Source organism: Solea senegalensis, linkage group LG12, assembly GCF_019176455.1.
Source record: "Solea senegalensis isolate Sse05_10M linkage group LG12, IFAPA_SoseM_1, whole genome shotgun sequence".
Classification (NCBI taxonomy): Eukaryota; Metazoa; Chordata; class Actinopteri; order Pleuronectiformes; family Soleidae; genus Solea; species Solea senegalensis.
The window spans coordinates 23,420,554-23,564,732 of record NC_058032.1 but is presented as its reverse complement, the minus strand read 5'-3'; the positions used below and the strand labels follow the sequence as shown (position 1 = coordinate 23,564,732).

Sequence of the window (144,179 nt, the reverse complement as noted above, 5' to 3'; positions counted from 1 at the left end):
ATACATTATAAGGTCAAGACCTTGCAATTATTATGGACGAACACAACAGGAACACAGTGAGCACTCAATGACATCGGAGAGAAAAACAAACTCCGTTAACAGGAAGAAATCTGGGAAATGATCATTCTGGACCATAATAATGAACAGGATGGACAGATAATCTACACAGTACTACACAGAGTACTGGCATTTTGTGAGAAGTGCTGGTATGCAAATAAAACTGCCGGTACTCGAAATAGTAAAATTAGGACGTGCCGGTACTATGTACCAGCCAGTACTGGCCAACTTCAAGCACTAGGAGGATGGAAAGGAGAATGAAGAATGGAAAAGACTGAAGAAGGTAGAGGAGACATAGAGATAGCGATGGAGACCAGGAATAGTTGTGTAACAGGTGTATTTTAGAATGAATAACATTAATAACAATATTAGAATGATATCATTAATAACAATAATCACCTACATTGTCAAGACTTTTGTTATTGAAATGATTGATTATTATTTGTGGGTCTGAATAATTTATTCAAGGTTTTTGTATATCTTCATTTTATTTTGAAAAGCTGTTGGTAAGTCTGTCTGTTTCCGTTTTTTTTCTTATAAAGAAGCACACAGCCCGTTGGTAAGTAGCAGTAGCTAACTGGGAAATACGATATTAAGCTTATAAATACATGTGCTGTTTAATGTTTACCACACTGTTAGGCAGCTATCAGTCATAAGAGTTAGTCAGGCAGTCATAAGAGTGTTAATTAGCGTTCGCGATTAGCACTCGTGATTAGCGCTGGGCTAGTATTTCCGCTAGCATTTCCGCTAGCTCCCGTTAGCATTGTTGGTTAGCGTCGGGCTAACTCTTTTAGCATTCTCAGCTACTAATGTTAGCTTAGACAACAGTATTTTAATCATTTGGGTCTGCTGTGTTGTATGTAATTCAACATTACTGTTATGTATAAATATGGGACATTTTGATTGCTTATATATAATAATAACTTTAAGTTTGATTGATGATGTTATGTAACTTTTTGTATTTGGTTTGATTGTTGTTTCAGGTTTATGACCTGTGGTCACCTGTAGCCTTTGATAAAAATAACAAGAAGATAAAGGACAAACACTAGTTATAGCATTTGTGTGCTTCCTGTCAGGCCTTTTGGGAGGGCCCCAAAGACATCTGGGACTGGTTCCAGCACTGCGGCCCTCAGAAAAGGACACGCTGTGGATGAAAGTAATAGTAATGCTAATAGTAATCCGGATCTGGATCTTGAAGCTCTAGAATCAGGGACACCTGTTAAATAAGAATGGTATTGATCATTGGTGTCTATTGACAGTGATGTGAGATGGGGATTTGCTGCCCATCAATCAACTGGAAGTTTGAAACACACTCTGCTGCCTGGTGATAAGATCAGTGTTAATGTGATGTGCTGGCATACGATACAACTAAAACTGTATTCAGGCCTGTGGGGCAACTAAATAAAAATCTAAAAAGAACAAAAGCTGGTGGAGCTCACACAAGAGGGAACCGCAGAATTGATCAAAATTACCTAATCTCAAGCAGTGCAACCATAAGTGCTCTGGTTTATTGTGAGTTGAGTAAACTATTTACTGTGGGAATGAAACACTTAGAGTAACAGTTTGTTCTACAAGCAGGTAGTGTAATTAGTGCATCCCGATTACCTGTGTATCCGTGTAATCTATATTTATAAAATCCTATGTGAGTGTGCATGATGAACATGTGTTAAAGTGAAGGAGTCATGTGCACATGTCCATATAGCACATGTGGACATGTGCACATGACTCCTTCACATGTGTGTTTGGTGTGTGTGTGTGTGTTGCCTCAATTAGCTGAGGTAATGGTCTGAATAATGATGTTGCTTTTTTCCTCTTGCCATCTGGCCTTGTGGATGCTCTGCTGTTTCTAAAACACACAGGGGAGCACAGGGGTTATCTATCTGTCTGTGTGTGTGTGTGTGTGTATGTGTGTGTGTGTGCACCTGCTGGTTCACTGCTGCTCTGAACAAACTTCACTGACGCAGTGAATCTGTTTTAAATCGTCCTCCCGCTACTGTTGTTAGTCTCACCCACCCCACACATACTTTGTCTTTTTCTTTCATTTCCCTTCACTTCTTTCTCCCCCTTTTCTTCACTATTTCAACATCTGGCCCAGTCAGCCACAAGAGGTTTTTGTTCTTCTATTCAAATTTACATCCACTCATATGGACCACAAAGTGCCATTTGTTTTTAATTCCCCTGCTGTGCAGAAGAAACCTGTTCGGTACAAATTAAATTTCCTGTCTCAGTTGAATGTGCTGTACCTCAGCAAACAGTGCAAGTTTAATATAAATTGCATGCAACTGCAGTTATATATATATATATATATATATATACATATATATATAAGTATAAATATATATATTCTTCTCATTAATATGTTTGGCAAATAAAAGTAGAAACAAAGTAAGGTGCTCTGTCTCTTGCATGGATAACTGGCAATATCAGATGTTTTAGTGCATATATACCATTTAATATGTTTAAAATTCATACCTAATATTTAATAAGAAACTATTTTCTGTCACTGTGGAGGGCAAGAACAAGGTGAGCACAAAAAAACAAATTATCCACATATTTTATTGGGCAGACCTTACTTTTTACATATCAGCTACCGTATAACAGATGTGAAGTAATGTATGTCCAATAATTAGTTTTCCATTAATTTTTTCCATTACCATTGCTACCCGGCTGCACGAAACTGTTGTTTCATATGCAACACAAACACACAAACTAGTGATGGGCAAAGCGTACGTGTAACTGAACCATTAGAATGACTTAATTTAAAAAAAAAATGTGTACACCGAATCGCTCAGACTGACACAGCTCACGATCGCCAGCTTTCGGCATGGCTGTCGCTAAACACACCAGACTCCTCCCCATGTTTTAGGGATTTTTATTCCTATTGTCTATTGTCTATTTAAGTGATCTACAGTTTGGCATTGTTTGGTAAGATTGTTGTGTCGGATGTCGTGCTCAACACTCTTTCAGTGTTGACTCTGCCAATCAGTGGCCAGCAGTCTAGTATCAGCTCAGCCCACTTGGAACCTCCAGAGCAGGTACCAAAAAAAGCACCAGATACCAGGTACTATCTCTAATGGTAAGTGCCAATGGACTGAAGCAAGCATACATTTTGTAAAGTCTAAAATGTTTAAAATGCTGCCTAAAACTAAAAGACAAGATGACAAGCACCTGCCTCCATCCTGGGAGGAAACTAAAATATTGAAGCTGTGGATTATACTATACCTTTTTTTGACTTAAAAGACATCCTGACAAATCCAAATTGGCTGATGACTTTGTTTCGACGCTTTAGCTCCTGATTGCTTCTCTTATTGAAGTCACTTGACTCTGAGAGGCAGAGTTTTCTCAGGCCCACTCGACTCAACAGTCCCGACAATCATTTATTCCAGCAACCTTGGAGAAATGCAGCGTCTCCTCTGTTGTCTGTTGCACCTTGTGGTGTTCTCTGTCTATTTATGGAGATGCTTTACCGCACAGCAAATCGGCCTTGATGTAAACATCATTATCCTCTGATCACTTGACAGAAGTCCTTACCAAAATAAATCAAAAATATAAACCGTGAGTGTTGTGCAGGCTATTTCTCGCTTACGCGATAGATGTGACGCACAGTAACAGCAAAGCTTTTTTTTTCCATGTAGTTGGAACACTAATGATTACTCCGCTTTACAATCCAGAAAAACATGTGGTTTTAAATGGTTGATGTCCTTAATAATAAGAGCATTTATACCTTATTTCCTGAGAGACTCACCAGAATAGCACCACTTATAACCCTTAATCTTTCAAGAACCAATTGGTTGGTTTTCATAGCTATCAAATAAGCCGTATATGTGCTTTCAGGAAGCGGTGGCGTCATCTCAGTCCGCAAACTTTAATCACCATGTTTCTTCAATGTTTATCCAATGTACTAAACAAATACAAACTATAAAAATAAAACTTTTTATAAGTCCACTATTTGTTGTATTCTACAGTCTTCACAGTCTGGGCCTCACTGGATCTGTGAGCAGGAACATATTGCCTTTCACTTAGAGGCACATTATCAGATTAGCCATACTGCTCTTGAGATTAGAGCGCTGTCTTTTTTGTTCTCACACTGCATGCAGTTCGAAACAAAATAGATAGTAAAATTGATATTTGCTTTCTGCTGTGTCATCATATTGAAAGCATCATTTGTTCTGTATTTGTGTATTTGCACGGGCCATGGGGAAAGTGAGGTAACACATTCAGAGGTGAACCAGGTGTAAATTAATCTTCTTGTACATATGTTAATACCAGGTGAACAAGGGTGTAATGATGTCACAGTTCAGCTTTTTAGAACTGTAGATGTATGAGGTACTGAGACTGTAAGTGCACCCCTACATCAACAACCAGCTTGAGGCACAAGCCTCACTCCCAGCCAGGGACACAAGGGGAAACTGATTTTAGCCTCAATCCCAAACTCTACATCAGATTAAGTCAACATTTTCTTTTAATATAATCACTGCTTTATCAAACTGGATTTTGTACACTGCTCATTCTTCCTTCAAAATTTAAACTTATTACTTGAGGCAGTGGAGGATCCACAACTCCTGTGCACCATGATGAATTTCTCAGTGGACTTGGAATGGAAAAGGCTGTCTAACAGCAAGATATGGTGGCAGACAGATTCTCAGGTTATTGTAATCTTCAGCAGTTGTTGATTTTATCAGGTGAACTTTGTGTTAAGTGGCAAAGATTTGTTGCTCGTTGCTATCTGTGTCTCAGTGCCAGACATACAATTACTTTCTGTCAAGGCTAACTAAGTCTCAGTAAGTCTTAAAACCACATCTCAAGAAACCATAACTATCCCTTTAACAATGATACACTAAAGAAAACATTGCTTTTATGAACTACGGTGGCCTCCACATGCCAGAAAGGATGTCTTTCTTCATTTGCTTCGCAAGGTTCCTCTTCAAAATTAGAAAGTAAAGCAAGGTTGTTGCCTGAAAGTTCATATAAAGCCAAACAATTTTCATTTTAAAGTGATTATAAACGTCGACAAATGATTGTCAGGATTGTATACTGTGTTTCTGCCCCTTAAACCCCCTAAAATGTACCCACTGGGTCTTCAATGCTAAAAATGACAACAATCAAGTATTTGGCAGATACTTGAGCATTTTGGATTTATAGTGATGCACATGATCATGTATACTGGATTTCTAGTTATGAGGATCATCATCTTCACAACATTCAAAGTGTCTTCCAGCAGAGCTGCACTTCAGCTCATGATCCTCTTGACTGCTAGCCATGTGTGACAGAGGAGTACCACCTCAATTAACCAAGGTTTAAGGTTCTTATCTGGTAGAGCTCCAATCATGGCTTGTAATTTGTAGTGACCTTTGTATATTCTGGAGATTATGGACAATGTAACAAGGTCTTTACCATCTTTCTACCATGTTTTACAGCCAGTTTGTTCCAAGCAGTTCATTTATTTTTTTAATAGTTACATTGGTGAGATGCATACACTTGTCAGCAATACCTCCGAGGAAGGAGTCAGTAGAGGTCAGCCGAGATATTGCGTTTTCTCTAGCGATGCTGAGCTGTAGCTGCTCCCATTTTTTTTATGCCGCATGAAAGTCGAGGCCGCCCCAGCCAATGGCTGATATATGGTGCTGTTATTTTCTTCTTTGTTTCTCTACCTTGTAAAATATAACACTTTCATTACAAACAATGAGCAAAATTGCTGAACATAAATGAGCCTTTATTGAAGAACTCTGACGGTACGACTCTACAGCCTGCATATTGTGTCTGCACTGAAGTGTTCTTGTTAAAAATGATATTTTAACTAAATATGAAATTACATTAAACACATCATTTGGGTTGTAGTTTTAGGAGCATTTATTAAGTTTATCAAGAGCAATAATACTCAGTCAATGCCAGTTATTCAAAAATAACAAAGATCTGCCTGATTAATTGGCCAGACTACTGGATTTTGAACTACATTTTTTGTCTCTGGACATTCTGCATTGTCTTGATTAGACCATATAAGTAGCTGAGCTATAGCTCTACCTGCTGATAATGATGGATTTGCTCTTTTCAACAGGGGAGACCGTACAGTATCCTTCTCCTTGGTGTTTAGGGCTTGTTTGTTGTTATTCTGGACATTTTTTATGTGTTGGACATGCAGACTGTTGCAGTTATTCTTCTTATTTCCCAGATCCTGCTATAAGTTAGAAGATGGCTGAAATAGAGTCCGGTTGCTGACGTCATGCAACCAAGGTAACACCATTGTGGCATGCAAGAACGCTGTTCACGTCCCATATAACCGGCAGGATATATACTTGGTAATATGTCAGGCAACTCTTTTTTTCCGTTTTTGGCTGTTTTCATAAAAAGTCACAATGGTGGATGTTCCGCGCCAGGATGCCATAACAGTCGGTTTGGTTATATATTGCTTGATCTCTGTGGATTTAAAGTGTAAGTTTTCATTTAAGAACTCAAATGTTGAATCCTGAAAACTAGTACGGTGCACATGCACAGAAGAAAAATTGGTATTTCCACATTTAGGGGACTGAATTGAGTAGGGCTTGATGTAACATCCTTTTCTCCCCTCTCTGCAAGTGTGTGCATATGTGTGGAGGGACTGGAGAGCCTCATTCACTCAGCTTTGCTGCTTCACTTTTGGAATCTGTATAACAATAGGTTTGGCACAAACATCTTGAGTTCCAGGAAGAGACTCCATTGCTGCACTTAGAGAAGGGGAAAAGCATCTTAAGACATCTATCAGATCATATTAATATGAAAAATAAACTACTCTTCAAGCCATATATGTTCCTAAAACAGGAAACTACTTTTGAACAATACATTGTGTTATTATACAAGGAATTTGCTTTGGTACAGTAGTGCATTAACACAGCAACAAGAACAAAGATTGCTCAGGATGAAAAAGCAATTACTGTGCAAATTTTAGCAAAAAGAGACAACATACAAATTAAACGTTAATCTATAAAAACAAGATTAGAAATATAAACAATATACACATCTCTCTTGGAATATCTGCCAATGTCACATGACATCTTAAAGTAACATTATGCAACTACTTTTATTTTTAATGGTACGCTGAGGAGAATGGATTTGCATGTCACAATTCTAACACCTGATCTTTTTTAACTCTCATAAAAAAAGTGTATGACACATAAATAACAGTATGGCACATGTCACCAGCTATGGGTTTATGGCTCCACACTAGAAGCCCAGCATGCTCAGTGTGGGAATCACAGCAAAGCCGAAGAGACTGCGGTGGAGAATCAGCACAAATCCCAGTGATCTGCTGGATCATAAAAACAAAAAAAATAGAAGCTCTCAGCAGCCTGCTGTGTGTCTCTGCTGTACCTCTTTGTGTGCCCGTTGGTTAGGGTGTCACAGAGTGTCACAGAGCTGCCTTTTTTTTTTGCCTTGAGGTTAATATCCTTTAATTTTTCTGCACCATAATTTGCAGCCCGGATCACGGGCCAGCTACTGAAGCACTGCAGCAGCTGTGTCATTCTTGGTGACGAATTAGCCCTGATTGTTTTGGCTCGTCTACAAAGCTTCAACTGACACAGTCAGCGGATCAGCCCTCATGTATAAGCCCAAAGCCAAAATGAAAGGATTTGGTTTGCAATCGGAGGACGCACACTTTAACAGGGTGAAAAGCGAGGTGAAATTGAAACTGACAAAAGCTGCAGTGTAAGTGCATCTCAAGCAGAAATATCATATTTGTATAATTTCCCAAAACGCCAAAAGACAGCCGAGCTCTACCGGAGCAGAAGTAGCAGAGATTCACACCATTTACTTTGTGTTTTTTAAGCTTTAAAATCCATTTATATTGATGTTGTTAAATTTAATTTGTGCGATGCACAGTTGAGGGAGATATGGTTGATGTAGGGGTTGGTGTAGCACTCTTACTTCTGCAGCAACAGAACCCAGGTTCACAACCCAGTTGGAACAAGGGTGAGGAGCTTGTGGGCAGCTAAGGGTAGCCAATGGAGCTCATTGATCAGAGGGGTGACTTGTGTGCCCTTTTAGGCTGAAGACCAGGCACACCTCCGCGTTCTGGACCATCTGTAGTGGTTTCACAGCCCAGGTCAGAGGGCCTGTTGCAGAAGAAGATGAGTGAGTCAGTGGGTGCTCGGTTGAGTAGTGGCTCACACGAAGAAGATCGCCGTTTGAATCCTGGTTTGTGCTTCTCTGTGGGGAGTTTGCATGTTCTCCCGTGACCGTTGTGAATGTGAATCTTTTTATGTTAACCCTGCGATGGACTGGGGACCTGTCCAGGTTGTATCCCACCTTTCACCCTATGTCCGCCGGGATTGGCTCTAGCGGCCCTGTAACCCTCACGTGTAAGTTAATGTGGTAGTCAATGAATGGATGAACACATTACAGTATATTGTAACAAAAATGGTGTGTGACGGTTTGCTGCAAATGAGCCTGGAGGCAGACAGGACGAGGAAGAGAAAGATGCAAAATGAAAGGAAATACATTTGTCAGAGTACCTCTATGAATTTGACAGAGAGCTGGAACGGTGCACATCTCCTTACAGGAAGCAAAACAAGTGACGGCTATGGATCATTTTCAACTTCACCATCAACAAAATGAATCTTGGTGCCACTGTAATTACCCGTGCGTCATTGCACCAGATGCTTGTGTGATTATATGTTTTCTTGTCAAATGTAAGTGAGAGCTGTGACCTTGCTGTGATGAAAAGTCTGTAAACTTTTTTTCTTTGCCTGACAATAGCGCGGGGAAGAATGAGAGGATGGAGCCGGGACTTGAGAAAGTTCACACCTGCTTTGATTTCCATTGCCTTTGTGATGTGACAATGAGTGAAAGTCGGAGCTGGAGCAGGTGACTCACAACAAAAAGTGTCAGGGATAAGATTTAAAGTAATGGAGGAACATCGCATTACATTTGATAAACAGATCTCTGTGGGGAAATTCTTTTTTTCTTCAACTGCAGATACTAGACTTGATACATCAATGCATGGAATAGAAATAATGGCAGACGATGCATTTTTACCTAATAATTCAAGTTGTAGCTGGTTTGGAAAGCATTCTTACCAGGTTTCCATGGTTCTATACATACTGTATATTATACATAGGGATATCCTAATCTGAAATATTGGATTGGAACCAATCTGGGCATTTTTAACTGATCAGAGATCAGCGATCACCCGGATGTGGCCTTTATTTCTTATTACCTGTGATTGAAATAATGTAATCTATTTTAATACAATGTCTTGTTTTGATTTGCCCCATATCTCTGGCCTTCCTGTCCTCAGTGTCGTTCTGCACAGTGGACACTCATCAGGGTTTGTACAGAATATAATCGTAAACACCACCTGTTCAACAGACATGAAAATAAGTTATATTTTCACCATTTCCTACACAAACGCAGCACTAATTTAGCTATGGCGACATGCCCGCCCCTTCTCTCCCTCTACAGCCTCACTGGACTGAGGAAAAGCAGCCACGCTGCCCATATGTGTGTGTGACCTGCTTCTCAGGTGTCTCAGCACAGGTGAACCACGTGGCTTTTGTGGTCAAGAGGTCTGAAAGAGAAGGAAACATTTGCACTTCCTCTTGTCTCTGTTTAAAGCACTGAAGTAAAGGCTAAAGATTTGGGAATGGATTGCCTACTTCCATTTTAAAGGTATAATAAGTCACTGTTGTGACAATGGCCATTGTTTTGTTTTTTTTGGTTGCTTTTGGTTTCCTGAAGCAGTTGCATGAGTGTCTCCTGTAATCTTCACCTTAAATGCAACCTTCTCGTCCCCTTAAATGTACATGTTAAAGTGTACTTCAACAATAGTTTGATTTGAATTTTTACATCATTTCAAATGTTTCCAGCAATTTTCAAACCTAGGGAAAGCTGTATAGGGTTCCCACACCTTGGTTGACATCAAATTGAAGGACTTTCTAGGAACAATTCCCTCAAATACAAGGACCAAACATACTGACAGCTTAAGATGGGAGGGCAACTTGTAAGAGCCGCTTTGCCCATGGTGTTACAGCACACTCTGCATCTGGACAAGTGATTGTCCTTGGGATCTTTGTCCTTGTAATTCAATTAGAAGGACAAAGATCCCAAGGACAATCACGAAACAGAAGGTGGTGCAAACAAGGGCAGCAGGAGACATTTACCTAAATCAAATGAACTTCTTTCTAGCACAAAATTCTAGCACTTTCAATGACCCGTGTCTATTAAAAAACTTCCAAGGGCCTTGAATTTTTTATTTTCTCAAACTCACTCTCCTCTCATTTGAGATTGACTATGAGTCTGGAAAGGGTAGTAGTCACTTCCCACTACAAAATGCCGTGACCACAAGACACAGTTAAAAATGCCTTTGAACGAAATTGGATAGACCTTCAGACCAATCAGACCAATGATCCAGAAGATGTATTCGGGATTCAACAAATGTGCTAGTTTTCTTGGAGCTATGGCTATCTAGACATGGCGCCTAACATCTTTTGCCTAGGGGAGCTCCATGGAGCAAGACGCTTAAAATAGAGGTTGCAGCCAATTCAAAAGACAGCTGCTTGGTGGCCACCATGTTGGGTGTATACAAAAGCTGGTAGATGTCACTTCTCTGCCTTCATCATGTTAAGCCCGCCTCTAACGTGCCAAGGGGAAAAAAATGGGATAAACACAGACCAGTAGTTCTCATGGAGACCAAAACCTGGTCCTAATTAAGGCAGGACCTCAATTCTAAAGGAACTGGTTAAGTTTAGGTCTAAAATTTGATTTGTCGTGAGGGTTAGGCATTGACTGATTATGGTTCAGGTTCAGGACAATGTTATGCATAGGCTAGCCAAATGAATGGAAGTCAATGCGGTGTCCTAAGAAGAATAGCTGTGCAAACGTATGTGTTTGGTTGGGCATGCATGCCAGTTATTCTAGCTTTGTGTACATGTGCATATTCGTGTGAGAGCACATGCCAGCCTTTGTTTGCATGTAGTGCCAGTTCCAGTGAGTGCCAGCACCATGATTCCATTGAGTCTCATTTGGAATGAGTAAATTATTCAAACCTTCAGTCAGTCAGAGCCCCATTAACACCTGCACACACCGACTAGTTAGACTGAGAGAGATGGAGAGAGAAGAGAAAAGTGGATGGGAACAAAGGAGAAACTTCCTGAATGAAATAACCAAAAATAAAGTGGTTTAGAGGCGTAGACAGTTGTATCATGAAATACAATACATGATAATGGGCACAGAGTGTAGAGACAAAAGAAAATATACACATATACTCAATATTTACTTGTCGCTAACTGGATTAGTACACACACTCTTCTTTTGGGAGGTGGATCAGAACATTGCCAGGACTGTACATGACAAGAAAACTGTGACAATTGGTTAGAAAACAGAAGAATAATACAGTGGCTTTAGAATGAGCAAACGATGATGCAATTGCAGGCCACATGTCAGAGTTGTGGCTAGCACTGTTGCCTCATGGCAAGAGGTTGCTGATTGGAGTCCCACTTCAACCAAAGGCCTTTCTGTATGGAGTTTGCATGTTCTCCACATGTGGGTTTTCTCTGGGTTCTCCCACAGTCCAAAAACATGCAGGGGTTAATTGGACCATGATGGTGACCTGGCTCCAAAGGCCCTGCCTCTGAATTGGCAGAAATGGAGACATGTGAAATTGTATTCACTTTCTTTTTGGTTTTTATCTGCTCCAGCTTGACCACCAGCTTCAAACAAACAGCTCCAATGACTCTTATTTACAGTTTTGTCCTTTGGATACTACGTTTTTGGATGAGGAGAGAGATAAGACCAGGATTAATATTGGTCAGACATTTCTGTGACATCAAGTTCGTTGAAGTGTAGAATGGGCTCTAACATGACTTGGAGCTAGTTCTTCTTCCCCTGGATTCTTAGCTTCTTTCGTTACTTAAATGCACTTATTGTAAGTCGCTTTGGATAAAAGTGTCTGCTAAATGACATGTAATGTAATGTACTGTATGTTGCTGAACAGGGCTATTTTCTTAATCCCACTCCCATTGAGATTTCTGACCTTTACCATCTGCTCCTGTCCTGGCCACGTCCTGCATTTTGTCGTTGACTTTATATTAAAGTGTTCATGAAGGATACCATACATGGTAAATAACTTATGTCTGTTCCTTTCCATTACCACCAGTCAAAATAAAGAAGTCCCTCCATATGTACCATAAGTCTGGTGGTCTATTCTCCAGCTCTAATTGTCTTCTCGGCATCAACCGTGGACCTGTGCTATACCGTCCAATTCTACAAGATTTGTGTTAAGTTCCAAAACAGTCCTCTATGGTACAGTGTTTTCATTGGTGACGGCAAAAATGGACATAGTAGCTTATTGGATTGAGCTTTCATGATTACTTCTGTCTGCCATGTATGCTCAACACTGACATCCAGTGGCACTCGGGTATTACATATTGGAACTTTAATGTTGTGGGAGTTGTAAGTGGGCTTTCAAAATGTGACATTGCAGCACTTTCTTTCTGTATTGACTTCCAAAGAAAACACACATGCACGCAGGCACACATACACACACTGGGCAATCAGTGTGGACTAAACAGCCCGTGTGTTGCAGCGAAGGCTCTATCAATCATTCCTGAAGCTGAGAGCAGGTAGGGACCTCTAATAGCCTCCGTGACTGTGCATGTGCACCAGTGTATGGTGCATACAGGTAGTAACGAGTCGATGTTTGTGAGTGTGGGAAGACGGAGGGATTACTCATCCCGTACAACTGTTTGTGTTTGCGAGACAGACTGTGTCTATTTATAACTTATTTCTCTCTAAGTAGACTATCTGGACTATCGACTCCCCTCTTTGGCCATTAGTCAAGTCTCTATGGGTAAGCAGGATATCTAGCTGACCATGTTTCAAACTTCCCTAGATATTTTTTTCCGATTCAGTTTCAACTCTCAAAAAGTTACGGTTGTTTGTCTCCACGTGTGTGGCCCTGCGTGGACTGGCGACCCTCAGGTGGAGGATAAAGCGGTAGATAATGGATGGATAGTCCATTTTACTTCATCAGTTTATCTTTTTTTATTAGCTTAACTTAATTTAATCTAATTTAATTAATTTACTGTTCTATCCCTCCGTTGTCTAGGGCCACCCATTGTCTCATTGCAGGGCTGCTGGTGCCAATCCTGGCTGACATGGGTCACCAGTCCATCATAGAGAGGAAGAACCATTCACTCCTATACTCACACTACTCCTCCCCTACAGGCAATTTAGATTGTCAAATTGACTTCTGCATGTTTTTGGACATGTTGGAAGAAATTTGAATAATTTTATTATACTATTTTAACGTGGTTGTAGGGATGTGCAATGGGTGTTTTATTTCATCTTGTGAGGCACATGTAATTACATAACTTCGAATGACAATAGCTTTGCAACTTCTGATTGATTAAGGGAAGTGAACGTCTGGCCAATGATTATATACAGCTTCCATAGTATAAAGTGACTAATAGCTCTTCTGCTGCCTCCCGGATGTCATGCTAGTACATCACATAGTCTCCATCTCCATCTCGCTAATTGGCTAGCTGAGAGGCTGTAGGTACAATATTTGTTATCTTCGGTATGTGCCGTGGACATGTTCATTTTAACCTCCCACTCCAGAGGCAACCACTCTAAACACTAGGTCATCCAGGTGGTCAGCAGTTGTTTTTGTTCATGGTGGAGCCTACATTTAGCTAAACTCCACTAGTCCTTCTCATTTGAACCAGAGTCAGATAGGATTGGATATTTCTGATAGTTATCTCAGGGAAGGGTGTAGTGTGAATGCTACATCTGTAGAATAGATTTTATAACAGCACCTAGCCCAGGGGTTATCAGAAATGGAATGGTCCAATGAAAGGAACAGAGTCATAAGACCAGCTCCCTTCAAAGAGCCAGGAATCCCTTCAGTCATCAGAAGCCAGAGAAGAGGAATTGCCTATATGAAAAGAGGAAGCAGTGGGAAAGCTGCTTTCCCACAATAGTCTGCAAGATTAGATTTATGGAGATTGAAGAAAATATAGCCAGCAGGAGAATCAGCAATGAGAGGAGTCAACGCAGTTGACAGAGATGGTGGGAAATTCAGCACTATGGTCACAGTTAAGGATAAGTTTAGCGTAAAACTGTTCACATTGGATGGAAGTCAATGCAATGAGCTAACAAGGATAGATGTGCTAACTTGAGCTGACAATCTGCATCTTGCTTGACATTTGAAACTAGTACAGTGATAGAGCATTCTTTTGGATTGTTTTGAACTTGCAATTACAATCTTTACCTCATTCATTTGCTTAATTTCCGTCCTTAAATCAACCTTATTTCCTCCAGTTCCTGACTAGCTCCACTGCCCACATCAAAAATATTGAGCAATATCAAAGTGGAGGAAATCAGAAACTGAAATTATACAGTGAATTGAGAAGAAGTTGAGATGGGCAGGTGGTGGGGGCATGATATTGGATACCTTATTAAGTTTCAGAGGAAAGTTTGAGGACAAAATGTCTTTCCAGAAATTCCCTCGGAGACTTTTCTTTGAAGGCATATTTTCAGTGAGCCAGTTGCTGTTCACCTGACACATGATGCATCACCTCTTGCTGTTTCAAGTGCGTTCAAGCAACAAATAGAACAGTGTGTGTTTGTGGCCTTTTAAGCAGGACTGCTGTTTCAGTTTGTTCGTCTTTTTAAATAGCCAGAAACATATCGTTAATGCCTTGTTTTTATTCATATGTACCTTTTAACAGACTTAGACCGCACGAAACATCACGCTTACTTTTGTACATTTGTACCTCATTTAGAAGCTGCAGTAAAATCAAGCTGAAAAGCTTCTGTATGTCTCTTACATCGACTGCAGTCAGTCCGTCAATCAGTCAGTCAGTTACTGGATCTCACTTCATGCACATTTACACATGCAGGGACGAGAGGCGGCAGCAGGAAATCAGAAAGGGTTGGCGAGGTAAAGATGAAAAAGAATGACTTTCTCACTCAGTTTCTCTTGGCAGGAATTAAACAAAGACATATAGAGTAATGTATTATTCCCTTTTGTGTACTAATTTAAAAACCAAGCTGAAACATAAGAGAGGAGAGGTTGTGAGATAAGAAGTTCAACTTCACTCACTGTGAAAATGAACAATAGTGAGTTGTTCACTACATCTTCTCTAAAGTTAAAAAAAACTTTGGACAGTCCTGCATTACCAGGAGTCCCAAAATGTGATCTTTTATGACTGGAAATCTACTTCATGTTATCATTGATTGAAAGCCATGCTGTATAAACATAGTGAATGGAGCATGCCGGGGATGGAGGCAGAGATGAGCAGAGTGAAGTGATTGTGCTTTTGCCTGGAGAAATGTGTGTGAGAAAGGCTCCATAATTGTTCAATCAGAAGAGCATACTCAACTAAGCTATGCAATTAGGAAAACGTTATTGTAGTTGAGAGTAAATGGTCTTGTGTTAAAACCCATTTAACACTCCAAACTGCAGTCAAGCCATATATTTTGCCACCCTGCTCTGCTCTCTTTACTTTTTCATGGAATATTCTGACGAACAAACAAACACAAAACATGCATTACAAGTCACATTTATTTTTAACAAATTTTTGTTTTTTTTACAAATATCAAATGTAGATATTCCCCGTCCTCTTGCTCACATACAAACGTTACACTATTTACACTTTCTACACTCTTTCTCAATCTGCTCAGGACAGGGGGCAGGTTTAGGCCCCGTCCACACGGAAATAGGTGTAGGTTTTTTTTTTGTTTTTTTTTAATATATCATATTGGCGTTTAGTCTCCGTCCATTCCTTTGTTCGTATGATCATGGGTGAGTGCTGTTTGTGTTACCGTGATGTGGATTTTGTCATTTTAAAGTTAAACTTTGTGGAAATTTAGGAAACTGAGACATATTATATATATCTATATAACATTAAACAGATATATATATATATTAGTCGGACTAAGACGATAATTTGGTTTTCTTAATGTCATATAAATATGCTAGTCTGACTAAAATCGAGCTAGTCTTAGTTGGACTAACGTACCTGGATAATGTGACTCATTGTCCGATTACTCCTGCATGTACACATTTAGTCAGACTGCAGTGGGACTTGGCGTGTTGCGCATGTGCCAAAATTTACGCCCAGAAGGAGAGGACGTATAAACTGCGCCACGTACGGAGGCGGGGTCAGATAAATCGTTTATCTTCTCCGCATGTATACTCACTCTCTGCAATTTGTCCTATTGTCTGTCTTAGCAGGACTACGGCCTTTGATCGATTAAACTGTGGACGTGCAGTAAATGTACTGAGTGACTGCCCTATGAAGGGTCAAGGGACAAGTAAGAAGGATGCTGCAGACGCACGAGGACATGGCTCTGAGGCAGAGAGAGGGTAGTTAGTCACTGCGGGTACAGAAAACTCTGTGTAAGCAAAACTTAAATTGTACTGCAAAGCCCAGAGGCACGTCTCGCCTCAGAATCCACTATATTTGTATTCAACTCCACACAACAAACTTTTGTGGATGGAAAAATCGTTGTATAGAAATTGTTTTGAAAGATTCAACTAAATCAGAGAACCATCGGCGTTGTTATTTATTTCTTTACATTGAGCGAAGCGCTAAATGATCATTGAACCAACTCAGCCATGATAGATTCGGTCGCCAAGGAAAAGGAAAATAATATGTGAGGAAAAACTCAATGATCGTGGGTGTGGCAGCCAAGCTTCCTCTGCCATCTGCTCACAAATACTTCTGCGAGATCAATGAGAGTCAAAGTGAGAAATGGTTCTGATGCACAGGCCTGATCCCTGTCGTAATCAATGAGGATTTTAGCAGAGATGACACTGTCTGAAATGATTAGAAATCATAGATTTGTAATTGATTTTGAAGACATACAGAAGTTTCCTTTAAGATGACACGATAAAGGGTTTTCAGTCGATAACTTGATGCTAGACTTATGCAGTAGTTTATAGTAATAGTTACAAATATGTTCTTATATGTTTCAGTGCTTAATGTCTAAGCTAAAACTGGGCTAAATGAGCAAGTTACACCTTTGACTCTGTGATAATATGAACACCAGGTGCATCTATGTAGCTATGTCCATATTCTTAAAATAATCAGCATCCATAAAAGCATTAACTCCATATCAGAAGCAATCTGCATCCATACTACTACAACCTAAGGACGTTGTATATAACGGTGTTCAGCAGCTGGCGGCCTGTGGGTCAAAACTGCCCCGCCAGCATTAATATTAGGGATGCACGATATATCGGCATTAATATTGTTATCAGCCGATGTTCGTCATTTTTTAACATATCGGCATCGGTTCAATGAGTAAAACTGCGCCGATTTTAACAACCGATGTTTATACCCGTCTAATTGCTGTTTGTGTATGTGTGTCGGGAAGGGGAGGCCATGCGGCATTTGTTTGGGCATATGACAGCGTCAGTGGCGCAAGCGCAGCACAAGATGTGTGTGTGTGTGTTGAGGAGAGAGAATGTCAGCGGTGTGGGCGATTTTTCATGGTGTCAATTGAAGATACGCAAAAAGCATTATGCAACACTTGCAAAGTCGAGGTAATGCGCGGAGGGTTCCGCGTCAAGTCATTCAATACCACAAATTTGATTATGTCATTTGAAAAACCGTCACAGTAACTTTGGCAGGGTATTATTTTTATTTATGTTCATGTTTGTAATTTATGATCCAAACTTTCTCACAGGAGTTTAGTGAGTTGAGGGAGTTAAACTGTACTTTCATTTAGTTACACACTTGCTACAAGTGGTAAAGTTTTCTAAAAACCTTTACTTGTAGTACTTGTAGTTGGTTACTTGTGTCTTATGTGACCTTGTTATTTGGAGGTAATCAAATCAAAAATCACTTTTATTGTCATTAAGCTGTACATACAACAAGTATTGCAACAACTTGTTGTTGCACACTTGAAAATAAAGGAAGACATTCAAAAATTCAGCTTGCGTGATTTTCATTCTGTACAAACTTTTATCATCTCAGAAACTATTTTTTAAAACATATATCGATATCGGTAGATATCGGTTATCGGCCATAGCAGCAATATTAATATCGGATATCGGTATCGGCGGAAATAGTCATATCGGTGCATCCCTAATTAATATCCTATTTAAAAAATAAAATATGTGTAATTTGTGTCGAAGATTGAATAGTTAAGATTTGAAGAAGAAAAGATTAGAAATAGAAATAGATAGATGGAAAATATGACGGCCCGGTATTCGATTCGGTTATAAAACAAATTGGACCTAGGCCAGATTTACTTGTCAATCCCTGATCCATAATGCAACCATTCCAGTACACTGGGCATGCCCATGCTGGTGTAAAAAAGGAAGTTGAGCGTCATGTCTGTAGTTGTTTGTTTTAGAAAGTAATAAGGGCAAAGATTTTTTTTTTTATTGCTTCTTGCCCTTGTCTAATTAGTAATGCCCTTATTACCAGGCTCAAGTAACTTTTATACATTTTTGCCATTTATGTGACTCGGATTTGTTTGGAGAAATGTGGACAAACAAATTGTGAAATTTTGAAATCAGAATTGTGTTGAGTGTGTTTTCCGAGGTCAGACATATGCTGTTATTATATATCATATACTCCATTAATGCACAGCAAAAAAAACAAATGTGTCATTGTCATATTTAAATGTAGCATCCTATTACCATCCATTACAATATTTTCTTAATCAATTACGCTACTTAGAAGTCAATAATTATGACATGATCAATAAGTTCTAATTTTAAATGTGCATAAAACACTTTGGAAGTGATCTTGTCAGGGTGTCTGAAGTCTGGAAAAAGACTAAATGGATACAAATATGTTTAAAAAGGCAAACTCAAGTGTGACTATGAAAGTCAGTGTGTTGATATCTGCGATTTTAACAAGTCCAGGCAAATTGAAGTCCACAACATTGAAGTATTTTGATTCAAATGTTGGTTCTCTTGCGTTTCCTTGTTCCTCCATCACTGGATTCTTTTTTTTCCTCACCTGTGGTCTTGGATTCCTTGCCTCTTCTTTATTAAGGAATCTTTTTGTTCAAATAGTACTAGCCCCGCTTTGGGTCCTCCTTTTGTCCGAACCCTGACAAAAACCAAAAGCAAGCAGTGCTTTCTTTTTCCAGAAGTCTATATAAATATTGAAAGGCATGCTGTATATTCAAGGCACATTAGACTGGCATCTGCTTTGCTCCATACAAATACAGCTGACATTTAAACACCCAGACCCACAGTGCACAGCCCTGAAACACTGAGATGTGACAATCCAGACTGTGATGCACAGATACATTCAGTGTTTCCAAAGGCTCAGCACGACATGTAACCTTGTCTCTTCTGGCGAACATCGTAGTCCACTGCACGTCCAGGATTTAGACCGTATGGCCGAAAACAGGGGCATTTTTCATGAGGTAAAGGTTTGTGTAGTTCGCATGCAGTTTTTATCCAAATTTGAAGTTTCCCACTGCTGTTGGAGCAGCCGAGTATTGCGCAGGTTCCCTCCGACTTCCTTGACGTTGTTGTCAAAATTAATGTTGCATAAAAAGTACAGGTAAAAGTCAGCTCCCATTCAATCGTGCGTGTACCGCAGCAATGGCGGCTTGTTTACTTCCGGTGCTTCGCCGGATTCGTCTATATCATGTTATTTATGTGGATTCAAATCATTCAAGTGAAAGAAAATCGTAGTTTAAAGTTCTTATGTTAAACCGGTTTGTGGAGATCATGCCTGAAGTAGCTCATAATCCTGGGATTAACAACTGTTTTTCATTGTTTTTCAATTGACTGCTAATTAATCACTAAATTAGATAGGTCATAAAGAAAAACAATTCAACCAATAAATCAAATGAACGAAGAGAGAGAGAGAAAAAAGACCCAGTTGTCTAATGCAATATTGATTCCATCACAAATTTGATTATGATGAAATCTTAAATTAGAGGGCAGGTCTAATATTTTGGTTTGTCTCCTGAACATCTAGTAGCGTCATTCACATTAACATTTGGTGCTGATCCCTGTCATCTGCAATTAACTACATTTGATCTAGTGTAGCGACACCGAGTGTCTTGACATTTGTATTGAATTTCACTGCCTGTTTTATTTCTGCCTCCAATGAAAGGGGAATTCCATATGAGCATAAATATACACTCCAGGGGCCAAGAGAATTCAAATGAAGTAGTTTTATCTCCAAAGATTTAATTCCTGCAAGCCAGAGGACTTGTTCATGTGTTGTTAAACTCTATTGCAAATGATTTCTCTAAAAATGTTTAACTATCTATAATATAATCATCTGGCTATGGGTAATTCATTCGCAGTTGCATTTGAGTTTCTAATGGGGATAGAGGGTAAAATGTCCACTTTTCCTCAAATTCAACCTCTGGGACAGATTTGATCCCGAATGCTGATGATTTTCAGGAGTCCGACCTTATTGTTTTTATGCAGCAGCTTGAAATGTTGAGGCACCATCTGTACTCCCAGCAAAGCTGCGCAGATGGAGGTAGATAGAAGCCGGTCTTCAGAGGAGAACTTGGAGAGGATTGTTCTCGGCACAGCTGGAAAGGTCCCACAGAGAGACTGAAGCTGTTTTTGATTGTGCTGAGGTGGTTGGTGGCTCCAGGCTGCAGTCACCTGGGATGTTTGAGCAAAGATAGCTCAGAGGCTGCTCTGAGGGCCGTAGACTTTTGTCCACGCCGATGATAACCTGCCCAGAGGGCAAAGCTACAGGAGGTTGAAACAGTGCTGTGTTCAGAGAATGAATCTTAAAACTGCAAGTTGGCCCTTTTGACTTTTTCTGGAAGACAATGTCTGGAAGTTTTGATGGTGAGAATTGGTGTTAACTATCGTGCTTGCTGCAAAAGTAGTTTGTTTAAAAGTAACAGATTTTTGGTAAGATTTACTTACAATCATCTCGCTGTGTTTTTTGTTTTGCTGTGATTTAATAGAACTAATGGTGTCTAATTAAATGTGAGGCTGCTAATTGTAAAAATTAAGAACTTCAGAGAACTACAGTGGCCTTTGAATACTTTGTTTGGGTTGTAGGGTTCGGCTTGGCTAATTTGTCTTTGTCTAAAAGTAGGATTGGGTATCCTTTCCTGAATTTGTTTGATTCCAATTAAATAAAAATTTCCATTTAATTTGATACGGTTTCATTCGATGATGATTCATTTTAGAGATACTTCAGTGTCAACAACTGTTTTGCTTGGTAATGAAAGACATTTTCACAGAACTAATTTGGCACATTGGGAAAAAATCTGGATCCCTTTAACATGGTGAATCACCCCGAGTAGTTACTTTAATGCATTCTTATTTCATTTGACCACTCAGTGCAACGCAACAGAAAATGGGTAGGTGATACTTCAAATGCCAACATTAAAAAACTGTTTTCAAGTCAAAAATATCCAGCCTAGAAACACATCAGGCATTTTAAAGTAATATTTTTCTTTATTTTTTTCTTTGACTTTTTCTGGAAGACAATGTCTGGAAGTTTTGATGGTGAGAATTGGTGTTAACTATCGTGCTTGCTGCAAAAATAGTTTGTTTAAAAGTAACAGATTTTTGGTAAGATTTACTTACAATCATCTCGCTGTGTTATTTGTTTTGCTGTGATTTAATAGAACTAATGGTGTCTAATTAAATGTGAGGCTGCTAATTGTAAAAATTAAGAACTTCAGAGAACTACAGTGGCCATTGCATACTTTGTTTGGGTTGTAGGGTTCGGCTTGGCTAATTTGTCTTTGTCTAAAAGTAGGATTGGGTATCCTTTCCTGAATTTGTTTGATTCCAATTAAATAAAAATTTCCATTTAATTTGATACGGTTTCATTCGATGTTGATTCATTTTAGAGATACTTCAGTGTCAACAACTATTTTGCTTGGTAATGAAAGACATTTTCACAGAACTAATTTGGCACATTGGGAAAAAATCTGGATCCCTTTAACATGGTGAATCACCCCGAGTAGTTACTTTAATGCATTCTTATTTCATTTGACCACTCAGTGCAACGCAACAGAAAATGGGTAGGTGATACTTCAAATGCCAACATTAAAAAACTGTTTTCAAGTCAAAAATATCCAGCCTAGAAACACATCAGGCATTTTAAAGTAATATACATGTTTACATTGTCCAGAAGAAGGTGCACTTAGGTCCACCCAATTAGAAGGCTTCTTCCTCACACCACCACCAAATATACCATGTATTTTGAATGGCAGTGCTTTTCGTTAATGTTAGACCACGAGCTGTTCCTCAACTTTAGTGCAGTGTACAGCAGTAGCATTGGCAGAAATCACAGTAAGGGTGGGCCCAAAGAAAAATGGATGGGTCAACAACTATCCACTCGATTATAGGGAACAACTTCACTGCTCGGGCTTCCCAGTTTTGGTGTAACCAATTTAGGCTTACAACAATTAACAATAATAAATAAACATTTTTCAAGAGATATCCACCCATTATTTCTGAATGTAAACACACAGGTGTAGTGTTAAAAATGCTGCATAATTGTCTGGAACATTGTTCACATGCCTTTCCAAAAAAACAAATGAAAGACATATGGAAGAAGCCAGGTGTGTTTTAAACCAAGGTGCATATGAGGGTGTTTTTTTGCCAAAAAGTGATTGTTTACCAAAAACACTTTGACAGGGAAAAGGTGCAGAGTGGGCTGTGATTTTTGAATAATATTCCCCCTCCAATAAACCCAAGTGATTCTGACATAAAAATATCCCCTCAGCCACAAGTTAGGAGCTTTTAATTACTTTTCAGCAACTGTAAAAATGCATATTATTGTTTGCACTAGCCCTTAACAGGTATTTACAGGTAAGAGGCTGAGAGGGGCTTTAATTATTTTAATTTGAATAGATCTGATTGTTTTTTATTGTATGGCTGCTATTATATTTTTTATGATTTTTAATTTATTTTAAGCTGTTTTATCTAATTTTGAACCTTTTACTTATTATGTCTTTTATTTATTCTGTACAACTTTGGTCCACTGTGGTTTGTTTAAAGTGCTTAACAATTAAAGTTGATGGGATTGGAGTGGATTGGATAATGTTTCAAAAAAAGTCACGTCACAATGAAATGTAATGAATATGTCTAAAAATATCACCTATAGAGCACAAATAACATCTGAATATCATTTGAATTACAGTATTTTCCAAGCATATAATGTATAATTAAGGATATCAGACAGACTAACTAAGGAAATATCTTTGCTATTACCACAGACTGTGTTGTTTTAATCCAGAGAAAAGCTTGCTGTAATCATCATATTAATTCCACTACACAGCTATAACAGGTAGATTAACATGTGTTAGAGTATGGAATTCAAGTGAGACAATGGGAGTTCCCACGCACCTCCAAGGACAGTTTGTGACAGAGAAACTAATTTGAGAGGCCGCGCAGCTCAGGCAGGAGTTGATAGTTGATAGTGGATAGTTATTGGCCCACCCATTTTTTATGTGGGCCCACCCACACTGTGAGCTGTTAGCTTCACCGGAGCCATGTTCGTGGTAATGTTTTCTGTTGATTGGTTGATGCCACATGTCTATCTCTGCTCTGGCCTTTTGCAAGCTTCACATGTCTTGATGAGTTTTTCCTCCAATCCGGACTCTTCCAGCAGCATCAGTTCCTTAGCTGCTTCCTAGGCAAAACTGTATATTTTGACACCATCTGATAGATGGACACGGAATTGGTAACCAAATGTTTCTGTGAGCCTTTGGTGTCGGCATAATCGTGTCTTTTCCTCTATGATGCCGGAGAATAATAATTGTTCATGTAAATAAAAGACATTTTGCCTTTGTGCTCGGTATTTTCATGCCATAGGCTTTGGCTAGCATCTGCTGCTTGTGATGACGGTTTATGAACCTCACATGAGTAATCTGGAGGGTGTGTTTGTGTCTGCTGGTCTCTGGTAGAGGGATTGTTCTGCGTGTTCTTGCTGCAAGGGAATTTCTGATGGTATATCCTATAATAAAAATGTCTCTACCCACTGCACTGACTCTGAGCCCTCAGCAGCACTGTAAATTGGCAAGTTGATCCTCTGCGTGTAATTCTTCAACTCTTCACACCTTTTCACACCTCAGCAGGTAGCTTAACAGACAGGTTGATCGCGAGCTCCTTCTTCAACCTGGTTCCTCTGGTTCTCAGTATGGGCTAAGCCTTTCCCCTTTTCTGTCAACAAACTGTTCCAGGGAGGTCAGAGTTTGGACTGCTGGGGGATGTTCGCATTAGAAGTTTACCCATTGGGTTCTTACATTTCTGTTGTGCTAACTCATTTTGGCATCAAAAGTCAGTCTTAAATCACATTTGAGTCAATTGAGGTGGGGGGTGAACTAGACTCAGAGGCTGGGTTCAGTCAGAACCAGTAACCAGCAGTTGTTTCATTGTGACACGAATGTTGAAGATATCTTTCACAACAGCGTGAAACTTAAAGTTAGTTATTTTTGCACACCAGTAATGAACATACACACGACGTGTATACTGTATTAACTTGTTGTTATTTGTATTTTTTGCACAGCTGTGTTTGTTAAGCGGGAAAGAAAAATATGTTATCCTGTTATATTTTCTTCACATGCCAACAAACACAGCCTGGCGAGGGAAAAAAAATCAAATATGCTAATATATGGCTTTGTGCCTGCTGTACAAGCCTGTGGGGAAAGTGTTATGATTTGGGTTTGCTAAACATGAAGTCAGCTGACTATTGTACAGAGTAATTAAACCTCTGACCCACTTTTTGCGGGCGTAAACCAGTGTATGTTATTTGTTGATCCAGATGCAAATTATTTCAGTTTAAAGTCTTGAAATGACACATGTTTTGATAAAAATGATCTCTGGTCAAATACTGGCTACTGTGGTCAGATTTTTCCACTGACTATTGTAGTCCATGTTACACTCTGGACTACAATACACCCAAATTGTGGGTGAAAACCAGGCAGACATTAAGTTCATACACTACAATTCAAACTTATCCTTTAATAAGCAGCTATTATTAGCCTATTTTCAGACTTTATCCGGCAGAAATGTTATTTTAGGTTGCTATTTCCAAACATATGAATGAACTACGCAGAGCAATCTGCCTCAACATCAATTCATAGATTACTAACGTAAGTTTGCAGCCAGTTTTATCACTTCTCAGTGTGAGAAATGTCATGTGTGGCGTGAAATACGATGCAATACTATTTGTTGTTGTTACCACGCTTCGACGCTGGCATGATTAGATCGAACGGTAGCCAAGAAAAAGTAACGTAACGGTCCTCAATTGCGGTCAGCATGCATAAATTGACACGCTAATTTTTCAATGCACTGGCTAGAATCCTGCACACATGGATTGTGGACCTTAGCCCCAATGAGAATCTTTGGGATGTGCTGGAGAACACTTGAATGCTCAGTGTATACATTCTGCCACTTAAAATGACTTCCTATATTGTGTGTTTGTGTTCATTTTCAATATACAGAACTCTTGGGAAAAAGCTTTAGTTGTTTCCATGGCAACTACTCTGGCTCATGTATGAGATGTCAGAAAATTGGAGCGTTGCAACATGAAAGGAACGTTTTTCCTTTCATATTGATTATGTATTTGGTCCTGTATGTCACATGACTAGAGACGACAATGTGACTAACCTCAACTAACGATCATCAAACACACGACCTATTAACTAACAAACAGAATAGAGAAAGCAAAGAAGGCAGAAGCAGCAACTGTATAAACTTAATGACAAGCATGAAGAAAGTGACAAACATGGGTACAGGTTGCTCTGCTGGAGAAGCTGGTTCAGGATATGTCAAGAACTTTGTTGACATTGTCAACAGTCCTGAGGCCCATTACACCTCCATCAGCCAAAACGCTGTTGGTGACGTCCAGAAACCCACTCCCAAGTACTTCACCACCAGCTGTGGTTATCCTCATGCTTCTGATCCCCGAGACACAGCCACTGGTGCTGCTAATGTGAACTCAGCCACCATTACCAAGCAAAGTGGTGGAACAAGTCAAACAAGCAAACAGTTTCAAGACCTTGAGAGATTTCTGAAAGCCGCCCCTCACCCTTCTCATTGTGTTAGAAAAATCATCAAATACTTTGAAAACTGTGAGGAAAGCTGTAAAAAAGCACAGATGCCCCTAATGCGCTGCAAGTTTTGATACCTGAATGGTTTACACACACACGCCAACTGTTACTTTATTGTCAATGGTCACACAATGATGTAAACTTGCTTGCGAACTCATGACCTTTTCAGGACTCTGGTGTTTTGGTAGATAATCTAAAGTGAAAGTATGGCTATTACTAGGGCTGGGCGATATACCGGTAGTAAGAGTTATACCGCTATATTTTTGAAAGGGATATGTCATTGAGACATCTGTACCTATTATTATGCTTTTATTGTTAAGAAGCCACAATAAATTTCATATTCAAAATTCTAATTGCTCACTTTGTTTAAATACTTTGAAAATTACTTTTTGATACTTGCTGCAGTACAATAAATGTCAGGTACTTTAAGACTTTTACTCAAGTAATATTGTAAAAAGGTGATTTCTACTAAAGTCATTTTCTGGTAAGATACTTGTACTTTTACTCAATTTATCGCTTTCAAGTACTTTATACAAGACTGCCTACGGTTTCTTATATTTCTCTGTTTTCTATATGATTCTGTGAAGCTGTAGGCCTGTTTTTGTTTACATGTTTTACATTATGCCTGTAAGTGTAGGCTATTACTATAGATTATCTTTTATAATACTTTACATGTTTCAAACAGGCAACACTATTGTTTATATCTGTTGTTATATGCACAGCTGTGCTTTGTTGAGCAAAAAAACAAAACTAAACCTAAATAAATGGTTGATGGTGATTAGTTAAAAGTACACAATTTACCTGTTTTGTTCAAAATGTCGTTATTATTTCGCCATTCGAACAAAAAATATCGAGATATGAGTTTTGGTCCCTATCGCCCAGCCCTACTATTTAGTAATGTCTGCTACTCATCAGGCCAGTAAAACTAGCAATATACTGTATTTTTCTGGTTAAGAAAAGAGAATTGATCGAGGCAGGTTTAGATGTTTATAGACACTTTGAGATTCTAAGATTAGCACACTCCAAAAAAGGAAATACTTCCTGCAATCAAGTACCTATCGGACAATACCAACTGTCAGTCACTCTAGATGGAAGATTTTAACTGATGTTGTAAATCGAATAGGCTATTATTATTTTTTTCTGCACTTTCAATTAAACAGTTATTTTTACAACCAGAGAACGGGAATATAAAAGGAACATTCTGATTAAAAACTACTTTAATATACTGTAACACGTCAGTATACAACAAGAATAATGGGGGCTTTATTGAGCACAGCGTCTTTGTAGCATCACAGTTTTATACACAAATGATATCATGGAAAAATAAGTAAATTCCCCCATTGTGGGACTTCTTTTATCTAGAAAAACTTTTAAAGACTTTTAAAAATTTGTACAAATGTTCTGGGAAAACCAACTCTCAAAATCAATATCAAGTATATTATGTACTTTGTACCATGCTACAGACATTGTCCGGTTCAATTCAGCTTTCATTTTCTTTCGGGCAGATGTACTGACATATCTGCACATACCTGTCTTGGGATGGAAAGAATGAGGATGTGAATGGAGGGTGACTTCGATCTGTGTTAAAGAACTTCCAAATGTGATTTAGGGATTCAAAATGAGATTTGGAACAAGCTGGGGAGGGCAGCATTGCACCTCTTGGTCTACAGCCTGCCCAGAACCTATTAGAAGAAGCTGTCTTGGGCCCTGGTGCCTTTGGTCCTCTGTGAAGTTTACCAAAACTTTGCATTTCATTTTACCTACATACAGAAACTATACTGTATTCCGTCTTCTGATGGGAGCTCTTCATTCCTCTACCCATTCTCTGTTAATGCTGAGTATTTACACTGCTGCCTTTTATCTGCCCACAACTAATGTAGATCAAAGGCAGCAGTGTAAATACTCAGTAGGTGAGAAAGTTGCTCTTAACAGGTGGACAATTTTCACTCACAGGAACAATGGAAGGCAGGACAGAAATTATTTATAAACTGCAAATGACTTTTGAGAAGGTCAGAACAAGTGTCTGCAGAATAGCAGCAAAAGTGACAGGGAAGGTCTACAATGTAGTAGTGAGACCTTCTATGAAATATGGCTTGAAACAGTGGCACAATCTCAAAGACAAGAGGCGGAGCTGGAGGTGGTAGAGCTGAAGATGCTGAGACTTTTGTTGGGAGTGACCAGGATGGACAGGATGAGAAATGAGCATATTTGAGGGACAGCTCAGGAGGCAGAAACTCTGCTATGGTGACCATTATTCTCTCTAGCCGAGTGGAATAGTTTGGTACAGTACGGAACATATCGATCGGTGTAAAAATACCATGGAAGTCGAGGCAAACGCACGCAGTCTCCTATAAAGCTTCATGTCGTGTTGAGACAAACAGCCATAGACTGAGCTACTGGATCTCCTCCTTTGTTGTGTGTTGGCACAGCCCACACCCCACTCACCAAGTAAAGGTACTGACTCATTCGAAACGCAAGCCATTCCAAACTGTACCGTACTGTACTAAACCGAACCGTACCATGGTGGAACCACAGCATCTGTAATGGGAAAAAAAGTCAAACATTTCAAAAGCCTTGAATGTTTGGAAATGCTGCCCCACACCCTCCTCCCTGTGTTAGCAAAATCAACGCTTCAGTCTTTAAACCATGGATTTGTAAATGAATGTCAAACGATAGTGAATACAGTAAACTGAAAAGTATAATGACATAATTACAGGTTCAAATGATCGATTTAATGGTTCATTTAGTTGACCGTGAATATTAGTTTTTATGTGTTGTTACAGGATTTATGTTGTTTTCTTGGATGCTATTTCCTTGATTTTCCATTCACTGATATATTGTATGCTAATCATCAAAAATTATTGTAAAATATAAAATGTTGCTGTCACAGAACTCAGGGATTTTATATATTATTGTCCAAGAAAATAATGACAACATTAAGTACTTTTATGATGATTAAAAAAAAAACAATTCCATTGAATGTTAACCATGAACATGATTTTTGGTCTCATTGCTGTGCTTTAAATTTTGAAGTTCAAATTTCTCACTGTTTTTGCAAATAAAGCTAACTTATCGTTAAAAATATAATAAACAAAATATTAAAATAAAATCAGGCCAGAGAACCTGCAGACTCGTGATCATATTATTAGGAACAATAACAACATGTTTAAGGTAGTTTTATAACTCCAGATTATATGTGTTCATCACATTTATCAGTAATTTTATGAACCGATCGTGACGATACGACCAGCAGCCTCCCCGGGAATTTTATGTGTGAAATTTATTAATGTGAAATTCCATTAATTAAACATATAGAATACAAAGATATATATATATGCCTCTTTTACTATTGTGGTCAATGGGAAAATTGCTTCATGCATATGCTTATGAGTCATTATTGTTGCAGTACCACGAGTGGCCACCATGACAAAATTGTCTTCAGGGCAGAGGGGGCGGTGCTCTATCCAGTTCTGATAATAGATCCATGGGGTTAATACTGCAGGAGGATTGGTGGTTAAAAAGAGTGCAGAACACACTCAGACATTGGAAGTGACACTGCCCCCTTCACTTCCTGTAGTGCACTGCAGTCACACATGAACTTAGAATGCAACACTAATCGTTGCAACACTAGCGCACGTGTGTAGACAAACTCTATTGAGCAGAGTATAAGAGAAATAAAGAAGATTCAGGAAGAAGATGGAGTGGAGGAGTCATCAGTGCTGCTGAGTGTGATTGTTATTTGATGTTCCAATCAGGTGAATGTTTTCTGTTGGAGTTTAGCCTCATTTGCAGTCATTAGATTAGCATGAATTAAACATCGGCATGTCTACTACTACTTCTTGTAAATTAGAGGGCGGCATTAGCATAGCAGATGGCTCGAAGCAACCATCTCTCGCTCCCTGTGTCTTTATAGCTCACTACTCTCTCCTCTCCCCCCCTTGCGATCCCTTACACTAAAACATTTCATAAGCGATGATAACACCAAATTCTCCCACCTTGCAATAAAGGTTTTTCTCATTGTGAAGTAGGACATGCTCTGGTGCAGTTTCATCAAAGCTTCAATGAAGCTGATTAAGGTTTTCGTTTGGTTTGAAGTGTGATTAGATCATTGGATGTGTCACTCATTTGTATGATTTCAGTCTCACTCAGTATAATCATCCAATACGAGTCTCCAATGTTATTTAGCGTGTTCTATATCATTTTTTATAATCATCTCTGTGATGACGATTTTTTTCTTTGTCTCTCATGTGACTTTGTGTGTTTTGTGATAGTAATATTTTTTATATCTTCATATCCTATATCTATATTCCAGCTCGACTCTACTCGGTTTGGTATTGTTTTCCATAAAGGTATAAGATTTATTTGCCAAGAAGCATTGATACAACAAAGAAATTATCGACCAGATATAAATGTCTAGAGCTGAAACAATAAATCGATTATTAATCAATTACTAAATTAATCGACAACTATTTTGATAATCGATTAATCGGTTTGAAGCTTTCTTTCATGATTAAAAGATGATTTCCGATTATTTAAGCTTCTTAAATGTAAATATTTTCTTAATTTCTTTGCTCTGGATAACAAAGAAATCTTTGAAAGTTAATTATTTGGTTTGTGGACAAAACAAGACATTTGAGAACATAATCGTTTCCTGGTTTGACGAACAGCGATCAACTTTTTTTTTGAAGTTTTTATGATATTTTATGGACCAAACCATTAATCGAGAAAATAATCGACGGATGAATCGATGATGGAAATGATCGTTAGTTGCAGCTCTACAAATGTCCTTACTTTTTGTGCTATGTTTATGGAGAGCACAATATGAAGTGTTTCATTCATGCAGTATGTGTGTGTGTTTACATGTAGTAGTCCTCATGGAGACCAAAACCTGGTCCTAATAGGGCAGAATTAGACTGTCCAAATTAATGGAAGTCACTGCAGTATCCTTAGAAGAATAGCTGCACAAACTTGCTTATGTGTGTGGAGGACGACGTTGACATACAGAGATACTTCTTTCTTGCAGTGTTGCTTTTGTATGTGTGAGTGTGTGTGTGTGTGAGGGAGAGAGAGAGGATAAGATTGCAGTTATGTAAATTATTGTGTCAAATGTATTCATGTGTGAAAGGTATAGGAACAGACACTCTAAGAAGAGGCGTTGATCCATGAAGCAAATTTCAATGTACACACACACACACACACACACGCAAGCACAAACACACACAATGCATGACCAGTTGAGCGAAGATCAGCGATCACACACACACAAAGTGGCAGCACACAGGCATTACAGTGCTTATGAAGGGTATGGCCAGCCAAGTGAGTAAATATCACAAACATGTACACGGACACACACACAGTCACAGTCACACACCCACACGGCGTCAGCCATGCCAGATGAGTAAATATCAGCGGAGACAAACAAATTCTGATCGGCAAACAGGAAATCCTGAGTCATCATCACAGTTTCTTGTTAATAAAGTCATATATATGAAGCTCCTCCCCTTACATTTAAATAAAATACAGCACATTTCGTTTGCCTTCACAGATTCCTTGATTTTGATGACTGTTCGTACATATGTTCAGGCTCGCCTCACCAAGCCCAATTTCAATACACAGTATAAACCCACTGTACACTATAAAGCCAATACTACAGACAAGCAGTTGCATAAAAATAGAGACTAGCAGCTAAAAACAGAGCAGTCATAGTAGCAGTAGGGATATGTCCAATTTTGATTTCATCGATACAAAGTCATAACTGAGAGTGTGTCGCAAATGATTCTCATGTGACCTGATTCCTCCATTGCTGTTGCTTTGTCGTCCCGAGGTGTAATGCTCAGTTACACATGCAACTAATTCAGTTGCATGAAGAAATGCGAAAAAGGCCTTACATGAAGGTGAAGATTCTTTTTTTGAATTTATCATATGATTTATCACATATATAAAATTCAGACTGGCAAATCCACAATGTCCCAAGACAACCTCATCCCTCCTCCTTTAACGCCATTGAAAGCCACTTATTTCTAACAGAAGGGCTGCAGAGAGTGATAATGCCAACCCTTCTTTTACGTCTCCCACTCCTTCTGCCACTGTCTCACCACATTTTCTTTACAACTGCCATCTTCTGGAGCTAGGAAACTCCCACACGATCCAGTCCGCTATACTCTCCCTTTCTTCTCATCTCCTGTCCTTTTCTTCTGTGAGGTGCTTAGTCTACAAAGAATACCCCGCACGCCCCCACTTCAAAAAACTTGAACTATCTCTTTAATCTTAACTTCAACCACAACCTCGGAAAGGAGATTTTGCTTCATTAGGACCAGGCTTTGGGTTTCTCATGGGGCCTACAGGGTCTGACAAGGTCCGTGTGAACAGAGAGGAAGGTAACAAAGGCATGTGTGCGCACACACACATAAACCAGTCCTAAATTCCATTGTTCACTCGTTGAAGCGAAAGGGAAAGTGACTGAGTTGTATTGCTCTCCATCAATAAAAGAAATATTTCAGGATGAAGAATGACTGTACGTTTTTCGATTTCAAAGTTGAATGGGTTGCTTTGTTGGAGAGCTGCAATTAGATAGTGAGTCAGAGAGAAACACATGCATGAGTGACGCAGGCGGATACATGTACAGTATGTGCTTTTTGTTCACTGTTTAAGTCCTACAACATTTACCCATCTGTTGCTAATGTCACAGAAACCTGTGTCTTTAGAACAGGCACAGTACAGCCTTTTCTCATATCATTGTATACAAATATGATGACATGAATGAAACCACATGATTACTTATTATATATAAATTATTTTTCAAATCAGTTCTATTTTATTTGTATAGCGCCAAATCACAACATACATTATCTCAAGGCTCTGTACATAGACGACATTATCGAGAGCAGAGGAACCCAATCATTCACCCACTGTTGATAAAAATTAAACTGATATCAACTTTAATTATAGCATAATAATAATGGTGATGATATGATAATAATAATAATAATGACAACTGGATCTGGATCCTGCAACCTGCAAGATGAGGACACAGAGAGCGGGAAAAGGAAGGAAAGACACAAAACTGGGGGGAGAAAGAACAGCAGTTTTATTTTTTTTTCACCTGTGTATCCTTGTCACTTCGTTTGCTTCCTTGTTGGAGATACTTTTGCCATAAAGTAGAATGCTGTACTTATTTTTCGTGGCACGGACTAAAACCAAGAAATTGTGACAATACAGACGATGCAGATCTGCTCAGGCATTGACAGAGGTGGCATTCACCCTGTTGTTCCATTAAAACAATCTTGGCGACATTAACTAAAACTAAATTTATTTATTTATTTATTTTTTTTAAATGCCACATTGTGTCGCTTTAACAAAAAAAGTAGTTGTGAGTAGTTGTAGTTGTGAAGATTACATCCTACGTTAGTTAGTAGCATCCTGGAGAGGACGACGTGACACACGATACAAGGCGACTGGTCGTATGTGTCACATTTTTTAACCATAGCTGCACAAGTGCTCTGTAGCCGGAACTTATTGAGTCAGCATGAAGCATGAAGGATAGATCTCTCACATATCTACGTTTTTAATTGCCAACTCTCCTTTATAATCAGATTATCCGGAGAGAGCAGCAAAGAGCCAGATAAGACAAAAGGAGTAATTGAATTAGAAGCGAGGCAAAGGGGGGCAGGAGGGAGAGGCAGAACAGAGGAGCCTGTTTTTCAGGGGAGGAGAAACAAAGAAAGTATCACAATAGCTGCTGAGGTGGAGAAATCAGACGTATTAGAGATTCAAAATGAGGGGGTTGAAAAGTCAAGTGCATTAGAAATGTTCACTAATAGCCTCTCCCTGTGATGACTACAGTATACTGGCCAAATCAGAATCTTGCCAGATTTATATGGCAACACTGTGGCTGGAGTCTGAGCACCATTATTCTCTTCATTACAGCAACAGCTCTGCCTGTTGAGAAAATAGCAGTCATCAAACCCAAGTCCATCTAGTTGATGAAGGAACTGAGGTGTATTTGTAATGGTCTGATCAGTAAACAAAATAGAGTCTTTGGATGCTGGCTGAACATTCATTGCAGTAAATAGGTGGTACTGAATGGAATAATTATTACAGAGGGTTCAAACCTTTCTTTGACAATCCGTGAGCCAGTGGCATCAAAGCTACCGCCACTTTAGTTCTTTCACATCACATCCGTCTTTGGTCTCATTCCCTCAGAATTCCTTCTTCTGACCACTTCCTGTTAAGCCTGGTTAAGCGATTTTTTTTCTCTCTTTAAATGGTGGTTGAGGTTCAAGCTGCTGCCATGGCCTTGGTACCAAAGATGGTTGGTGGATATGTTCTGACAGTTTCAGAAACAACTTTAAAACTTGGAGAAAAGGACCATGGAAACAAAACAGCAGAAGCCAAAGAGCTCCCTCGTTATATGAAGGAGAAAGTGAGTTGGAGCAGGGGAAGAGAAAAGCGAGTGTTTTGTAATTACTCAGGGGTCAATACAAGCTACGCACTGGAGCTTTTATGAGCATCAACATTTGGCTGTCCGTTGCTGTCATTTCTGCATTACATCGTAAATTACATTTGGAGTTATTACGTTATTTGTGGACAAAAGGCCTCACCTTACTAGCAGGGAGAACCAGAAGACGTTTGAAAGCATTTTCATACATACCTCCTTTTTGGCCACATTATGCATTTAGGTGTAACATTCACTGCTGTTACATTTTAGAATGAATTATTGGCATACATTGGATGTACTTCCCTCAAGTATGTCTGTAGAAGTGTATAATCACATTAACGAAAACATGCTTCCTTAGTCTTTGAATAAGCCATGCATATTTTAGGTTTCTACAGCAACCCGAAAAAAAAACTGCCAGACAAGCAAAAGCTAAATCCTTTCTGGTATGCAAAGTAAAAAGTATGTGTTTATATAGCGCCCCTTCACCAATGCACACCCACACACTTAATTTACCTTCAATGCTTTTTTTTTTTTCCTTCATAGATTCTCACTCTGCAAGCACAACTATCAGGAGCAACTTGGTGTTAAGTGACATTGACATTTAGCAAACCCTGGGTTCAAACCTTCCACCCACTGGGTTGAAGACGCCTTGCTCTACCATCGAGGCACAGTTGTTGCTTGGGAAAGGGAGGGGAAAGTACAGCAGTCTGTTACAGTTTGCAGTCTCTTACGGTTAAAATAACACTAATTCTTAAAAACTGGACCTTTACTTTATTAACTCGTGTGAAAAAATATCTGTCCCTTTAAAGGTGCAGTGTGTAAAATGTATTTGTGAAGTCGCATGTTGCTGAAAAATGAATTTATTTTAATTTCCCGCCAGATGAAAGCAATTCAAAGATGAAGATGCATTGCTTTGAGCAACCCCTTACACCCTTTGCAGTTTATGCTTACTTTCTAGAAAAAATACACATTTTAAATACTTCACCATGCAAACAAAATAAAGACCAGAGGGAGAAAACGTACGTAAGTCATGGCAAAGGTCAGACTCTGTTCAGTGTACTTAACCCGTGGCACAGCTCTTCACCCGCTGAGCCACTGGGGAGACCCCCATCGTTGTCGAGCGCTGCTTCAAAGGAAGCACCCATCGGGGTGTGTATGTGGAGGCTGCCCATGGGCAAACCGCGGCATAACGAAATCAAATGCACCCCAGCAGTGTGAGTAATCTCACGGCTAATGTCTAATATCTAATGGCCTTAATCAAAAGCCCCTGCTACGATCCCCTCGGCACAGTGTTGATAAATCACTGTGTTAATGAAAAATGAGCCTTATCACAGCACAGAGCTGGTAGACTGCTGTGGCACAGCCTCATTTGATAAAGCAGCTTCCTGTGGATTTGGTGTCGGTTTAGTTTCTTGTCATTTTTCCTCTTTCTCCCATCTACCATTTGCGTCCCCCTCCCATTTCATTAAAAGCTCTCTCTTGTCGTCAGTTTTAACGTTCTGTCGTCCTCTCATTTATTCACCAGCATCCTATGGCTTTTCTTTCTTCTTTCACATGCTCGCTGCGTTTCCTCCATCACTCTCCTCCTCCTGCCTTTCCGCAGCTTCCATTTGCTGGCAGCATTCCATTCTTTTATCTGTGCATGTTTTCTCCTTCTCTCATTCTCTTGTTCCTTTGTTCCAGGATCTCCCTCTCTCTCCCTTTTTGCCGCACACTCTCTCTAATTTGTTAACCAGAGGTGTCGTGTTCTGTTCTGTTCTGAGGTCTTGGTGGGTAGGCTGCCTGGTGATGGGAGCTGCTGTGAGGAGGTAATTAACCGCCTCTGGTTTAGACAACAGGCTCAATCAGTAAGACAGAACGATAACAAGTAGTGCTGGAATGTCAATTTCAAAGGTCTCCAATGACCTGCCGACGTCACTGAGGAACAGATAATACGGCATCTACATTCATGCTGATCATTAAGATTTTTTTCAGACGATGAGATAAGAACCTTTGCCCGTGTTGTAAATTCTCCCTTTCGAAGTTTAACACGACAAACGAACAGCTCAGTAACAGCGGCAGACCAAACTCAGCACGTGAGATGTCATCCTTGAACGATGAACTTACACTCTCAGAAAATGACGTATAGTACTGTACCTTTAAGGGCACAGTACAGTACGGTATGTATTTTTGTTGCGTTTCCATTAGGTTAGCAGGCAAGCAACATGTACCATTTGTGTTTAAAGTTAACACTAACTTAAATCTGAATCTTTGGTCCTCAGTTGACAATGAAGGCCATAGATGGAGGAAGTGTTTCCTGTGACTTGTACCTTATTTGAGGACATGGTACATTTTGTACCTTTCAGGTAAAAGGGTGGAAATTTTGGCCTGTTTGGCATCAGGCGTTTATTCCAATCACTTGTATGAGTGATTGAGTGTGCTCCAAAATTCATTCACAAGGAAAGGAGAGAGAATCCAGCTCTAGTTTTCAATCAAACTTTGACTAAGAGAAGTTGTGTTTTTGGGAAAGATGCTGTTTCTCAGGCTGCGGGTGCAGGTGGGAATGGCTTTATAACATCTGCCAGATGGAGAGAATTGGAACAGATGGGAGACATTGGTTCTTATTCTCATCCTTGCACATGCCGGCAACTCTTCTGAGCCAGAAGGTGCTGTAAATGTCCTCCAGGTGTGAGAGCAATATCCCAGTGTGGATACAACACAGATCTAGTCACGATACTCTGGTGGGTCACCAGGTACAATTGGAGCAGACGAGGAATCAGTTAACCAGTACATGTGTATTAGTAGACCATACAAGTCATCTCTCTCCTTTCCTTGTGAATGAATTTTGGAGCGCACTCAATCACTCATACAAGTGATTGGAATAAACGCCTGATGCCAAACATGCCATAAAACAGGATCCCTGTAAATGAGACATATCTCTATTTTGTTACTGCTGGATTTCTTAAGGTTTTTCTTCTTCTTTCGACTCTTTACACTCATGCAGTGTTGTGAAATTCTCAGATCATTTCATTTTGCGTCCCTGTAAAAGATGGAATTTTAAATTGCAATTGGAGCTAACCCTTTCATAAAGCAACCTTCTGTTCTTCTCCAGAGAAGCTTTCAATATATAAAAAGCAAAAAAAAAAAAACTCTATGTAAAAATAATTGATGGATTATCACATTCACTTGTTTATTTATTTATTTATATGAACTTGGGCAGGTTCTGCCAACTACGCTTTGTGTCTGGAACGAGACAAGACATATAAATAAACATTAAAACATGCTGATTTTCGCTGAATTAAACTTACATTGACTATACTGTGGTGGACATAACGAGGATGGTATAACTCTTATGTCACTGCGAGACAAAAAATACATTTGTGCCAAGTTGGGGAGGAACTTGGCTGAGTGGGGAGGAGTGAATCTAGTCCAAGGAATAAAACATGGAGTCCACCAACAGGCTGTTGTCATTTGGTGCAAAATAAAACTGGCCCAGTGTGACCATTACCCTCCAATTCGAACGCAATCTTTAGATTAGACCCCATTTCTCAGCCCCTTCCCAAATGACCCACCGCAGAGCAAAGGGCTGCCTCCTCTCAATAAAAGTCACTCATGTACTGGTTTTGAGTTACACATCACAATTGTGGGTCACAGATGGTTTGAGCCAGCTGGTCTGAAATGATTGTACCTTGCCAGATGATTTCCACATCATTTCAGAACTGAACTGAATGCAGTAATTAAAGAAGACTTCATCTCAGTGTTAGCTGTTAAAGCGGAACTTTGCAAGTCTGGTTGCTTTTTCGTCTTTTTTTCCCCTCTACGGAGCTCCCCTAAAGCACATATTTTTACAACACTGTCTGCCACTGTCACCGCTGATGCCCCCTCCCTTCCCCTCTCCTGGCCATGTGTATTTGTTTTCAACGGAGTCGGGGAACGCATCCATATCCATGCCTGGCTTGCATCTGTTTTGCATGCTTCTGTGCTTTTCAATGCATGCTCGATTCGAAAAAGGCCGGTCCAATGTTTACTCGTTTTACCGCGTGGCCCTCGCTCAGTCAGACAGTCGGTTCCTCTTCCTCGCTTCCACAAACAATGGTTTTCTCTGCTTCTTTTTCAGCGGCTCTGCCACGATGAATGTCTAAAAATAATGCTATCATTGCCTTGATCTTATTGCAATTTGTGTTTCTTGTGAGACATACTGATACTGAGGACTCCGGGTCAGCGGCCCTGATTTTGCAAAGCTGGTTTTCTGCTAACAGATGGTCGGGAGAGTGGAGACAGCAATCGTTAAAAGATCGGGTAAGAATTATGCATATTTCTGCTTCAATTTGTGGTATAATTGAAACTTTTATAAGAATTATTTGTTTGTTATGTATTTTATGGTCACTAATTTCAGCTCTGTAAGACTAATAAAGTAATATTCTGCATTAGTTCTATCTATTATTTATTAAAAATCTAATGTGGAACTTCTGTTGATTCTAAATCATTACCAAAACATATGACTTATAGCGATCTCACACCACCATCACCCCAATGCTACCCAGTTACATTACATTATTACATTACATGTCATTTAGCAGACGCTTTTATGCAAAGCGACTTACAATAAGTGCATTTAAACATGTACAAACAAGAGCTAGAAGTAAGTAAGTGCTTCAACCAAACTATAAAGTGCGATGTATAAGTAAGTGTTTTTTTTTGTTTGTTTTTTTGTGTCGTTGTCGTCTTAGTCGAGGTAAAGTCGAAAGAAATGTGTTTTTAGTCGCCGGTGGAGGATGTGGAGGCTTTCTGCTGTCCGGATGTCGATGGGGAGCTCTTTCCACCATTTGGGAGCTGGGGTGTAGGTTTTGATCATGTCCTGGATGCAGGCTGGACCGGATCCGTTTGTAGCATGGAACGCAAGCACTAGAGTCTTGAAGCGGATGCGAGCAGCTACAGGAAGCCAGTGAAGGGAGCGGAGGAGCGGCGTAGTGTGGGAGAATTTTGGTAAGTTGAAGACCAGTCGAGCTGCTGCATTCTGGATGAGCTGCACGCAGGGAGACCAGCCAGGAGGGAGTTGCAGTAATCCGTGAGATGACAAGAGCCTGGACCAGAACCTGTGCCGCCTTCTGGGTTAGAAGAGGCCGTATCCTTCTGAAGTTATGCAACATGTATCTGCAGGATCAAGCTGTTGCAGCAATGCTGGCAGTGAGGGAGAGATGGTCATCAAGTGTCAGTTGTTTGTGTTTATCCAAACACAAGTAAATGGCCAGGTGTTTTTTAGCAGTAGTTGGCCCACTAAATTGATGCTGCTATTGGTGCTTCCTACTCGCCATCTTTTCCAAAACAAATCAAGTCAGTTTTATTTATATAGTCTAAATTCACAATCACAGTTTGCCTCAGTGGGTTTTTACAATCACCTATATAGCAATGTCCTCTGTGTGTACAAATCAACAAGAAAACAATTACCCAAAAAGGGCTGAATAATGTGGCTGAGAAAGCAGCAACTTAGTCATGTACTGTATAAAAAGGCAGCAACTGCCTTAATTGGCACTTTATAACTCACTGGCCAATGGAGGAGCAACAGCAGTTTGTCCACTTCTTGCCGTTAATGGGAAAAAAAGTGGTGGATCTGTTCAGGCTAAGTGGCTATTTGAACAGGAGATACTGCAAATGTCAGATAGGAATTACCACTCTTCAAGTTGGGCTCTGATAATGTTAGAGGTAGCGCTGACTTCTCGTGTAAGCTTAAAAACTGATTTCCTCACTCTGCCTCCGTTCAAAGGAGGTCAGCAGAATAAATAAATAGGATTTTCACTCAAACCAAAAAATGTCGTTCGTCTGCTTCAGCACATGCCGTATATTGATGCCTCCAGCATGATAATGCTAACTCAGCGAAAGGCATTTGAGGGAAGACATGTGGAGTAACGCCTGCCTTGTGTGCATGGCGGTCACATGAAAACGCCTTTTTCATGCAAGAATGTGATGTAGCTTTAACATGAGGGCCTTGAAATGACATGAGAGAGCAGCCCTTTGCTATTTCTTCACCGCTATGCTGTGACTTTCTCTTCTCTTGCTGTCACATTGAATACTGGGATAAGCTTGAGTTGCCTGCACACTTAAATCTGATAAGTGCTTGTAAAAAAAAAAACAAAAAAAACCCACAGATCTAAGAATCATTTCTTACAAAAAGTTTTGGATAACTTGTGCAGCTGAGTGCAAAGACACCCAGTTAGATGGTGGAGAGATGGACGTAAAATACAGTCAAAGAGGTCGGAGCGCTCTCACAAGTCAGACAGATTTTCATCTGCAGCTGTTGGAGGCAGAATAATGACTTTTTCTGACTTTGTTCTTCTACAGCTCAGCTCTTATTGCTCTGCTGAACCCCACATTTTGTCTGCAGGAAGCTTGCAAAGGGCACTCTGGAGGAAATAAGTCATTGTCAGAGTGCTGTGATTTAAAACATTTAACTGGAATATTGCCTCCAATGTAAAGCAGTGGGCATTAAAACATGGCTGTGAGTACATGACCCAAAGGTGAGAGGTCTGAATGCACTTCTGTAGGCGTCTCTACCACACCATGATACTGCAGTATATTATACAGGAGAACACTGCAGGTATTTACTTGCTGCAAAAGCAATGCCTCTCTGGAAAGGTCACCCATTTAGGATAGTTATCTCAAAAATAGCTCAGAATAGGGAATGGAAATTGTAGCTAAATTACTGATGTTTCCCTCATCCAACCTTTGTTCAACATCCATCAGGCCCATAGACCTGAACAGTGATGCCAAAAGAAGTCACAGGTGTTCTTCAATAAAACATGATGACAATTGTGTAAGTTATGTTCTAGCATAGTTTTTCTGCATGGAGTTTGTATGCTCTCACTGTGTGCGCATGGGTTTTCTTCAGGTACTCTGGTTTCAGTCCAAAAACATGCTAAACCATATAAATTAGCCATAGGTGTGAGGTGTGTGTATGGTTGTTTGTGTCTGGGTGTTGTCCCTGCGATGAACTGGCAACCTGTGCAGGATGTCCCCGCCTTTGTCCCTGTGTCAGCTGGGATTGGCTCCACAACCCTCATTGTGAAGGATAAAGCAGTAGACAATGAATGAATGATCCACATGTGAATGGACACCAGTGTGATTGACAGCTAGTATCCAGTAGAAGCCTGGTGGTCACCAGGAGATTGCCTTCTCAACTTTTTACCCAATGTTCAGTGCCCGGAAGAATCTTTGGGAAATTCAATCAAATACTATTTTAGTGAGGACGTACTGAAATGACTTTGAGACTTCATTCGAAAAAAGCTCAGTTTATTTAATTTATTTCAACCTGCTGCCAGTAAAACTCTTCAGTTCAGATCTCGCTCTATATACTGAGTGATTGCTCAGTGACATGGGTCTTACAGCAAATCTAGTAAATCTGTTGTCAGACAATGCTTTATTAAATTAGGAACTTCTCTCCTCCTGATGTTAGACTGTTGATGACTCGATGCCCCGCCCCCTCTCCAAACATGCTCGTGAGATGATGTCGGGAGGAGGGACCTTACCTGACTATCCATGCTACTGTTTCACTACAATTATGGCTCCACTAAGGGCAGAACACACAACTTGGTCACTGTATTTGCATACGTGGAAAATGGGTCTAAACTAGATTAACTACTGAGACAATCACCCTGTGGAAACTAGTCGATTATAGACTCTCAGTGTACAATACGTCACCATCTTCTTCACACACACATGCACTACTCTCCCCTTAAATAACCCTCTTCTATCATTGTCTTCTCTGTTTTTTCTCGTCAGTTTTAAAACCCCTCATTAACTTGAGCTGGTCCCCTAAATCCTCTGTGATGGAAGAGAATATATCGTCTGCTTTTAGCTTATCCTCAGAGATGAGAGAGAGAGACCCACCGGACAGTTCGACGGGGGGGAGGGGTTGTTCAATTACGCCACAAAGTTTTATTTCACCCTCACGAACAAGCCTTGGATGGGGTGGAGAATGAGGGACAGGGGAAAAGGGCTGGAATCCTCTGGATGAACGACTGTTTAACAGACAGATGACAGATGAACCAAAAAAGTGTGAGGGCGGTCCATAATGTTAATTTTCACCTTTTAATTTTATTATCATGCCAACCCGAGTGGCACAGACGGCTGCAAAATTTACATTTATCGATGCCGTTACACCTGAACACACACAAAAATCAAACTCGGAGATGGTTCACACATGAGTGCACTCGCTCCATCCCACCCATACTGATGTCACATCATCATGCAGACAGCAGCGTCACACCTTCAGTCAGCCACACACATCTGGGAAGTTTTAACAGCCAAGTCGGTGTAGGAGGAACAAACAGGAACAAACACACTTTTGGATGAGCAGGCATCGTTTCAAGCACATTCATGAGTCAACGTTGAAACCTTCACCAGCTCCACACTCATAAGTACAGCCAATGTTTATCTTTGAGCAGTCAGTCGCTCTTGGAGATGCAATGATAAAGCAGCATAACAGAATTAAGAGCACCCCTACTGAATTTGTTCACTTGCCTTACTTTTGGTTTGAGTAGCAGGGCTTATGTTTATGTGGGAGTGAGCAAAAATAAACTGGGATCCCTGTGTGTTTCTGTCAACCAGTGCAACACAGCTCAATGGAGTGTGTTTGCAATTCTTTTTGGACAACAATGGAGCTCCATGGCATAGAGGAGCAAGAATACCATATAATAGGTTATGGATGAACATACTTTATAGCAGGATAAACTCATTCTTAGTCCTGGTCTTTTCTTGCAGGATTTGTAATTTAACTGTGTCATTGTGATGGTTAAATGGCTTGTTGTGGGTAGATTGGGGGCTGGCTCCACTGTCTGTTAGCGGAAAATCAGTCTTGCAAGGGCCACCCGTAGTCTTCAGAATCAGGAGGTCACAAATTGCTAACACACACTGTTGATTGTCTGCCTGCCCCAATGTGACTGACCTGTGACCTATTTATCACCTGTGGTCTGATTAACCCTGCCTTACTTGTGTGTTTAGCCTCTGTGCTCTGAGTGTCCGTGTTGGGTCTTTTTGTTTTATTTGACATCACATTTCACTCTGGTTTGTTGCTGTATGTTTTTCTATGCATTTCATGTCACGCTAGCTGTATTACTACTTAGTATGTTTTGACGTTTTTCTGTTCTTTTGCCTTTTTGTTTGTTCATTTCTGTTCAATTTTTGTAACTAGGGTTCGGTCCTCTGTTTTCTTTTTTTTGCACACCCGTTTCACATGAATCATGCACCCATTCAGGAACAATGAGCATGTGTGTGTCACAACTAACGAGAAACAACATTTGTGGAAAGCAGTGTTTTTGAGGGGGCGCAATCGGCAAGTCAGATTTTCAAATGGGTTTTACTTCTCAATCAAATCCCTGTCGGTGTTGTGCTTGTGTGTCTAAGGTCAGTAGCAATGTTCTTTGTACTCCAATTGATTTTTATGTGTAGCACATCCATGCCTTCTCTCCCTTCTCGTTTTCTCTAGAAAGTCATCTGCTATGAAATTATATTAAATCATTGTGAAAAGACCTGCAGGACATTGTAGTCTTTCTAGTTCTGGCCATTTCCCAAACACACTCCACTTGCTTCAACTGAAAGCTAGCCTCGGCTCTCATCGAGCGTTGGCCTGGCTGTGCAGCATCACTGCTACAAAGCACACAATGACACTCAGGTGTTTGTGTCCCGGCTGAAAACACAAGCAAACACCTGTTCAGCTCCATAAAACCCACTTCCTATGAAAATCTTCATGGTTTACCTTTGACTCAAAGCTCTTAACAGATTATTTAGCTAATCTCTTTGGCTCCGTTAGAAAGATACTTAATTTGCCCCTGTGGGGACTTTTGTTCCCCCCCTCTTTGCCAGGGATTATCTAACAGGACATGCACATATTAGTTTAGCACTAATATAACAAAGATTTTATGTCTAATGAACCTCCTCTGTCTCTTGTTCCCTTCTGCTCTACTTACTTCCCAATCTTCCTTTGTCTGCTCTGCTGTCTTGCAGGATTTTACTGACTTAACTTTGGATCAGTGCATGTGTGTGTGTGTGTCAGACACAGAGTTTCATGTTTCATAATCCACGAGACAGCAGTATGGTTTATTGCGTAGAGGCCGGTGTGCTACAGCTACGAACTACAATGATATGCTTTGATAAAGTGACACAATGTAAGATTTCGATCATCAAATAATATAAATATATACATATGTATGTATGTATATATATATGTATATATATATATATATATATATATATATATATATATATATATATATATATATATGTATAAATATATACCATATGTATATGTCAAATTCTGTGATCATTGGAATTTGGAATGAAGTGATGCGACTTAAGGCTGGTCTTATATATTAGCGAGCTGTTAATGAGTTTAACTCATGGGACATGTGTATGTAATGCTCAAGCATGTCTTGAATAAACCTGGCGTAATAGACGTTTTTTACAGCAGACATTTCTTTAAATGAAATAGTAGGACAAACACAGGATTTACCAGTAACATTAATTAATGTTCCACTCCAGTATTAACAGAGCTGTGTTATTGTTCAAGTGTAAGGGCAGATCAAGCTAACGACTTGACACCTGTAGAGGATGTGAGGTAACTGTTACGGCAGGAATAAGAAATAAGGAATAAGCATGGCTCGCAGGAGACCGAACATAAGGGATGCCACAACAGTATCTTACCCAATAATGTTGGTTTTTATTCAAACAATAATGAAAGTTGTCATTTGAGACAAAAATAGGAATGAAGGAGCTCCCGGCAAAAATAATAAAAAACAGGTAGCAACCCAGGACAAAATCGACCCCCCAAACTATCTGCAAAAATAGTAAATCCATTCACAGAGTATGTCCGAATTCCGCTGCGCCTCTCATTAACATCATCTTCATAAAAAACCACAACCCCGAAGCTTCTTCACAAAAAATTTACCCACTAAACCTTCTGCAAAAACAGTAAGTCCTGTCACAGAGTGTGTCTGAATTGGAATCATTCAAATCAGGGGTGTGAGGTAACAATATTTGCTGGTGCACCTCCACCAGCAGCATAATTAACTAGAAAATTCCGTGGCGAGGAATGGTAAAGGAGTAACATTTGGGTGGATTGAACCTTTAAAACTTAGTATTTAGACAAAGTGTTATTTTGAAGGAATCCCCCTTTAAAAGAGACTGACTGTTAAGCTGTGAGGATACAAACTGGGCTGGGTTGGGATCACAAAAATGTCATTGTTTAGTAGTCGTCCAAAATTTGACAAAAAAGTCATAGGTTAGTGTGTCGTCCAAAATCAGTCAAAAAAGTCATAGGTTAGTATGTGGTCCAAAATCACATAAAAAAGTCATAGGTTAGTATGTCGTCCAAAATCACATAAAATAGTCATAGTATAGTATGTGGTCCAAAATCTGTCAAAAAAGTCATAGGTTAGTATGTCTTCCAAAATCAGTCAAAAAAGTCAGGTCAGTCAGGTTAGTATGTCCAAAATCTGTCAAAAAAGTCATAGGTTAGTATGTCGTCCAAAATCACATAAAATAGTCATAGTATAGCATGTCGTCCAAAATCACATAAAATAGTCAAGTATAGTATGTGGTCCAAAATAAGTCAAAAAAGTCATTGTATATTTTGTGGTCCAAAATCAGTCAAAAAAGTCATAGGTTAGTATGTCGTCCAAAATCAGTGAAAAAAGTCATAGGTTAGTATGTCGTCCAAAATCCATCAAGAAAGGTACAGTATACTATTTCTTCCAAATGAATGAAATTCATCTGAGTGACTGTCAGGGGCGGGATTTGAACTTGTGGTCACTGGGGGAGACTGGCACTCAACCTTAAGAGTCATAAACCACTAAGCCAACGGTAATCTGGTACCACACTACACAATCTAGTTAAGATAACAACCACTCACGTAAAACTTTGAAGATACTCTTGGAGGTTGTCCAAAATAACCTCCAAAATCATAGTATAGTATGTGGTCCAAAATCAGTAAAAAAAAGTCATAGGTTAGTATGTGGTCCACAATCAGTCAAAAAAGTCATAGTATAGTATGTGGTCCAAAATCAGTCAAAAAAGTCATAGATTAGTATGTAGTCCAAAATCAGTCAAAAAGTCATAGGTTAGTATGTGGTCAAAAATCAGTCAAAAACGTCATAGGTTAGTATGTGGTCCAAAATCAGTCAAAAAAGTCATAGGTTAGTATGTCGTCCAAAATCACATAAAATAGTCATATTATAGTATGTCATCCAAAATCACATAAAATAGTCAAAGTATAGTATGTGGTCCAAAATCAGTCAAAAAAGTCATAGTATAGTATGTGGTCCAAAATCAGTCAAAAAAGTCATAGGTAAGGATGTGGTCCAAAAACAGTCAAAAAAGTCATAGGTTAGTATGTGGTCCAAAATCAGTCAAAAAAGTCATAGGTTAGTATGTCGTCCAAAAGCACCTAAAATAGTCACAGTATAGTATGTCGTCCAAAATCAGCCAAAAAAGTCATAGGTTAGTATGTCGTCCAAAATCACATAAAATAGTCATAGTATAGTATGTGGTCCAAAATCTGTCAAAAAAGTCATAGGTAAGTATGTCGTCCAAAATCAGTCAAAAAAGTCATAGGTTAGTATGTCGTCCAAAATCAGTCAAAAAAGTCATAGGTTAGTATGTCATCCAAAATCCGTCTAGAAAGGTATAGTATACTATTTCTTCCAAATCAATGAAATTCGTCTAAGTGTCTGTCAGGGGCGGGATTTGAACTGGTAACCACTGGGGGAGACTGGCACTCAAGCTTAAGAGTCATAAACCACTAGGCCAACAGAAAACTGGTACCACACTACAAAATCTAGTTAAGATAACAACCACTCATGTAAAACTTTGAAGATACTCTCAGAGGTTGTCCAAAATAACCTCCAAAATCATAGTATAGTATGTGGTCCAAAATCAGTCAAAAAAGTCATAGGTAAGGATGTGGTCCAAAAACAGTCAAAAAAGTCATTGGTTAGTATGTGGTCCAAAATCAGTCAAAAAAGTCATAGGTTAGTATGTCGTCCAAAAGCACCTAAAATAGTCACAGTATAGTATGTCGTCCAAAATCAGCCAAAAAAGTCATAGGTTAGTATGTCGTCCAAAATCACATAAAATAGTCATAGTATAGTATGTGGTCCAAAATCTGTCAAAAAAGTCATAGGTAAGTATGTCGTCCAAAATCAGTCAAAAAAGTCATAGGTTAGTATGTCGTCCAAAATCAGTCAAAAAAGTCATAGGTTAGTATGTCATCCAAAATCCGTCTAGAAAGGTATAGTATACTATTTCTTCCAAATCAATGAAATTCGTCTAAGTGTCTGTCAGGGGCGGGATTTGAACTGGTAACCACTGGGGGAGACTGGCACTCAAGCTTAAGAGTCATAAACCACTAGGCCAACAGAAAACTGGTACCACACTACAAAATCTAGTTAAGATAACAACCACTCATGTAAAACTTTGAAGATACTCTCAGAGGTTGTCCAAAATAACCTCCAAAATCATAGTATAGTATGTGGTCCAAAATCAGTAAAAAAAAGTCATAGGTTAGTATGTGGTCCAAAATCAGTCAAAAAAGTCATAGTATAGTATGTGGTCCAAAATCAGTCAAAAAGTCATAGTATAGTATGGTCCAAAATCAGTCAAAAAGTCATAGATTAGTATGTCGTCCAAAATCAGTCAAAAAGTCATAGGTTGGTTTGGTCAAAATCAGTCAAGTCATGAGTTAGTATGTGGTCCAAAATCAGTCAAAGTCATAGTTAGTATGTGGTCAAAAGTCATATAGGTTAGTATGTGGTCCAAAATCCAAAATCAGTCAAAAAAGTCATAGGTTAGTATGTCGTCCAAAATCACATAAAATAGTCATATTATAGTATGTCATCCAAAATCACATAAAATAGTCAAAGTATAGTATGTGGTCCAAAATCAGTCAAAAAAGTCATAGTATAGTATGTGGTCCAAAATCAGTCAAAAAAGTCATAGGTTAGTATGTGGTCCAAAAACAGTCAAAAAAGTCATAGGTTAGTATGTGGTCCAAAATCAGTCAAAAAAGTCATAGGTTAGTATGTCGTCCAAAAGCACCTTAAAGAGTCACAGTATAGTATGTCGTCCAAAATCAGCCAAAAAAGTCATAGGTTAGTATGTCGTCCAAAATCACATAAAATAGTCATAGTATAGTATGTGGTCCAAAATCTGTCAAAAAAGTCATAGGTAAGTATGTCGTCCAAAATCAGTCAAAAAAGTCATAGGTTAGTATGTCGTCCAAAATCAGTCAAAAAAGTCATAGGTTAGTATGTCATCCAAAATCCGTCTAGAAAGGTATAGTATACTATTTCTTCCAAATCAATGAAATTCGTCTAAGTGTCTGTCAGGGGCGGGATTTGAACTGGTAACCACTGGGGGAGACTGGCACTCAAGCTTAAGAGTCATAAACCACTAGGCCAACAGAAAACTGGTACCACACTACAAAATCTAGTTAAGATAACAACCACTCATGTAAAACTTTGAAGATACTCTCAGAGGTTGTCCAAAATAACCTCCAAAATCATAGTATAGTATGTGGTCCAAAATCAGTCGAAAAAGTCATAGGTTAGTATGTGGTCCAAAATCAGTCGAAAAAGTCATAGATTAGTATGTAGTCGAAAATCAGTCAAAAAAGTCATAGGTTGGTTTGCCGTCCAAAATCAGTCAAAAAAGTCATAGGTTAGTATGTGGTCCAAAATCAGTCAAAAAAGTCATAGGTTAGTATGTGGTCAAAAATCAGTCAAAAAAGTCATAGATTATGTCAAAAAGTCATAGAGTATAGTATGTGGTCCAAAATCAGTCATTCATAGTATGTCCAAAATCAAAAACGTCATTATAGTATGTGGTCCAAATCAGTCATAAAAGTCCAAAATCAGCCAAAAAGTCATAGGTTAGTATGTCAAAATCAGTAAAAAAAGTCATAGGTTAGTATGTGGTCCAAAATCAGTCAAAAAAGTCATAGGTTAGTTTGTCGTCCAAAATCTGTCAAGAAAGGTATAGTATACTATTTCTTCCAAATGAATGAAATCCATATAAGTGACTGTCAGGGGTGGGATTTGAACTGGTGATCACTGGGGGAGACTGGCACTCAAGCTTAAGAGTCATAAACCACTAGGCCAACGGAAAACAGGTACCACACTACACAATCTACTTAAGATAACAACCACTCATGTAAAACTTTGAAGATACTCTCGGAGGTTGTCCAAAATAACCTCCAAAATCATAGTATAGTGTGTGGTCCAAAATCTGTCAAAAAAGTCATGGTAGGGTATGTAAGCCAAAATCAGTCAAAAAAGTCATAGGTTAGTATGTCATCCAAAATCACATAAAATAGTCATAGTATAATATGTCGTCCAAAATCACATAAAATAGTCACAGTATAGTATGTCATCCAAAATCAGTCAAAAAAGTAATAGGTTAGTATGTCGTGCAAAATCAAATAAAATAGTCATATTATAGTATGTCGTCCAAAATCACATAAAATAGTCATAGTATAGTATTTGGTCCAAAATCAGTCAAAAAAGTCATAGGTTAGTATGTTGTCCAAAATCAGCCAAAAAGTCATAGGTTAGTATGTGGTCCAAAATCAGTCAAAAAAGTCATAGTATAGTATGTGGTCCAAAAATGGTCAAAAAAGTCATAGGTTAGTATGTCGTCCAAAATCAGTCAAAAAAGTCATAGGTTAGTATGTCGTCCAAAATCAGTCAAAAAAGTCATAGGTTAGTATGTCGTCCAAAATCCGTCTAGAAAGGTATAGTATACTATTTCTTCCAAATGAATGAAATTCGTCTAAGTGACTGTCAGGGGCGGGATTTGAACTGGTAACCACTGGGGAAGACTGGCACTCAAGCTTAAGAGTCATAAACCACTAGGCCAACAGAAAACTGGTACCACACTACAAAATCTAGTTAGGATAACAACCACTCATGTAAAACTTTGAAGATACTCTCAGAGGTTGTCCAAAATAACCTCCAAAATCATAGTATAGTATGTGGTCCAAAATCAGTCGAAAAAGTCATAGGTTAGTATGTGGTCCAAAATCAGTCGAAAAAGTCATAGATTAGTATGTAGTCGAAAATCAGTCAAAAAAGTCATAGGTTGGTTTGCGTCAAAATAAAAGTCATAGGTTAGTATGTGGTCCAAAATCAGTCAAAAAAGTCATAGGTTAGTATGTGGTCCAAAATCAGTCAAAAAGTCATAGGTTAGTATGTTGTCCAAAATCAAATAAAATAGTCATATTATAGTATAAATCATTTCCTGGTCAAAAGTAACTCCAAGGTTCCTCACAGTGGAACTGGAAGCCAGGGTGATGTCATCTAAAGTGACAATGTGGGCAGAAAGTTTTTCTCTGAGGTGTTTAGGGCCGAGTATAATGACCTCAGTTTTATCTGAGTTTAAAAGTAGAAAGTTACAGGTCATCCAGGACTTAATGTCTCTGAGACATTCCTGGAGTTGAACAACCTGATTTATTTCTTCCAGCCTCATCGATAGATATAGCTGTGTGTCATCTGCATAACAATGAAAGTGTATGTTATCCCTAGAGGAAGCATATATAAGGTAAAAAGTATAGGCCCAAGCACTGAGCCTTGTGGAACTCCACAATTAACTTGTGTTTGTAATGAGGCTTTATCATTAACGTGAACAAACTGGAATCTATCAGATAAGTATGATTTAAACCAGCAGAGGGCAGCACCTGTGATACCAAGAGTCTGCTCCAATCTCTGCAGTAGAATATCATGATCAATGGTGTCAAATGCAGCACTAAGATCTAACAGGACAAGTAAAGAAACTAGACCATTATCTGACGCCAAGAGAAGATCATTACTAACTTTAACTAGTGCTGTTTCTGTGCTATGGTTTAATCTAAAACCTGACTGAAAATCTTCAAACAGGCCATTAATGCGCAGATATTCACATAATTGATTGGCAACAGCCTTTTCTAAGATTTTAGAGACAAAGGGAAGATTAGATATCGTTCGGTAATTAGCTAAAATATCTGGGTCAAGGGTCGCTTTTTTTAGAAGGGGTTTAATAACTGCTACTTTAAACGTTTGGGGCACATATCCAGTTAATAAGGATAGATTAATTTGAGTTAATATAGAGTTGTTAATTAAAGGAAACACATATTTAAACAGTTTGGTGGGGATAGGATCTAACTGACAGGTTGATGGCTTAGATGATGAAACTAATGATGTTAACTCAGGGAGATCTATAGGGGAGAAACTGTCTAACTGTGCACCTGGTGCTTCTAAAGCTCTTGTACTAGAAGATGAGTCAGTCCCAATATGAGGGAGGAATTTTGGACGACATACTATACTATGACTTTTTTGACTGTTTTTGGACGACATACTATACTATGACGTTTTGGACCAATTTTGGACGACATACTATACTATGACATTTTTCACTGTTTTAGGACGACATACTATACTATGACTTTTTGACTGTTTTCAGACTGACGCTACTATTCTATGGCGTTTTACCTATGTTGGACGACATACTATACTATGACATTTTTCACTGTTTTTGGACGATATACTATACTATGACTTTTTGGACCAATTTTGGACGACATACTATACCAGGGGTAGGGAACCTATGGCTCGCGAGCCAGGTGTGGCTCTTTTGATGATTGCATCTGGCTCGCAGATTTCGGCTTTTCAGATAAAACATAAAATATTATCACTTGTTTTAATCCATCCATCGATTTTGGAAGTGGAGGAAACGCAAGTGAATGACATAAATGCAGCACCGTTCTATTCCCTGGCTTTGGATGAGTCAACAGACGTAAGTCATTTGTCGCAGTTCAGTGTGATTGCAAGATATGCTGCTGGTGACACACTGCGCGAAGAAAGTCTTGCTGTTCTGCCAATAAAAGGGTCCACAAGAACCAGAAGTCGCATTAATGGTGAGTATTATAACAACATTATTTAAAAGAATAAATTCAGAGGCCCAGTATACTACATTTAGTTAGAATTCAGTCTTAAAATATATTATATATGGCTCTCACTGAAATAGGTACAAAATATTTTGCTTTCATGGCTCTCTGAGTCAAAAGGTTCCCGACCCTGTACTATACTGCCATGAGCAGCCACCGCGGTGGTGTAGTGGTTAGCACTCTCGCCTTGCAGCGAGAAGACCCGGGTTCGAGCCCCGGTTGGAACAAGGGCCTTTCTGCATGGAGTTTGCATGTTCTCCCCGTGTGTGCGTGGGTTCTCTCCGGGTACTCCGGCTTCCTCCCACAGTCCAAAAACATGCAAAGTGGGGATTAGGTAAATTGGACACTCTAAATTGACCATAGGAGTGAGTGTGAGAATGAATGGTTGTTTGTCTCTATCAGTGTGTGGCCCTGCGATGGACTGGCGAACTGTCCAGGGTGTACCCCGCCTATCGCCCGATGTAGCTGAGATTGGCACAGCACCCCCCGCGACCCTCTGGTGGAGGATAAAGCGGTTAGATGATGACTGACTGACTGACTATACTACGACTTCTTTGTGAATGAATGAAAATGACAAAATCAAACCTCAGCAGTTGTGATTTAAACAGATCAGACAGAAAAATGTGTCCAACAATCCAATCTGGTAAAGTCTGTGTCTCTGCTCTTCTATGAAACCCTGAGCTTTGAGTTATTTTTTTGGATTTGCGACATTATGATTTATTAAAGACTGCCGTTTGGAAGCACTGATGTTCTGGCAGGATTGGAGCAGTGAAAGTGAGATCAGAATAAAAAATGATCTCCCACTCTCTCGCTCTCAGATCTTCAGCTTTTGTGTTTGAGCCTCTGCGTCATTTAGTGATTCATATTTCTTTTGCAGTTGAGCTGGATTTACTGTTCCTATCGCCACCACATGAGTGAGAATCTCTTTTGATTTTTATTCAGTATGTATTTTAGACTAACCAGTCATTACAGTCTAAAAGCATCTGCTCATGATTCTGGGACAGATGTATGTACTGAGACTAAGGGAACATTTATCCACTTTATTTAAAATAAAAGTCACCGTATGTGTGACCACAGCTGTTCAGAAGCTCCACTTTTTTCTTTGTAGAGGACATGACTTTTTGAAAACACCACAATCTGACCACAGTTTAGTTCACAAAGGCCTCTGTGGTTTTGTCTTGGAAATCCACTGTAATCCCACTTACACAGCTTTTCCATAAAAGGCGGTCACAGTTGAAGTGTGATATTCAGAGATTCAGACTCTGTGCTGTCTTTATGTTTGAAGAACCACCTCAGGTTTGTGGCCGAGGTTCGTTTAACCAGTGGTTTAAAAAATAGAAAAATATTTAATCTTGTGTTTTAACACTCAGGGTTCAGTTTATTTTTCTACCCTCTTAAGTCATTAAGGACAAAAATGTCCACAATGATGCCTGAGGGTTAATGGGTTTTTTGACCACTCAATGGTCCAAATGTTTATTTCTTATCTTATATCTTATTTCATTTTTATGAGTAACTTAAATATATGTTGCGTATGTGTAAAAAAACGGGACTAATGTTATATATTTTTGAGTGTACATACAATATTAAAACATCTTCTAACACATAGAAACCTATATTTTCATTCATAGAAAGAGACTGTTTCAGTTATTCAGTAATCCACAAAATCAATCAAATATAATTTGTATAGCACTGATATAAAACAAATATAATTATTGTACAACTTCCAAAAAAGAGAGAGAGAGAAACAAGTGAGGTATCCCTTCACTAGGAATGGTGCAGTGCAACAGATGTTGCATATAAACATACATGGATGAATATAAGGTTATAAATCGATGGTGAAATATTAAGCAATACTTAAAAAATTGTCAGAAATGGCAATAAAAATAGTAAAATAAGTAAAAAATATTGTGACTTGGGTCAATATTAATATTATATATAATAATTGATCGTGAAGGCTCAGCCTGTTATGCAGATGTTGTCATATTGTGTCCACACCCATGTTAAATATGGCTGACTCAGCTCGTATTTCCTGCTCACGGTTCACTGGGTCTTTTTTTTTCTCAGCCTCACACAGGATGTTTTCTTTGCGCACTCAGCCTGCACCTTCTGCTAAACACAGGAAATGGTTAGATGAAGACGTTATCATGTGATCATTCCACGCCTTTTGATGCTGCTCCGTCTAAAACACTTTGGCCTTTGTTTATGGTGTTCACTTCAAGGTAAAGCAGCTTTTTATGACGTTTCCGCCCTTCACCTATGGAACATAAGTGATATGTAACAGTGCTGCGATTAAGGGCCACGTTTTATTGGAGGAAAATCAAGTGAAACTTGCTGCAGATAAGAAAATGAATCCAGTTATGATAGAGGAACAGTTGATCTTAGCTCTATGACTCACCTAATTAAATCTAAATTAACCCTGGATTTATTTATGAGTGACACAAACTTAAGGAACTCGATGTTTTTCTAGTCCATGGTGGAGTCAGTGTTGATAATATAATACCTTGTACAAACAAACAAACCTCAAAAAACCTAAACTTAAATCTCCTTAAAGCAAAATTCACTTTCAAAAAAATCACTTTAACCTTGAAAGGGGGAAAAGAAAAAGACTTGTGTGAACATGGAGACTTGTGTGAAACGATCAGACCAGTGGAACACTAAGTGGAACAGCGAGAGTCAGGGAGCAGAAAGTGACGCAGCTCTGGCAGCTCCTGAGCGACAGATTCCTCACAGATCTGCCGAGTTTTCTTAGCAACACACAAAAACCACACTGCATTCACATTCTGCACACACACCCTGCGACTCTGGTGTCCAACCGCCAGACACTCGCATCGTTAATTTCACTGGAGCGACTCGAGGACTCCAGAGAAGAGCTGGTCGCACATTTTCTGTCAATCCACGACCAGCAAACAAGAGGAGGGACATGTGAACTATGACCTCTGACCTTTTACCTTTTCACCTCCTCATCTGTAGTGAATAACCTTTAAATATAATCAAATGTCCAGTTCATGAGTTTACACAATGCTGATTAAGGTATTTTCTCAGTATAGCGGCGTTTGAATGTTGTGTCGCCTGGTGACATTCCTGCGCCGCACACAGGAAGTAGTTAGTTTTATGTCAAGACAGACAGAGGCAACAGCCACATTAAGCTGCAAACAGGATGGGGTACGACTAAAAACACCAAAAATCCGACTCTTGGGAACACTTGTTGTTCCCACCCGGCCCTGCTCTGCTGCTGTATACACGCAAACGCTCCCTCTGTCGGGTCTGATACTTCTACTTGACAGCCTGTTTTCAGATGAAGGAGGCAGCAAAAAAATGTTCATGTTCGGGACCAAACAGAGGCAGAATAATAACATCAACAACAAAAAGTCCGTAAAGGTTACATACTGCAGCTTTAATTGTCTGCAATATTGATAATCAAGAAACTGGAGTTTGGACAAATTGATCCTCTGATTCAAGCTAAAATATTTGTCTTTTCCCACAAACTAACCAAGAATGTCGTTTTTATATTTACAGAATGTCCAAATTGATGGAAGCCAGTGGCGTGTGTGTGTGTGTGTTTCTTTGGTGTCTTTATTTTCACACTCAGGAAAACACCCCACAGGCTCAGGAAACAGACACGACCACAGTGTTTTTGCACTGTGTGTTCTACATCGCCGCACTTTCATCTCCACATACACAAATAAAAGCGAGTTTTGACTATTACAATTCAGCATTCACACTTTATGACTCTATGTGTGTGTGTACACAGTGTGACAGCAGCCTGCGGCCTCACTGCGGTGCGTTTAATGAACAGTTGAACTACCTGTTGGGTTGGTGTTGGTTTCTGTTGAGCGTGTTGTGAGGACCGTTCCCACATTCACAGCGTTTTCACCCCTGACAAGAAACCTCACCCTCTTTCTTTCACACCTGCTTCAAGTCTCCTCACACACACACAGAGAGGAGAGCTCAGGCTTTTTGTTCCACAGAACAAGGAACAGTTTCCCGTCTCACTCCTTTCTGATTTCAGGAAAAATGTTCTGGGAGGTGTGACACTGCATTGTGGTTTCAAACTGTAACAGGGGGAGGAGGAAAAAAATATTGCTTTAGCACTCAAGAGGGAAACCATGAACGGGGTGATTTAAAGATACAGTAGTTTTAGGAATAATAACGTGGAAAAAGTACATTTTTATTTGATGATTCTGGTTATTTAAGTAATTAAACAGCAAAATCACACTTACTTTACTATTTAATTATGTGACAATAATGTTTTCTAAGCCATGTTGCAATAAAAAAACGCACCTGAGGCCTAAAGTCTGCCCTTATCTGCAACACAGCATATGCAGCAACAAACATCTTCACCTTATTACAGCCAATAATCCACTCGTCAAATTATCCTTTAAGTGTTTTAACAACATTAATTACGAGAATTAGTGCGTAAGAATTAGTGACATGTACCGATGACATCTACTCCTTCACTCACTCTCTTCAGTGGCCTTCAAAAATCCAGAAAGGATGTCATTATTTTGTGTTTACATAGTAATGCTCTGCAATTGCACAACTATTAATTCTAATTATTTAATATGTATTATATTTCGTTCTTTTTCTTACCACCAAGTTGTTTTGCAGTTGCCTTTTGACAGCCCGTGGACAACTTCCATTTTACAAAGCTTAGTCGCATGGAAAAGGGGGACAATGTAATGACATCACCTGCCATTTGTTTAGCCCGTGATGCCGTTCAGTTCTCAACTGCTGGACGCGCTCCAACTTTGATTCTGGAAGTTCCTGGATAGCCACAGCAGGTTCCAGCTGCAGCTATTGTGATCCGCGGCACTTCCTTACATCTTTTTTAGCCCTGTGAACAGCTCGGCATCCAGCCCTGCTCCCTGCTGACGGACACACATGTAAACAAAGCCTGAAAACAAAAGCAGAACCCCCCCCCGACCCCCTGCCCTCTTTTTTTAAACTCCATCCAACTCCATTTGTCCACAAACCAAAACTCTTCAGTCACTTTAACTTATAACAATATGTTTATTTCTGTAAACATGGCGGTTATACTTAGCATCGACACAAACACAACTTCACATTCTGTAAGTTAAAATAGCTTCGTAGGTACAAAAAAGACATATGGACACGTAAGGAGGAAGAGGTGGGGACGTTGTCTTGTCAAAGCGAAACGGGGTCAGCACAGAGCTTCAGGCGTCCATGAGGGTGGAGTCTCAGTCCAACACCGAGCCCAGTTCAGCTGGAAGACCCTCCGACTGCCGCCACTTTGCGTTACGTTGCTTGAACCATTTCTGGAGGACACGGACAAACAAAGGGAAAAAGAAGAAACACAACACAAGGGAGTGGTTAAAACCAGGTTCTTGGGTGTTTCGTGTATATTTGCACACAAACTGATGCAGAGTCCGTAACGTGAGCGTGATGAAGTAACTGGTCTGGCTCATAAAATAGTGTCATGACGACATGAATATTCCTGAGAAGTTAGCAGGCGGAGTTTTGGTATTGTCAAAAATGATTTGAGTTTTCAAAATTACGTTGTTCCACTTTTCTTGTCCTCAGGCCACGGGCTACATTTACATGGAAACAATGAATTACAAAGGTTGCTCCCTATGTGAGTCTTAAATGTGCAACCTAATATCTCCTTTTTTACATGTCCTGTGGTTACTGCAAGCACATAAGCTGAAATAAAACACAGTAAATCCAAAATATTTTGACAGATGTCTGTTAATAGTGTTGTTTTGGTGCTAAACAGGTCAATTTTGTCCGCTTTTAAAATGAAATGTATTTAAAAATATCCTATCTCACATCTAAATAAATCCTGTTGCCATAATAAGCTACTGTATAGTTAGAGAGTGTTAGCATTAGCTAGGGGAAAACACATGTCGCATCTAATCGAAAAATTTAACAGTTTTATTTTTGCTTCTAAATTCAAAACAACATACGTAATCTGGAGCCGATTCGCTGCTAGCAAGTTGACGTGAAGTTGGCAATTAGCTGCCATTAGCTTTGTGTCATGCTATCATTAACATGTACACATTAATGTTGAAATACTGCGTCATGATATTGAATTTTAAAATTAATTGACTATGACGGTTAGCTTCTCAGCATGACATCTTTAGCATTTAAGCTTCCATGTTAAGCTAAAGCTAAGTTTTTTTATAGTATTTTTAGTATCGTTGGCTTGGAAACGTCCACGTTTTACATGTAGCATTTAGCTGTTTTTGATCATTAGCATGTTAACATCAATGTTAACAGCTACAAAAAAAATGTTTTTACACGCAGCATATTTAGCTGTTTTTCTTAATGGCACGTTCATTTAGCTTTAGTATTCTGTCATCCCTGTAAACATGCTAACGTGCAACCAGCTCACATTCAGCATGTAACTTACATCTTTAGCATGTTATAGGTTTAACCGTATGATGATTAAGCATAAACATGCTAATGTTTGTAATTCATTATCTGAAAAGCCACCTGGCGCAAATTTAAGGGTTTAGGCAGGATTAATACAGACATCCAAAAAAATACATGTGCGATGGATTACTGTCATTTATCCTGAGTCACAATTATATTTGTATGTAGGCTAAATGTGGTAGCGGAGTCATGCAAACACAGCAGAAAAGAAAAATCAAAAAATGCCTCCATCTAATTTTAACACTGAGTGAGCGTGCACTTTTCTCTGGTTCCAGTTGCCTGCATGTCTGCACGCCGACTGCAACGCTTGAACTTTGACCCGATGGCGACTACGCCAAGTACGGTGGCCATCACACACACAAACACACCCGACAGTGACCTGCGGCGTCACTATTTTGCCGCTCACGTTGTCAAGGGATCCACAACAATGCTGACATCATCTTGATAAGGCTGAGGGGAACAGGGAGGAGTGAATGAGTGAACGGTTTTGAACTGAAAACATGTGAGATTCCCGTCTGGGTTTGCACTTAAAATTCTTGAGACAATATCTTTTCAAAGTAGTATCTGAACCTGGTGTTGTTACAGCGTATCAATAACACTATTTATCAACTCAAGTACACTGTCTTAAGAATATGTTGACCTCTTTATCGTGCTGTTTGGAAGCCTTTGCCACCTGGAAAGCATATGAGAATGTGAAGTTTATATTGCTTTGAAAACCACTTACTCACTAAAAAAAAGTGTTTTTAGCTCACAGGGACACTGGAGTTGGTGTTCTAATGTTGCCTCAATTGGTACATTTGTGTCACTGAGGTCATAATAACACGTAATAACACATTTGGACTTGACTGATGGAGGCAGCAGGGGATCCACAACTCATGTGTGGGGGAAAAGTAGCCAAAAAACAATATTGTACATAGGCAAGCCTTTTGTTGTGTGACCCCCCCCCAAACTTTCCCTTTAAAGGTTTCTTTTAAAAAATGCCTTTTTCTCTCCCAGTTGATTTGTACCTTTTTTGTTTCTGGTACAAAAGAGCTTTGAACTTGCACATGCTGTTTCTGAACAATAATGCCTGGATTTATAATCCCGCTGACCCATACAATGGCGCTTATGTCACTTTCTCCCCCATTGACTTCAAGTGGCTTACATAACAAGGTCTTTCAAACTTGACTCTACCCTTAAAGCACCGACGCCGCAGCAGTGAAAACAAATAAACGGTGAGCACTGCGCGGAGGCTGAGGCACATTGTAAATGTTGCTAATGCGGAACAGGGAGTGGTAGCTGGGTGGGTGTGTTTCTTCAGCCAAAGCTTTGCCAATGAGAGCTTTGTTAACACACACACACACACACACACAAAAACAACAGTCAAACAGGAGGAACAGAGAAAAAAACAAACAGCTGGGAATTCAGCGAAGTCTTTTTATGAGGAGCCAGACCTTTACTTCACCCCGCCCGCTCTGCACTTCACTTCTCCCACCTTTGATTCATATAAACCATCACTGACACCAGAGGACAGGGGTGCTTTAAGAGACTTTGGGGGGCCCCCCAGCAGAAGAATCCCGGGGGGCCTACACCGAACTATTGTGTTAGTTTAGGGGGTTCTACAAGTCTTCTCTACATAGATCATTAAATTGGGAGCAGTACGGCACAGTTTTAGTTTAAAAACAAACACCCCAGTATAAAGAAAATCTAAATATAAACCTCCGTGATGTCATAACAGGATATAAACACGGGACTTCCTGGATGAAGGATGGGAACTAAAGATCTTTGTGTATTTTTTATGTGTTTATGTTCTTCGTTTTGTCTTAAAATTTCCCTCTTTTTTTAAAACCATAATATGACACAAATGTAATATAGTGTTGTACATTAAATAACGAATATGGAAATGAATGTTGTTACATATTACAAAAGTCCCTGCACACATAAATATATCTGTTGTTGACATGTAAGCAATTCAAAATTTTTATTTATTTTTTTTAAACTATTTTCAACAAATACATATAGGATTGACATACTGATATACCTGTGTATTATTTTCTTGAGTTTACGGTGAATAAAGCATCAGGGCAGTGGTAAATACGGTCTGCAATTTCAATGCGATGTGGCATTTCGTTTACATTTGATATTTTTGGTTTTAAAAACTGAACAAAATGGTTGTAAAAAATAAATCCTTGATAAGTTAATCATGTGTTGTACATTTTTTTTAAGGATTTACACATAGTTAGCAAATGGACAGACATTTAACTTTCTCATTAAACCTTATTATCAGTTTTTCAAGTCAATACAGGTGTTATTAATTCATTAAAATGAGGACAATACAGAAAAAAAAGTGTGACTCATTTTCAGTTTTGCCAAATCACGTGATTCAAACAACACCAACAGGTGTAGCCGATAAAATGTGTTGCATTTTTTTGTGTGTGTTTCTCTGTTACTATGCAACCCCCTGAGAAACCCGGGCAAACCAGTTAGTGGAGACAAAGCACCGGCATTTGTCTGCCTGACATAAACAAATGATCAATTTGTGACGTGTTAGTACTGGGAGATCTAATTATGACAAAGACACGTGACATCTCTCTCCGCAGACTAACCTCATCCGGCCTGAAAGTCAAGATACATTTGACTATGAAATGAACCCAATTTACACACGTTCCCAGCTAATGTTTGTCTGCAAAATCCCAAACACACACACACACACAACAATGCTACGTTTTAATTCAAACAATTAAATGTGTTTTTACAATGACTTATCTATGAGAGGAATGCTACTGGAGGTGCCTGCATAACTTCAGTTGTTGTTATCGCGGCGCTGAAGCTTCACATCTGGCTCCTGATGTGACAGTTACAGCACAAGGCAAAGGCATTCCTCAGATAGAGGCATGGTGGGAGGGTGTGTGTGTGTGTGTGGGAGAGGGAGGTGGTAGGGATCAAATACCTATGTAATAATGTGATGTTTTATCCAATTCAATGACAGCGTTCCCTGTTTTAATCACTGACTATAGCGTGCACGCGGTGGACGCATCAGCTGAAATGCTTCATGTTTCACTTTGAATAGAGCGGCCTTAGCCAATCGATCAAAAAGCGCTATTCAAATATACCAACACAAGTGCTAGCCAATCGAATCACATTTACATGTCAAGCTCAAACATTACTCAAACAATTTTCCTTGTTTTTTGTCGGACAAAATGCACCCGACATCACTTTAGCGACCTTAGCAACTCTTGCTATGTCGTTAGCAACAACAGACAGTGCTCTGCTAAGCGCTGATAGCTTCCTACAACAACAAACATCCTTCGTGTGCAGACTTTCCGCGTTGCGTATACTGCTTCTCATTCAGTGGACTTTCTCACATAATCTCAAACAAGTTTCCATGGTTACCCAATTCCTTGTTGTCTGTTTTGACCAAAAACAAGAGCACAACTGGACTGGAAAGTGTCGTGTTAGCGGTAGCTTGTCCACCGCGGAAATGGGCAGATGACGTCAGTCAGTATATATAACTTACGATTTATAACTTTAATGTGGTTCATTTGCATCATGAACTGTATACCACAGCTATTGTCTTGTACAAGTGTGACTTCCCTCTTGGAAACATGTGTCACTTTGCCTGATTTGTTTTATAGCTATGATGTAAATTTCTTTTAAATATTTTCCAGTTGTGAAAACATGTCCTAGACTTGATTGTTCTGTTGTTCCGCAGGTTTGATTTGTTGTATAAATAAATAGAAACAACAATGTTGATAGTAAAATTAACTTACCTAACCCAACGCAAGAGTTAAGAGTGATTTTAAATTCCGTTCCCATGGCACATAGTTTCCATGACTTCATTGTTTATTAGTCTGTTGCTTATTTCCGCAGTTAATTAAGTTTTATTCTGTTTTTGGTTGATTTGTTTTATTTGGGGTTTACTTTATGGATGCTATATCATTAGCCTATGCTACACTTACAAGACAATAAACCAAAAAAAAAAGTGTATTTGTTTTACTATTGCAGGCCAAACATTAACATTAACATTGTGTTTTCATAATGTTTCATGCTAAACGAGGCACCCAAGGAGCCAAAGAAATATCTAACACGTCTAGTTTCCCACCACGCAAACGTATCAACTCTTTAAAAACTCGGCATGAATCACTGTTGGTGAGAAAGAACAGCCGTCGTTCCCAGAGATGAAGAAAACCAAAGAAAACTCAGCCACAACCACAGACTTCATGATGAAAACCAAACCGGAGCCGCTCCATTGACGATCAATGGCGCTGCCTTTGTCACCAGCGCTTGTTTGCACACAAAAATGAGGATGACTTCATCACGCGTTTCAACAGAAAGTGTCGACCACAGTCACTCTGTGGGTCACAGTCCACAGAGTTTTGCCCCATTCACTGTCAACGGAGCAGCTCCAGGTCTAAAGGCTTGCTTTGTTATTAGAGAAGCCACACACACACACACACACACATACACACACGAGTGTATCCTGCTTTTATGTGGCTGTTTGCACAGAGGTCACCTGGCTGTGATAATCCTCATGAACGGTAAACAAGTGATTTTTTTCTTGATTTACTCATTTTATTTATTTATTTAGATTTATTTTACTTCAAAAATACAGAGGTAAAGTCAAAGTAGTAAGTTTTTTTGACACATTTACTGTAACATTTTCAGATTAAAATATTTATGAGCTCAGAATTCATAGTATTTGTAGGGGTTTATCTCTCTTTTTATCAGCCAGAATATGAAACATAACATGGTTCTAACTACGTAAAAGCTTCAACATGACATGTATACTTGTTCTGGAGTAATATTGCATTGCAGTATGAGTATGTTATGTAGTAGTATGTGAGTTTATAGCAACATAGCAATAAAGTGAACATACCAACTGCTCCCAATACAAATAACTGATATTGTAGCCTATGAAATACCACTGAGGGCAATAGAACTTCATTCAGGAGATTGGAAACATCAATACAATGATTTAATTATTTAAAAAACTCAATGTTTTAGCCAATAAACCAACTTAACTTAATTAGACTTAATTCGAGGATAATATATAGACTCACCCGCGTGTCTTCCTCTGACAGTCCGCACTCTGCAGCCACCAGCATGAGCGTCGTCCCGTCCGGATACTTGCAGTCTTTAAAGCCGCCCTCCAGCACTTTAATCTGCTCCTCCGACAGTTTCTCGAACTCCGTGGATTCTGAAGCCATCACTGTTGTTATCCTCCCGTGGATTTTCCCTCACTTCAGCTGCTCCGGTGCGAGGGTGAGACAGGTTCGGCGCACTGCCGCAGCTGTAGGCGCGCGGAGCAGGAACAGGCGCCGCCGGTGGATGCGCACAGGACGCGCAGATGGAAGAAGCGTGGATCGGAGTGGAAACACAGGCGGCGTGTGACGCACTGACAGCGCGGCGGGAGAGTGTGACTGTGTGTGTGTGTGTGTGTGTGAGAGAGAGTGTGTGGAGGTTTCACTACTGTCAACAGAAACACGTCACGAGGCCAAGCCCACCAGCTGGACCCTCCCCCAAACACAAGAGCGGAGGAGGATCACAGAACATCCTCTGCGACTGACTGTGTTCATGTTGTTATTATTAAGATGAAATCCGATTCGAATCCGATTCAATTTAGGTCAGAATTGATGGTTCTTGTTCACGACTGCAAGGCTACGTTCACATTACCAGACTAAAGAGACCCAAATCTGATTTGTATCAGCACTGTGTAGACACAGAAATCAGAGGCTAAATCCAGATTACCAGCCACATTGGTCAGATCTGATTAAAATCTGATTAATCTCAAGTCAGATTTGATGGTTTTTCCTCATGACTGCAAGGCTGCATTCAGATTATCAGGCTAAAGTGACTCAAATCTGATGATTTTGTTTTTTTTTGTCTGGGTTGAGCATCAAGCGGACACAGAAATCAGATTCAAATCAGATTCATTTCAGATCCGATTTGTGAAGGCAAGACTATGTTCAGATTACGGATCTGAAATAACGCAAAAATTGATTGAAATAAATTCTAAAATGATGATGAAAGTCACTTGACACATAATAATATATATTCTGTAACAGCAGAGCATAAAAATCCCACTGGTTTACAACCATAAACTGTGTGTTTTTAATTTGGAACAAAAACTTAAATAAACAGTAAAAGACCAAATAAACACACTATTTATGTTTCCAGTGGACACATGAACCACTCTGAAGGTTACATACTAACAAATCAACTTCAGCACATTGTTTATGTCCCACACTGGAATATTACTGGATGTTTTTTTTCCCTCCCGCTGAGGATAAAGGAATATTTCCAACTCTTTCAACTTCCCTTTCAGATGAATCCGTCTATGTTTATTATGTCCATGAGTCTCATTACAGAACACGTCGACTGACTTGAGGAGGATTTGTGAGTCACCTGTTCAAGCACAATCATAAATCCCTCTACCCACACACACATTCTCGCATGGCAGTCTTAATGAGGACACTCATAGACATAAGGCATTCCCTAATCCCTTACCCTAACCTTAACCATCACAAATAATTGCCTAATTCTAACCCTTAACCTTAACCCAACCCTAAAACCAGGTCTTAACTTATAACTTATATAACAATACTTCATTATGATATAAAAATAATGTAATTTGTGACGAAATTTGACTGAATTTCAAAATAAAAGGGTTTGTTTTGATATGGAATGACATAAAGTGCACAATTGAAACATATTTATGACGCAAAATGAAACAGTCAAAAATAAGTGGCGGGCTACATACAATCAATTAGGGGTCCAGTTGAGACCTGAGATTTTGGTCCTCACAAAGATAGACATACAAGAGAGGATACATTTTTCTTAGGAGTCTGCATTGGCCTCCAGACTAAACAAAGCCTTAACCGTAACCAGTTAATGTCTAACCCGAACCTTAACCTAACCACAATTCAAATCTTAGTCCTAAACTCAACCAGTTCCTCAGAAATGTAGTTCTGCCTCATTAGGAGCAGGTTTTGGTCTCCAAAAAGACTACTGGTCACACTAATACTATTCTTCTCCCTAGCGAATGTTATTATGTAATCCAAACCGTACTGAAACGCTCACAAGACTCTCTTGGATCAGATAAAGTCCGAGTGTTGTGGCGATTTTTGCAGCGAAGCAACCGTGTTTGTGCATGCTGACTGTTCACATGGTAGAAATGGTAAACACAGGCCCGATAAAGCCCCCATACACACACACACACACACACACACACAAACACAGAGCGCCTTTTGATGATATCTTTGGATTTTCGATTAGACCCGTAATTATGTGGTTCTCCCACTGAAAGCTGGACTTGGGCACCGGCGGAGCTCGGCGGCTGATTTCCTCGCGTCCGCCAAATCGTGTCTCGCCTCCACAAACTCTTACAAAAACATAACAACGTATGCCCCATTAAAGCTCGGGTAGGCAACATATTTCTGTCATTATTGAGGAATAATTCACTGCTGGGCAACAATAACGGACTTCTGCTACCTTCTCTAATCTCATAAAAAAGAAACATGCACTATTTTAAGTGTGCCGCATTATTTACACTTATTTTACTGATTCAAATTAATTGTTTTAAGATGAAATCCTTAATTTAAAGACACTATACCAGTACAAATTACACGTTTAATTGTAGTAACAGAGAAGAGTAAAAATGTTAATATATAACATATAAACTGTTAAAATTATTTCATTTCTAAGGATTGAGACGCTCACACAAGCCTCTGCTCTTATTGTGCATCACATAACAACATGTTTTCCCCACTAAAAATGACAGAAAAGCATATTTCTCTTGTTTATTTTGGCAATAAACACAACTGTCTCCGGTTACCGTGGACAGTGTTGTTTCTGCCAACGCTGAAATCGCCAGATTAACAAACACGGATAATCTGCTGCTTCTCCGTCTACTGTGTGAGGGAGGACTGGACTTATAAGGAGAAACACAGTGATAACAGCGAGTGTCTGTGGATCCACAGTAGACACGATGACAACAGTCGGAGTAAAAATATCACAGGTCGTGACTCTTTATTTCCAGGCAGATAATACGGTCACATGTGAGCCATTATTCATGTGTCCTGTGGGTCAGAAACCTCATGGTGACCAGTTCATTAAATATAGTGACAGATTATTAGCTCAGAGCTGAAATACGATAAGATCTTTTCCACTTTCCTCATTTAATAATGTAAAAGGTTGGGAAATAAATGTACTACACACTATTATACAAACTACACAGTTGGAGCAGTTACAATAAATTAAAATTGTCAAATTGTCAAAAAGTAATGTTTTCCAGGTTGATACTCAAGTCTCTGCGTTAAAAATGGAGCAAACAATGAGTGTGAAGGTTTAAATTAAGTTCAAGCCGCTGTAAATTAGCCAGATCCTGCCCAATTCCTCGTTACGCGGACCGAAAACACGCACCTGCCCCCCATCGTAAAATATTTTCCAGTCCAGTTGGTGGCACTGTTTTGGTCAAAAGGGACAGCAAAGAAGATGATAACCATGGAAACTTGCTATCAGCGCTCAAAATAATACAAATGAGGGCAACATTCTGGTGAGAAATCAACTCCAAACAGGGCAGTTTGACAGAAAACACAATGAAGTGTCCAGGAAATGTTGGCCGCTTCTTGTCCCCGCCCATCCCTGCTCTGCTGCCGTATGCACACAAACGCTCCCTCTGTCAGGTCTGATAGTATTACATGACAGGGCCTGTTTTCAGATGAAGGACACAGCAAACCGATAACGTTACATAACTTCTTGTAAGGTCAGTCCAGAATAATGACACCAACCTGTTTAAAACAACTTAACTGAAACTACCTGCAAAGAACATGTGACATTTTTAGTCAGATCCATGTTCAAATGTGGGTGTTAGCTTAGCATAAGCTTGTAATCTCAATAATATTTTAGGTGTATCTGTGAAGCAGCAGCCTTCATGTTCCCCCCCCAGATGTGATTAGAGTTGAAAATAAAGTGGCAGTGACGTAACGCTGCCCTGTAAAAAGCTCTGGGACAACCATCTCCTCACAGTGTGAAGGTGAGACTGTCTTGTGCAGGCACGTTGTAAATTGTTGTAAATTGTTGTTTTCACGCATACAAAACTACAGACAGCGGCGTCGTCAACAGTGTCCACGCACGAGCGCTCGCCTCGTCCCGGGAGCGCTTCTTTGTGATTTGTCACCGTCCGTGCGACTCGCTCGCAGATGCTCGTCCAGCTGTTTACGGTCAGAGTCGGAGGCTGACGTCATTGTGATGATTCAAACACGTTCACATGTGGAACAAAGTCAAGTCAATTAACTTGTCGGTGTTTCCGTGGCGACAAACGAGAGAGAAACTTCCTGTTGACCTCATTTGTTAGCGAATTAAGAAGGAGTTCTTTTGCAAGTTTATTTTACATTAATTGAGAATAGTAGTACTTTAAATGTCACTTAAAATACACTTAAAGTAAGACCGATGAACTCTACGGAGGTCGAAATTTTGGACCGCCATGTTTTTACTGTAGCCCATAATGGACAAACTACACATGAATACTAATGGGCTTGATGTTGTTCAGTTTACTGTGTTTAAAAAAAACATTTTTTGATAGGGGATGGTTTATTTTTTGGTAAAATATGTTGTATGGTAGCTAACGTAGCTAGCTAAATAACTAACAAACTAGCTAGCTAATGATATCAAATGTTTCCATTTAGAAAGTCATTACTTTGTCTTTTTTGGATATTAAAACAACAAACGTGTTTCCATTGCTTTTCCTATGTGTTTTTCTTATACTTTTTTATATTTTGGAAAATGTTTTACCCTAGACGGTTAAGTAACCATAAATGATAAGTGCATTGAGAACATTTTATATTTTTTAAAGTTAAAAAGGTCTTGCATTCATCTGCAATGGCACTCGATAAAGGGTTAAACAAACATCCGCTGAGTTCACACAACACTGTTGAAAACGATCCTCTCCACGCGACTCTCTCTCCGTGTTCCTCACTATAGCCGTGTTTAGATCTCGCGTTGCCAGGCGGAATGCCCGTACTCCACACAGGAAGTGATTCATTCTCTGCAAACACGTTGGGAGTATGACTAAAACACAAGAGAAGTGATTTCTATTGTTCATAAAACCCGGCCATTCAGCAGTTTGACAGGATAATTGCTTCTCGTCTTCCGCCCGTCCCTGCTCTACAGCTGTATACACATAAACGCACCCTCGGGCGGGTCTCGACAGAGCCTGTTTTCAAATAAGGGACGCAGCAAACAAATACTGTTTCTGTCAGACAGCATAACAACACCAACAACAAGGTTACGTACTGCAGCTTTAAGGAGTGCTGGTCTACTGTATCTGGGAATAAGCATCCAGAGGGAAAAGGGGAAAAAAGGGAATAAATCCAAGACAAACACAGAGTTTTGTGTTCATCCTCCTCACGAGACAGGAAATCCACAGAGAATCAGACACGAAACAGTGGTTCACTATTAATAAACCCCTGCCTCCCGTGGGACAAATAAAGAGAAAACAGATCTGTGGTCGTCCTCATCATTTAACCCTTATAATTCACAGAGCCCCGGTTTCATTAAAGAGCGGCTGCGAGTCAGACCCGATGCCTGGAAGAGAGAGAGACTTCATTACCGGTCAGCACATGGTTCTTACGCAAGTCTCCTCGACCCACGTGCACACGCGCACACACACACACACACGCGCCTCATCTGAACGAAGAATCTAATTGACACTGGCCCGAGAGAAGTGGAAACATGGCTGCCGCTCCACAGAGTGATTCCACTCGACTGCTAATGACACACATGAAAGCGTCTCGGGCTGATAAATGTTCTTCGCCGGCTGAATTAAAATATACACCATTGTTCAGGAACTTCGCACACATTTTCCATCTGGCTGCCATTATCGCACTTAGAGCCTCCAGTCAGACAACAGACTCTATGAGAGGTGAAGGCTAGGAAGTGGGAGTGTACCACCAGGGGGCGACACTGGTGATAAGTACGTTTTTGAATGGATGGAATTGGACACTTTTTAAGACGCAAATAAAATATCGATTTAAGTGTTCAAAAATGTTGTATTTTATTGTTTGAAAATACTTGGGCACCCTCACTTGACCAAAACTCAGTAGCCAATCAGAAGGCAGCTTCCTAAGGCCCGCCCACAAACAAAAAAACCACAGCGCAAAGAACTGTATTTTCAAACAAAAAAATACAATTTTTTTTGAACAATAAAATCGATATATTATTAGCTCCGTGAAGTGTTGTTGCTAATTCCATACCAAACTACCGTAACCCAACGTGCTACTATTGTGAAAATCGTAAAGTATGTATAGCAAATAAATTTACAGACACATCTGTAGCGACACGTGACAACATTTGGATTTAGCTAAAAACTCATTACATTTAGTCATATCTTGACCAACCATCTGTGGTTCACGCCCCAGTGTTTGAGAACCACTGTTCATCAGTAAAACACAATGTTGTTTTTGTAAATGATGTTGGTATTTAAAGGAAAATATTTTTTACGATTATGATCCATCTGGGCAAATATGAGCGGACACCAATGTGACTGACAGTCAGTGTACTGTAAAAAGAAAAACGGTTCATGTAAAACAAATGAGTTTATTTAATTCAGACTCGATTTTTAGGTGAATTTGAGTAATTTTTTTGGAGGTTTGACAACCATATTCTTTTATCAGTGCATGTTGAAGATATTGTGGGCTCTCAGATGATTTCTGTCATTTATAAGACCTTTACGTTTCTTGCAGTTTTATTGTGTTACTGGTCTCTTTGTCAGTGTGTCGTTATATATTTGTTCTGTTGCATGTTGATATTGATATTTATTTACAGTTTATTTAACAGACAAATGTTATAGAGATGTGAAACGCAGCTTTAAACTGTACGTCACATCATCCGACCATATTTTAACGTTTATCTCAACCACTGTGATTTCAAACATTTCCACAGAATTGGTCAAAACGGAGGTGTGGAAAACGCCACCGTTGAGAATTTTATTGGCTCTTAAACTGGCAACTGTGGACAAATTGCTGGTTTTCATTGCTTTGTTTTAAGACTTTAACAAAACCGAGAGCAGCTCATTTAACACCTCTCCACAGAGAAGACGGCAGTTCTTCAGTCCTTCACTTTGGCCTGCAGCACACAACCCTGCTCCAGGAGCCGTTACCTACTGAGGGCCCCCAGTGTTTTTCACGTGGAATGTATGAATCCACCCAGTTACGTAAGAGATCCTGCCCTTACGCGGCTCACAGTGCAGCTCCTTAAAACTCACTGCTTCCTCTGTATTGACTGGATCCTCAAAACCCACTCAGGAAGTTATTTCCTGCTGTCAAGTCTTGGCTTCCCCTCCTGGCCGTTTCAAACGTCTTCGGCACTTCCTCTACGAAAGAGCGAATGGAAAATCTCTCCGTCATCGTCTATGTGCCTTCACAGGCTCAAACGTTGCACTGACAAGTGAGGATAATCGTCCTAAAAATACATGTGGCGTTAAAAGTCAGTTTGGATTTTGGACCTTCAACCAGTCAGTCAGTCTGTTCCCTCGTTAAATCTCTGGATTACGTCCGAGGGAGAAGAAAACACATGAAGTCAGTGAGAGAATGTCTTACCTTGTGCATGTTGAAGCCTCGTCTGGATGTTCTGGACGTTCTCCTGCTCTTCTGAGCGTGAATATTCATGCTTTTTCTCGGGGTGTGAACACACAGAGATGATCCGTTTCCCCTCCATCGCGAACCAACGAGGTCTGATGCCGTTAGTCGGAGAAACTCGAGTTTTTGCCAAATTTAAGATCTTTCAACTTGATTTAAAGTTATATATCTGATGTAAAAGCATTTTTTTTAAACTAAAGAGACTTATTTAGAGTACTTCTTAAGCCAGGGTTCAATATTGTGTCCACATGGCAAGGATGCATGTAATAATTACTATTATTACAGATAGATTTGAGGACTTTTCAATTACCTGATTAGCCAATAAAGGGAAAATTGTGACAGGAAACTGTCTAGACATCAATATACAATAAAAACAAGTTGACGTTAATCCAGACGGGAATTGGAAAGGAATTGGACGGTTTTTTAAAATGTATAAATTTCATTTCAGGGTTTTTTAGGTTCCTCATCATTCGACTGGACGAAAGAAAAACACGTTTTTGTAACAAAACCCAACCACTTTGAGCACTTGTGGAGTCCAAGTGTGTTTTCAGGCCTCCACCAACGGCGCCGCGGCATTTGCTCTCTCTGAAGTCGTTCTACATGTGGTTCAAGTTGAGGACTCGGGGCTCATGTGAGGAGAAACGCTCGTCAAAATAAACCCAGCCGGGTTTTCTTTTTTTTTATTCTGAAGCGTCTGGTCAGGAGGAGGCAGGTTGTGATGTGGCGTGTCGGAGCTGCGGGAAAGCTGAACAAACAGCAGCGTTTGTTCATCACGCGGTGATAAAGAGACGCGATGAGAGCTGAAAACATTCACAGACACGCGCCGCGGAGCCGGGTCCACATCTGGGCTCTAAATAGTAGTTAGTAATGAACTGATGATGAATAAACCTCCTCAATAAGGACAAAACATGCAACCACAGACACACACTCCCCTTATCTGACCTCAGAGACAAATACTTTGCCTCACCAACTTCAAAAAGAGGTTCTATTTTTTCTATTCTGACCTGGGAGACTATCTGCAGTCTATCTGCTGCAACAATAACCCACTGTTTGTTTACACCGAAAACAAAGATACTCCTTTTATTCGTATTCTAGCGAAGCCAAGACCGCATTCCCCAAAGAAACTCCCACGGACGGGCAGATAATCTGCGAGAGAACAACGCAGCGGAGTGCGCGTCGAGCGGTCCGTCCTCGTTTCAGAGAAGAGGGGAAAAGGAAGACGTGGAAGCAAAGGTGAAGACGGAGGTTATCTTTGAAAAGGATGGTTTAAATCAAAACTGAACACACACGTCCCGCCGCCCTGTTACTGCTGATTTACAGGCTGAGCTTTTAGCCACTTTTTCCCTTCTCTTTACTTTTTTAAAGTAGCATATACATACACTGATGCATTTAGAGTCATTTAAAGTGTAGGATGATTGACAAGTGTCCTGTATTTTTTGACCAAATGATATATGTATGTATATTTATGAAATGTTTACACCAAAACACAACAATTTTTAATTCAGTCAATTGATGCGACTGAACCCGACAATTTCTGGAATTTCGCACAAAAATGTTGCCCTTTCACACTGGCAGGGATCTGCGCTGGTTCCTGAACCTTACTTTGAACTGAAGAAAATTGGTTTGGAGCATGAAAAACGCTCTCTCATCAGTGGGCGTGTCATATTGCGGGTTGTGAAGATGAGGAAGTATGGAGCTTTCGCAAAAAAGGCATTACGAGATATTCATTACGTGAGAACAAAGCCTTAATCAGCATTGTGTGAACTCATTTGACACATTTGTTTAGATTTTAATGTTACGTACTGCAGCTTTAGTCTCATCAGTGCTGCATATCTGGCCCCAGCGTCGACTGTGTGAGGAAACTGTGACTTCACGGTCGTAAATAAGTCAAAGAGGCTCTGTAGTAAGAGGGGAAGTTGGAGCACAGGTCTAACGGTGGTGATGGTGGGGGGAGTTAGAGCAGCAGTTTAAATATAGCTGGCAGAGCAGCACAACACTCACTCTGTTGTATGTGGAAAAACAGAGGGAGAGAGACTGAAACTCAGACGTGTGCTGGTTCAACAGATTTAAAAATGCAAAAAGGAAAAAAAAAAGTCTGGGATTTATTTTTCACGGCCCGTGCAATCGAGTGAGAGAGAAACAGAGACGAACATCTGGCGTCACAAATTATCAAATTACTCGGCGAGATCTAAAACGCTGCTGCTGCTTTGAAGAACTTTCAAACTTCCAACACCCTCTTCCAGCTGGATGTGGGCGCTCGTCTCTCTGCCAGCGTCATATTTTATACCGAACCATGTTTTTCAAATATGAAAACGGCGAGATGTAAGATGCCTCGTGTCTGGCTGGCACCGAGCGCTTGAACATAGTTGAGGTCCAGTGCGCAGTTTTCCATGAGGACAGCAGCAGTTTGACCATGTGGGAGCCAGATCTGTTTGCCAGCGGTGTAGAGAGCAGTTCAGAGGCTCTCTGTGTGTGTGTGTGTGTGTGTGTGTGTTCATTACAGGCGATTAGCTCCACAGTATTTAACAGCCTGACCCTGTTAATTTCACACCGAGCTTCTCTGCAGGTCTGTGATGCCGACTAAACTACTGGAGGACGAGGCTTTTATCACTTCCTGCTGCTGAGACGTTTAAGTTAGGAAAAGTTTAGGGAAACATGTTAAGTTTTTGCTGCTAAATCAAGTGACGACAGGGAACCAACTGTGGTGTCTGGCTGCCCACTGGACACGGACATGATGCCGCGTCACGGAGTCTTTTTCAACTCGAGCAAATGATCAATGCATCTACTCACGCCTGTGCATTCAATTTCTATGTCAACTCACGGCGAGTGTCAAATTGGCACCGTCAAAAATGTTATTTAGTTTGGTCTCATGCTACAATAAATTTGTGTTCTATAACAATTAAAAAAAGTGAAATACAAAAACCCTTAACCATGAAAGAAGCGGAAATCGACACCACTGACAGTTTGTGGATCTCAAGTGTGCGCCAACACGGACCGACCGAATTCAAATATCTTCTCATCACTGACACCGCCGGACGAAACCAAGCACAGTTCTGTTTTTGTTTTTTATTTAATAAGCTGGTTCATAAATTATCGCACATAAAAGATTCTTTTTCAATAGTTACAAAGTGGAAAGCAACTCGGTAAGTAAGCGCCTGGGAAAAAAACCAACAAAAAACAAACAAAAAATGAGAATAAGATCGTTGACATAATGCGTTCACAGAGAGGAGGGAGGGTTTTTGTAAAAATGTCTGTTGAATGATGAATTCTATCCTCAGACTAGCAGCAAAAAACATAATCAATGACATGCGAGTTTCAGATCACGTGCCGTTAAAATAACAGGAGGAATGCTCGTGGGTTTTTTTTGTTTTTGTTTTTTGTTCTCCAGTGTATTTGAAACTAAACATCGGGAGTGAGGAGGAGAGGAATAAATTATAAAAATATGACCAAAAAAAAAGACAAGACTGGCTACATGAGTGTATCACAAAAACAAGTTAAACTAAAAAAGAAAACAGAATAAGTGGCATCTTCTTGGCTCGACTTTCTCCTGCCTCCTTTTCTCACGAGTCATGGTTAGATGAGGATTAAATCCCTGTTCCTTCATTAAATCTTTAAGTCATTCCTGTAATTATTTCCCACATTTTCCTCACGTTTAGACGGCCAAACTATTGCTGACCAATTGCTTAAGAGGACAGTTAAATATGGGAGGGGACCCACCTGACTAAAACTGCTCTGCGCTGGTTGTCCTTCACTGGCTAACGCTAGTTTTCAATCTACGAGGCTGAAGTCCGTCGTCACGCGACGCCGACTGTTTTTTTTGTTTGTTTTTTTTTAGTGGTCGGCGTTTCTCTCGTAAACAACAGGAGCCTACTTGGAGATTTGACGCTGGACGTGCTGCAGGAATTCTTGGTAGGATGAAGCCGACTCGGAGCGGTCCTCCACCAGCTGCTGGAAGAAATTGGTTTTGGCCGACGTGTTGTCCCTAAAAACACACACACACACACACAAAGATACAGAATTATTTAAGTTCCAATCCACTTCATTTATAAAAAGCACATTTTAATCAAAGTGCCGGACATAGACACAAACACACGGCAAAACTTGCACTGTGTTCAAGGCCAAAATTAATAGATGTGTTTTCAAAACAGATTTAAAACAGGAAGTGATGAATCCTGCCATATGTGCAACTGAAACCCGGTCTACCAAGACCAGGAGCAGCTGATCTAATGGACTGCGGAAGACAGCCCAACTTTTAACAACTTACAATGGATTCCGTAGTGCACTGGGAGCGAAAGTACTTTGGGTAAGAAAGTACAATGACCATGATGTGTCATCAGCATTTCTAAACGTGGGTTACCAGCAGTGAGCTACAGCCGTGTGTCGAAAATGCCAAAAAACCTCAGTACGGTTTCTCAAAAACGTCTCAACCCTGAGGAGAAGAATAAAAGCGGGTCTGTGGTGGACAAACGTTAAATTATTGACAGAAGAAACTTTTCAAAGGAGCCTGTGAACACAAGCCGTGAGCCAAGCCGGTCCAATGTTTACTCGTGTGTGGCCCGTCGCTCGGACGTTCCCTCTTCCTCCTACAGCGGTTTTCTCTGCTTCTTTTTCGCCGGCTCTGCCATGACGAACATCTAAAATACTGCAATTACTGCTGTTAAATTAGGGTAAAAAATCCTGCATAGTTCCACTTAAAAGCCACTCAGTTCATTTGCTCTACTCCACAACAACACTGTGGTGTCAACATGTGGTTGAGCAACAATGCTGTGTCACAATGAGAAGCAGAGAAAGAGAGGAAACAGAAACAATACATCCCCCTGTGGAAGCTTTTACCACCACTGTCGAAACAGTGACCTCACTGTTTACTATGTTTTCACACTGGAAACGGTTTCCGTTCGAGCTCAGGTCCATCGCCACTGCACACAAGAAACCGCTCACACCCTGTTATTGTTGTTGAGAGAATTTCACTGGAAACGTGGATGAGCTTCATTACAGAGCTGATCAAACAGATGTGCACGAAAAGGGTCACAGGTCACCAGCAGGCAAATTACCGGCACTCCAGAAATCACGATTTAATAACAGCGTGTTACGTCTTCTTCTGGACGACCTGGTGGTTTAAATGTATTCCACATACAACTGTAACCTCACTGGGTCAAGTCTACCCAGGACTTTTCCTCTATTTCATTTCCTAAGCTTTCCATAAACAAGAAATGTCTTCATAAACACTAAACCCCCAAAAGGAAGTCATAGTACATATGCCAGGCCTGTATGTGGTGCTGTAACCCTGCCATAGAAATACACCAAAAACACAGAAGAACACAAGAGAGACGGGACTATAGCGGTTTAGAGGTTAATTGAACACTCTAAATTGACTGTAGGTGTGAGTGTGAATGGTTCATCTCTGTATGTTGTACCCCCGTGGTAGGAAATGAGTGAGTTCTTACTTGACGATGTGGATTGTGGAGCTGAACGCTCTGTTGTCCTGCAGCCAGTCGAGGAAAGCTCGCACTCTCTCCGACAGCGGCGTCTCCAGCTCGGGAATGTGACTCTGGGATTCACAGAGAAAAAAAGAAGCAGAACATTTGCGCCTGTGGTTTGAAATGTGGGGGTTTGGTTGGATGTAGTGACCTTATATAGAAAAATAACATCAAAAGCGTTGAAACAAGTGCTGACGGTGCTTGTTCTGGTTGTTGTCATCGTGTCCACAGTGAGGTCATGGCAGTTTTCTAGGTAGATGCAGGGATTGTTTCAAAATAAAAGCCACACCAGCAGATCTGTTGTGCTGACTGTGACTCACTGTAACGGGAACAACGCTGTATTACGTCATTCATGCACAAACTGGGCGCAGGCGTTTCTGATGTTTCACTGAGTGAGTGAGTGACACTTTAATATATAAAATCATAATTTAAGTGCACTTTTAAAGAGACATGAACGTAACAGTAAAATTGTACTGAGTTTGTGTCACTGACCATGTTGGGTGGTATTGAAGCGTAGTTGTTGCAGCCCAGAACGTCTCGTATGAACATGTCGTTGCAGTTTTTTCCGATCCACAGGTAAAACACCTGCAGACAGAAACACGGCGTTAGTGGTGTCACACACTAAAATCACAGCAAATGTCAAGTAATATTCAACTTAATCACAACTGAGTGAGAAACTAAGGCTACAACTTTATTGCGAATCAATAAAACAAGCAAAAAAGTGTTTAAGAATTAAAATAACTTATTCTGCCTCAACGAAAGTCAAATTTAATCATTTAAATCAGCTAATTTGTAAATTGATTAATTAATGACACTTAAGATAAAACAATCTTTGGGTAATAAAACATCTGTTGATAGTTAAATAATCAAAATCTCTGAACGATGAACAGGATGTATTGTTTTTGTTAAGTTGATGGAGAAAACATGGCTCCATGATACTAAATCAATATAGTATTGATTATAGTAGTGGTTAAACCAACTAAATTCTTTCCCGTCAGAAACTCAAATGATTCCTTTTCCTCTGTATTTTTTTTGACTGGGGTGGAAAAAATCCCCTAAATTGAATTATGTGACAGTTCAGCTGAAACTGGGCTGGTGAGGTTGCTACAGTGAGACTCAGGATGAGGCAACAAATGGAAACACAAGCTCTTACACAAACAAATGACATGGATTTATTCACATAAGTTTATTTAAACAAAACAAAAACCCAACATTTAAATTAAAGGTTCATTGTTTATGAAGAATAATAAGAATAAAAGCTTACGTTGCCACAGTCCATGAGAAAAGCGCCGTCTCTGCTCAGCCTCTCTGACGCCAGGTGGAGCAGATGAGGCTGCGGTACCACTGTGTCGTTCAGATGTAGCGCCCCCTGTGGACCACAGACAGATCGGTGCAACAGATTAGCAGGAGACATCAGGAGAAAAATCACTTGTTTAGTAAAGAAAAATTCTTCTTTCTAGAGGGGGAGCTGTGGGTCTGAGAGCTGACGTGCCAATTACGTCAGTTCTGCGGGTGTGGTTTTGGTCTGAAACAGCGCGGCTGACGAGAGCGTCAGTGATGAGACATTTACATCAGCTCGTTTGCAGCATCTAGGAGGCTCCATATCTCACATATAAGTGAGATAGGACCATGCTATGGTCTCTTTAAAATATGATTCCCTGAAAATGGTCCACCACTTGTTCTTCTTGGTGACTTCAACATCCAGTCAGAGAAGTCATCTGATCTACTTCTACTTCTTTCATCTCTTTCTCTCTCACTTGCTCCTTCTCCACCAACTCACAGAGCTGGCAACCACCTTGACCTCATCTTCACCAGAAACTGCTCCACCTCCGACCTCAAGGTAACCCCACTTCATGTCTCTGATCATTTCTTCATTTCCTACTCTCTCCCACTCTCCCAATCTGATGATCTCATCTCATCAGATATTGCACTTGTCCGTCGCAACATTCGCTCTCTCTCTCCCTCCTCTCTCTCCTCAACTGTTCTATCAGCACTTCCTTCAGCTGACTCCTTCTCCCTCATGCATCCCAACTCTGCCACAGACACCTTCCTCTCTACTCTGTCCTCCTCTCTTGACTCTCTCTGTCCTCTTACTTCCCGGCGGGTTCGTAAGTCCTCCCCAGCCCCGTGGTTGTCGGACTCAGTGCGTGCTGAGAGAGCCACGATACGGGCAGCAGAAAGAAAATGGAGGAAATCAAAACACCCTGATGACCTGCTTTCCTATCACTCTCTTCTCTCCACCTTCACTGCCTCTATCTCTGCAGCCAAACGATCTTTCTATCAGACTAAAATTCAATCCTCTTTCTCTAACCCCAAAAAACTTTTCTCTATCTTCTCTAACCTCCTTGATCCCCCCACCCCCCCTCCTCCTTCCTCCCTTCTACCAATTCACTTTGTCAACTACTTCACAAAAAAGGTAGATGACATTCGCTCTTCTTTCTCAACCCCACCTCCTGTTCTCACCACTCCACCAACCACACATTCAGCTCCTTCTCTATCCTCTTTCTCCCCTCTATCTCAGGATCAAGTTCTTTCCCTAATAACCTCTGCCCGCCCCACCTCCTGCCCCCTTGACCCTATCCCCTCTCACCTTCTTCAGTCAATTGCTTCTGATCTTCTTCCTTTCCTCACCCACCTCATTAACACATCTCTATCATCTGGTTGCTTTCCGGACTCTCTTAAAGAGGCCAGAGTGACCCCCCTCCTTAAAAAACCCACCCTTGACCCGTCTGAAGTAAATAACTACAGACCTGTCTCTCTTCTTCCTTTTCTCTCCAAAACTCTGGAGCGCGCTATCTTTAATCAACTCTCCTCCTACCTTCACCGGAACAACCTTCTTGATCCTCTTCAGTCTGGTTTTAAAGCAGGTCACTCGACCGAAACTGCACTTCTTGCTGTCACTGAGCAACTCCACACTGCCAGGGCTGCCTCTCTCTCCTCTGTGCTCATCCTCTTGGACCTTTCTGCAGCGTTTGACACAGTTAACCACCAGATCCTTACTTCCTCCCTTCAAGAACTAGGTGTCTCAGGCTCTGCACTTACCCTTCTCTCGTCCTATCTTCAAAACCGAACATACAGAGTAACCTGGAGAGGATCCGTGTCGGAACCCTGTCCTCTAGCTACTGGGGTCCCTCAGGGTTCTGTCTTGGGCCCTCTCCTCTTCTCTCTATACACCAACTCTCTTGGTTCGGTTATTCGCTCTCATGGTTTTTCCTATCACAGCTACGCCGATGACACCCAACTCATTCTCTCTTTTCCCAGCTCCGACACACAGGTAGCAGAACGGATCACCGCTTGTCTGACTGACATCTCTCAGTGGATGTCTGACCATCACCTGAAACTCAATCTCGACAAGACTGAATTTCTTTTTCTCCCAGGAAAGGGCTCTCCCACCACAGATCTAACCATCACCCTCGACAACTCTGTGGTAACTCCTTCTCACACCGCAAGGAACCTGGGTGTGACACTTGACGACCATCTCTCCCTCACTGCCAACATTGCTGCAACAGCTAGATCTTGCAGATACATGTTGCACAACATCCGAAGGATTCGGCCTCTTCTAACCCAGAAGGCGGCACAGGTTCTGGTCCAGGCTCTTGTCATCTCACGCTTGGATTACTGCAACTCCCTCCTGGCTGGTCTTCCTGCATGCGCTATACGACCTCTGCAACTCATCCAGAATGCGGCAGCTCGACTGGTCTTCAATTTACCAAAATTCTCCCACACTACACCGCTCCTCCGCTCCCTTCACTGGCTTCCTGTAGCTGCTCGCATCCGCTTCAAGACTCTAGTGCTTGCGTTCCATGCTACAAACGGATCCGGTCCAGCCTACATCCAGGACATGATCAAAACCTACACCCCAGCCCGCCCACTCCGCTCTGCATCGACAAACCGGCTTGCTGCTCCCTCACTGAGAGGATCACAGAGGCACTCGCAGAACTCGAGACTGTTCACTGTCCTCGCTCCCAAATGGTGGAACGATCTCCCCATCGACATCCGGACAGCTGAAAGCCTCCACATCTTCCGACGCTGACTAAAAACACATTTCTTCCGACTCTACCTCGACTAAGACGACAAAAAAAAAAAAATTGTATTGCACTTATGACTAGCACTTCATAGTTTGTTCTACTTGAAGCTCTTACTTACTTCTAGCTCTTATTTGTACCCAAATGTTTAAATGCACTTTTGTAAGTCGCTTTGGATAAAAGCGTCTGCTAAATGACATGTAATGTAATGTAATGTAATGATTCAATGAGTCTTTTTATTATTTTTTATTATTCTCCAGGGACTTTGTTAATGTGACCGGTGTATTAATAATAATTTAACTGCTCTTATATTGACATACATAATCTCCTGCAGAGTTCATTTAGTCTCTTCTGTAGAGAAATTAACATCATCAAATATGCAATTTTCAGGATCACAATCTTAATCATAAAAACCCCATAAATGAGCAAGAATGTACAGGCAGATGTGTCCACCTCGTTCAGCATTTCCCTAAAAACACCCAGTGAGATCAGTAGCAGTTGGGGGCGCTAGCATAGAAGTCAAGGAGGTAGCTGTGTTTTCGGCCCACTGTTTTAGTAATTAGTCGTATCGGCGGATGTTTGCGTGTTTGCCGGGATCCGATAATACATTTAAAAGCCAATATCTGCCGATGCCCTACTTTTTATACCACTCAAACGTCCGTCCTTCAGCTCGTCTTACCTGGTCAGACATGTTGTCCAGTCTGTACAGATCAGGATGAACCATTCGCATCAGCTGCTGCAGCGGCTGCGTCTTGAACTCACACATGGCGAAGACGCGCTCGTCCAGACGTGTGCTGGTTCCTGTTCGCAGCGCTTTCTGTGGGGGGGGGGGCAAATGTGTTCAATATCAATTTATTTTTTATTATTATTATTATTATTATTATTATTGATGTTATTTGTTTTACACATTAATTTGTTTGATGTCATTCGAATCATGAAATGCTTTGTTTTACAAACTGCAAATAAGCCATGTGAGGCTTCTCTCTGATTTTGGACTTTTGTTCCTCAAACTGGAGCTATAACAATTTATGGATTATTAATCATCAACTGTTTTGTTTTTTAATTTATCAGTGTTTTTTTTGCTGTTATTTTTAATTAAATTAAAAGAAATTCACAGATTTCTGAGCTTCCTTAGAGTGAATATTTTCTGGTTTCTTTGCTCCTAATAACAAATAAATCAATAAAACAGAATAACATTGGCTTTTGGACAAGTTTGGGAAACACTGATCAACATTTATAACAGATGAGGCTGCATTAAAACATAATGAAAGTGAAATAAACAAAGTGTAATTATCTTGTTCGTATTTGTCTTTAATTCCTTTGCATTTGCTGTGTTACGGTTTGGCCTAGTGGGGTGTATTTGTCTCAGATGATGTACAGGGTGTGAATGTGAACACACCCTGTACATATGAATGGACAAGTCCAGTGTGGATGAATACACTCATTGACTGTGTGACTATAAACTGAGCCTTTATTACCGTGTGTGTGTTTGCTGATGATGTCATAGCATTTCATGATGTGTAACACAGTCATACAGGCCTATTCCTGTGTGCTTGTAACCCTTTATGTTCTTTTTATGTGTGTATGTCTGTAAATGTTGTGTAAGTGTGCGAGTCTAAAACCTGTGAGAGAACGCATTAATGGATAAAGATCCATTTATATCTTTATTATCTTGGAAGTTTGTGAAGCTGATTTTTGAGTTGGAAATCCAAACTTATTTTTGTACACACACCAATTGGTGATAGTGATAGGAATACCTCACCCCTTGACCTGTCCCAGAATCTGAACTGGAAACCCTTCGGTTACAAGCCCAAACTTAGCAGTGAATACGTGGTCTCACCTGTTTGAGCAGAGCGAGGATGTAGAGAGGGAAGAGGCGCATGGACGAGGGGACGACGAGGCCAGACTGCTGCAGGTTGGACACGCTGCTCTTGTAGGACGTCGCCAAATCGACCACGGCGTTCACCAGAGCGTCTCGAGCGTCAGAGAGGCTGGACGATATCGACCGGTCGATGGCTGGAGTAAGAATGGAGAGAAGAGATGGGAAGAGTGAGAGTTGTCCATTTTTAAGGGGTTATTAAACCATTTTTAAACCATCCAGAAGTTTGGAAATTTAAATTACATTTTTAAATCATGTATTTGATGGATATATGATGTAAGACCACATTCTGATGTGGTACAGATCTGATTTGAAAATTGTAATTGGCGGTTGGGTTTTGGTGTCCACACAGAAATGAAAAAGTCTTGGATCAGAGTCACATCAACCACAAAAAACTTACTTTAGCCTGATAATGTGGACACAGCCTTACTCACCCATGTTAGCGAGTAGACAAGTGACAGCTTGGACATCAGCTCCAGCGTACACATCACTCAGCTGGTTGACCACTGGCAGACACAGAGTGTGAACTCGGATACGTCTCTTTCCTACAGGGAAAAATCACACACATTTCAAATGTTTTAATCTGAAAAAGACAATTTAAGAGATTTATGACAGACAAAAGGAAATTTTAAAAAAAGACTCCTTACTTTAGGAGAGAACACATGCTGTGCTAAATCTACCTTTACTGGAGGTGTAGAGCAGCGCGGCCTGGAAACAGGCCAGAGACGAGTCTGCCAGAGAGTCTTCGATGGACATCTGGACGGCGAAGGCAGAGTCTGGGTTCACATTGGCCAGGGACAGCAGGTCAGTGGAGCGCACAAAGAAGTTACCGTGGAATGTGTGGATGGATAAACCTGAGAGTGAGCACAGGAGAGGACAGTGACAATTTATTTTTCTTGTGTTTTACTCTTTTCCAGGAGAGACTTGAGAACAAAGATTGATTGTGAAGTGCAAATAATGAACAGAGACATGATAGAAAGAACAAGAAAAAACAGTTCCAAGAATGAAAAAATACTTAATAACTTTGAAATCATACTCCACTCTGAGAACATTTGGAGCTCATTCCATTTAAATGGAGCATAGAACCCAAAACCAGTTCTACCAACTCTGACACGCACATGCATCATGTCTGAGGTTAAGAAATGACTCGATGTTGTGCTGCAGAAGTCTAACAGAATGAGATCAAGTGCTGTGAGGTGGTGTGGAAGTTTCAGAGTTATGGTTTTATAAATGCATAGAATGAGATGCATATTCCGTCTTAGCTGTAAAGACCTGGCAATTCAGAGGTTTTGAGTTTGGAATTTATAATTTGTGATAAAATACAGTGCACTTAACAGTTGGTGTCAGTATAAATGCCTCCATAGTTGATTACGGACATAAAAATTGACTGTATGGTGGGTTTACATGTATGTAGGAGATTGTCAGGCCAGATACCGAAGTATTTGTGTACAAGTGTATTGTGGGTAAGATTTTGTATTGTAATAGCTAAATGTTCAAGGTCAAAACCATGTACTGGGCTTTTTCGGCATTTAAAACCAGCTTGTGTTTTTATCAGTGACAGCTGGAAACAGGTCTGAGCCTGAGGTGAATAAAACTATGTCATCTCCAAAATAACAGACATTACTTTGCTGATTTGGAAGAGTCAGGTTACTGACGTGTAATTTAAAACAAACGTGGACCATGGATAGACCCCTGAGGCAAACCACTTGTTTGTCGTGACACAGGAAATAACATCGTGCTTCGTGATATGGGACAAAACATCCCGAGGGTCAGAGCGAGCGACGTCTAATCCAGTTACCTTTAGTGCATCGTATTCTCATAACGGCCTCAAAGCCGATCTTCCTGGTGAGGTAGCGCTCCAGATCGTTTTGGAACTTCTCCAGCTGTGCAGGGTTGTGGATGTAATGAAAGGAGGGGTAGTAGAAGATGCTGCCCGCTGAATACTTGGAGATACAAGCTGGAGAAGATGGAGAACAGGAGCAGGAGAAGAAGTTTGTGTTTAGAAAAGAGTACAAACTTTACAAGAGGTTCTCAACTATTTTGCGTCACATGCTGCAGTGAATAACAAACAAATCCATTGCGATGTGATCACACTTGAAGCTCCAGTGAAACACAAATCAACCAGGTGACTAAAAGTTCAGAGCTAGCGCCCTCTAAAGGTTAAAACTCTAACTCTAAAAATGTTAGTTTAGTTTTGATGACTTGTTTCATGTATTTAATATTGAGTTCATACATTCATTTTTATTCAAAATATAAAGTTGCACTGCAAGATTAGAGAGACAGACCATAGATGTTGTTCAATACATTCTTGTCAAGAAATGTGGTCTATCAGGTGTTATTGTTATACAAGGAGGAAATAAAGAAAACTGAAAGCATTGATCATATATTGATCAAATGGCATCATATTTGTAAAATTCATCAAAATCGACATCAGCATCAGCCACAGAAAAAAAACACATCTCTAATCCACACCCTTTTGTTTTCATGTTAAATTACTGCATCTTCTACAGTTATGGCTGCAGTCCATGAGTTTATTCAAACACCCGAAACAGAGAAACGTGGAAATGCAGCCGTATGTAATTCAGTTAAAAATTCTGGGTGAGCATTTTTAATACGGACCGACAGAAATGAGGATATACTGTAGTTCATTCATAAAAACAATCTGCTCCCCATTTCAATCAGGTCATGTGACACACATTTTCAGCTGCGCTTGTGTGGACACAGTTTACTCCTGATATGGAGCTAAAACGCTCATCTGGACAGAGATGTTTCCCACTTGCCAGAGAGCGCCTTATAAGTCCACAGTGATTGTTTAAATCTGTAAATAAGTCAGCACAGGAAAAAACAAATGATTACCTAGCGAGGCAAGGTCAGTGTACTGGGAGCTGAGCAAGAAAAGATCCACTCCTATCTGCTGTCCTGAGCAGTCCAGTGCCAGTTTTTTATAGAAGTCTGTAGCAGGGCCGAGATGCTGAACTCCCTGCAAAGACACCAGATTTTATAACTTATTGTGTGGTCTCAGAAGGAGATGACATCAACATTGACACGTTCATTCATTAAATATGAGTAATATATTATAAAATTGGTAAAATAATGCAGACATTGTATTCAGCAGATGGAGGATATCCCGTGAATGTAACTGAATGTGTATTTTCAACTATATTTCTTTGTGTTTGGCTTCAAAATCCTCCAGAAAAAAAACTAAATCTAAGGAAGAAAAATAATGGCTTTCCCCGAGAATGAAAGCACATATGTTACTACTTCTTTTAATTAATGGTTTTTGGACACTAGCACAGTAACTTCTTGGCAGATTTTCCACAATGACAAAATAGAAAGCAGTGCGTTCTTTCTGTCTCTACACTGAAACGCGAGACCAACTTGTGACCGTGACACTGATAATAAGAGTGAGTTGTGGCAGGAAGGTAAATATGGAAGTACTGAAAATACCAGGACAATAAATATGAATCCACAAAGAGTGGAAGAGAAATTCTCGTGCTATTTCATCAGTCATATGGTTTTAGTTTGTGGAGTCATTAATCAAAAGAAGGGGGACAAAGAGGTTACTTGAGTGTCTCTACTGGCTCAGGAAAATAATAAAAGCAAAAACATTGTGGTTACAAATTCATTTTCGGGCTGGGATTCTGATTCACACAGTCCTGATTGTATTAAATTTCCATTTTGATTAGATTCAATGAAGATTCATTTAGAGATAGAGAGAAGTTCCCATACTTATTTTGTGAGTTATGGATTACGGATTATAGAAAGACAACATTGATGTGTTGTTTCATGGAGAAAATGGAGGCAAAAAACAAACTAAACTGTTTTCCTGAGCAAGTGTTTCTGGTTCTGAAACATAGATGGCAAAAGTAACACACTTGTAACAGACTCCACTGAAACCAACAAAGATCAATTTAAGGGTTAATCAATATTGGCTCGCCGAACAAAAGCAGTGCAACCACTCTAAAAGAAAAAATATATTAAAAACCAGAATAAAAAGGTAGAGACAGTTCTCTCAGTCTCTTCATACCTTGCTGCTCGAGCGCTGGTTGGGGTCTTCTCTTGACTGCAGCAGACCTGCGCCCAGTGTGGGCAGCTGGGTCTGGAAAACTGAGACACGCCCCCCGGTGGATGACATGAGCTTGAACGCGGCCTGTAACGCCGGGCCGAGGGCGCTGTGGGTTTCCCTGGTCTGACTGAACATGGCCGGCAGCGAGGTCAGCAGGTCCTTCACCAGCTGGATGAGATAGGTGCAGAGAGGTGGATGAGGAGTTGCAACTTTTAGCCTTAGTTTAATGTACAAATTTGAATGTAATGAATTTAAAAGGAAAGAATGGAGGGATGAAGGACAAAAGGGAAGGAGGTGGAGGACAGGAAGTGTGTGAAGTGTGGCTACTTCCTGTCAAAACTATTAAACATTATTAAAAAGTAAAATAATGTTATATTTAGAGATTGGGGGTGGGTTTCCTCCTTTCGCTTTACAGCAGGTGGCAACCACAACTGTCATAAAACACAGGCTGTAACAGGAAATAGCCGTGATTTCGCGTGGAACTAGTCAGTTATCTCTTAATGACAAGGGGGGCATAATTTGGTGTGTGAGCACTAGGTTCCTTTGCCTTTATCCAGTACTGTGTATCAACTTGTATGTTTGTGCACTCATGTTCTCTCTGGGAGAAAAGAGGCGACCAAAGAAAAATAAAGAAGAATGTAGGTGAGAAACTTAAATGGTGAAACAACTAAATGAAAACAAAACAAGTTCATGACTAAAACTTTTTTATACCTCTTTGCTCTCTTTTAGGTTTACCATCAGACTGTCATGAGACGGTATGAAGACATCTGCAAGAAGGAAAAGTGACAAAAAAAAGCAGAATAATCCTTTACTGCATATTTAATCAAAATATCCACAACCCATAAATTAATAAAAATGTTCTCTTTCAGGAAAATGGCACAGCTTACAGTTTAATTATAAATCGGGATGAAAATAAACGACACAGAGTTTTGTCCAATGAAAATAGTTTCACCTACATTTTACACACTGAACTTTTTAACATAGTAGAAAATGTGTCATTAAAAATGATACCATTGTAATTCAAATAAAACTGCATTATGATAAAGTTACTCGAGAGAAAATGTATAAAACTCTGTCTGTGTCGTTTATATTTATATCAGGAACATGGTCAGCTCTACAGAGGCCGCCATTGTTTTAACAGTAGCCCACAATGGACAAACTAAAGGAGTTATGATGCCAACTGAAGTCTACATAGATTCACCATCACACTTTGAGGTGAAGGATATTCAGCCGCAACATGAAACTTCACACACAATACATTATAAACGCTGTAGCATGAAAGAGCTGATGGTCCAGCGTCATTATTATCATATCCTTTCATGGGCAAGTGTCAGAAGTTTCATCATGACGTACCATCGATGTCAGACACCACCAGCATCTGAGGCTGTGACAGACCCTCCTGCAGGTTGTAGAAGTGGATGGTGCTGTCAAAGGTGAGGAAGCCCACTCTGGTGCGTGTATCCCCGGGCAACCTGGTGCACAAAAAAGAAAAACACGACAGAGAAACTGCTGAGACACAATATCCGATTACTTGATCCAATTTATGCAGGAATCTACACTAGAAAACTTTAAAGGTTGGGTCACATTTTCCGCGTACACTGAGCTCCACAAGGGACCTCGTAACGCTCATTTCATCATAACATGTGTTGAACGTGTGCACACTTCATATTTGAGTCCGGCGGCTGTGGAGCTAACAAACTGATATGTAACACAACACTTAACACTGCGGTTGGTTGTGTGGTCCTTTTTTCGTCATAACAAAGAAGACCGAAACCATGGAAACTTGCTTGAGGTGATGGACGGAAGACGCCACACTTGCAAACCTCAGAGCTCAAATAACACAAGGAAATACAAAATAAGGGCAATTTCCTGGTGAGAAATTATGAGAATGGAAGATAAGACTGAGTAAGAGTATGTGCGGGATGCTAGTCTGACAGACCCTCAGACTGACTGATATTTGTAAATACAGCCCTATGTGGACGCAGTAGGTCTGACCCGTCCTTTAGTGTTTACAGTTATAATATGTGTAAAAAGACTGGGTTAGGGCTGCGCAATAGAACGATTTCGATTCCCAAGTACATGTGATCTCATTCCTAAATGACAAGGAGAAAGTGTGTGCAAAGGAGAAATAACTACAAAATGGATGGTGATGAAAACCCAGGTGGTCGTGATTCATAATTGTCACTTGCTTGTCTCATCTCATCGGCACTCACTTGTCCAGATTCTTGAGAAGGGATTCACAGAAGTACTTCAGGTAGCCTGCTTCCACTGCGTTGTGAGACACGTCGAGGACAAACAGGTAAGCCGCCGGCTGAGGTGGTCTCAACTGAAAAACAAGCAAAAACAAGCACAGAGGTCAGGATGCAGCAAACTTTTAACCGTCTAAAAATGGGTGAGGTTAATTTGACTTTGAAAGGTTATTTTCTTATGAATAAAGCATCACCACTGTTTACTAGCCTGCTGATGATCCAGCACAAAGACAAGGCTGCTCTCTAGTGGACAAACATTCACACTACACCAAACTCCTAACTGCATACAGTAATGCTTCACATTTCTACAAGAGGAGACGGATTACCATGTAGTCTGAGGAGGCGATGAACTCCACAGTGGCATTTTGAACCTCGGGTCTTTTGTGAGGCTCGCCGTATGACCTGGTGACCGGGTTGTACATAAACTCATCTGGAACTTCATGAAGGAAAAAATAAAGTCAAACGTTTGCAAAATGACATAACAGTGATGGTATATAAACACAAACACAAACGTGGCACTGAGAAGAAGGCCAAGTTGGATTCTTACCATCGTTGACGCGGTAACAGAGGTTGCACTTCCACCTGCGCTGGTCCAGGAAGGTGACAAAGGGATTGATGTAGGTGCGACACGAGCGACAGCGCACTATTGTGTTTGACGTGATCACTGGTAATTGCTGCAGAGGAAAACAGAGGTAGTTCAAAAACTGAGAATTTTTATTTATTTTTTTCCTAAAGATTCCTGTCGACCTCAGCAAAAAACTGAAGGGATCATTTGTTTCTGTTACTTAACTTTAGTCTTTTTCTTCATAACATATTATTATTTATTCTTCCACGCACCTATAGCTGAAATGATTCATTTACTAGATGTTTCAGACGATTAAGTGGCCACTAAGTGCAGAAACTCAGATGAAATCATTCATAAAAATTACAGCTGATCAACTAAAGAGAAAAAAACATACTTATTTATTTTACAAAATGAAATAAAAATAAAATCCATGTTGTTGTTTCTTTTAAATGGACATGTGGTGTTAGATGTAACGCAGTAGTGTCCGTTTATGCTGCATAACCTGAACATGGTTCTAATGTTGTGCAGTCATTTTAGAACATCAATGCAGATAAAAGTGCTTTTTGAAAATGTTCAGCAAATCCCTTAAATACCTCAAAACACAGTGAGAAGACGAAGGAAAAGACAACCCTGCATTTGGAGCTGCTGTTGTACCTACTTGGGTAAATAAAGTTTATACTATGACAGCTGTTTATCTGAAATTAACCTCCTCTCTTTAGTGCATCACTGTTCTCTGTCCGTTCACTCTCTTTGACACCGTGTCACCAAAAAGTCTATAAATACACTCCCTTATCATCGCTCTCCTGCTTTCACTGCAGCTGATAACTATACACTAAAGACTGCTACTGAAAAGGGCTGGTCTATTAGATCGCTTCACTGACTTTTTGTCCAGACAACCCAATGGATGATTTTTTTGTTTTCTTGTTTTATAAAGTTGTACAATTTTCTCAACAGATACAGAAACACAAAACTGCAGGGACACACTGATACTAATATAAATCTAATTTTAAGGGTTGTTGATTTTTGGTGGATGAATAATCCCATAATGCTTGAGCAGCTGATGTCACGCAATACCACCAAGCAACAGTCGGAATAACTATAACAATGCCATTTTGGCAGGAGGCCATACTATGTTCAAATCTATTGACATATATATATATATATATATATATATATATATATATATATATATATATATATATATATATATATATATATATATATACACACACATATATACATCAATATATACATATACATATATATATATATACATATACGCATATAGATATACATATACATATATATATACATATACACAGCAGAGTTGGATCACTGCCATAAAACAGGCTCAAAGTGAGAGTAGAAGACGGAGCAATGGAAATCCACAGGGTAGGGATTCCCACGTGTAGTGATCACTTCAGGTTCGCTAATTAACGTCACAATATGCTTTTATAACAGTTTCTGAGCATTCTACAAAGAAATAAATGGGATGGAATACCACAGGTCAGGCATAATGTCTGTGCTGTGCATTTCCATACTCGGGATAAGCACCAGGGGGCATTATAAGGGCCAGATAGATTCTGTCTGTCACTGGTTTTGCTCATTTCAGTTGAAGATCTTCCTGCCAACATGGTGTAGTTAACAAACTGGGTCATGTGCTGCCTGGAGCTCCAGTTATCTTTGTTGACATCTGTTTGGTGGTTTTCTAAGCGATTATTGTGTTTGCTGGCATTTTTAGCAACAACAGCACTATGGTGTCCAGGTGTCTACTACTTTTTGGCACTTTGATGACATGTTACAGAAAGGTGGAATCTCTAGATAAAAAAACAGTACATAAGGAATGTGCTCACGTCAAATTTGCAGCTAAATTTACCAAATCTCAAATACAAGTGTCCATTTTCTCATATATTTTAATGTAATTATATTAATGTAAAAATCACTGGTTAGTTCATTTACCTCTAAGTCTCTGAAAGGATGGAGGAGAAGACCCAGAGGAAGCCTGGCCTTGTTTAGTAGAGCCTGCGTCTGAGGGATACTGGTCAGCGTACACCTGAACGTACTGAGCAGCAGAGAAACACAAAAACGACACAGAAAGAACAGGTTAGAAAACACATCCACACGGTAGATAAAGGAGGAGTCATGATTTTTAATTGTGTAAGAAAAAAATCTAAAAAGTCAGGGAAATATGAAAAGGACAAATACTTCATGCTAAAAAGGTTCCATTAATTAACTGTAAATTCACATAATTGTCTGTCACATGCATGATGTCAGTGAGTATTTGAATAAAAGGCGAGGGGAAGCCAGACCTGATGTCATGTGGTTACCAGGTCACATTTAAATACCAGGTGTGAACATTTGTACTTTACTCTGTCCACGCATGATCACAACACTGTTGACGGATGTTAATACCGGGTTTGAAAGCACCAAACCTCACTTATACTCACTACATCGTCAAACTGTTAATGAAGTGTTTACATCAAAAATCCACTACTCTTCACTTACTGTGGACTGCAGTTAACCTTCTTGAGGTCAGCGCTGAGGTTGGGTTCAGGAGCCTCCAGTGGTCTGGGGGGCAGCAGGTTCCTCTCCTGCAGCAGGTTCACCGGTCTCAGAGCCTCCACCTCCAACTCCGGCACCCCGCTCAGCCCGCCGAGCGCTGCAGACAGCTGGGACATGTTCGGGAAAGGCTGAGAGAGAGAGAGAGAGAAAGTGTTTGTATCGACACCGAGCTGGTGAGGCAAAACAGGACAAACGCTGCATTCCCATTATCAGTTTTTAATTGACTGCTGCATCATCGTTGCGTGAACTGTTACATCACGGACACATCAGAAATAAAAAAAAAAGAAACCTCCTTATTTCTCAGCGATAACATTAAAACATTAATGCCAACAGCTACAGTATGCCATCAGTGAAATAAAAAATAGAGCAGATGAGGAAATTAGTGTGTGTACAGATGGAGCTAAAGCCAATAAACAACAATCGTGCTCTTTAATTTACCAAATTCCCAGTGGTGAAAAACCATTTAAACCAAGGGTTAAACTGGTGTCTGATCGGTGGAAATGGGATATAAGAAAAGTTTATTTGAAACTTATCAGCCTCACCTGAGACGACTGCTGGTAGCTCTGTCCGTAAAGGTCGTGAGCGGGAGAAGAGTCCGTGTGGGGGGCCGCTCCCTGCAGATAGGCTGGCTGCATGCTGGGGTAACCATAGTTACCATAGGGCTGAGCCTGGTTGGTCATATCATTAGCCGGCGGCATTGAATCTGAAGAACAAAGAGTTCAGTTCAGATACTTTCAATTACAGCATATTAATGCAAAGACTTATTAAGTTATCAACTCACAAACTAGTCAGCAGACCATGTTAAGCTGTTTCAATGTAACCGATGTAGATAGGGATATACCTGGATAGTTGCCTCCTTCAAGGGAATCATAGTTGTTGGGCACCGGAGAGGCACTGCCAGTGGTGGAAGAGGACGTATCACCACCTGAGACACGCAGAGAGAAGAATGAAAAATTCATCTAATATAGGTCAAATAAATTCAATCAACCTAAATAACCAGGAGAAGATGTTGACCACGCATCCAGGTAGATGATGTGGTGGTTATATTTCAAAAATATCACCTGAAAAAATTAAATGTGAGGTTTGTAGTTTCACAAATAATTTTAGTTGTATATCGTGCTGCTGCAAACTGCAAAGTTACTGAGGGTTAAGGTTATTTCAAATGTGATGAAAACCTAACTGTTCTTCAATTTCAATTTCTAAAATCGTAGGGCAAGGTGGCGAAACAGACAAAACGATTTTACATTCACGACAAATTAAAAGTTTCTGTTTTGTTTGTTTGTATTGTAGTTATTTGAGCTCAGGAGGAAAGGACGAGCGAATACAGAGAAAAAAAAACAAGGAGTGCAGGCTGAGGTTTATAAATTAATTCACACCAACTTTCTCTTCTTTATCTTCTCCTGCACATTTGTTTTACTAATATTTTTAAAAAGGGAGAAAAATACAATAATTCTGGCAATTGACAACATCTCAGAGCTAATCATAACTCAACCATAAAAATGTTTGTCTTAAAATGCACAGTAACAAGTAAAATCCTGAATTAAAAATGCGACTGAGGCAAAAGAACAATCATCAGCAGAATGTATTTATAGTGAAACTAAACAGCAGCGCAGGTTAAACAATTTTCTAGCGATCCTGCTGACTACAGCTTGGATTAAAAGCAGGATTTTACGTATGCGGCGGCGCACAGTAGAATAATGACTTTGTTTTCAACTGGGTGGTTTACTGCACAAGTAAATCCGAGGAGTCATGAGATGATGCCTTTGCTTTTAAAGGATTACAAGGGTCGAATATTTCAATGAACTGATTAATCCTTAAAAGCCCAAATGAAGGATCCACAATAGTGAACAGAGACACAGCAGTGATCTCATTGGACAGGACAGGATCCAATTATCTCACGCTAAATCAGACCAGAGTACGACTGGATTATCTGCTCTGGAGGAGGACGAGGAAGAGACCAGATCAGCTGAGCCTTCCTCCTCCCTATTCTTCTCCAAGACTATTCCTTTCAGTAGCCGTTCAGGTCTTATCGATACAATTATTTTCTGTTCTGTTCATTATTTCAAGAAATGCCTTCATACACAAAAAAAACAACTCTACAAAAGCCAGGCCTGTACAAAAATACTTATTACTAAAACAACTGATCTTCATTAACTTTTGATATAATGGACGTTCCTGCAGTGATATGCATGAATAAATGTATGCTCCACATGATGCAAACCATTGTTAGTAATGCTTGTATGTACAATTAAACAATGTGAATCTCTCATTTTACCTGACATTAATTATCTTTGTGTGTACCATTTGGTATAATCCCGTGAAACAATAATAAAACAAAAAACAGAACAATTTTATATGATAAAAAAAGTTTTTCTTTTGTTCCTGGGTGAGTGGGGTTTTCCTCACTTAGGACTTAGCGCTCACAGTGAAGACAAAGCTTTTCACTAAGGTTCTCTCTCTTGAGGAGCAAGTGAATCAGCAAACACACACACACACACACACAAAGTCAGGACCAGGTGACAGGGGAGCAGCTATATTTAAAAATCCAGTTAACCTCCAGCTGATGACACAGTGCCCAGGGGACTGCTATCTGTAGAACACCTCAGTAACTACAATAACATGTGTGTCTGCACTATGTGTGTGTGTGTGTGTGTGTGAGGCTGTAAAAGCACAGTACAGTATTCTGGTCTCCTCCAGTAAATACAGATATGAAATGAGTATGATTAGCGGGCTGCAATTAACAATTTCTTTCATAATCTATTAATCTGACGATTATTTTATTGAATTATGAAGTACTTGTTTGGTTCAAAGAAACTTAATACAAAAGCCATAGTTCACGGTTAAACTGCGCATTTTAGTGAATAAATTGTGTTTTTTTTCCTAAAACTGAAGGAGGATTTGAATTTCAAGCAGAAGAGAAAGAAGTCTGAAGAATATTAGTAGATTCTGCTATGATCTTCAATGTTAGGAGGCACTGCAGTACACAGTCTTGGATTTTTCCCCCCTGATACTTTGCTTGAGATGTCACAAATGACTTCATTGTTAATTATGAATGTTCTAAGATAATCTCTTTCACGAGTGAGATGCCTGAGTCTGAGCTCTTACACTTGTAAAATAAGACAATATATATTTTCTTCTTCTTCAGAAACCACAGTTGGAGGACGGCTGCTAATTTCAAGTGCTTACGAGAGATTACTCAGTCAGAACAACTGAGAGGGTAAGCAAGAAGTTTCCTTTGCAAAAACAATTAGAAAAAAAGAAAATGACTGAAGACTCAGGAGATAAACTGAAATGCTTACCTACAAGATACACATTTACAGTTTTAAATTGTGGAACAACAGAGTATGGTTAAAAAATGTGGAGTGGAGGGCTGATGCAGAGGAGGAGGAGGAAAAATCTTATTAGCGGAGGAGAGAAAATCATTAAGACAGAGATGAGGGAGTCACAAGATGCACGAGTGGGAGTCACAAATGATAACGAGCAGCTTTGGGGGGCATGGTGAAGTTTAAAGCTGGAGTGCGTAACGTTTAAACGCAAACAAATGTCAGATTCCTTAAAAAAAAACTGTCAAACAAGTTCTCACAAAGAATTCCAGTTGTTAAGGAGGAATGGAATTCCCAGGTTCGTGGGACTGAAACACCACTGAACAGGTTGTGAATCGGCTCAAGATCACCAGCTTTCGGCAGTGCTGTCGCTAAATACACCAGACTCCTGTTACATATTGACATTTTAGAAATGCCCTTGCTAAAAGTTGGAAGTATGACGATGTCACATTTTAATATCGGCTCAGCTCACTTAGAACCTCACCAGAAGAGGTACCAAAAACTGTTGTACACACACAAACGCTCCCTCACTCGGGTCTGATAGCTTAGCCTGATCATTTCAGATCATGAGGACCAAACCGAAGCACACCTACAACAAAAAGAGTTACGCACTGCAGATTTAACACATGACAAGAGGATATTGTGGGGATGATTGCAGATACAGGAGCGGGTTGTGAGGGAGGTAAAAGCTCAAGCAGACCTGCTTCCTCATCCTCCTCATCATCATCATCATCATCTTCATCAGAGCTGGATGATGAGGGGGCCACCGCTGCTGATGCTGCAGGGCCAGAGGTGGCGGCAGAGCTAGCTCCGCTATTAGCAACATATCCATACTGCATACCTGTTGGAAGAGGGAGGGGTGAAAGAAAAAAAAAATGTCACAAACAAGACTGGAACGAAGACGGCGGGCGGGACGGTGGTGATCATGCAGTAAACGTCATTCTGAGGAATATGAGTTTGAACTTCTCTCATTCACTCATCAGCACAGGCGCTAGGCGGTGCGTCTCAGACAAAATAACCACACAGAGGAAAGTTGTGCTAAATTATTAACAACTTTCAAACCAAGCTATAAACACTGCAGTGCAGCGCATTTGACCAAGAGTTGATACACAACTGTTAATGAAAGGTCCCATTGGGACATGTGCTTTTTCAGTATGTTCCCTTCATCTAGTGCCATGGCCTCAAACTGTGTCACGTGTTCTACCAGTGGTACGCGGGCTTCCTCTGGTGGTACTGTTATACTGTATATACCAGGGTGTGTGATCGGAGTGGAACTGAGGAATTTGGACGAGAATTACATGTCACATTATGGCTCACTCCATCTTTATCTACTTTCACTATACCAGTGTCTGAAGTATGTGAGGAAGGAGGATGAGAGAGAGAAAAAATAACCAATTGTTTTAGGGATGCACGATATATCTGCATTAATATTGTTATCGGCCGATGTTCGTCATTTTTCAACATATCGGCATCGGTCCAATGAGTAAAACTGCGCCGATTTTAACAACCGATGTTTATACCCGTCTAATTGCTGTTTGTGTATGTGTGTCGGGAAGGGGAGGCCATGCGGCATTTGTTTGGGCATATGACAGTGTCAGTGACGCAAGCGCAGCACAAGGTGTGTGTGTGTGTTGAGGAGAGAGAATGTCAGCGGTGTGGGCGATTTTTCAGGGTGTCAATAGAAGATACGCGAAAAGCATTCTACAACACTTGCAAAGTCGAGGTAATGCGAGGAGTGTTCCGCGTCAAGTCATTCAATACCACAAATTTGATTATGTCATTTGAAAAACCGCCACCCCGAAGTACACAAACAACGGCAGGAAGCTAACGCTAGTAACATTAGGCGGCAGACAAAAAAGAAAGCAGCGCAGGTGGGACTCGACCAAAGGAAGACAGTGGCCAGGGCAATAACGATCAAGGTAATGGAAATGATTGCTCTTGACGACCAAGTTTGATAAACCTTTCTAAAAACCTTTACTTGTAGTTGGTTACTTGTGTCTTATATGACCTTGTTATTTGGAGGTAAAATGTGTTTTGAAAATAAAGATTCAAAAATTCAGCTTGCATGATTTTCATTCTGTACAAACTTTTATCATCTCAGAAACTTTTTTTTTTTTAAACATATCGATATCGGTAGATATCGGTTATCGGCCATAGCAGCAATATTAATATCGGATATCGGTATCGGTGGAAATAGTCATATCGGTGCATCCCTAAATTGTTTTATTAAATGCAGGGACAAGATCTCTCTTTACTCAGTGCCAAATGACAATGGCAACGTGGTGAAGAGCCATTGTTTTGTTTTTTTTATTTACTACCCCACGGCACTTCGAGGACTACTTCACAAATGGTACAAAGATAAGAACTAAAAAAATAAGTAAAATATTACATTACATTACATGTCATTTGGCAGACGCTTTTATCCAAAGCGACTTATAATATAAAATAATATTCTATGGCATAGAACAATCAAAATAAAGATTTAACTGCAGTCGGCCAATTACAAAAGCTGCTGTTCAGCCAACTAAGACTTTAAATACATTGTCAATTACAGAGGTGTGTCCTTTGTTTATTTATCCTGCATTTATTTTGCTATTGTTTTCAAATCTTTGTTGTCTGAGGCTAAAGAGGATCTGAGAACACATTAAGTTGCCAAACAAACTGCCAAACAATTTTTCTTTTTTTATTGCTGTTGTTGTTGGTGGTTTAAATACACTTTGTAGAAAAAAAGTTTCTGTCTAATGTGAAGACAATGCAAAGCTCTGAAGACAATTGCCATTTGCTACTAAAATTAGGTTTAAATATAGATGCAACTGGTGCAGGAGTCTTCAGTCTTCACCTGCAGGAACAGTCACAGTGGAGAGAACCATGATGAAACCATCCCACATTTGTGTCAAAGCGCACACCTGCATTTCTGAGAGTGAGTGTGTGTGTGTGTGTGTGTGTACACTTTTAAAGAGTTTTAAGGGCAAAAACCTGTTTCTTTGGTTAGGATTAAGGTAAAGTATTTAGTTACTTAGATAGTCAAGGTGAGGGTAAATTGCTAGGGAATGCATTGTGTCTATGAATGTCCTCACAACGAATTCTGTGCAGGAATGGGTTAGGGTTAGGGTTAACCCGTGTGTGTACTTTATCACCTATTTCTCTTCTTAAATACTGACCTTGCCACGACCAGAAGTCGTCCTGGAGACCAAAACCTGGTCCTAATGAGGCAGAACCTTATTTCTGATGGGCTGGTTAAACTTAGGCTAAAACTTTGAATAGTGGTTATGGTATAAGCTTTGTTCAAATGAATGGAATTCAATGCAGTGTCCTCAGAAAAATGGGTGCACAAACTAACAAACATTTTCAATGTAAATCAAGTTGTGAAGATAAAACGACAACTGACAGCCACAACATTAAAACCGTTTTTAATATTTAAATGTTGTGGCTCATCAGTGAGTATTACTGTTATCTTTTTAAGTCTTATAAAAGTGTATTTGCAAGTTAGTTTAAGTTCTGTTTAATATTTTAAAATGTCTGCAATGTACAGTGTATGATCTGATAAATGAGGGAAAGTTACATTAGAACCTAGTCAGTTTCCATCTCAGGACAGACAAAAACATAAATAAAGGGCCTGACACATACATACAACAATGTTTTTTGTGTACAAGCACACAAAAAACTACAAGCTGTCTCTTTGTCTTTCTCTCTATGTGAGTTTGTGTTTTCAGTGTCCGCCAGTGTTTTCTGTGTGTTGTATTTATCTGTGTAAAGATTTACTTGTTTAAAACATCAAGATGCCTTTTTTTTGTGCCAAATTTGTTCTTCACAGGAGAGAAACTGTGTTTAAAGTTTAAAGAAAGCCATTAAAGCAGTCTTTGAATGTATTTAAATATACTTTTTGTGTTGATTCTACATTCATTCCATGATTTTATATAAATAAGTATCTGTAATAAGCTTCCAGTTTATTTTTGAGATTAATTGCGATAAATTCTACTGCAGACACGTAGTTTAAAAACAGTGGCAGCATTTTCCTTTTTAAAACTCCAGCGCTGCATTCTCTGCAAAAACAGAGTGACACAGTTACCCCCACATTCACTTCCTGATCGGTTCACATCAGCCGCGACTCGACATTTGGCCACACAAAAACACATGTAAATCTCAGTATTACCTTTGTGGTGGCCTGGTGAGGAATGAACTGACGTGGAGGGGGTTCTTGACGGTGTTCGCTCTGTGTCTGCACCACCGCTGCTGTGAATGACTCTGCCGTAAGAGTCGTAGCTCTGCAGCGCCTGGTGGCTTTGGTCATAGTGTTGTTGAACGGTTGTCTGAGCTGCAACAAAAAAAAAAAAAAGATTACTGAAGCTGATAATTAACCGTATAGAGTTATATCAGAGTGAATCTTATGAAAAATGTATTTCAGCTTCAGTGCAACAATTAAAGCCTGTTTCTCACCACAGGATTTGTGAGCTCACTGAAAAACTGTGATCAACACCATTTCCAGTGGTTTTCACTTGTGTGTGAATTGAACTGTCACAAAGCATTGAAAACTTGTCAGAAATAGGAAAATATAACACAGTGGATCTGTTCTTTCAGCAACAATGCCACCATTTTGGATGATAAAGAACTATATCGGGTGCTGTCCCAAGTTGTAAACAGTCGGTTCACTACTAACTATCAGCAATAGTTTTTTCGTTAGGTTGTTTGGCCCAGAAAATGTCATAAATTGTTGATTGTTGTTTCCCACACCTTGAAATAATGATCTTATTAAATGTCTTGTTTTGTCCACAAACCAAAATTACTCAGATTTGAATGATTTCTTTACCACAACGAGCAAAGGAACCAGAAAATATTCACATTTAAGAAGCTAAAAAATAATCAGAAAACAAAATCAAGCCGATTAATCAACTATCAAAATAGTTGACAATTAATTTAGTAATTGATTAAATGTTGCAGCCATAGGACAAATATGTTTGATAAAAGTAAATTTCTTAGCTGTCAAAAATAAGGAAAAAGGAGAAGAAGTTAGCACATTTATCGCATTCAACAGTGACACAAACCTGTGCTTCCTTGACCGTTGACTGTGGGTGCCGTCTGACTGGGTAGAACCACACCGTACCCTGGCTGCACTGGTGGTGTAGAGGCTGGTTGTGAGGTGTTGTACTGATGAAGGGGTGCACCCATCTGAACGGGCATGACTCCAGGAGTGGAGGTGGTGCTTTGCATGGAACTCAGCGTGCCATATTGGCTACTTCCCTGTGGCGATGGGTACGAAACGATGGGGTATATAGGAGCTCCTGTGCCGCTAGCTGGTGCTGGAACCAAACTGGGATGCTGCTGCTGAGGAGGAGGGGCTTGGTAGGACTGTTGCTGTCCATAGTAGGATCCTGGAGTGGTATAGGGTGGATGCTGCTGCTGCTGCTGCTGCTGCTGCTGCTGCTGGAATGGCTGTTGATTGTACTGGGTAATTGATGGTGGAGGTGGCTGAGAAGGAGAAGCACTGTATGATGAGGCTGCTACATGATGCTGAGGGAGATGATGATGCTGCTGCTGCTGCTGATGGTTGTTCTGGTAGTAGTTTACACTGTGGCCACTGTTTGTAAGAGGCGCTTTACTGGGAACAGGATTGGAGTGTGCAGGGATTGTGGGGTAGCTCTGTTGTAGAGGTGGAGCTCCGTAGTAGCCTGTAGGTGGATACACGGATGGGTTTGTCTGCGCTGGACCTGGGAAAGAGGGGGAAGTACAGGTGCAATTAGACCTGTGTCAAATATTGCTTTGTTTTTCCATGTTAATAAACAAGTAGGACAACAAATAAACAGAACTATGATTAGCTACAAGCTTCAACAGCAGCTGCTGAGATAAAAAATCTGGCAGAGCTAAAGGCTGCAGTCCATCTGGAACAAAACCTCATGCCTAAATAACAGTTTCTGACTCTGATCCCCTTCAAGAATATAACATCACACATTACAGTGTAGAAAAATTAAACTATTACTAAATTAACTGTCAGGTTTATTATTATTTATTAATCTACAATACATTGTAGATTCTTCGCTCCGTGTACCAGAGAAAGCAAGACATTTGAGAATGTGATGATTGGGAGGTCTGGGAAACATTTTTCAACATTTTCTGACATTTTATCAACCAAATAATACGTTGAATATGATAATTGTCATTAGTTGCAGCCCTAATACATCGTTTTCCTGGGAATTTCTCCCACCAGTGATGCTGTTACGCCAGTGTCCACGAGGATGCCATAACAGCGCAAATGGCCTCATTAATTTTTTGTCTTTAAAGGTGATTTTTAATTTTAATTTGTAGTTTTTGTCGCTCACGTGTGCAATTTATGAGAGAACATTTCACATTGATATTAATTACTTAATGAAAATTTTAGCAGCAGTGCTCAAACATCTAGAAGCAGGATGCTGAATAAATGTATAGCAACTACTGCATGACAACAATTCTCACACTTTTCTGCATCTAAACATATAGTGTATTCATATCCTGCTCAGGTGCTTGATGTTTTTGCACATTTGTAAAGTTCTTGTACATTAGCTTTGTATCTTCTCTTTTTGTATCTTCTTGTCGAGTAATTGTTTATCTTCATTTAATGTGCTTTAATCTAGATTGTTGCTGGTAAGTTTTTAATAAATGTAATTTTCATGCAATTACTGACATAATACTGTGTTACAGTCGTGGTAGTCAAGTTGTGGCATAATTAGAATAAATACAAGTACATAATTTAATAACTGTTCAAAAGCAAAATACTTCATGGCTATATGATGGCATAGTCTCACGCTAAGTATTCTTTCTATCTTCTTATAATTATTTCCTAATTTGAATGTGGTAACTAATATGAAAAGCTCTCATATTCCTATGAAATGCAGAATAACAGAGTGGCTATTTTATACAGTTTTAGCTGTTTATCTTTCTGTGAAAACGGTACATGTTTAGCATTCGTGATGTATTATTCTTGCCTCAACTCTACATTTCTCCAGTGCTTTTATTTCCTATTTGTCGGAAGAAAAATAACTTATTGGCAATAAATAACATATTCTGAAAGCCCATAATTCAACCATCACTGCAGTGACATTCATGCATAATGAGTTTTTTAAAGTGAAGTTAACTAAGAGGCGGTGTTTATTTTAGCTTAAATATTAAAAGAACATTCATAAATAATGATACGCAGGCTATTATCCCGCTAACACTTAGCTAATATTTCGCATTAGCTTGGTAGCTAACGTTAGCCGCCGCCGTCCCTCAGTTAGCTCTCGGTAGCATCTGGAGAGCTTTAGCCGAATCACTTTTTTAGAAAACAACATGATAATACCGGCGTTATTAACACTTCATTTCGTAATTAATAACCGGCACAAGATAATAACCGCGTGGACAAAAACGCCGCAACGCCTGACAAACTATTGACCGTCACCAAGCGTTAGCATGCTAACACTAGCGTGCAGGCTAATCGCATCAGCCGGCCTGTGTTACCATTCTGGTAGGCGGGCGCAGCTCCACCGTTCGGCGTTGAGTTCTGGTTGTAGCTGATGGAGCTGCCCGGGTTCGCGGGACCCGGCGCGGACATCGCTCGGTCCTCCTCCGTCCTTATTCCCGCAGACACACCGGGGGGTAAATACACATGAGCGCCGCGGTCTCGAAACCTGTTCCACCGCAGAGTAGTGCTGTATGAAGGCCGGAGCAGGTCAGTGAGGACCCGGGCAGCCTGGCCAGCTTCGCTCGCCTGAGAGCAGAAGCTTCCAGTGCGGACTCTGCTGAGGAGCTTTACCGAGACCAGGCTGTGGTGCTGCCGCGCCACCTTGTGGAGTTCCACAGCGACTGCAACACATGTAACGGATTCAGATCATACACTGTACAATGCAGACGTGTGGAACAAAATGTGACTTTTGAAGTCACAAAATTACAATACTATGTTAAAAATTCAAAATATGAGGAAAAGGTCGCATTGTTTTAAGTCATATTAAGAGGGGAAAAAACATAATATATATAAAAAAATACTCTCTCTTACAGATAGTCTTACAAGACATGCAAATTGGGCAAATGCAAATTACTGATTAAAAAAAAAACACAACTAAAACATTTATAAAAATAAAAACGAGCAAACCCCACACTAAAAATGAATACAAATGAACTAATTTTAAAAACAAAAATTCAAACTAAATAAAAACGAAAACTAAAAAATACAAGCTGTCTCTTCGTGGTTAAACATCCAGATGCTTTTTGTGCCAAATTTGTTCTTCACAGGAGAGAAACTGTGTTTAAAGTTTAAAGAAAGCCATTAAAAAAGTCTTTGAATGTATTTAAATATACTTTTTGTGTTTATTCATGTGTATTCATTCCATGATTTTATATAAATGAATATCTGTTATAAACGTCCGGTTTATTTTTGAGATTAATTGCGATTAATTACAGAAAATGTGCAATTAATTTTTTTTCATCAACAATGTCTTAAGGTTTTAATAAACTAGTCCACTTTTTGTTATGTTCTTATTATATGATCAGTGTCCTTATCTCTGAAATAGTGTTTCAAACATTTATTGTCGTCACAGTCCAAGACATAAAAACTATTATCTTTATATTTCTTGCAAATAAAAATTTTCTTGTGCTTTTCTTATTCATCCCATAATTTGTAAAAAAAATAATAATTACAGCAGATTTGTGGCCCTAATCCTCTTCTGTAGTTATTCCAGCCAAATACATTTATATTTTTTTAATATTTACTTCACCCAAATACTGATAATAGATATTAGATATGAATGTGGGGCAATTTGTGTAACAAGCATAATTAGCTCATTATGAGGTAAAATAAAGACGAAATCACCACCTATGAAATTTACTAGATCTTGCGTTAAACCTAAAAACTACCTAAAAGGTTTGGATGGTTCAGTCAAAATAGTTGTTTATTCAACCAAAAATAGTAAAAGAAATATTTTATTTTATTTTAAGTGAATGAACTATGTCTCCATAATTATTTAACATGGTTTCTTATTTTTCCCACGTCTCTGTCACCTCTATCCAGAATTTAGCGCTTATGTAGAAAATTAACAACTATAGGTTTTTCAAAATCCATTTACAGAATCCCGAAACCGGAAGCTGTATTGTTTCCATTAGCATTATAAGGGATCCAAAGTATTGGCCGAAGAGCTTTCATTGTAAACTGACCTCTGTCGCCCCCTTGTGGTCACTTACGAAACCTTTACGTATCCTGCTTGTGTTTTAATTTAATGAGTTGGCTATGCATAGGGACATTTTTGCTATATTAAGCAAATAAAAGAGAAATCCTCACAGCCTCACACATCATTTTTTTAAATTAGAAAAATAAAACATAAAAAGGCATGCTCTTGATAAATGGAAATAATTAAAATGACAGGATGACAGTAATAATCCATGTATAAAACTTCAACTCTTTGGCATCAACAAATTATAGGGTGAATAATAAAATCACAAGAAACGTGTCGAAAACTTTTATTTGCAAGTAATATAAACATAAAAAGTTTTATGTCTAGGACTGTGAAGACAATAAGTGAGGGCTGTCAAACGATTACAAATGTGAATGCGATTATCATGGGCTGTGGGTTAATTCCGATTAATCAACATTTCTAAATATGACAGACATGTTTTTCCATGTTGTTGGAACAGTAAAAGACAGACCAATACAAATGATGCTATAACTAAAAAACAAAAACAACTTCATCACATCAACTCAATCACATCACACATTCCTCCTACGCCTCTTAGCAAAGACCTGTATCGAAATGCATACTACGGCATTCCCACGTCCACATGCAATTGGCCTAGCTCTCAAGGCTAAAACCCTAACGAAGTGCCGTATCTCCCTTTTCTACAATTTCATTCTCCTACCAACACACCTGTTGTTAATAAGCAAGATGAGCTGCTAATCAGAACTCCAATCTGACTCTCCCTTTTATAATTTAAGGTCCTCACAGGTTACACTACAATAAAAAGAAACTCTCCAGGTTCTATCCAGATAAAATTGATGAGAGATACAATAGGTGCTCGCAGACTCCATGCAATCATACCCATATGTTTTGGTCATGTCCCAAACTGTGTAAATTCTGGCAACTATTTGTTATGGCCTTCACCTCATTGCTCATAAAAGATCAGATAGATAGAAAGAGAACACTGACAACACAGTTTAGTTTTATTCTCATTCTCAAGTTAAACACAGATCTATAAAACATTGCACATGTCCCTCTTGATATAAGGATATAATCACTAAATTAGTGTCAGACTTGCTAATGATGCTCCTCCCCCATGTGCTGTCCTCAGGGTTTCTTCAGAAAAACAGTAGATTATACCACATGTACATTAGGAACAAATGCACCTCCAAGTTTCAAACAGTTTTACAGATTAAAAATCTATACTTCATACACAGTTTAAACAGTCTTCCTGATTTTTCGTTGTCACTCTCAGCAGTCAGCCATATAACGTTAGAGCATCAAGAGACGACGAGCAGACGTAGTGGGATGAATTATGGGATGTGTGTAGTGGGTCATCCTGGGCATGCGTTAAAAAGTTACGACGGTGATTCCACCAATAATATCACCTTGCGTTAACAGTTGTTTCTTTAAAGACTTACAATAAATGTTTGAAAGAAACACTATTTCAGAGTTAAGGACAATCATCATATAATAAAATATTGGCCTATGTTTAACAGGAATATGGCTTCTTAGAGTGAGTTCTTTCATGGACCATCAAATGCGCCTTTTGACTAAAAGACCTTCTACATGTTTTACAGGAATGTGGCTTCTCACCAGAGTGAGTTCTTTCATGGATCATCAAATGTGCCTTTCGACTAAAACTCTTTCCACAAGTTACACAGGGATATGGCTTCTCACCAGAATGAATTCTTTCATGTTCGGTCAAAGCCGAACCATGCGTAAAACACTTTCCACATGTTTTACAGGAATAGGGCTTCTCACCAGAATGAATTCGTTCATGGACTATCAAATACGAACTTTGACTAAAACACTTTCCACATGTTTCACAGGAATAGGGCTTCTCACCCGTGTGAATTCTTTCATGGATTGTCAAAGTCACCTTCTGGTTAAAACACTTTCCACAGGTTTTACAGGAATATGGCTTCTCACCAGAGTGAATTCGTTCATGGACTATCAAATATGAACTTTGACTAAAACCCTTTCCACATGTTTCACAGGAATATGGCCTCTCACCTGTGTGGGTTCTTTCATGGGCTATCAAATGTGACCTAAAAAGTAAACACTTTCCACATGTTTTACAGGAAAAGGGCATCTCACCTGTGTGGATTCTTTCATGGGCTGTCAAATTTGCCTCTCGACTAAAACTCTTTCCACATGTTTTACAGGAATAGGGCCTCTCACGGTGGTCTTTCATGGTCAAGTTCGACTAAAACACTTTCCACACGTTTTACAGGAATATGGCGAATATGGCTTCTCACCTGTGTGAGTTCTCATGTGAAACAACAATGCATGGTTGCTTCTGAAACGTTTAGTACATGTTGTGCAAGAAAATGGTTTCTCTCCTGTGTGGATTCTCATATGTGTAATGAGTTTCGACTTGTAAGCAAAACCTTTTCCACAAGTGTCACATTTAAAAGACTTTTTACCTGTACGAGTTTCAGACTCGATCTTTGATGTGTGAAAGTTTTCTATTTTGTTCCTGTTACGTCTCTTGCGTGGCTTTGACTCTGTTTTTCTATTAGAGACAGAGTCAACATGGTGACTTCCTGTCTGATCTCGACTCTGAGCTACAGGAGAGCTGTGAGAGAGGAGCTGGTGGTCACTTTCCTCATTATCAGGAGTCAACATTAATGTATCAACCTGCTGCTTCACTTCAAGCTGTTCTCCCTCATGACTGGTGCAGATTTCCTCCGGCTCCTGTGTAGTCTGTGGTGATTCTGGTTCCTCTTGGTCCAGACTGGAGTTCCTCTCCTGGTTACAGAGCTGCTGCTCAGTGAGAACCTCCACCTCTTTACAGACATGCTGCTGTGGAAGCTCTACAGAGACAAAGAAACACAAATGATGGTTGCAACATTGCTGAAAATAAAAAGGAGTAAATCCCTTCAAATAAGTCTTAAAAGACCAGTTTGTGTCTTTCCTCCCTAACCTCTCTCACGGTCCTCATCTTGCAGGATCCAGACTCAGTTTCTATGCTATTATTATTATTTTTATTATCATCAACAGCAGTAGGTTGTTTTTATTTGTATGGTTTATTTTGAATATGCAAGTAGTACAAGGCTTCCAGATTATTATGAAACAAAGTCTTTGCTCAACATGCTATAGAAATGAAATTGAGGAAGCAAAATAAAATACAGAAAAAATGTAAATGACATACAAGCAGTGAGAAACCTAGCTTGTTAGCTCCCACCCTTTTGTCTAAAATAAAAAACAATATATACATCTCATCTGATGCATCTGTAATTCCCTTAATTGCAGCACTAAAGCGTCGACCACGGAGTAAAAACAATGAAAAGTGCGGTCTTCAACACGGCAAGGTAAGTACACTTAGTCCCAGCCATAACAAAATTAGATAGAATTGGCATAATAATTTCTTGTGTTAGGGAAATGCACCTTATATTAGACCTTAACTTGGATAAGTCCAACGAACCCTAGGTGATTTCCCATCCCAAATAAAAGAACAAATAAACCCATCAAGTGAGTCAAAAAAATATTTTGGCAGAAAAAGAGGAATTGACTGGAATAAAAATAGAAATGTTGGTAAAATATTCATATTAACATTAATCTTGCCAATTAACGAAAGGGGGAGGTTACCCTATCTTTGAATATTGGATCTTTGTCCTTTTTGAGATGGAGAGCAATAGTGGCTTGTGTCAAAGTTGGTGGTAATGAAACACTTTCTAAGGATTCACTGAATACAGATAAAAGTAGTACTTCACTAATAAATGTTTTGAAAAATTCTGTAGTAATAGTGCCACATGTGTTATGTGGCCAACAGGAAGTGGCCTGTCCCTGTAATTGATGTGCCAGTTAACGACTTGCCTTGTCGCCATGTTCATAATATGAGCCTCGACTGCGTAGTAACAAGCGCTCTGCCTCCTTAGATGAAATGAGATTGAATTCTGCTTGCCCAGATTTCAATTCTACAATTATTGTCATATACTGTGAATACTGAAGGTGGTCAGTGATATCACAAATTAATAATCTACTTATTGTCTTGTTTTCTATTACATTGGTGAATATGTTATCTATCAGAGTGGCACTATGAGACCCTATTCTACTCTAGTCTAGTGATTGTAGGAAAGAGACTCAAACTATGCGTTGAATTTTTTTAATTACTTTTCTGATTGTTGGGGTTTAGATTATACACACACACACACAATTATGTTAAATGGAATGTGTGCAGATAATCCCTGATGCTGTTAATGTTTGTATATAAACTCTACCTATTGAAGTGGATATTAGATAGTTTATCCTTTGCTGTGTTACCATTGTACTGATCATTGTTGTAGGGCAACTTCACCTCTTGAAACAGCACCAAGATGTTTTTTCTGCTGCGTCCTGACAGTTGAAACTTCTTCGGAGAGGAAGTCAAGGAGGCCATACAAGGCAAACCCAAGACCTTCAAATCGACCACACCGTCGCCGCTCGGTGTGTTGCCCGTTTGTGCTCACAGAGAATTATTATTATCATCATTACTATTATGCAATATTTAAAGTTGATATCAGTAAGTAAGTAAATTACATTGTAGTACGATAAACATAGCATAAAAAATTCAGAACTGTTCTGTGTCTAAATTAAGTTTAATTAAAAAAGCCAACTTTATATTTTAAAGATAAATTAGATCAACAAAAGGACTAATGTACGTCCACATTGACGTTGGGCAAATGTATTTAAAAGAGCAACATTTACTCCAGTACTACTCTAAATGGAACCCATTCATACAAAAATGTACAGTATGTCGGATTTCTTCTTTGTGACTGATGCAATATAATTAAAAATAAAATATCTTTCATTCATTTCATGGTTTGGTTTGAGGAAGATCAAAGTGAAACAGAAGCCACATCCTGGCTGTACATACCTGTCCTGTGTAACTTTATTACAGGGCCCCACTTCATATGGAGTCTGTGCTGAGGATCCACATCTTCCTCATGTTCCATAATGTTTTTTTCCACATGGTGACTTCCTGTCTGATCTTGACTCTGAGCTACAAGAGAGCTGTGAGAGAGGAGCCTCCTGTCAGCCTCCTGCTTCGCGTCAAGCTGTTCTCCCTCATGACTGGTGCGGGTTTCCTCCTGCTCCTCTTTAATCTGTGATGATTCTGGTTCCCCTTGGTCCAGACTGGAGTTCCTCTCCTGGTTACAGAGATGCTGCTCAGTGAGAACCTCCTCCTCTTTAGGGACATGCTGCTGTGGAAGCTCTACACACACAGAGAAACACAAAGGAATAGATTACAACAGACAATGGCTGGTTCTTGGTTAATTTCATACAACTGCAAAATGTTACCTATTAAACAAGGTTAATTCAGTCAACTCCGTACTCGAGGCCAGGTGGGATTGAACTAAATTTGATTGTTAAATTACCATTACAGTCCAGCAATTGGAGCATGCGAGTTCCTTGCGGACAGTGCTTTACAAAGCTTACAGAGTTCACTAATCCATACTTCATACTCATTTTAAACATCTTGGTTTGACACAACATTATCCAAAGTAGTTGAGAGTTAAGCTATAAATGTACAGGCTGTACATAAACCCAACTGTTTCATCACCACAGCTACATAGCTCATTGTTTAAGTTCACCGTGCAAAGCTAAACATCTGGAGTTAATCCTTCGTCCCTGTTGGTAAATAATATCTTAATCTATAAGGATGACAGTGTTTAAGTGTCTGCTTACTTTCTCTGCAGACGTCACTTTACATTTAGCTCCTATTGTTCCATGTATGTCACTCTACTGTTCTGAATGTTAACTTTACATTTTTGTCTTTTTAGTCAAAACTTCTTGGATACAAAATCAGTCAAAGCTTATTTTCTACTAAAATAAACACTGTTCAACTCTTTCAGTAAAATGACGGCTTCGGAGTGATTCAGTTATGTGTATGATGTGACGATGTAATCGGTGCATTATGAGTCACATTCACTTGTTAGTATTTAAAAAGACCATTGTGGTTTTACAAACCTATTCGCTGTAACTTTACTCGAGGTTTGCAAACGATCTCCAACAGTTTGCGCTGACGATCCAACTCTTCCTCGTACTCTACGACGGTTGTTTCGACGTGTCTGAATATTTCCTCAGCAGCAACAGTTAGGCGTTCGGTGATTAAATCTCTGAAACACTGAAGCGAGGACATCGCTGCTTCGTTAACATCGAGAATATTTTACCTGCGACACAAGAACACACCGCAAACACACTGTCTGCATGCGGAGTACGGGAGAACTGAGCTAACGCTGCTAGCTCTGTGTTCGTTTACTTCCGCTTTATGATGTCTACTTCCGCTGGGTTAGCGCTGTGTCAAAGAGACGCCTGTAAAACTGTTCACATGACAATTGGACATTGATCTGTATATGATTTTTAATCATTTATTTAATTCACCGTTTCATATTTGTTAAATATCCCTAGAGATACCCATAAAAAGACAATAGTATATGCCTGCAGTAGCGGAGACCACAGTTTCGGGTGGCCGTATTGGCAGACAGCTACAGCGCCACCTAACGACTTGGATGACCAGCGACAACATCTAACATCTTACGTCTAACTTTTTTTTATTAACGTACAATACTACGGAGGATTATGAGGGTTAGGGTTTTTTTCTTCACATTTGTTTTTCAACTCTAACGGGTATATACCGTATTTCTGGAAGTTCATTATCAAGTAAAGGTTTATTCCACCCATTTACCACCTTTAACTACTAGTTTAAATGATTATTCCAGCCAAATAAAACGTGTTGCTTTACGACTCATATTTTAAAAGGTTAACTTGTGGGGCAGTTTGTGTATTCAGCATAATTAGCTCATTATCATTATTTCATCTTAAATTGTCTTCCTTATGTCAGTCAACATCTCCCAGTTTTTTTTTTCTCTGTCACCGTCTTTATCTAGAATTGTATCTTTTATGTAGAAAACTATGAATCATACGTCGTTCAACATCAATTTACAGAATCCTGAACCTGAAGCAGTCCACTAAACTGTTTCCATACATTGTTATTATTAGCGATCATGTTTGGGCAGAATGACTTTCATGGTAAATTGACCTCTCTCGCCCCCTTGTGGTTACATATGGAAAGTTAACTTTGTTGATTTTATCAAAAGACCTCTGCAAAAACACAAATCTGTGATCTGTAATCATTCCTTTAAAGCCACATGGTCACATTTCGCCTGCTAATATCTCCACTGGATATGCATTTTTGCTAATTTAAGCTAATGAGTTGGATGTCGTCAGCGTAGCTGTGATAGCAAAAACATGAAAGTGAATAACAGAAATAAGAGAGTTGGTGTACAGAGAGAAGAGGAGAGGGCCCAAGACAGAACCCTGAGGGACCCCAGTAGTAAGAGGACAAGGTTCCAACACAGATCCTCTCCAGGTTACTCTGTATGTTCGATTTCGAAGATAGGATGAGATGTAGATTTTAACATGTTGACAGACGTGTTGGCCTCCTACAATCTGTTCTGTGAGGACACTGTCACCCCCACCCAACAAATTACAATACATCCAAACAACAAGAAATGGGTAACAAACATAACATCTATTAGTGTTGACGTTGCACTGTTTGAAGGCAAAGAGGTAGTACTTTTATTTTGATGAGTACAGCGCAAACAAAGCCAAACAGAAGCAAGGGGGCACAGAAGACCCACCCACCAATGAAAGGGAAACATTGGGTGGTTGATTTGTTTGTCAGTAAGACCAGTGAAACTCGAAAATCCAGCTGAATTTGTGTTTCTGCCTTTATCAATTGTACCAGAAAAACAAACGGTTCAAAGGTACCATGGTCGTTCTAGCTTAACTGAAAATGTCCTCGCTGCGGGTCCAGGACCAACAAAGGACGGTCTTATTAGCGTTACATTTCTTGAGCTGTGGCGTTCAAACAGTTGACAGGTCAGTAATTAAAATGAACACACTTCACAAATTCATTCATTCAGCGTTGGAACGGGTTCAGCACTGCCGTCCCTTGGAAAACCAACTATCAAGATGGACCAAGAGGGATAAAAATTGATTTCATCTCTCTGGCTCTACACTTGTGTTTGATCCTGGGATGATTGGTCGAGGTCGTCCTTTTCCAGCAGGCTAAAGTTGCTAAAGTTAGACCCATAGACTGTAGCCGCTGGGTTGCTGCACAGATGCACGTAAACAGATTAACTGAAAGCTGTTATTCCCTTCTCGCGTAGTTTGAAGTGACACACCGTAGTAGCATAGTTTAATGTCAAAATACGTATCTGATCGTATCAAAATGCGTAGAGATTGTGTAATCCCTTTGTTATGATGTTATATTAGAGCACAGGTACATGATGATCAATGCTAATAAATGGACCAATAACAGAAGACTGTACGTTAAGAGTTTTTGTGTGGTCACTTGTTAGGTATAATTAACACAAAGAACATACATCAGTTTCTTATACAAAACAATCAATGAAAAATAACAAACTAAAATAATAAAGCCTTCTGTCCCAAAGTTTTGGGGCCCTTTTTTATTTTGTCTGATCAGTGTCAGTGTATCAGAGTGTGTTTGTTCTTTCCTACCACACAGTCCGTGGGGAAGGGGACACCACCGGCACTAACACTGCTAGCTCTGTTTCCTCACTGTGATGTCTACTTCAGCTGGGTTAGCGCTGTGTCAAAGAGGTGCATGCAAAGTGTTCACAGGACAGAAATGGACAAATGTGTATATGATTTAGAATCATTTTTTTAATTTACAGGAATGTGGCTTTTTGCCTGTGTGAGTTATTTCATGGACGGTCAATGAATCTCTCCTATTAAAACTCTTCTTACACGTTTTACAGGAATATGGCTTCTCACCAGAGTGAATTCTTTCATGGACTATCAAATGCGACCTTGGAATAAAACACTTTCCACATGTTTCACAGGTATATGGCTTCTCACCTGTGTGAGTCCTTTCATGGACTTTCATCCATGGCCTTCAAAGAAAATATTTTCCACATGTTTTACAGGTATATAGCTTCTCACCTGTGTGTTTTTTCATGGACTGTCAAATTTGACCTTCGCATAAAACACTTTCCACATGTTTCACAGGAATATGGCTTCTCTCCTGTGTGAACTCTGATATGAATTGTCAATCCATCCCTCCGACTAAAACACTTCCCACATGTTTTACAGGAATATGGCTTCTCACCAGAGTGAATTCTTCCATGGCTCATCAAATGTGCCTTTCGACTAAAACTCTTTCCACAAGGTACACATGAATATGGCTTCTCACCAGAATGAATTCTTTCATGGATCATCAAATATGCCTTTCGACTAAAAATCTTTCCACATGTTACACAGGAATATGGCTTCTCAGCAGAATGAATTCTTTCATGTTCGGTCAAAGCTGAACCATGCTTAAAACACTTTCCACATGTTTTACAGGAATAGGGCTTCTCACCAGAATGAATTCGTTCATGGACTATCAAATACGAACTTTGACTAAAACACTTTCCACATGTTTCACAGGAATAGGGCTTCTCGCCAGAGTGAGTTCTTTCATGGACTATTAAATGGGACCTTCGAATAAAACACTTTGCACATGTTTTACAGGAATGTGGCTTCTCACCTGTGTGAATTCTTTCATGGACTTTCAAATCCCCATTCCGACTAAAACGTTTATCACATGTTTTACAGGAAAGTGGCTTCTCACCTGTATGAATTCTTTCATGTTCGATCATGTGCAACCTTCGATAAAAACACTTTCCACATGTTTTACAAGAATATGGCTTCTCACATGTGTGACTTCTCATGTGAACCACATTTTTTTTTCTCAAACTTTTAGCACAAATTGTGGAAGAAAACATTTTCTCTCCTGTGTGGATCCTCATATGTATAATGAATTTAGACTTATGAGTGAAATCTTTTCCACAAGTGTTACATTTAAAACACTTTTTACTTGTGTGAGTTTCAGACACAATCTTTGTTGTGTGACAGTTTTCTACTTTGGTTCTGTTACGTCTCTTGCGTGGCTTTGACTCTGTTTTTCTATTAGACACAGAGTCAACATGATGACTTCCTGTCTGATCTCGGCTCTGAGCTACAGGAGAGCTGTGAGAGAGTAGCTGGTGGTCTGTTTCTGGTTCCATGTGGTCACTTTCTTCATTATCAGGAGTCAACATTAATGTATCAGCCTCCTGCTTGACGTCAAGCTGCTCTCCCTCATGACTGGTGCAGATCGTCTTCTGTTCCTCTTTACTCTGTAGTGACTTTGGTTCCTCTTGCTCAGTGAGAACCTCCTTCTCTTTACAGACACAAAGGAATAGGTTACAACACAGGAGAATAAGCACTGTTCACACAGCTCACTAAGTATGAACTCAAATGAGTCTCTGAAAATACTAAGCAAAACTGTTTTAAAATAAATAAATAAATAAATGAATGAATACTGGACTCACAATTAGAAGAGCTGACTAGGTACAGCACCAGTGGGGCTCTAGCTGTAGCGCTTATGTTCTACATTAACGGTGACTGACGCATTATAATTATGAAAAGATATCTTTCATTCATTTCTTAATCATATCTAATCATGGTGAAAAACAATGGTTTGAGGAAGATCAAAGTAAAACAGAAGCCACATCCTGGCTGTACATACCTGTCCTGTGTAACTTTATTACAGGTCCCCACTTCATATGGAGTCTGTGCTGCAGATCTACATCTTCCTCATGTTCCATTATGTTTTTTTCCACATGGTGACTTCCTGTCTGATCTTGACTCTGAGCTACAGGAGAGCTGTGAGAGAGGAGCTGGTGGTCACTGTCTGGTTCTGGTTCCATGTGGTCACTTTCCTCATTATCAGGAGTCAACATTAATGTGTCAGCCTCCTGCTTCACGTCAAGCTGTTCTCCCTCATGACTGGTGCAGGTTTTCTTCTGCTCCTCTTTAATCTGTAGTGGCTCTGGTTCCTCTTTACAGACATGCTGCTGTGGAAGCTCTACAGACACAAGGACACAAAGGAAGTCAGCTTAAGATTTGATAGTTCTTTGTTACTTTAGTACAACCGCAAAATTGAACCTATTAAAAGTTAATTCAGTCAACTCCTTACTCAAGTCCATATGGGATTTTTTAAACATTGTGTCCTGGTTTAAGACAAGGTTCTCCACAGCAGTCGAGGGTTAAGCTGTAAATTTAAATATCACCATAGCAACCGCAACACAGCTTAGTGTTCACTGTGCAAAGCTAAACATCTTTTGTCCCTGTTGGGAAAACATATCTTACTCTATAAGGATGACAGTGTTTAAACGTCACTAACACATGTATTTTATTCTATTTACAAGTATTTTATTCATGTATTTTATTCTACTGTTCTGAATGTGAACTTTTCATTTTTTATTTTCTCTTTCGTCAAAACCTTGTGGATACAAAATAAGTTGACAGCCTGTGGCGGCCTGTAGCAACTGATAACTTAATAACTGCCAATAAAGTAATAATGTAAATGTAATAAAACCAATAACGTAATAAATTGCCAATAATGTAATGAAGTTGTTGAGCCAATAACTAATAACTGGTTATTACATTATTGGCCTTGCATTAAAAAATCCTTCGATAATGTAATAACTGAGCCAATAATGTAATAACTGAGGTATCACTTTATTTTATTTTCAATATCTGGAGAGAAAGTGTCACACAAGCTTAGTATTGCATCTTGCAACATATGCGACCTTATAAATACAGGAGGCCCAAAAGAGCAATTAAGAATCAGTTTGGATTTATACGTCACTCTTAAGGTTCCGTTACAGTACCAATGACAGCACCGCGGTCTCCATTGGTCTCAGTTGCCTCAACGGATGATATTTCTTGGAGGCACACGTCGGGCTACAGAGAGGCTCTCCGACATGGAATGGATGGGACACCCTTTTCAAAGTATGTTGAGAAACCATGGGAGGATTATATACAGAGGATGGCACAGCATAGTACATACGAAGACCACCTAACTCTCCAGAGAGCATCACAAATGTTCAATGTTCAGTTCCTTATTGTGTCAACTCTTGGTTTGGTTGCCACCTCTGTCCTATCACCATCTGGAAACTACTGTGAAGGCTTGCCTCTTTAGGTTCTTGGACATTTTGCTGAAGGACAGGGGGAACATTATGTGTTTAGACGGACCTACTCTCCCTTTCATTCAAGCCATTCAGGAGGCAGAGATGCATATAGTGTCTCAATCTGTCCCTCTGTCTGACGCCAAACCTACCTCTTTGTGTCAAGATGAACCTGCCTCTAGAAGTAAATTTCATTTCAATGTTTTGTTTTATTTACATTAGTAAATGAGTGAGACCTACTTTTCATTTGAGACCTCCGGCCTAAGCTCCATTTTGATAACTTCTCACTATTCAAATTTACGCTCCTCCAAATTTTTTCTCCTTTTTTACATTTGTAAAGGAGTCCCGGATCATTTTTCATTTGAGATGCCAAGTTCCATTTTTGGCCGTTATTATGTTATCTGCTACAGTCTCTCTCTGTCCCTGGGTCTGTGTGTGTCCCTCTCTGTCACTGTGTCTATGATACGAGTCACATTCACTTGTTAGTATTTAAAAAGACCATTGTGGTTTTACAAACCTATTCGCTGTAACTTTACTCGAGGTTTGAAAACGATCTCCAACAGTTTGCGCTGACGATCCAACTCTTCCTCGTACTCTACGACGGTTCTCTCGACGTGTCTGAATATTTCTTCAGCAGCAACAGTTAGTCGCTCTGTGATTAAATCTCTGAAACACTGAAGCGAAGACATCGCTGCTTCGTTAACAACAGGAATATTTTACCTGCGACACATGAACACACAACCGTCTTGACGCTTTTTATGTCCGCGTGCACAGTACGGAGCTAACGCTGCTAGCTCTTTGTTTGTTTACTTCCGCTTAGTGATGTCTACTTCCGCTGGGTTAGCGTATTAGGGTTAGACATTACATTACATTACATGTCATTTAGCAGACGCTTTTATCCAAAGCGACTTACAAAAGTGCATTTAAACATTTGGGTACAAATAAGAGCTAGAAGTAAGTAAGAGCTTCAAGTAGAACAAACTATGAAGTGCTAGTCATAAGTGCAATATATATATATATATTTTTTTTTTGTCGTCTTAGTCGAGGTAGAGTCGGAAGTCGAGGTAGAGACATGGGCATATGATGTATATATGATTTAAAACATTTATTTAATTCGGTTGCATATCTGTTAAATATTCCTTATGGCAATTAAAAGACAATATTATGTGTCCACGGTACCGGTGACCACAGTTTCGGGTGGAGGTATTGGCAGGCAGTTACAGCTCCACCAGACGACTTGGATGACCAGCGACGACATTAACTTACATCTAACTTTTTTATTAATAATACAAAACAATACAACGGAAGAAGATTAGGGTCACTTTCAAATTTAACAGTTTGTAGTGTATTTCTGTATTTCTGGAAGTTCACTATCACGTAAAGGGTTATTCCACCTCATTACCACCTTTAACTACTTCAGTTTACGTTGTGAAGTGTATGTTTAATGCAGTTGCACTCTGGAACCACCGGAGGGCTCGAGTGAAGCTGAATCTGAGGTTAATGCTGTCACGTGTTCAGACAGCAAGAAGCTGTATGTTGCAACCAGAGAGAGGGAGACTGTATAATCACAGCGGTCAAGTCTGTAACATAGAATATGTCATCTCTAATAAAGACAGCTTAAGGTGAAGGCCCACACTGGTAACTGATATGACAATATCACAGTTTAAAGGTTTATTCCAGCCAAAAACGTTTTGATTCACGACTCATATTTTTAAAGGTTAACTTCATCCAAATAATAATAAATATGAGAGATTCATTTGGGGCATGAATCTGTGATCTAAATGCCCTCTAAGGTTAAAATGTGTCTGGTTTGGTGTAAATAACGACTATATTAATACAGGGGTCTACCAAGGGCCAGAAGTGTAGAGGGGAGCCCACACCCACTCTTGAACAAATATGGAGGTCCTTATGCATCTGTGCCCAGGGGAACAGTAGTTCATAATCCATCTGTATTAATACAATTGATGATGTAACATTATAGTGTGACATTTGTGTCAATAATCCTCAAGCACAGGTCACTCTCAGTGGTGTCCAATCAAATTCTGCTTAGGGCCCCCTAAAGGCTCGAGCCAGCACTGTGTAAAGATAATAAGTGAGGGCTGTCAAACGATTAGAAATTAGAATGTGATAATCATGGGGTAGCTGTGGATTAATTTGGATTAATCAACATTTCTAAATATGACAGAAAAATGCATTCATATTATTGGAACAGGAAGGTAAATGACTGAAGGCAGATATGTATGTTTAAACGTGTTTTTTTATTCATGACAAATACAAATGATCGTATTATTAAAATATAAACACAACTTCATCACATCAACTCATTCACTCCACACATTTCTCCTATGCCTCTTAGCAAATATAGGATGTGTTATTCAGAGTCAGAACATTTCTAAATCACTCTAAAAGATAATCTTAACTTGAAACAGTTTGGGCAGATATTGCTATTTTAGTAGCAAATATAGGATGGATGCATGAAACTTTCTTTCTTTGTTTTTGAACAAACTGCACTTGCACACACTTAAATGTGGCCTTTGTTACCTATTCATCTTTCTGAGTGTAAAGGCCTTTCACACCAACGAGTGTTGTCGATCTGCCGAGTGGATCGCTGGGTTGTGTTTGCTTCCCCAAACCCCCTTCTATTTATGCAACAAGAAAAAACTATAAAACAAGCACAAGAAGTGTGGACGGAGGTTGCAATGGAGCTTCAGTGGGATGTGTGTGTAAATCAAGCTTCAAAATAGTAGAGTGTGTGTGTCGCTCATGTCACGAGATTGCGGATACAAGCGGCCAAAATGGGTTTCCTCTGCAGAGTATCTGGCCTCTTTCTTAAAGATAGGGTGAGAAGCTTCGTCACCTGGGAGGGGTTCAATGTGGACCACGGTTTAAGTAGCGTTTCCGATTTGTAGATAAATTAAAACTACTTAACAATCCTAAAAACGTGGGTTAACCTCCAGAAGTGTAGTGTAAAGTCACTAGTCACTTGTGTGTGTGTGTCGTGTATAAAACAAAGTCACCGCATAAAACAAGTCACCGCAGTTTCACTCAGCCATGCAGCGATGACACCACCCACGTTAGGTAGGTACTTCGTGCCGTGGCGAGGCGAGGCGAGGCAAGTAGAGCCAGTGGAAATGCGCCATATGGAGGGCCGAGGTGATGGATGGTCTTAAATGTACATAGGATTTTGAAAGTGATACAGAATTTTATTGGAAGCCAGTCAAACTGCTATAAGGGTGATATAGAGGAAGGAGGGGGTTTTGTTGATTATATGGGCACCGAGAAATTAGAGAGGGAACAGGGTGGGAGGGTAGAGTAGGGTTTACTGGAAAAATAAAGCTGGGTGCCACCTGGGGAACCAAGAAAGTGTAAATTATTTTCACGGAAAAGAGGCCAAGGGGGAGGAAATGATGCTGGAATGTATAAGACTTAAGATGGATGAACTTCATGTTCTATCAAACTGAATTCATATCTGTAATCCTTTCCACATGTCTCACAGGAGAAAGGCTTCACTCTTTTCATGGATTATCAAATACTCCTTTCAAATAAAACACTTTCCACGTTTTAACAAAATATGGCTTCTCACCTCTGAAGCTTTGTAACGTTCTACCAAAGCCAAATCTTGACTGAAACACTTTCCACATTCCAGGTTTATGGCTTCTTATCGGTGTGGGTTCTTTCATGGACTGTCAAACTCGCCTTCCGATTATAACACTTTCCACATGTTTTACAGGAATATGGCTTCTCACCAGTGTGAGTTCTTTCATGTTCTACCAAATTCCCCCTCTTAATAAAACCCTTTCCACATATTTTACAGGAATGTGGCTTCTCACCAGTGTGAGTTCTTTCATGTTCTACCAAACCCCCCCTCTGAGTAAAACACTTCCCACATGTTTTACAGGAATGTGGCTTCTCACCAGTGTGCGTTCTTTCATGTTCTACCAAACTCCCCCTCTGGATAAAACACTTTCCACATATTTTACAGGAATACAGCCTCTCATCTGTGTGAATTCTTTCATGTCTTATCAAATGTGACCTTTGAATAAAACACTTCCCACATATTTTACAGGAATGCGGCCTGTCATGTGTGTGTATTCTTTCATGTCTTATCAAATGAGAACTTTGACCAAAACTCTTTCCACATGTGTTACAGGAATATGGATTTTCACCAGAGTGAACTCTTTCATGGACTTTCAATTCCTTTCCCTCAACAAAACTCTTTCCACATGTTTTACAGGAATACGGCCTCTCACCAGAGTGAATTCTTCCGTGGACTGTCAAATGAGGCCTTCGCTTAAAACGCTTTCCACATATTTTACATGAATATGGCCTTTCGCCAGAGTGAATTCTTTCATGGACTATCAAGCTATTACGCGAAATGAAACACGTTCCACACGTTGTGCAAGAAAATGGTTTCTCTCCTGTGTGGACTTTCATGTGTATAATCAGTCGAGACTTATAAACAAAACTTTTTCCACAAGTGTCACATTTAAAAGACTTTTTACCTGTGTGAGTTTCAGACTCGATCTTCGATGTGTCACATTTCTCTACTTTGTTCCTGTTACGTCTCTCACTTCCATTAGACAAAGAGTCAACATGGTGACTTCCTGTCTGATCTTGACTCTGAGCTGCAGGAGAGCTGTGAGAGAGGAGCTGGTGGTCACTGTCTGGTTCTGGTTCCATGGGGTCACTTTCCTCTTTAACAAGAGTCAACAATAATGTATCAGCCTCCTGCTTCACTTCAAGCTGCTCTCCCTCATGACTGGTGCAAATTTCCTCCTGCTCCACTTTAATCTGTAGTATCTCTGGTTCCTCTTGGTCCAGACTGGAGTTCCTCTCCTGGTTACAGAGCTGCTGCTCAGTGAGAACCTCCTCCTCTTTAGGGACATGCTGCTGTGGAAGCTCTACAGACAAAGAGACAGTGATGTTGCAACATTGCTGACAACAATTAAAAGATAAAACAATCACAACATAAAAAGGAGTAAATTGCTTCAAATAAGTCTTAATAGATCAGTGTGTGTCCATCCTTACTTTCCTTTCTGTCCTCTATCTCTCGTCCTAATCTTTCATCTTTCAGGATCCAGACTCAGTTTCTATGTTTTTATTATTGTCACAAGCAGTAGTTTGTTTGTACTTGTATATTAACCAGGGGATAAAACAAAATATTTCCCGGGAAAAAGGAAGAAAAACAATGATTCTTTATTAAAGAAACGACAAACTTATGTTAACCCAAACTGAGAATGCCGGTCAAAAACTAAATTCCATGGATGGAATAATGATGGATAACCACCAAAACAACGCCACTCTAGGGAGAAATAAGCCACAGGAAACCAACAATCGTTAATAAAACATCTTTACCACCGAAACAGTACAAAAAATAATACAGCCACCAACAAACAGAACTAGCTTACAGTGGCTTGTTTTTAGAGATGATTTAATATCCATCGGCCACTATGGTTGACTTGGACCAGAATTTTAGTTATGTTCGCAGCCCAGTAGTCGGTGTTTTGTCATTCCACAAAAAAGTCTACTATTTAAAAAAAACAAAAAACTTTTTGGTAATAATATAGGCAGACATTGAAAGGACATTCATCTTGACGGTATGTATTCTTCCAATCAAAGAGAGAGGGATGAGAACCGGCCGAAACTATGAAAGATAGAAACGATGGCGGGACAGGCCTCTACTGGATTTGCAACATATAGCAACAGGTCATCGGCATATAATGACAGTTTCAACTCCGTATGATTCCTGGTGTTGCCATTAAATGTGGGAGAGGTCCTCAAGTACATAGACAAGGGCTCTATTGCAAGTGAAAACAAGACGGGCCCTGTCTACAACCTATATTTGAAAAAAAAAAAAAACAGATTGAATGTTATTAGTAGTAATACTGGCACAGGGGAGTGTATAAAGAAGCTGCAACAATGATATAAAACGCTCACCAAATCCAAATTTAGCTAAGACTGCAAATAGGTCAATCCATTCTACTCGATCGATATCGCTACTAGCAATGGAGTAAGTTTGGCCTGAAAAGTTTAAAAAAATTCCCATCGAAACCCATCACCTCCCGGGGTGGTCTAATTGATTAACCAATTCTGGATTTATGAAAAGAAACTGAAGTTCATCTAAAAATGTGTGCAAATCAGCTGGATCGATGAGAGTTCAGACTTGTACAGGGTCTTATAAAAGGATGAAAAAACAGAGTTGATAACATTCGGGCCCTCCTGAAACACTCCCGATTTGTTTAAGAGCAATAAATCCTCCACTGCACCTGCAATAAATTTATGATACTTGTCATCCGATAAAAGTGAGGTGTTGAATCACCAATTGGTGGGATAGTGAGGTCCGGAGGAAATCTGAACATCTATGGACACCAATGAGTGATCTGAAACAATATTGGGTGATACCAAACATTTGTCACTTTTGACATAAGTTTAGCGTCTACAAAGAAATAATCTATACGAGAAAAAGTCTGGTGCACGTGCAAAAGACTGTAAAAAGACTATTGCCTACTGCTCGGATTATGAAATCTCCATGGGTCAACACAGCCATTACTAGACATGAAATTGCAAAGGGCCCTAGCCATTAGTGATAAGTGAAAAAATAGTCACTCAGAGAGGGTAGCGTGTCATACAACTTGTTCATAAAACCAGAATTTGGTGCGTAAACATTAGCTAATAGGATAGGTACACAAAATAAAACAACAGATATCTGCCGTCTTTGTATATTTATCTTCTGCATCTTCTGTTCTCTGCTTTATGAAGTAGAATGAATTTTTCTTTTTACAGGCATTTCTTAAATCTTTAGTTAACCATAGACTGTTCTTATATGCTAGTGTTTTATTATATTTCTTAATGGGACAGTGCTTATCATATAATGAAGTAAATGTAGTCAATGTATGGTATGCATTGTTTACATTTACATATTGCATCCCAGTCCTGTGTCATTAAGTCATGCTTTATAGTAGCTATTGCCTCCTCTGTCCTAATTCGTCCATGTTGTTTATGTTCCCCAATTTCAATTCTACAATTATTGTCATATACTGTGAATAATGGAAGGTGGTCAGTGATATCACTAATTAATAATCCACTTATTGTCTTGTTTTCTATTACATTGGTGAATATGTTATCTATTAGAGTGGCACTATGAGACGTTATTCTACGTCTAGTGATTGTAGGAAAGAGACTCAAACTACGTGTTGAATTTAAAAAATCTTCAATACTTTTCTGATTGTGGTTCAGATTATCAATATAATAATCCCCACAAATGAAGATATTTTTGTTACCCATTTGTATTACCATGCTTTCCATTAATTCCCTGAACTTGCCAATACTAGAACCCGGAGGTCGATATACACAACTGATCATAAAATCTTTTTCCTTTCTATACAAATCTTTTTTTGCAACACCACCTCCACATTTGCGCTGCCTGTTGTTATATATAAATTCGTAGCCCTCCAAAATGCATTCCCCTTTCAGTAGTAATCCAGGATACAGAAACAGCGATTATGTTAAACGACTGTTGCAATGTGTACAGATAATCCCTGATGCTGTTAAATGATGCTGATGCTAAAAAATGGCTGTACATACCTGTACTCTGTAACTTTATTACAGGGCTCCACTTCATATGGAGTCTGTGCTGAAGATCCACATCTTCCTCATTTCTTCCTGGTTCCATGTGGTCACTTTCCTCATTTCCAGGAGTCAACATTAATGTATCAGCCTCCTGCTTCACTTCAAGCTGTTCTCCCTCATGACTGGTGCAGATTTCCACCTCCTCCTCTTTCATATGTAGTGACTCTGGTTCCTCTTGGTCCAGACTGGAGTTCCTCTCCTGGTCACAGAGCTGCTGCTCAGTGAGAACCTCCTCCTCTTTACAGACATGCAAAAAAGGAATACATTACAATTGACATTTAAGTACATTTAGAAGGAAGTTAGTTTAAGATTGGATAGTTATTGGTAAATTTATAACAACTGCAAAATTGAACCTATTAAAAAAGGTTAATTCAGTCAATTCCTTAATCAAATCCAGATGGAATTGAACTGAATTTGGTCAACCGACCTAACCCTTCATTTAAATTACCATTATAGTCCATGCATGTCAGCATGTGAGCTCCTTGGACTAGTGTGACCTTCAAAAATCATTTGAACTTTACAAAGTTGAGAGAATCCAAAATCCATTCTCAGTTTAAACATTGTGTCGTGCTTCGAGACAAAGTTCTCCAAGGTTAAGCTGTAAATGTTCCCTGTGCAAAAAAAAGATTAACACAAGATTAAAGTTAATCTTTTGTTCCTGTTGGTAAAAATCTATAAGACATTGTTTAAGCATCCGCTTACTTCCTCTGCAGACAACACTTTATATTTAGCTTTTGCTGTTCCATGTATTTTAGTCTACTGTTCTGAATATTAACTTTCCATTTTTGTCTCTTAAAACAAAACCTTGTGGATGCAAAATAAGTCAAAGCTTATTATAACTAAACTAAACACTGGGTTCTATTGTTTAAGTAAAACGACTGATTATATTGGTATGTATATATAAACACGTTGTAATTAGTGCATTATGAGTCACATTTACTTGTATTTAAAAAGACCATTGTGGTTTTACAAACCTATTCGCTTTAACTTTACTCGAGGTTTGCGCTGACGATCCAACTCTTCCTCGTACTCTACGACGGTTCTTTCGACGTGTCTAAATATTTCTTCAGGAGCAACAGTTAGTCGCTCGGTGATTAAATCTCTGAAAGACTAAAGCTAAGACATCGCTGCTTAGCTATCAACAGAATAGTTTACCCGCGACACATGAACACAACACCCTCTTCACGCTTTTTATGTCCGCATGCAAAGTACGGAGCTAACGCTGCTTGCTCTTTGTTTGTTTACTTCCGCTTTATGGTGTCTTCTTCCGCTGGGTTAGCGCTGTGTCAACTATGGACCTGTAAAACTGTTCACAGGACAATTGGAGACACGGACATATGATGTATATATAATTTTAATAATTTATTTAATTCACCAATTCAATTTCATGTTTGTTAAATATCCCTTATGGACAAAAAAAGACAAGTGTCTGCAGTACGGGAGACTACAGCTTCGAGTGGCGTTTTGGCAACCAACTACAGCGACACCTAACGACTTGGATGACCTGCGACGACATCTATTTACGTTGACTTATAATACTACGGAAGAGTTTTTGTGCGTTTCAAATCTAACTGGACTGTAGTGTATTTCTGTATTTCTGGAAGCTCATTATCTAGTAAAGCGTTATTCCACCCAAACGTTTTGCTTCACGACTCATATTTTTATAGGTTAAGTTCATCCAAATACTAATAATAAATATGAGAGATTCATGTGGGGCAGAAAAATGCATTCATGTTGTTGGAACAGGAAGGTAAATGACAGAAGGCAGATATGTATGTTTAAATGTGTTTTTTTATTCATAACAAATACAAATGATGGTATTACTAAAATATAAACACAACTTCATCACATCAACTCAATCACACCACACATTTCTCTTATGCCTCTTAGCAAATATAGGATGTGTTATTCAGTCATAACATTTCTAAATGACTCTAAACATTTCTAAATGACAGATAATCTGTTAAAGATAACCATAACTTGAAACAGTTTGGGCAGATATTGCAATTTTAGTAGCAAATATAGGATGGATGCATGAAACTTTCTTTCTTTCTTTTTGAACAAACAACTGCACTTGCACACACTTAAATGTGGCCTTTGTTACCTATTCATCTTTCTGAGTGTAAAGGCCTTTCACACCAACGAGTGTTGTCGCTGGGTTGTGTTTGCTTCCCCAAACCCCCTTCTTTTTATGCAACAAGAAAAAGCTATAAAACAAGCACAAGAAGTGTGGACGGAGGTTGCAATGGAGCTTCAGTGGGATGTGTGTGTAAATCAATTCTCTTTGGTTTTCTCCGTCACTCTCAGCAGTCAGCCATATAACGTTAGTGTCAAGCGACGACGAGTAGATATAGTGGGATCAACTGGATGGAAAAATTACTTAGTTACAGTTAAGAACAGTGTACACAAATCTAAACTTGTCCAGGACATAATGTGCATTTGACGTATAAATTATTTCCTTTAAGTAGTGAAAAGTATTGGCTATACCACGCTCGCCATTCCTGTTGTTGATTGTTTACTCACTTGTGTGATTTATGTTAACGACTATGCTTGCTTTCATTTGTCAAACAGGGGCGTAAAAAGCTCAAAAGGGCAGGGGGTGGATGTGGTTTTGTGGGGGGGAGCACCCACAAATTGATTTATTGAATTCATTTATACAAACTCATCAACTTTGCCAACCCATTAACGTTGGGTTGTTTTCATATTTTTTGACCAACCAATAAAACGATGAATACAATGACAGAAGGGTACAAAAGGTATGAAACACAAATCATAAAAAGCTTCCCATTTAAATGAGTGATACCAGAAAAGTATAAAAACACACTCAGTATAAAATTATAAACACATGGAAATAACAGGAAATAAAAACGGACATAAAAAAATTGAACAAACATGACTAATAAAATAAAAATTGCTCATTACTCATGTGGCCCAAAAAGCAATTTTCCAATTGACAACAAAGAGACGCCTGTAAAACTGTTCTAAGGACATTTGTAAAACCGAGCTGCAAAAACTGCCGTTGTATGTGACTGTATCAGACTGAGTCTGTGCTCCAGTACTGAACAAATATTTTTAATTAGGACGTGTCAGAATGGTCAGTTACAAACTCTATTTGACCTTTTCTTAAAAATGTGTGTTTGTACGTCGGTGAAATACGGTGGCTGACTAAATACGGCGACCTGTTCATGTTCTATCAAACTGAACTTATATTTAGAATCCTTTCCACAAGTTTCACAAGAGAAAGGCTCCACTCCTTCATGGATTATCAAATACTCTTAAAATAAAAACTTTCCACAGTTTATAGAAATATGACTTCTCACCTCCATGATATTTTATTATGTTGTACCAAAGACAAACCTTGACTGAAACACTTTCCATGTGTTGTACAGGTTTATGGCTTCTTGCCTGTGTGTGTTCTTTCATGGACTGTCAAACTCGCCTTTCGATTATAACACTTTCCACATGTTTTACAGGAAAATGGCTTCTCACCGGTGTGCGCTCTTTCATGTACTACCAAACCCCACCTCTTAACAGAACCCTTACCACATATTTTACAGGAATGCGGCCTCTTATCTGTGTGAATTTTTTCATGTCTTTTCAAATCCGAACTTTGACGAAAAGTCCTTCCACATGTTTTACAGAAATGTGGCTTCTCACCAGTGTGAGTTCTTTCATGTTCTACCAAATTCCCCTTCTGAATAAAACCCTTTCCACATATTTTACAGGAATATGGCTTTTCACCAGAGTGAATTCTTTGATGGACTATCAAATGCGAGCTTTGAATAAAACCCTTACCACAAATTTTACAAGAATGTGGCTTCTCGCCAGTGTGAGTTCTTTGATGTTCTACCAAACTCCCCCTCTGACTAAAACACTTTCCACATGTTTTACAGGAATGTGGCTTCTCGCCAGAGTGAATTCTTTCATGGACTATCAAATGGGACCTTTGCATAAAACCCTTTCCACATATTTTACAAAAATGTGGCCTCTCATCTGTGTGAATTCTTTCATGTCTCATCAAATCTGAACTTTGACAAAAAGTCCTTCCACATGTTTTACAGGAATGTGGCTTCTCACCAGTGTGAGTTCTTTCATGTTCTACCAAATTCCCCCTCTGAATAAAACACTTTCCACATATTTTACAGGAATATGGCTTTTCACCAGAGTGAATTCTTTCATGGACTATCAAATTTGAGCTTTGAATAAAACACTTTCCACATATTTTACAGGAATGTGGCCTCTCATCTGTGTGAATTCTTTCATGTCTTATCAAATGAGAACTTCGACCAAAACTCCTTCCACATGTTTTACAGGAATATGGCCTTTCACCAGAGTGAATTCTTTCATGGACTATCAAGTCCTTACTTGAAATAAAACATTTTCCACAAGTTGTGCATGAAAAAGGTTTCTCTCCTTTGTGGACTTTCATATGTATAATCAGTCTAGACTTAGAAACAAAACTTTTGCCACAAGTGTCACATTTAAAAGACTTTTTACCTCTGTGTGTTTCAGACTCAATCTTTGATGTGTCACATTTCTCTACTTTGTTCCTGTTACGTCTCTCACTTCCATTAGACAAAGAGTCAACATGGTGACTTCCTGTCTGATCTTGACTCTGAGCTACAGGAGAGCTGTGAGAGAGGAGCTGGTGGTCACTGTCTGGTTCTGGTTCCATGTGGTCACTTTCCTCATTATCAGGAGTCAACAATAATGTATCAGCCTCCTGCTTCACTTCAAGCTGTTCTCCCTCACGACTGGTGCAGATCGTCTCCTGCTCCTCTTTACTCTGTAGCAACTCTGGTTCCTCTTGGTCCAGACTGGAGTTCCTCTCCTGGTTACGCTGCTGCTGATGCTGCTGCTCAGTGAGAACCTCCTCCTCTTGACAGACATGCAGTTGTGGAAGCTCTACAGACAAAGAGACAGTGATGTTGCAACATTGCTGACAACAATTAAAAGATAAAACAATCACAACATAAAAAGGAGAAAATTGCTTCAATTTTGTCTTAATTGATCAGTGTGTGTCCTTCTTTTCTTTCCTTCCTTTCTGTCTCTCTGTCTCACCCTAATCTTTCAGGATCCAGACTCAGTTTCTATGCTTTTATTATTGTCACAAGCAGTAGTTTGTACTTGTTAACTCGCGAGACATTAACCAGGGGATGGGGGAAGAAAACAAAACAAACTATTTCCTGGGAAAAGGAGAAGCAACACGGAGATTGATCAATGTGTATAAAATAATGATTCTTTATTAAAGAAAAGACCAACTAATGTTAACCCAAACTGAGAATGCCGGTCAAAAACTAAGTTCCACGGATGGGATAATGATGGATGACCACCAAAACAACGCCACTCTAGGGAGAAATAAGCAACAAGAAAAACAAACTACAAGCGCCACCACATCTTGAGGGGGAGAAACCAACAATCGTTAATAAAACGTCTTTTCCACTATAAGTTGACTTGGGCAAGAATATAATTTTAGTTATGTTCGCAGCCCAGTAGTAGAATTGAAAATTTGGCAGAGAGGGGCTGCCTTAGAATTTACAATTCTGAGTTACTTTTTGTCTAACTCTAGGTGTTTTGCCATTCCACAAAATGACAAATAATCAAGTCTACTTTTTGGTAAAAATATAGGCAGACATTGAAACAGAAACTTTGGCAGGACATTCATCTTGACGGTATTTATTCTTCCAATCAAAGAGAGAGGGAGGGAACCCCATTTTTTCTTCTACTTCTACTCTACTCATCCGCATATAGCGACAGTTTCAACTCCGTATGAGTCCTGGTGATGCCATTAAGAAGTCCTCAAGTACATAGACAAGGGCTCTAGTGCAAGTGAAAACAAGACGGGAAGACAGGGGCAGCCCTGTCTGCAAGCTATATTTAAAAAGAAAAAAAAACCCAGCTTGAATGTTATTAGTAGTAATGCTGGCACAGGGGAGTGTATAAAGAAGCTGCAACCATGATATAAAACTTTCACCAAATCCAAATTTAGCTAAGAGTGCAAACGGATAATTCCATTCTACTCGATCGAACGCCTTTTCGGTGATAATCGACATCGCTTCTAGTAATGGAGTAAGTTTGGCCTGAAAAGCTTTAAAAAATTCGACCGGAAACCCATTGGGTCCCGGGGCTTTATTATTTTGCATGTTTTATAAAGCTGAGTTTAATTCTTGAATGGTCAGAGCAGAGTCTAATTAATTAACTAATTCTGGATTTATGAAAGTTCATCTAAAAACGTTTGTCGTATCTGGAAGTAACAGGCGCTCCGCCTCCATAGTTGTGATAAGATCCTGCTCAGTTTGTAAGGCCACGCAACACTTTGAAAGATCGTCAGATGGGGCGGCCGCAAGCTTCTGAATAGTCGACATCCTTCATTTCCTTATATGTGCAGAGTATGAAATTATCTGACCTTGTAAAAACGCTTTTAAGGACTCCCACAGTATCGCCTTAGAGATAGAATGAGAGGAAGTCAAGAGACTTTTTTATGTCATCGATCTCCTACATGGCTAGGGTCAGGCCCTTTTTCTGTCCCATATTGTTCCACCTGAACCTGCGTCAGCTGACAGCTTAATCAGCTGTTCAGCAGGACATCAGCTGCTAGCTGGAAGCTAACAGTAGCCTCTGACTGATTGCACTGCAAGACAAGTCTTGCATGGTAGAACTTTAGCTGGACCACGCCGTCACCGCTCGGTGTGTTGCCTGTTTGAGCTCACACCAATTATTGTCATTATTTTTAATGCAATATTTAAAGTTTATATCGGTATACATTTTTATCAACAATCTCTGCTGCTGCTGCTGCTGCTTTTATAAATGACATTGTAGGACCAAAAAAATTTCATAACCGATTGTTCAGTCTAAATCTATGACAATATCTGCTCCTGGTCTCTCTTTTCCTTACACACCAAATGGCCGAGACACATTTTTGAGTCTGGCTCTGTCAGAGATTTCTTGCTGTTAAAAAGGGAGTTCTGTGTCTAAATTGAGGAGTTTAATTAAAAAAGCCATATTTATATTTTAAAGATTAATAAGATCAACAATGGGACTAATGTACAGGGATGTTGTGCAAAAACATGCAATACATGGATTAGGTAATTTGGTGACTCTAAATTGACAATAGGTATGAATGTGAGAGTGAATGGTTGTTTGTCTCCGTGTGTGGCCCTGCAATGGACTGGCGAACTACTGCCTACTGCTATATGTCAGCTGAGATAATGGGTGGATCTTTCATTCCTTTCTTAATCATATCTAATCATGGTGACAAACAAACACATTTGATTTGAGGAAGATCGAAGTAAAACAGAAGCCACATCCTGGCTGTACATACCTGTCCTCTGTAACTTTATTACAGGGCCCCACTTCATATGGAGTCTGTGCTGAAGATCCACATCTTCCTCATTTCTTCCTGGTTCCATGTGGTCACTTTCCTCATTTTCAGGAGTCAACATTAATGTGTCAGCCTCCTGCTTCACTTCAAGCTGTTCTTCCTCATGACTGGTGCAGATTTCCTCCTGCTCCTCTTTAATCTGTAGTGACTCTGGTTCCTCTTGGTCCAGACTGGAGTTCCTCTCCTGGTTCCAGAGCTGCTGCTCAGTGAGAACCTCCTCTTCTTTACAGACATGCTGCTGTGGAAGCTCTACAGACACAAAGGAATAGATTACAATTGACATTGAAGTAAATTTAAAAGGAAGTTAGCTTTGGTTTTGGATAGTTATTGGTAAATTTATAACAACTGCAAAATTAAAGAAGGTTAATTCCAGATGGAATTGAACTAAATTTGGTCAACCTACCAAACCCTTCGTTTAAATTACAATTATAGTCCAGCAAGTGGAGCATGTGAGCTCCTTGGACCAGTGTGACCTTCAAAAATCATTTAAAGGTTCTCCAAGGTAGTTGAAGGTGAAGCTGTAAATGTTCACTGTGCAAAGCTAAACATCTAAAGTTAATATTTTGTCCCTGTTGGTAAACAATTTTAAGACAGTGTTTAAGCATCCGCTTACTTCCCCTGCAGAGAACACTTTATATTTAGCTTCTATTGTTCCATGTATTTCAGTCTATTGTTCTGAACGTTAACTTTACATTTGTGTCTCTTTAGTCAAAACCTCGTGGATACAAAATCAGTAGAAGCATATTTTCTACAAAACTAAACACTGTGTTCTATTATTTAAGTTAAACGACTGATTTTATTGGTATGTGTATGAAAACACGTTGTAATTAGTGCATTATGAGTCACATTCACTTGTTAGTATTTAAAAAGACCATTGTGTTTTTACAAACCTATTCGCTGTAACTTTACTCGAGGTTTGCAAACGATCTCCAACAGTTTGCGCTGACGATCCAACTCTTCCTCGTACTCTACGACGGTTCTTTCTACGTGTCTGAATATTTCTTCAGCAGCAACAGTTAGTCGTTCGGTGATTAAATCTCTGAAACACTGAAGTGAAGACATCGCTGCTTCGCTATCAACAGAATATTTTACCTGCGACACATGAACACAACACCCTCTTCACGCTTTTTATGTCCGCATGCAGAGTACGGAGCTAACGCTGCTCGCTCTTTGTTGTTTACTTCCGCTTTGTGATGTCTACTTCCGCTGGGTTAGCGCTGTGTCCGAGATGGACCTGTATAACTGTTCACAGGACAATTGGAGACATGGACATATGATGTTTATATGATTAAAATCATTTATTTTATTCACCGATTCAATGTCATGGTTGTTAAATGTCCCAAAAAACGACAGGTATGTGTCTGCAGTACCGGAGACCACAGTTTCGGGTGGCCATATTGGCAGACAACTACAGCGACACCTAACGACTTGGATGACCTGCGACGATATTAATTTACATCTAACTTTTTTATCAACATATACTATTACGGAAAAGTTTTTGTGTGTTTCAAATCTAACGGTTTGTAGTGTATTTCTGGAAGTTAATTATCTAGTAAAGGGTTATTCCACCCAATCATGATATTTAACTAATAAATATTTATTCCAGCCAAATAAAACGTTTTGCTTCACAACCTTTTTTAAAGGATACAAGTGTCAAATCAAATTCTGCTTAGGGCCCCCTAAAGGCTCGGGCCGGCACTGTGGAAAGACAATAAGTGAGGGCTGCCAAATAATCATGGAGTAGCTGTAGATTAATTACGATTAATCAACATTTCTAAATAAATTCATGTTGTTGGAACAGGAAGGTAAATGACAGAAGGCAGATATGTACGTTTAAACATGTTTTTTTATTCATGACAAATACAAATGATGGTATTACTAACAAACTGCACTTGCACACACTTCAATGTGGCCATTGTTACCTATTCATCTTTCTGAGTGTAAAGGCCTTTCACACCAACGAGTGTTGTCGATCTGCCGAGTGGATCGCTGGGTTGTGTTTGCTTCCCCAAACCCCCTTCTTTTTATGCAACAAGAAAAAACTATAAAACAAACACAACATACTTTTCATCAATGTTTGCTCCGAGCTGCTGTGTGTGTGTGTGTGTGTGTGTGCTGCTCTGGTTGCAAACATTTGTTAGTGTCAAGCAACGATGGGGAGACGTAGTGGGAGGAATTGCAGGCAGTGTTGGAAACGTTACTTAGTTACAGTTACTAGTGACTTCTCCCAAAAACGTACGACTATGCTTGCTTTCGTCTGTGTCAACCAGGGGTTTAACAAGCTTTTCAGGTTGGGGGGTGGATGTGGTTCGTGGGGGGAAGCACTACAAATAAAGATAATTGAGAAGCATGTTATTACATGTTTTTATTTGAATTCATTTATACATACTCATGAACTTTGCCAACCCAGTAACGTTGGGTTGTTTTCATATTTTTTGACCAAACAATAAAAAAGATGAATACAATGACAGAAGGGTACAAAAGGTATGAAACACAAGATATAAAAAACTTGCCATTTCAATGAATGATACTTGAAAAGTAGAAAACACACTCAGTATAAGATAATAAACACATGTAGCAACCAATATCGTAATAACGGCCAATAATTTAATAAAAACCAATAATGTAATCATTTAAATGTAATAAAACCAATAACGTAACAAATTGCCAATAACGTAATAACTTATTACGTTATTGGCTGGTTATTACATTATTGGCCTTGCATTATAAAAATCCTTTGATAATGTAATAACTGAGCCAATAATGTAATAACTGAGGTATCAATTTATTTTATTTTCAATTTCTGGAGATAAAGTGTCACACTTAGCCTAAATATTGCATCTTGCAACAGATGCTTAAATATCCAACCTTTAAGATACCCCTCTACCCTCGAAACCCCCCTCCACCGGAGGCCTAAAGGAGCAATTAAGAGTCAATTTGGATTTATATGTCACTCTTAGGCTTCCGTACTCACCACCAGAACGCTCGGGGCTGCAGGAATGAGTCATTAACTGACCAGTGAAAGCACCGCGGGCTCCATTAGTCTAAGTTGCCTCAATTGATGATTAAATTTTTTTGAGGCACACGTCTGGCTACAGAGAGTAGATGTCGACCGGTATGGGTTTTTTTTATGGGTTTTTATGCCTTAGCTGATGTCTCTAACATGCTGCCGATTATTTTTTGCTGATTTTTTTAAGCCGATTTGTGTCTCGGTATAGGCCTCAATGTGGTGGCGCTTCAGATGAGTTCACATATTGCAAGTGTTTTTTTCTTTCCAGTATCAGCCCCCATGCTAATTCAGTATATTTTTATCTAATGCTTACATCTTGAGTTTCATTTATAAATGAATCGACAAACTAACAGGAAATAAAAACGGGCATAAAAAATTGGAACAAACATGACTAATAAAAATTGTATGGGGTTTGAACCAATTTTCTCAACTATTTCACATAGATATTTAACAAAGCTTGTTGATATAATTATGTTATATTTTATAATCAATATTGACAACATCCAGCTTCCATATGTCCAAAAGTGACTGACAGTTATGGAAAAACTCTGGTGTGTGAACTATGAACCCAGCTAGTTCCCACCTCCTCAGCATGAGCATGGATGTATTATCAGCACTGGATAGAGCACCGCCCCCTCGGCCTTGAAGACCATTTTGTCATGGTGGCCACTCGTGGTACTGCAACAAAAAATACTCACGCGGCCCAAAAAGCAATTTTCACATTGACAACAATAGTATAAGAGAATCCTGTAAAAGTGTGCACGGGACATGCACACCTCCAGACATGTATAGATCTTTATATTCTATATTTTAAATTCATGGAGTTTCACATTTGTAAAACCTTCCTAAAGGCCATAAAAAGCCCAAAAAATCTTATTTCACAGAGGGGGTTTTGTTGATTATATGGGCACTGGGAAATTGGAGAGGGAACAGGGCGGGAGGGTAGAGTAGGGTTTACTGGAAAAATTAACCTGGGTGCCAACTGGGTAATCATGGAAGTGTAAATTATTTTCACAGAAAAGAGGTCAAGGGGGAGATAATGATGCTGGAATGTAAAAGACTTAAGATGGATGAACTGCATGAATTCTTTCATGTTCTATCAAACTGAACTTATATCAAGAATCCTTTCCACATGTTTCACAGGAGAAAGGCTTCACTACTGTGTGGTTTTATATGGATTGGCAAATTCTCCTTTCAAATAAAGCACATTCTACAGAAACATGGCTTCTCACCTACATGAGGTTTTTTTATGTTCTACCAAAGACAAACTTTGACTGAAACACTTTCCACACGTTGTACAGGTTTATGGCTTCTTGCCTGAGTGAGTTCTTTCATGGACTGTCAAACGCATCTTTCGACTATAACACTTTCCACATGTTTTACAGGAATAGGGCTTCTCACCAGTGTGAGACATTTCATGTTCTACCAAACTCCGCTTTTGATTAAAACGCTTTCCACATGTTTTACAGGAATAGGGTTTCTCACCAGAGTGAATTCTTTCATGGGTTACCAAATCAGTCCTTCGCATAAAACGCTTTCCACATGTTTTACAGGAATAGGGCTTCTCACCAGTGTGAGTTATTTCATGTTCTACGAAACTCCGCCTTTGATTAAAACCCTTTCCACATGTTTTACAGGAATAGGGCTTCTCACCAGAGTGAATTCTTTCATGGATTACCAAATCAGGCCTTCGCATAAAACTCTTTCCACACGTTTTACAGGAATATGGCCTCTCACCAGAGTGAATTCTTTCATGGACTGTCAAATTAGGCCTTCGTGAAAAACACTTTCCACATGTTCTACAGGAATAAGGCTTTTCACCAGAGTGAATTCTTTCATGGACTATCACAGCCGACCTTTGACCAAAACACTTTCCACATATTTTACAGGAATGTGACCTCTCATCTGTGTGGATTCTTTCATGTCTTATCAAATCCGAACTTCGACCAAAACTCCTTCCACATGTTCTACAGAAATATGGATTCTCAGCAGAGTGAATTCTTTCATGGATTATCAAATTATTCCTTCGCATAAAACGCTTTCCACATGTTTTACAGGAATATGGCCTTTCACCGTAGTGAATTCTTTCATGGACTATCAAGTCCTTACGCGAAATAAAACACTCTCCACATGTTGTGCAAGAAAAGGGTTTCTCTGCTGTGTGGACTTTCATATGTACAATCAGTCGAGACTTAGAAACAAACCTTTTTCCACAAGTGTCACATTTAAAAGCCTTTTTACCTGTGTAAGTTTCAGACTCTATCTTTGATGTGTCACAGTTTTCTACTTTGGTACTGCATGGCTTTGACTCTGCATGACTATTAGAAGAGTCAACATGGTGACTTCCTGTCTGATCGTGACTCTGAGCTGCAGGAGAGCTGTGAGAGGGGAGCTGGTGGTCACTGTCTGGTTCTGATTTCATGTGGTCACTTTCCTCTTTAACAGGAGTGAACAATAATGTATCTGCCTCCTGCTTCACTTCAAGCTGCTCTCCCTCATGACTGGTGCAGATTTCCTCCTGCTCCACTTTAATCTGTAGTATCTCTGGTTCCTCTTGGTCCAGACTGGAGTTCCTCCCCTGGTTCCAGAGCTGCTGCTCAGTGAGAACCTCCTCCTCTTTAGGGACATGCTGCTGTGGAAGCTCTAAAGACAAAGAGACAGTGATGTTGCAACATTTCTGACAACAACACAAAGATAAAACAATCACAACATAAAAAGGAGTAAATTGCTTCAAATAGGTCTTAATAGATCAGTGTGTGTCTTTCCTTTCTGTCCTCTCACTCTTTCTCTCTCACCTTAATCTTTCAGGATCCAGACTCAGTTCCTATGTTTTTATTATTGTCACAAGCACTAGTTTGTTTGTATTTGTATATTAACCAGGGGATGAGGGGAGGAAAACAAAGCAAAATATTTTCCGGGAAAAAGTTAACTGTTAACCCAAACTGAGAACACCAGTCAAAAACTAAACTCCACTGATGGAATAATGATGGATAACCACCAAAGCGACGCCACTCTAGGGAGAAATAAGCCACAGGAAAATAACTGACAAGAAAAACAAACTACAAGCACCACCACACCTTTTTTTATAATGACAGTTTTTATTGTCATTATGAGGACATAATGAAATATTTGCAGAGACTCCCAGCTTGAGGTACACAATAAAATAGCAAAAATAACGAAGGACTTAAATAAGACATAAAGAAAGGCTTAACCCTTAAATAAGATGCAACAAAAGACTTGACATTTAAATAAGACACAACAAAAGACTTAACACTTAATAAGACACAACGAAATGTAAAATAGAGTTGTTCCGATTCCGATACCAGTATCGGAAAAGCCTCCGATACTGCCGAAAATGCTGGTATCGGCGAGTACTGGAGTCCAGGCACCGATCCGATACCACGATACGGCACTATTTAAAGATTTAAATGCCTTTTTATTTTAGTACATAATGGCTGCACTTTAATTTGTTTTTTATAATTATTCCTACATTTATTTAAGTTGCTGTTGCACTACTGTTTTTTATACTGTTTTATTTAAAAATAAATGGCTTCCATTTGCTGTATTCATTCATGTTTTACAGAGAAGGGATGCGAATTGTTTTCACTGTCGGGGGGCGATTGCTTTCACAGCTCTGGGGAAGAAGCTGTCCCCGAGTCTATTGTTCCTGTACCGCTTTCCTGATGGAAGTGGTACAAACAGTGCATAGCCCGGGTGTGTGGGATCTGTTGCTATGCGTCTGGCCCTTCTCCGGACTCGGGCAGTGTAAACTGAGTCCAGATTGGGTAGACGGCATCCCATAATCCCCTGTTCCGTCCTCTGTGCAGTTGTCCTACCACACTGTCACGCTGAGACACAGGATGCTCTCGACAGTGGCTCTATAGGAGTTCACGAGCAGTTGGGAAGAGAGCCAATGTTGCAGTAAACCTGGTCCAGTATGTTATAGTCTCTGGTAGACTTGCACGATACCCACAGTACCAAATCGTAACGGTTCCTGCTATACTAGAAATTCTACATGACGGTACTACCGTGGACTACTATACTACCGCTGCCAGTTTTTGCTACATGGCGGCCGCCCCTACTCTCCTCCCGGCTTTTCACTGCATGCTACTTCCTCGTAAACAAACCCACATTGCAACTACTGCAACCGAACTACACAGCTGCTGAACGATTGTCTGTTTGCTTGTTACTGGTGACGTTCGGGGATATGATAGGCTGTTTCCGCATTCTGGGTCCGCCCGTCTGTTAGCTGATTGGCTGTTCGTGTGTTTCTGCTGGCAAGAACGAACTCCATGAAGACAGCTCCGCTTTGATAGAAATTCATTTCAAAACAAACAAGCTAAAGTTCTGTCTCGCCCAGACGCGCGCGCGGCTTACAGTCACAAACACGAGATAACACACTCTCCCTGGCAGAAGCACTGAGCCCGAGCGGCGAGTCTGCCACGGCGTCGTCGTCAGTGGCACCGCTAACTTTGCTCAAAACAACAAACTCCAAAAGTCGCATTTGGAACTATTTTGGCTTTAAACAAGGCACAGACGGTAAACCAATAGACGATGGCCGTCCACTGTGCAGGCGCTGCCACGAAGCTATAGGGGCCAAAGGAGGAAACACATCCAACCTCATAAAACACCTGCAGTGTCGTCACCCACATTTATATGTCGAATACCATGTGTATATATGTGTTTATCATGCACCAAACAACATTATAAGTAATTAATAAGTATTTATAACTTGTAAAAATACATTGCAGTTCATAAAAATAATAATAATCAAAAAAGGCTGCAGTATCGCGATACTACCCAGAACCGTGATACTTTGTCTGGTATAGTATCGTGGTTACTCATGTTGGTATCGTGACAACTCTAGTCTCTGGTTGGAAAGTTTATGAATTTGTAGAACTTTGAACTTGGGGAGAACAGCTTTCAGTTCCACATGATTAAAGTCCCCCGCCACGATCACAGCCGCCTCTGGATTAGCGTTCATGTGGCTGCTAATCAGGCAGTACAGCACCTCCTGCGCTAATTTAGCATTAGCTCGCGGTGGTATGTAAGCTGCTATGATCATGACAGAGGTGAGTTCTCGAACCAGTTTAAACGGTCTGCACTTTACTGTCAGATATTCCAAATTAGGGGGAGCAGGGAGTTCCAATTATGCTCGTGGCTGTACACCACAAGTTGTGAATGTACAGTGCCAAACCTCCGCCTTTGGTCTTGCCTGAAGCTGCAGTCCTGTCGGCTCGGAACAGAGAGCGCCCCGCCAGCTCCACTGCTGCATCGGGGATGTTATTATCCAGCCAGGTCTCGAAGAAAATCGCCACACAGCTGTTTGTCTTCCGTGAGACGATCCTCAGTCGAATCTCGTCCAGTTTGTTGGTGAGTGACCTGACGTTCGCGAGGAGGAGACTGGGCAGTGCCGGTCTGTGTGGTTTAGCCTAGCACGCACTCCGCTCCGCTTACCCCGCTTTTGTTTAAGTTGTCTCCTCCGTCTCCTGGGCCATAAAGGGGGGGTGGTGAGAGCCTCTGTGGTCCGCTGAAGTTCGGGTGGGATAAAATCTGGCTTTGGAGGTGGGTTAAGGCCGGAGTTTTCACCCAAATCCCACGGTTCAGCCCTACTGTACTGGGTTAAGGCTTCAAGTCTCCGGATAAAAAGTGTAAACACGAACAAAAACACGAATGCACCCACGCCGCCATCTTTTTGTGCTCACACCAATTATTATTGTCATTATTTTAATGCAATATTTAAAGTTGATATCAATATACATTTTTATCAACAATCGCTGCTGCTGCTTGACATTGTCGTACTACTTGAAAAAAAATGTCATAACCGATTCAGAACTGTTCGGTCTAAATTTATGACTACATCTGCTCCCGGTCTCTCTCTCCTAAATTAAGTTTCATTAAAAAAAAAAAGCCAATTTCATATTTTAAAGATGAATTAGATCAACAATGGGACTAATGCTGGACAAATTGACAATAGGTATGAATGTGAGAGTGAATGGTTGTTTGTCTCCGTGTGTGGCCCTGCGATGGACTGGCGAACTACTGCCTACTGCCCTTTGTCAGATGAGAGGGTGGATCTTTCATTCCTTTCTTAATCATATCTAATCATGGTGATAAACAAACAAATTTGGTTTGAGGAAGATTAAAGTAAAACAGAAGCCACATCCTGGCTGTACATACCTGTACTCTGTAACTTTATTACAGGGCCCCACTTCATATGGACTTCATTTTCAGGAGTCAACATTAATGTGTCCTGCTCCTCTTTAATCTGTACTGACTCTGGTTCCTCTTGGTCCAGACTGGAGTTCCTCTCCTGGTTCCAGAACTGCTGCTCAGTGAGAACCTCCTCCTCTTTACAGACATGCTGCTGTGGAAGCTCTACAGACACAAAGGAATAGATTACAATTGACATTGAAGTAAATTTAGAAGGAAGTTAGCTTAAGATTGGAAAGTTATTGGTAAATTTATAACAACTGCAAAATGGAACCTATTAAAAAAGGTTAATTCAGTCAACTCCTTACTCAAATTCAGATGGAATTGAACTAAATTTGGTCAACCTACCAAACCCTTCGTTTAAATTGCCGTTATAGTCCAGCAGGTGGAACATGTGTGCTCCTTGGACTCGTGTGACCTAACTTTTCAAAGTTGAGAAAATTATGAAATTCCATACTACATACTTAAACATTGTGTCATTGTTCAAGACAAAGTTCTCCAAGGTGGTTGAAGGTTACGCTGTGAATGTTCACTGTGCAAAGCTAAACATCTAAAGTTAATATTTTGTCCCTGTTGGTAAACATCTATAAGACAGTGTTTAAGCATCTGCTTATTTCCTCTGCAGTCAACACTTTACATTTAACTTCTACTGTTCCATGTATTTCAGTCTACTGTTCTTTTTTGGCCTCAGATAATGGTCTAGTTTCTTTACTTGTCCTGTTAGATCTTAGTGCTGCATTTGACACCATTCATCATAATATTCTACTGCAGAGATTGGAGCAGACTCTCTGTATCACAGGTGCTGCCCTCTGCTGGTTTAAATCATACTTATCTGATAGGATTCCAGTTTGTTCATATCAATGATAAAGCCTCATTACAAACACAATTGTGGAGTTCCACAAGGCTCAGTGCTTGGGCCTATACTTTTTACCTTATATATGCTTCCTCTAGGGAACATTATTAGAAAGCACAACATGCACTTTCATTGTTATGCAGATGACACACAGCTATATTTATCAATGAGGCCAGATGAAAAAAAATCAGGTTGTTCAACTCCAGGAATGTCTCAGAGAGATTAAGTCCTGGATGACGTGTGACTTTCTACTTTTAAACTCAGAAAAAACTGAGGTCATTATACTCCGCCCTAAACACCTCAGAGAAAAACTCTCCGATCACATTGTCACTTTAGATGACATCCCCCTGGCTTCCAGTTCCACTGTGAGGAATCTTGGAGTTACTGTTGACCAGGAAATGTCATTTGATTCACACATAAAACTAATTTCAGAACAGCCTTCTTCCACCTGCGGAACATTATGAAAATTAGAAACATTCTGTCTTTACAGGATGCTGAAAAACTAGTTCATGCTTTTGTTACATCTAGATTAGATTCCTGTAACTCCTTATTATCAGGATGTTCTAACAAGTCTGTTAGAACCCTTCAGTTAATTCAAAATGCTGCAGCACGAGTTCTGACAGGAACTAGAAAGAGAGACCATATAACTCCAGTGTTAGCTTCTCTACACTGGCTCCCCGTACAGTTTAGAATTCAATTTAAAATCCTCCTCCTCACATACAAAGCACTTAATGGTCAGGCCCCTTCATACCTGAAAGACCTAGTCTTACCCTATCACCCAAATAGACCACTTAGGTCACATACATACAGGTTTACTTGTGGTTCCCAGAGTCTGTAAGAGTAGAATGGAAGGCAGAGCCTTTAGTTACCAGGCTCCTCTCCTGTGGAACCAGCTCCCAATGATAGTTCGGGAGGCGGACACTCTCTCTGTATTTAAAGTTAAACTTAAAACTTTCCTTTTTGATAAAGCTTGTAGTTAGAGCTGGTTCAGGGAAACCTGGACCATCTCTTAGTTATGCTGCTCTCTCTCTCTCTCTCTCTCTCTATGTACAGTGCCTTGAGATAATGTATGTTATGATTTGGCGCTATACAAATAAAATTGAATTGAATGTTAACTTTACATTTTGTCTCTTTAGTCAAAACCTCGTGGATACAAAATCAGTCAAAGCTTATTTTCTACAAACCTAAACACTGTGCTCTATTATTTAAGTAAAATGACTGATTATATTGGTATGTGTATGAAAACACGTTGTAATGAGTGCATTATGAGTCACATTCACTTGTTAGTATTTAAAAAGACCATTGTGGTTTTACAAACCTATTCGCTGTAAATTTACTCGAGGTTTGCAAAAGATCTCCAACAGTTTGCGCTGACGATCCAACTCTTCCTCGTACTCTACGACGGTTCTTTCGACGTGTCTGAATATTTCTTCAGCAGCAACAGTTAGTCGTTCGGTGATTAAATCTCTGAAACACTGAAGTGAAGACATCGCTGCTTCGCTATCAACAGAATATTTTACCTGCGACACATGAACACAACACCCTCTTCACGCTTTTTATGTCCGCATGCAGAGTACGGAGCTAACGCTGCTAGCTCTTTGTTTGTTTGCTTCCGCTTTGTGATATCTACTTCCGCTGGGTTAGCGCTGTGTCAAAGATGGACCTGTAAAACTGTTCACAGGACAATTGGAGACACAGATTTATATATGATTGAAATAATTTATTCAATTCAGAGATTCAATTTCATGGTTGTTAAATATCCCTTATGACCAAAAAAAGACAAGTATGTGTCTGCAGTACCGGAGACCACAGTTTCGGGTGGCCGTAGTGGCAGACAACTACAGCGACACCTAACGACTTGGATGACCTGCGACGATATTAATTTACATCTAACTTTTTTATTAAAATATACTATTACGGAAGAGTTTCAAATCTAACGGGTTGTAGTGTATTATTGTATTACCGGAAGTTCATTATCTAGTAAAGGGTTATTCCACCTAATCACCATATTTAACTACTTCAGTTTAAATATTTATTCCAGCCAAATAAAACGTTTTGCTTTACGACTCATATTTTTAAAGTTTAAGTTCATCCATATACTAATAATAAATATGATTGATTCATGTGGGGCATAAATCTGTGATCTAAGTGCCCTCTAAGGTTAAAACGTGGCTGGTTTGGTGTAAATAATGACTTTATTAATACAGGGGTCTACCAAGGGCCAGAAATTCTAGCTCTTATTTGTACCCAAATGTTTAAATGCTCTTATTGTAAGTCGCTTTGGATAAAAGCGTCTGCTAAATGACATGTAATGTAA

General features: G+C 39.7%; 5 protein-coding genes and 1 pseudogene across 7 annotated transcripts; all 6 read right to left on the bottom strand.

Annotated features, from left to right (window-relative positions):
• Nucleotides 1-57,432: 57,432 nt before the first annotated feature.
• On the bottom strand, nucleotides 57,433-64,264 carry hopx (HOP homeobox). Its single transcript, XM_044041176.1, has 2 exons — nucleotides 63,875-64,264; nucleotides 57,433-57,718 (listed from the first exon to the last, which is right to left on the bottom strand). Exons 1-2 carry the CDS (start codon nucleotides 64,019-64,021, stop codon nucleotides 57,641-57,643), a joined length of 225 nt encoding a protein of 74 aa, XP_043897111.1. The 5' UTR covers nucleotides 64,022-64,264; the 3' UTR covers nucleotides 57,433-57,640.
• A 3,265-nt stretch (nucleotides 64,265-67,529) lies between these two features.
• Nucleotides 67,530-103,371, bottom strand: sec24b (SEC24 homolog B, COPII coat complex component). Of its 3 annotated transcripts, none has more exons than XM_044040800.1 (25): nucleotides 103,063-103,371; nucleotides 100,638-101,300; nucleotides 99,749-99,910; nucleotides 96,296-96,436; nucleotides 93,114-93,197; nucleotides 92,815-92,975; nucleotides 92,216-92,400; nucleotides 91,670-91,772; nucleotides 89,693-89,819; nucleotides 89,472-89,581; nucleotides 89,110-89,222; nucleotides 88,250-88,368; nucleotides 87,608-87,663; nucleotides 86,858-87,064; nucleotides 85,687-85,810; nucleotides 84,629-84,787; nucleotides 83,511-83,684; nucleotides 83,265-83,375; nucleotides 82,792-82,967; nucleotides 81,631-81,768; nucleotides 78,191-78,295; nucleotides 77,419-77,511; nucleotides 76,894-76,997; nucleotides 75,321-75,431; nucleotides 67,530-69,398 (listed from the first exon to the last, which is right to left on the bottom strand). In XM_044040800.1, the coding sequence occupies exons 1-25, from the start codon at nucleotides 103,154-103,156 to the stop codon at nucleotides 69,386-69,388; spliced, it is 3,633 nt and encodes a 1,210-aa protein (XP_043896735.1). In that variant the 5' UTR covers nucleotides 103,157-103,371; the 3' UTR covers nucleotides 67,530-69,385. The 3 variants fall into 3 exon arrangements, with proteins under 3 accessions (XP_043896735.1, XP_043896734.1, XP_043896736.1); XM_044040799.1 differs by lacking the exon at nucleotides 67,530-69,398 and adding an exon at nucleotides 69,977-71,354; XM_044040801.1 differs by lacking the exon at nucleotides 67,530-69,398 and having other exon boundaries at nucleotides 74,501-75,431; nucleotides 103,063-103,370.
• A 1,667-nt stretch (nucleotides 103,372-105,038) lies between these two features.
• LOC122778720 lies at nucleotides 105,039-121,630 on the bottom strand (annotated as a pseudogene).
• LOC122778713 (zinc finger protein 883-like) lies at nucleotides 113,644-124,591 on the bottom strand. Its single transcript, XM_044040803.1, has 3 exons — nucleotides 124,361-124,591; nucleotides 115,333-115,671; nucleotides 113,644-114,984 (listed from the first exon to the last, which is right to left on the bottom strand). The coding sequence occupies exons 1-3, from the start codon at nucleotides 124,557-124,559 to the stop codon at nucleotides 113,720-113,722; spliced, it is 1,803 nt and encodes a 600-aa protein (XP_043896738.1). The 5' UTR covers nucleotides 124,560-124,591; the 3' UTR covers nucleotides 113,644-113,719.
• A 3,123-nt stretch (nucleotides 124,592-127,714) lies between these two features.
• LOC122778717 (zinc finger protein OZF-like) lies at nucleotides 127,715-131,956 on the bottom strand. The gene is made up of 2 exons (XM_044040807.1): nucleotides 131,727-131,956; nucleotides 127,715-129,310 (listed from the first exon to the last, which is right to left on the bottom strand). The coding sequence occupies exons 1-2, from the start codon at nucleotides 131,845-131,847 to the stop codon at nucleotides 127,797-127,799; spliced, it is 1,635 nt and encodes a 544-aa protein (XP_043896742.1). The 5' UTR covers nucleotides 131,848-131,956; the 3' UTR covers nucleotides 127,715-127,796.
• A 3,669-nt stretch (nucleotides 131,957-135,625) lies between these two features.
• LOC122778716 (zinc finger protein 660-like) lies at nucleotides 135,626-143,464 on the bottom strand. Its single transcript, XM_044040806.1, has 3 exons — nucleotides 143,181-143,464; nucleotides 140,977-141,174; nucleotides 135,626-137,439 (listed from the first exon to the last, which is right to left on the bottom strand). The coding sequence occupies exons 1-3, from the start codon at nucleotides 143,350-143,352 to the stop codon at nucleotides 136,100-136,102; spliced, it is 1,710 nt and encodes a 569-aa protein (XP_043896741.1). The 5' UTR covers nucleotides 143,353-143,464; the 3' UTR covers nucleotides 135,626-136,099.
• Between the last annotated feature and the right edge of the window lie 715 nt (nucleotides 143,465-144,179).

What these genes read in the sequence shown, in the direction of transcription:
- hopx (XM_044041176.1), bottom strand. Translation starts at nt 64,021, where the DNA reads ATGGCTTCAGAATCCACGGAGTTCGAGAAACTGTCGGAGGAGCAGATT. An exon ending in TGTCAGAGGAAGACACGCGG is followed by an intron (nt 57,719 to 63,874) that starts GTGAGTCTATAT and finishes CGTGTCCTCCAG; the next exon opens with AAATGGTTCAAGCAACGTAA.
- sec24b (XM_044040799.1), bottom strand. Translation starts at nt 103,156, where the DNA reads ATGTCCGCGCCGGGTCCCGCGAACCCGGGCAGCTCCATCAGCTACAAC. An exon ending in AAGGTTAACTGCAGTCCACA is followed by an intron (nt 91,773 to 92,215) that starts GTAAGTGAAGAG and finishes TCTGCTGCTCAG; the next exon opens with TACGTTCAGGTGTACGCTGA. An exon ending in TCCTCGCTCTGCTCAAACAG is followed by an intron (nt 81,769 to 82,791) that starts GTGAGACCACGT and finishes CCCCCCCCACAG; the next exon opens with AAAGCGCTGCGAACAGGAAC.
- LOC122778713 (XM_044040803.1), bottom strand. Translation starts at nt 124,559, where the DNA reads ATGAAAGAGGAGGAGGTGGAAATCTGCACCAGTCATGAGGGAGAACAG. An exon ending in AATAAAGTTACAGAGTACAG is followed by an intron (nt 115,672 to 124,360) that starts GTATGTACAGCC and finishes TTGTGTCTGTAG; the next exon opens with AGCTTCCACAGCAGCATGTC. An exon ending in AATAAAGTTACACAGGACAG is followed by an intron (nt 114,985 to 115,332) that starts GTATGTACAGCC and finishes GTGTCTGTAAAG; the next exon opens with AGAAGGAGGTTCTCACTGAG.
- LOC122778717 (XM_044040807.1), bottom strand. Translation starts at nt 131,847, where the DNA reads ATGTTGACTCCTGAAAATGAGGAAAGTGACCACATGGAACCAGGAAGA. An exon ending in AATAAAGTTACAGAGGACAG is followed by an intron (nt 129,311 to 131,726) that starts GTATGTACAGCC and finishes CTTTGTCTGTAG; the next exon opens with AGCTTCCACAACTGCATGTC.
- LOC122778716 (XM_044040806.1), bottom strand. Translation starts at nt 143,352, where the DNA reads ATGTCTTCACTTCAGTGTTTCAGAGATTTAATCACCGAACGACTAACT. An exon ending in AGTAAATTTACAGCGAATAG is followed by an intron (nt 141,175 to 143,180) that starts GTTTGTAAAACC and finishes TTGTGTCTGTAG; the next exon opens with AGCTTCCACAGCAGCATGTC. An exon ending in AATAAAGTTACAGAGTACAG is followed by an intron (nt 137,440 to 140,976) that starts GTATGTACAGCC and finishes CTTTGTCTTTAG; the next exon opens with AGCTTCCACAGCAGCATGTC.